This window comes from Haliotis rubra, unplaced genomic scaffold, assembly GCF_003918875.1.
Source record: "Haliotis rubra isolate DU_JTF1 unplaced genomic scaffold, ASM391887v1 Scf225, whole genome shotgun sequence".
In the NCBI taxonomy this organism is placed as follows: domain Eukaryota; kingdom Metazoa; phylum Mollusca; class Gastropoda; order Lepetellida; family Haliotidae; genus Haliotis; species Haliotis rubra.
The window spans coordinates 698,623-812,960 of NW_025766281.1; the positions used below are offsets into that span (position 1 = coordinate 698,623).

The following is a 114,338-nucleotide window of genomic DNA, read 5'->3' on the forward strand; positions in this document are numbered from 1 at the left end:
TATCCCATTGCCTCGCTACGTAAAAAGGCAAGTTGACTACTGGTGACATTTCCGTACGAAATATAAAATACCTAGATAATAGAGGATGGCTACTACCCCGGATAGTGATTGAGTATGGTTTTACGCCGCTTTCAGAAATGGGCTTCAGACTTTGTACCCATGTGGGAAATCGAAACCGGGCCTTCGGCGTGACGTGCTAACGCTTTGACCACTTCGCTAGCCCTCAGCCCCTTTCACGGATAGTGAATTACTCAACAGCATTTAAAAGATGACGGCAACTATAACCTCAGCTGTAACTGTAAGAGATGGCCTTTCGGTATAAGGTGTCGCATTGTGCCGTGCAGAGTTGCGTCCCTTTGGCTTACCAGTAACATATTATCGTGGGTTCGAATATCGGTGAGTATTTTTATGTTTGTAAGTTCCGCACACGACTGCTGGGCTTCGGTTTGTGGGAAACATCTAAAGACCAGCGCCGCCTGAGGTTATCCTCCTACATCAAGCTGCCATTCATTGACAGAGCTCTAATCCTACTCAAACTGGCGTTAAACACCTCACGGACTACTCACTGACAGATTGACAGTCAGGTCCTTAATCTCAGACACGTCAATCATATACTGGCTCCACTTGTCCATGATGATGGTTACCAGGTAGAAGTACACCAGCTTGGAGGTGTACCTGCTCTGTGTGTTGTCGAAACAGACCTGGTAATAGCCTGGAAAAAAGACATTTGAAAGGCGGTCTTATTTATTTCCAGGATAGAATTACTAGAATTAGAATTTCACCATGTCAACTTGGGCTCCGTCTCGCATATCGCTATATACCAAGCTTTTTCAAAACGAGCCGGGCGCCAGATTACTGTAATGAGTGACTTTGGTCAAACTGAGACATTGTGTTTGAGTGAATTTAGATGACGAGAATGCAAGACCACTGTTTACAATAGGTTCAAAATAAAGGCTAAACAAAGCGGAGGACCCATTTAAGTGCAAAGTACCGCCAGCCTTCGAGTGCGTGCGTATTACTTGTCGGCGATGTAAAGCGCCCCCAGTACCGTTTTCCTTGACATCTGCCTCCACCATGGCGTCTGGCTTTTCGTAGTGGGCGTCTATCACGGCATGGTTCTGGTCGATGAGGAAGAAGTTGATGTTCCTGTCGCCTCCTCTCAAGACCTGAATGAAACAGAGTTATTACAACCTTGTTATTAGATTTTCGGTGGAATTCCACATTGGAATTGGTCCCTAACAGCTTGACGTGAAGCTCGACTAAACACATCCATGTTTATTTGTTTATTTGTTTATGTTTTTGTGGGTGTGTGCTTTGGTTGACAGTCATCATTCACCGACGGCCCAGATGTTGCCGATAATATCAGTTACTGAAACGTTTCTGCAGTCAAGCTGTCACAGTCATTCTGTACTTTTTATAAACTTACAGATGTCTGGGAAACGGCCAGGCTTCCAATTAAAATATGGTTTTCCATACTATCAGAAAACTCTAAATTACAACACACAATTTCCTGTACTCTTCAGTACTGCATACACCCTTTACATTCTATGGGACAAGAACGCTGCAGGGAATCAGGTCCCGTTGTCTTATCTATTGGTGGAGCATGTGAATGAGCCGGTGCTGTCGTTGAGTCTTGACACAGAAACAGAACACAAATCTAACGGGATATAACAGACGCGTCAACGCTTCATATACCCAGAGACTATATACCGGTCATGAATGCACAACGCCATTTAGAAAGTGGTCAAATGTAACATATGTTATAGTTGCTGTCACACTTCATTCAGAAAAGTACAGATTATATTACTTATGATAGGTTGAGTTCCATCTGGGATTCGAACCCGCACTCTCAGAGTGTAATGCCAAATATAACATGTGTTACATATGTCGGTCTATGAAAACATAACCGTACTGTAGATAAGTATGGTAGATGCATTTATCATTTTTATGTGTTACATTTACGTTTACGTCACAGACAGCAATATTCCAGCTATATGACAGCGACCTATGAACAAATGAGTCTGGACTAGACGATCAGTGATGAATTTTATGAACACCTCTGCTTTCGGGGTAAGTACTATATTCCAACCCAGATTCTCTAGGCAGCCAGAGTGGTTGATAGTGTGCGGATCGACCCAGCTGACGGGAGACCAGGCTCAGATGTGGTCTTCCCTGTAAGTCCCTGTCCAAGTACTTACTATCCATTTTCAATCAATAAGAGTGATTTTTCAGAATTCCCTAACTAAAAGGAAGCCAAAGGAAGTTCTAACAATGACGCGCCATCCACAAAACCTGACAATAATATCATCATACACGAGAGTTCCCATTGGTAATGATTTTAAGATTTTAAGATCAAAGTCCAACCACTTAATCTAATGTGCAGTGGTCCTTGACGACAAGCTGGCATTACTCGGGACATATGTACACCGAAATTCCCACTGGAATATAAATGATAAAAACTCAACCACCCAATTGTTTGAAACCGTCCATTACCGCAATCTGGGATTCATTGAGACATACCTACACCAGAATTCCCATTGTATAATTTTGACAGCTGAGTGTAATAATACATGGTCAAACACCGTAGTGTCGAACACTGATGTGTCGAAGTTACGGTTGTTTCGAAGTGAAAGTTTGGTCCCTAATTATTCCATTTTAGTCATCATTTTGCGGTTGCGTCCAACCTCGGATAATTCGAAGTGTATTCGAGGGTACCTTCAACTTCGACACTACAGTGTTTGCATTTACCAACATTTCACGAATACCGCTAATGCAACGTACGTTAAACGACACATAGAGTTTACTCCCTTCCGCAGCGAACTGATAGAAACAGTCCTCCTTCCCCGCCGGTACTTCCACTTTGAACTCATGCTGAACTCCTGGAAGACCGTCAAAGTCGAATTCGTCATCCACATTTTCACCAAGTACTATCTCCGTACAAACCGGGAACAGTCTATTTGTTATGAGAAGTGTTGTCAATACGTGGTAGTAATACCGGGACGCCATTTTGTTTCACAGATAAGGGTCCTTCGGTGCCGACCATTCACGTTCAGAGAGACAGGTGCGTGTGTACAGCGAGATAAAGATATATTAAAGGATCATAGCGACCTTTGTTCTGAGTATGAGGACGCTGTTATATTTGAAGTCAATAGATAAGCTATACTACTGGAATAAGTTAATGAGTATTATTGGATGTTATGCTATGTTTTCATGCATAAAGATAATACGGTTTAATATCATTTGGGGTGTTTTCCTTAATCAACGTTTAACTGTTGACAGGATATCATTTGACACTAGGCAACGTAATACACCCTTGAAGACATTTGGCGTCAAAGGTCAGTTCACAAATTCAGTATCGTGTGTGTCCACCATTGGCGTTGACGCAGGTTTCACAGTGACGACGCATAGACGACACCTAGCGACTGAAGACAGCTTGGGGAACGTTGTTCCATGTCTGAACCAACACTTGTCCCAATTCAGGTAACGTCAATGGCTGATTCTGGGCTTTAAACGTCGTTCCATTTCATCCCAAGTGTGCTCGATGGTGGACAGGTCCGGAGAAACAGCTGGGGTCAGTGAACAAAACACCATCACAGATTCACAATCATGACTCCTGTATATAGATGCTGTATGCATCGGACAAGACCTGCCTGCAGGAGCAAAATTGAATGTATTGCAGGCCGTTAAGTTGGGGCCGGACGTTATGCTGGAAATGAGTTATACAGTCCTGGAACTGATTGCACGTAAGCCAGCAATGTTCCGAACAGTCAAACTGGCTGTCTGAAATCGGTTCCTTAGATGGGTCGGCCGAATGTGGTTGTCTTGCTGACGTGACGTCACACGTAGACGGCCGGTATGAGGCAAATATCTCGTATTCACATTATGTTAAAAAAACGTCTCCACAGAGATGAAATCGTGTTTCGATGGACACCAAAATGCCTCGCCACCTCATTTTGGGCCATTCCCACGGCGCGGAGACGCAGTTTAGGTTGAAAATAAGGTGTTTTACACAACATTCAGAGGCGAGAGAATAATCAACCATTCTTCAATTTTTAATCAGATTGTGAAGTTCAGGTGTCAAAAGTCATGCAAAAAGTGAGTAAGTTCACTGTGCACAAAGTGCACGTGCCACGCATGATACGTGACATCAACATCATGAAAGTGCTTTGCTACATGTTTATTTTGGGTTATTTTTATAACTTTTCATGTAACTTTTGTTTTTTGCAGTTTTACGTAATGCACAGATACTTCTTTCCGTTGTATATACATGTATCATGCAAGTTTGGTGTGTTGCTTAGCGACGCACTCAGCAATATTACAGCTCTAAGGCGGCTGTCTGTAAATAACCGAATCTGGACCATACAATACAGTGATCAACAGCATGAGCATCGATCTACGCAATTAGGATACAATGACATGTGTCCATCAAGTCAGTGACCCTTCCCACCCGATCCAGTTACTCGCCTCTTAGGACAAGCATGGGTTGCTGAAGACCAGTTCTAACAGGGATCTTCACGGCATTGGCCCCCACTGCCGGTCAGAAAAGCGATAAACAACGCCCCGGTTTACTATTCTATGGGGGCCTATAATTCACGGGTGTAAATCAGCTTAGTTCCAAGGGTCTGCTGGGGAACTGGCAGCTCCCAAACGTCCTGGCGAAGAATAAAAAGTGTCATGTATTCACATATCACTACAGACAGTAAATTTGGTGTAATACAGCAGCTCTCTGATAAATAATCAAATCTGGAACAGACAATCCAGTGGTTGACATCGTGAGCGTTGATCTCTACAATAGTGAGTGAGTGAGTGAGTATGGTTTTACGTTGCTTTCAGCAATATTCCAGCAATATCACGGCGGGGACACCAGAAATGGGCTTCACACATTGTACCCATGTGGGGAATCGAACCCGGTCTTCGGTGTGACGAGTGAACGCTTTAACCACTGGGTTACCCCACCGCCCCCGATCTCTACAATAGGAATTTGACATCCATCAACTAAATGAGTAAGTTAATTGTTTTATCGGTATTCTAGAAGTTGGCGAGTCAGAAACAGAAACTTTATCGATGACACCTTTTTATTTATTGCATAGAGCAACGTTTGGTAGCGTCTTGATATTTTCCTACTCCAGGTAAATATAGGTTTGTTGTTGTTTTCTTGTTTTTTTCTAGCTTTGACTTGTCCAGTAGACCTGTCTCACGATATCTGACTGACCATCAGTATGTATAGCAATTCTGGTCACATGATATTCATTGCATTTCTTTGTAAAAACGAAGCAAATTCAAATAAAACTCAAATAAACACAAACACAAATTCAGTGAAATCATTCTGGTTTATTTTCTGACAGTCTTCCTTTCACACTTCACAAAGCCTATACATATCTAGCTCACTGCTGTTTCAACCAAAACAAAGGATGCAACTCTGAATAACACATGCAAATTCTTTCTGTTTTCACCCACTTAACATAGGGATTTTACACTAACGGATGTTCAGTCATTATACTCCTAAGAACAGTTGAGAATTGTCCAGAATATGGATAGTTGAAACTTAGGGAACTATACACAATTTAGGATAATTTTGTTATTATTTATGTAAATTGTGTGGGATAACTTCAATAATCAAATTGAAATTGCAGCACCTGAAATCTTCCTCTCACACTTCACAAAACCTACCCATATCTACCACACTGCAGTTTCCTCCTTAATATAGAAATGCAACTTCAAATAATACACCCTCTCTTTGAAATTTCACTTCACACATGAATTTTACATTGAGGATGTTCAGCCAGTATAGTAAACATGTCTTTACTAAACCCGGAGGACTGTTGGAATTTATTCAGAACATGGATATTTTGAAACTCAGGAAACCACCCAAAATTTAGGATCAGTTTCTTATTATTTATGTAAATTGTGTAGACTACCTTCAGAAATCAAAGAAAATTGCAGTACTTCAATTCAGTAATGATAGAGGGGTGGTGAGGTGGCCCAGTAGTTAAAGTATTCACTCGCCCTGCTGAAGACTCAAGTTCAATTCCCCACATGGATATAAAGTGTGAAGCCCATTTCTAGTGTACCCCATTGTAATCTTTCCGGTGTAAAACTAAACTCACTCACTCACTAATGCCAGCAAAACAGTAGGGGAAATATATAGATAACCATGATAACTGTTACCATGTTACCATGTTTACAAGCATGTTCTTTGTTTTGTTCTTGTCTACAGTATGTAAGTGATGAGGTGAGGTGAGGTGAAATTGGGTTTTACGTCGTGCTTGAGAATATTTCGCTCATATGACGACGTGCATGCGTGTGTATGTGTATGTGCGGCAGCTTGTACTAGTCGAGACTTAAGCTGGTCTTATAGTGCTAGCCCACTGAGATACCATGCTGCAGTGGAGCATGAATACCCCACACAGACACATTATACTGACTCTGAGCCGACCAGTCCTTGTTGTACCCGTTAATGCCGAGCTCAAGGCAGGGACCAACAAGTACCATATTTTAACGTCTTTTGGTATGATGCAGTCGGCGATCGAACCCGCGACCTTCCGCTCTCTGGGCGATCGCTCTAACCACTACACCACGGAGGCGGTCTGTAAGTGATGAAGGGGCTTGATGCCACTTAAAGACATATTCCAGCCATATCATGGCAGGTGGACACCAGAAATGGGTTTCACATATCACACCCATGTTGGGAATGACACCCAGCCATTCAGCTTGCTGAGCGGACATCTTAACCACCATACCTCATCGTTCCCTTCAGCACAAGATACCCTGGAATAGCCTGAAATAAGACACTAAAGAGGACAATTGCCAAGTTTATCTCAACAGTCCTCAGAATCTGCAGCTAACATAAGTTTACTCTGTTGACATTTTCTGTGATTAATATTAAGTCCCATTTTTAGCAAAACTGAAGCACAGAGAACATTCAAATGAATAGCCCTCAGAGGTTACTAGTCAGGGACCACCACCATCAATGGATAATACTCATTTCTTCAGTCTCTAGCTGTTGGGCTAGCATGAATATCAAAAACTGCCAGCATCATCTATATTTGCCATGCCACTGAAAGTCATAAGGACTCATCCATGTTCTGCAACCCAGGAAGTTGTGCCGAGCGCAGTGCTGAAACGTAAAAGGGTTGATATTGTTCTTCTTCACAAATGCTTCTTGCTCAGCATCTTCTGCAAGAATCTCATGGCTCACAACACGTGCTCGAAAAGGCAGGATTTTGGCCAGAGGTTTCAAGATTTTCTCCACTTCCTTAAATTCACATTTTCCACCCATTTCTAGAATGATCCTGTTTGCTCGTAGTGGGTAGACATAGTGGTCGATGTTGCCCTTCCCTCCGCCCATTCGTGTACCAATCCCCTTCTTGGACACAGACTTCCACGGTTGGTCGATGCGCCAGATGGCGAACATCCTCGATTCATCCATCTTGCGACCGATCGTCAGACGTAGCGCATCGTAGTGGCCCCATCGTAACCGGCCCCCGGTCAGTGCCTGAGAAGAGATGAAAGTTCTAGTCAGTATCTGTAGTGTACAAAGCTTCTCATGCTGACTTTGTGATGTAACATATTAATACTTGTTTACTTAGGGACCGTTCATAATTTATGGCTAGGGGGGTGATGATGAATTTTATGGAGAAGCATGTACAATGTAAATGACCCCCCTAAACTTTATGTACAAAGTAAGTGACCCCCCTGCATGTCATGTACAAAATCAATGAATCCCCCTCCCCCTTTCCAAATTCTAAAGCATAATTTTTAAATATTTTTATGTACAAAATTGCTGACCCCTCTAGAAACATATGTACCGGTACAAAATTGATCACCTCCTACCTCCTCAGAACAAAATGGGTGACCCCCTTAAAATCATCATCACCCCCTCTAGCCATAAACTATGAACGGTCCCTTATTGAGCTATTCAATATCAAATCGTTCTTCGCCTCCATTACCCCTGCCAGCTTCAAGTTCAATGGAGTGAAGGAACAGGGAAGTTATCTCTACACATACTTCCTGAATTACATGTTTGCCATATGGAATACTTGCAGAGTTACCTCCCTTGCTTTCATTCACTCTCTACGCCAGAAGAGTTTTGTAAGAATATATGTTACGAGAATCTAACAATAACGATGGCAGATAAGATAAGTAATCATCACCAATCTAATGGTTAAATTAGGCGAATTTCTGCTTATTCTAATAGAACCTGGGCCGGCAGGGGCAGGAGGAACTATTTGATATGCCGCGAGTGGCACTTAAAATGTTGAATGAAATATATCTAAAATATAAAAGTAATCATTAAAAATGAGGTTGGAAATCTGATAGCACAACCCTGTGAGAAAATTGGTGTCGTCTTCCTTTGATGGTGGCAATATTTTATTTGGACATTAAAAATATTTTCGAAATGAAGCAAGGGAAGTACTTTGCCAGCCTTTGCTCTCTTTGCTCGCACATAAGAAGCCTGGTCATGTTTCTCTCTGTTGCGCAACCCTATTTGCGCTACAGTTTGCCTGTGATCCAACAAAGTTATGTTGATCTATCAGGGGCTCTGCGGACATTTTTTATTTAGTTGACCTTTGACAAGCAAATATTTTCTTTTACTAGCCAAAGCTTACTAGCCAGACCCATGTAATGTTATTTCACCAGAATATTTTGTGAATAAAGTACTACATTTCCAACCAATGTTTTGTTTTATTTCATCACTCTGTTCAGTGATTCAAAAACAAAACAAATATGCCAACTGGATGCCACTTTAACAAGTATGAACACAAATAGTAACTGTCTAATTTTAAAATTGAGTACATTATATCATAAATGTCATCATAATGATAAATGAAATGATTCATTTATATTACTTTTCCAGGGCTGGAGATTGAGAACCTCAAACAACAGAATGGCATCCTATTTCAGAAGAACTTTAACCCTGTCAAATGTCACTGAATTTCAAATTAAATGCAGATAGATTTAACAGTTATTCAGCTACTGACTAAAGCTTCCTGCTTTTCTCTAACTGGTACTGAGAGCTCAGATATTGTCTTTGGTTTCATAGTCACAACACTTTGGTTTCACAGTCACAATGTTTAACCAATCACATTAACCAATCAGTCTGTCCAGGGCCACTAGCAATTCTTCTCTTGCCATTTGGGGCGATGGGGTAGCCTAGTGGTTAAAGCATTCGCTCGTCATGTCGAAGGGTACAATGTGTGAAGCCCATTTCTGGTGTCCCCGCCGTGATATTGCTGGAAGATTGCTAAAAGCGGCGTAAAACCATACTCAGTCAGTCAGTCTCTTGCCATTTGACATCCATTTACTAACAGACTTCTCTGGGTCAAACTCAGCAAGTTCTGAACCTTCTGATGAAGTCTTTGCACAGACAATCAGCTCAAAACATAACTTTTAACTCTTTTCTGGGCTGAGAAAGCTTGTTCACATTCAGCAGAGGGAACTGGCAGGGCTAACATAATCCTCACAAGATGAAGCACATTGCTGAAATGATTTTAGACTATATACCTGAATGCCATATTGTCCGTACTGTAACTTGTTGTGGATCTTGTCAGGGCCTCGCATCAGATGAAGATCTTTGGGAGTTTTCGGTGCTCGCACACCCTGCTGTAACTGAGGGACTTTTTCATAGAACCTCAACCTCTTTCTCTCAGGAAACTCCACATCTAACAACAAGAACAAAAACATAGGAAGGCTTATAAAATACCACAGGAGCTTGTATTGTTGAAAATAATACATCCTTGGTCCTACATTCATTCACTGATATCCATATCAGTGAACAAATGTAGGACCCAGAACGTATTATTTTCAGCAATAGAAGCCCCTGTGTAAAATATCATGTCAGGTCAATTTAATGGAGGTAAATTTCACATATTTGGGGCAAAGTGTTTTTCAATTAACCCATGATTTATCAATACCAGTTATCACATAAGACAACTGAGAAATCAATCTTGAAATCTGAGACTAATTATTTACAAATTTTAGTGAGTGAGTGAGTTTAGTTTTACGCCAATTTTAGCAATATTCCAGCAATATCATGGCGGGGGACACCAGAAATGGACTTAAAACATTGTGCCCATACAAATTTTAGTATTTATTAAAATTTAATATTTCTAAACACAAAGATCTTATAACAGATTTCCAGGGCTGTTGCTGTCGTTATCATGTTTTTGTTGCTGGGTATAAAGTTTCAAAAAATCTAACAGCCATCCGAACATGAAGAAACCCTAAAAGACACAATGTCATTTGCGCTTAACGTGCATCTCCTACATGATCGATACGAGATTACTCATTCAGCAGTGCCTGCAGTTTGTTTTATATCTGTTGGTTGTTCAGTGAACAAAAATATTGTAGTCACACAGTAGAAATCTACAGGTTTATCTGACTCACTACACTGTTTGCCAATACGGTTACCATGGCGTCAGGTCCAAGTACATGCATTATCACAATACTCAGCTTGATCTTTAGTAATGTATCTTGGCCATATTTAGCAATACTACAGCTTTGCCACAATGTCAGATGGTCAGTTGACACAATCAACCAGGTCTCACACTGTAACCAAAAGATATTTATTGTAGTTAGCATTTGAAAAGCATAATTGGGAATCGTTTTGCCTCTGTGGGAAGATCACAATGTTTGAAACTTACGGTCATACGATGGTGGATCCTCGAGCTTCATGAGAGTGGCCACCTGTGTAACAGCACATGGTGGGCCTGGAAGTAGAATTACCAGCATTCCAATCATTAACATCAATGAGGAAACAGGTTCACTACAAAAAGTCATTCAGAGAGTGTGAACATTGTCTTTCTAGTTTTACACTTGTGTCAGAGACTGACTGACTGACTGAGTTTGGTTTTACGCCGCTTTCAGCAATTTCCAACAGCTACATGGGCTTCACACATTGTACCCATGTGGGGATTCGGGTGTAAAAAGTTAACATGTTTAACCATTAAATTAGTCTCAAGATATTCAGCTACAGTGTAAAAAGTTATGTCTAAATTAGAAAATTCAGTGAATGTTGTCATCAGCTTTAATGGACTCACTATGAACATGATAACATGAATCAACAATGTGAATCGAAATGACAGATTTTGTTTGCCCATTCTTACAAGAAGTATTTTGTTTGTTCTTTAACGCTGCACTCAGCAATATTCCTGCCATATGGTGTCGGTCTCTAAATAATCTGGACCAGACAATCCAATGATCAATATCATGAGCATCGATCAAGAAGTGTGGGTATTATGATTTACAAAAACACCCCCTTGAGTCATGTGTTCAGCTAACAAACCAGTAACATAATCGGGCGAATCTTGGATCCAAACCCATGCAGAGCAGATCCTATCAAGGCTAAGGGAAGTAACTGTCCCAGTGAAATAGAGCATCTGACATCGCAAGCAAAGGTCGTAGTTTCCTTCACAAATAAAATACTATTGCATTTGCATATTCAGTTCGTCATGTATTATTGTCACACCATGACATAAAACCTCACCTCTAAATGACTTTACCGAAGAAATACCAAAATCTGTCAGTTTTGACAGGCCATTTCGATTTCTAACTAAACTTCCAAACATGCTGCATTTGGAACCGGAACAGGTACTTGTGTTATAACAGGTCCGCACTGAATGGGTAACATCAAACAATTATTATATTAAATTATTATCTACCGTAACCTAATTTATCATATATTATAGCTCACCTAGATCACATAGTATGCATAGCATTAGTTTTATAATGATGAATATAAAACTGTTTTCTGCAATATCCAGGGGCGGGTAACTCTAATCGAGAACTCACGATATGGGCGAATCATGAAAACTTTCAAGCTTGTCCAACATCAACGGAAGGACAACGGTAAGACAGGTGTTTAATGCAAAGACATGTTTGATGTCTCAGTGGTGTAATAGATAAGGTTGGATTCTGCATTGGTTTTACATTTATTGCTTCAGTAAATTTCACGTTTTCCTTCAAAATGGTACGGTGACATAACCGAACTTCAGCCGTTTGCTCTGTTTACGGTCAGTTCTGACGTAACCCTCTCACTATCAGCAGCTGATCGCCTGTCAATGCAGGTGCCCACAGGTGATAGGGTCACAAAGTCATACTTACTCTTGTTGACACGTTGTCAGACAACACGTATAGCAACAAGAAATCAGTCATTGAAATTGAGTGTTATTTTATTATAGCGTTTGACACGTTTAAATTACCGAGATAACAAACAAATCGCATTAAAAAAATATCTTGCATGGATTGTCATTAATATTTGGACAGAAACATGTTGGCCAGGTTTTTTTTACTTGTTTACATATGCTGACAAAACTTCAAAACACCTCAGAAAATGTGTATGTGTTAGTGAACCAGTTAAAATTTCAGCATGTTTATACAAGTCATCCAGTAAATGTTGGTATTGCTGATCATAGTTGTGAATACGTCAGACATGTTGGGTAACAGAAAAGCCAATTAGTGAACAGGTGCTCCAAAGTTGTGAACGGTTCATGTTAATGAACACATTTCTTAGTGAACAAGTTGTCAGTAACATATATAACATATTCAGCTCCCAAAATTTGATGAAGTCATGAAAAGTACCTAATGCCCTCTGCATTTGCTCATAAAGCAATCACTTATTGATGGTCAATGCTCTTATATATTTGATTTGATTTGGTAACTTGTCACTGTAATAAATTAGCACTGTCTTAATGATAAAAACATATCAAGGTATGTATTGTGCTATTGTTTCACTGAATATAATGAATAATACATCAACTACTGGTTTGTTGTTGTATTCGTTAACCCCTATTATAGTCTGTTTGCATTGAAAACGTACCGATGAATGTCAATTTAAACAAAAAAGTAAATCGAATAAGATGAAATTAAGATTGCAAATCCTCGTAATTTTACCTTGCCAACTGACCATTTAAATCTCAGAATTTTATTCAACTTAGGATAAAAGTTGTTTAACAAACGATCATAGTTTCAAATCGCTATTATTGGTTTGTATTACAAGGGTGTATGCACATTAAATGAAACACCGAGAACAAGTAGAGTTGGTCTAAGTTAACGCTCATCACGAGCCGCACGTGCATTTGTTTCACTGTTCCAACTACTGCGCTTACCCCCTTGTAATACAAACCAATAATAGCGATTTGAATGTATGATCATTTGTTAAACAACTTGTGTCCTACAATGAATAAAATTCTGAGATTTAAATGTTCAGTTGGCAAGGCAAATTTATGAGTATTCGCAGTCTTAATTTCACTTGATTTACTTTTTTGGTTAAAGTGAAATTCATCTGTACGTTTTCACTGCAAACAGACTATAGAGTTGTTTATTATATTTGCCTCACTGTGGATTGGTTTTAGCAATCTAAAGTAAAGCCCAGTTATGATGGTCAGTGTTGTTTTGTGTCGTACATTGCAGCTGCTGACATCCAGATTAACCTGAAGGATTTCCCCAATGTCCACGCGGGAGATGTGTTGGAAGTCTACCACCCAGAAGTGGAATTTAGGTAAAGCATGAGCTTATTTCAACCTCAACACAGAATAACCCCAACCAGAACTCTTCACTCCCAGAACCAGCTCCTGTTAACAGCCCCCAACATGCATTTAGCTTCATTCCACAAGCGATCTGTCAAACATGCAGCTTTTTGTCTTTGGAATTCTCTACCTATCAACATTAACGATTGAATTATTTGAACTTTCTGATTCTCTCACAATGTCATGTTCATCGATCCAGCTGTTGACAATAGGTAATAATCATACTTATCAAGCTAGTTGCAGCATGTACACTGAGTCTCAGTTTTACACTACAAATACACCAGAGCCTATCTCTATCACCAGAATCAAATATTCATGAAACTTTTGTTAAGGATTGTTATTACTTGAAGTTTGGTGTTATTTATCAAAGCATAAAATGCAAAATTACTAGTATATTCCAAGCCAATATCAACACTTGTATATTTTTTAATTTGACACTAGTCATTGTTGTGATAAATTATCAAAATGGTAAGAACATGTCGAAGAATTTATTTTATTATGTTTCGCTAAATATGATGAATAAAAATCTACTGCTCACTTGTTATTGTATTTGTTACCCAATATTGGGATATGTATCATGTTCTCCTTGTATTGGATTCATTGTAGACTTAATCTTGACCATTGTTTCAGTGTGCCAAATTTACACTGGTCCTGTGGTCCCTGGCTAGTGAAAAATCACCAGGACCACTATAGTTTGGCATGAAAATCATGTGGACCCGTTTTTTTGTAAATATCTCTTCATCCAATGACCCAATCGATCTCAAACTGTGCAAGTGGATGTTTTGTCAGACAACCTAATCACATTGTAAATCACCGATTTTATGCATTTGTATTAAAGAATCTGTCTATGTAACTGTCAACAAAATAAACAGCAGAACGCAGAAGGCTTGCAGAGGGAGGGAGCCAATGACCTGTAACAGCGGTAGTGTTGGGTCATAAAGGTAAATGCATGTGCAGTTCATGATAGTTACCTGTGCACTGCACAGTGATAGACCGTTTGGATCATTCACATTGACTACTTCTAGCTGTCATCATGAAAGCTTATTCAGATGATGCTAAACGTTTAATTAGCAATGTGTTTAAAAAAAATTTAAAAGAGAGCAAACGTAGCAAACCGATTTATAAGGTGTCAGATTACATGAAACGTACAACTTTTGCTCTTGGCATGAAAAAGAACATCGTGCTAACAATTGTGAAAAATAAACCAACAACCAATAAACAAAACCTTGTACAAAAAGGTAGGCATCCAAAGTTAGATTCTTTTGACATCAGGGTCATCAGCAAAGCTGACCTACATTGACGAACGTTGACCTTTATGACCCAACACTGCCGCTGTTACAGGTCATTGGCTCCCTCCCTCTGCAAGCCTTTTGCGTTCTGCTGTTTATTTTGTTGACAGTTACATAGACAGATTCTTTAATACAAATGCATAAAATCGGTGATTTACAATGTGATTAGGTTGTCTGACAAAACATCCACTTGCACAGTTTGAGATCGATTGGGTCATTGGATGAAGAGATATTTACAAAAAAACGGGTCCACATGCATTTCATGCCAAACTATAAGTGATAAGTTATCAGTGGTCCTGGTGGCCAGTGAGTGTTGTATTGATAGTCAAGTAAATCTATGAATGTTATTTTGGACAAGTGAAGTACAGACCGGACCAGTAATTATTTTCCACTTACTGGTCCTGTTGTCACTGTCCTTTCCCTGTGTTTACTATGGCAGAAGTCTTTGGCTAACATTCAGATGATGGATATTCCATGTTCCTTGGGTCAAGCTGATGCCAAAGATGCAAAAGAAGACAGTTACAAAACTTTCATGGCTGACATTTTTGTAATAATATTATTTATCGTTTTAAGTTCATAATGATTATTAATAGAGACTGGGGCGACGGGGTAGCCTAGAGGTTAAATCGTTCGCTTGCTACACCGAAGACCCGGGTTCGATTCCCCACATAGGTGTGCAGTGTGCAAAATAGTTTTCATTTTGCTAGCCAGTTGGGCTAGCTATGTTAGAAAGTTACTAACCCAGTTAATAATTCACTAGCCAATAATTTGAATGTAGAAACTAAGCAAAGGATTACAAAAAGGTATAAAATACCATCAAATACAAATGACCCCATGGAAATTCACTAGCCAGCCAGGCCAGTGACTGTTAAGATTTACTGGCCCAACTGGATTTTTACTAGCCACAGGCTAACGGGCCAGGGACTATTTAGCACACTGGGTTACAATGTGTGAAGTCCATTTCTGGTGTCCTTCACTCTGATATTACTGGAATATTGCTAAGAGCAGCTTAAAACTAAACTCACTCACTATTGATACAGTCTAGTTATAGTCTAGTCAATAGTGTATATTTTTGCGACTGTTTGTTGCAGCCGTTTGCTGGTGCAGATTACCAAATTGCCAGAGGAAGCTGTACAGCTGAAAGGTATTTGTCAAATCTGGCTGTCATTGATGTCAACTGTCTGTAAATATTGTTTATTTGTAGTCTCATGGTGATTCTGATGCACAATAAATCCCAACTGTCCCATGTCCTTTGGGATCAGCATGTCTACACATCAGAATGTCTTATGGCACTCTTTTGATATCTCCTTGTAGGGAAATTCAGGCATAAGCTCAACATAGTTCTAGTGTCTCATGGTGATTCAGGGGCACAATATGTCCCCATTGTCCCATGTCTTATAGGATCAGCATGTCCTACACACCAGCTTGTCTTATATGAATCCTTATTTGATATGCCATGCTGAAAAAGCTTAATGGCAGTATGTTTATCTTTCTTGTGCAGAGGATTTCCAAGAGCACTTCAAACTTTTCTCAAGTAGTGATTCCTAAGGCTGTTACGATTCACTCGGGGGGCGGTGGGGTAGCCTAGTGGTTAAAGCGTTCGCTCGTTACCCCGAAGACCCGGGTTCGAATCCCCACATGGGTACATTGTGTGAAGCTCATTTCTGGTGTCCCCTGCAGTGATATTGCTGGAATATTGCTGAAAGCGGCGTAAAACCAAACTCACTCACTACAATTCACTCGACATATTCGGTGAATCGAACCGTAGCCCTTCATGAATTCAATTCTTTATTCGTGGTCACCAGAATGGTGAAAGCCAGGCATAAGCTGAACGAGCTCAAGTACATCATGCATATATCTGTTGGATAGAAGATGCTCAAGCTCTTATCTGCCCCAGGGAATTCTAAGGCTGAATCGACCCAAATATCATACCTAGCTCCCCCTTGTGGTTCTGGGGAAGAATAGGCCAAAGAGCATGCAATTTCACCTTGGTGGTTCTGGGGCTTGATAGGTTCAAGCACATCCTGCTTATCAATTGGTGCTTTTACGGCAGAATAAGCCAAAGCAAATAGAGCAAACTATTTGTTAATTTTAAGTTAATTAACATAATAATAATTTCCTGTAGCGGAGACTGTGAGCATTGAGACGACAATAGCAACAGCGTTCCAGCTGAGAGCATACCAGGATGTGTACGTCAACAAGATTGATCCCAAGGTAAGCATGCCATCTTTGTATTAGCAGGACAACGATTATAGTTGCCAGTGTAAGCAATGGTTTAATTAGCATGTATGCTATTCTTTGTGCAAATTCTATTTTGGTTGATGATCATGATTATGATTGTTAATCTCATTTTGCCCTGTACCGATGTTGTAGATGTTTTTGACATGGGTCCCATTCCATAGAAAGATTGTAGCGTTACGACAATCGTAAGTCTATGTTAAAGTATGGGAGTTACGATCACCTTAGCGCTACGATTGCTTTATGGAATGGATCCCTGGGCCTATAATTTTTAAGCTCTCTTAGCTCTAAGATAGTCGTAAGTGCCATATCGTAACATTAACGTACAGCTATCTTAGCTAAGAGAGCTTTGAAAATCAAAGACCTGGGCCTAGATTTTCGAAGCTCTCTTAACGCTAAGATAGTCGTAAGTGCCATACCTTAACATTAACTTAAGACTGTCTTAGCGCTAAGAGAGCTTCAAAAATCTAGGCCCAGGTCCTTGATTTTCGAAGCTCTCTTAGCGCTAAGATAGCTGTAAGTTAATGTTAAGATATGACACTTATCTTAGCGCTAAGAGAGCTTCGAAAATCAAGGACCTGGGTTATAACTGGTAGGTCTTTCTGTAAGTATTGTGTGTGTTGCAGCATGTTGCGCTGGACCTGGTGGAGCTCCTGTACAAGGAGCAGTACTACAGCCGCAGCGACATGTGGAGGATGAGGAAGAGTCTGGTGGGTACCTGGTAGGATGCTTGTAGAATAACATCAGTCCATCGTGGTGTGTCAAGCTTGTCGTTAGAGCAGGCTAAATGGGAATCTTTAGAGGAAAAGTTGGGTAACATATGTTCCCAGTTTCTCAAGTTTGTCATCAGAGCAGGCTGAATTGGGATCTGTTGAAGAAGAGTGTGGTGGGTACCTGGTAGAATTCTTGTAGGACGCCATATGTCCCTAGTGTGTCAAGAGCTGGAATCTAAAGAGGACTCTGGTGGGTACCCGGTAGGATGCTTGTTAAAAGAGCAGACTAAAATGGAGATCTGTTGGTCACAGTTGGTGAATAAATTTGGTGTTTGATGGAAAACAACGAATAGAAAGAAAATGTGTTTATCTTCGAAATGTTTCATTGTTTCAGATAAAGTTTTTTCCACTAGTTCATCTGCTTTACACAGATGTTGTAATGCTTTTTGTTTACATTACAGGTTAGGAAATGTGTTTACCTCAACAAGAAAATAGAATTCGCAGAGATGCGGTAAGACATCACTGACTTCTAGATGTATCGTGTATTCAGAAGACGTGTCACCTAAAGATCTCTTGATTAGGATTCACTGTGAAATTTGTACTCTCACTTGATTTTATTAACTCTATACGTGGCATCTTGGTTTATTTAATTTTTTGTTTCCAATAATTTTTTGGGAAAAAAAGATTTCACTCTTCCTTTCAGTGTGAAAAATTGCATGTTTGGAAATGTAAGTCACAGTTTCTAAATCAGAGGCTGCCAATTTCGATATGTCAGAGTGGTGCACAAAGTATGTGACTACCACTCGTCAGACTTAGATCTCTGTGGAAGGTGTGGTGGCTGAATGGGCTGGATTGCTGACTTTAGTGTGTAGAGTGCAATTTTACACTGGCAGACTGATCTCTGTGGAGGGCTTGGCTGAATGGGTTAGATTGCTGACTTTGTGTGTAACTCAGACAATTTTGTGCCGAACTCAGAGAGAGAGTGGGTTCAAATACCAGGTGGAGCTCAACCCAAAAAGTACCCAAATCAGTACTTTATTGAGAAAGTGTGATCCCAAATAAAACATTTGTTAGCAAAATAAGGCCATGTCAGCTAAATAAGGCCCTAACAGCAACATGGTAGCCACATCATGGCATTTATATAACATTTGACCGCTATCTAAATGGTATTGTTTATTCATTTAATTCTATTGATGATAATTTGATCCACTATTCCACTTGTGGCTGACTTTAGCTTGGTGTTTTCAGAGCCACAGTGAACGAGATGTGGTCCAAGGGAGACAAGGTGGCTTGTGGCGTCATCACCGAGGACACCAGGGTAGGTCCAGATATACTGCATAATGCTGTTGTTTATAACTTCTACTGGAGTACTGTCCTCTATATCTCCAATGCTCACATTTCGGTAAACCCACACTTACCCTGGATCCAGTCCTATGGTTCTCACAATCTCAGATCCATTGCCCTAGATTGCCATTACCAGTTAGGCTGGCTAGACTACTAGGTCTAGTGTACCATTCAGAATGTGAGTAACAAACCAGCCTCATTGTTGGGTGGGAAGTACCACAATGGCAGTCAGTGTACCATTCAGAATGTAAGCAAACCAGCCTCATTGTTGGGTGGGAAGTACCACAATGGCAGTCAGTACAATTGATTGTAATCAATTTAGGAGAAATTCAATAATCAAAACCCGACGGTCAAGTTAAAGTAAGCTCTGAGAAATCTTTTGCATGGAAAGGATGTCTTTCTCCTTAAATATTTGGGCTGGTTTCGGTTTCTTGGTAATGTAAGTTACCTCCCTTACCTTTCTTTTATGTGGACGTTCGATTGGTCGGTAAAATAGTAATGAGAATCAAGGGCAGGTAATTTGCAATCACAAGATCCACAGGAGTGGATCCAAATGTGAGGAATGTCAGTGGAGATAAAGTGGATTTTGTATTCCCACTGTGATGGCTTGAATTTTTCTCTCCATAAACACTGTATGTTTTCCTGTTACCACTTGGTGCTAGCTTCACGGGTGACTAATTGTAATACTGAAAGCTGCTGGAAGGGCCAGTTTGTGTGAATTGGTCTTCAGTAACCCATGCTTGTCATAAGAGGTGACTAACGGGATCGGGTGGTCAGGCTCACTGACTTGGTTGACACATGTCATCGGTTCCCAATTGCTTAGATCGATGCTCATGTTGTTGATCATTGGATTGTCTGGTCCAGACTCGATTATTTACAGACTGCCGCCATATAGCTGGAATATTGCTGAGTGCGGCGTAAAACTAAACTCGCTCACTCACTGACTCATAAGATGCTACTAATAGGATCGGGTGGTCAGGCTGGTTGACACATGTCATTGTATCCCAATTGCGTAGATCAATGCTCATGATATTGATCACTGGATTATACGGTCCAGACTCGATTATTAACAGACCACCCCACCCCCATCCCCCATGTTAAGTTCCTTAATCCTCACTTCTCCTGCCCATCCCAACTCCACCCCACCCCCATCCCCATCAGATCACCCTCATCACATCCCATCTCCCAAACAAACACCTCCATTCACCCACTAGATCTACCTGTTGACTGCTTTCCCCAAAGTATCTACTAACTCATGGAATTCTATTTTACGAATAAGGTACTTCCTTCATTTCTAGGCTGTTTCTTATTCCTTTCTGCTGGAATAGTCCTGTATATGAACATCCTCTGTGTGCAGATTGTTTACAGATCATCTACAGCCGTGGTCCAGATCTTCATACAGATGAGCGCAGAGATGTGGGACTTTGACATCAATGGCGATCTCTACTTTGAGAAGGCGGTCAACGGCTTCCTCACTGATCTCTTTGTCAAGTGGAAGGTAAATTCATGTCGTGTGTAATATCCATGATCAATCAGGTTTTATTCTGGTAAAGAACAGACTTTCATTATTGGTTTTAAGTATTGGATATTGAGTGTAGTGCACAAAGTTACGTCTATTTTCAATGTCCGCTTCTGAGTTGTTCTGCTGTTTTTGTTGGTAATACATGCAGAAATGTGTCAACATTCACCAGTGGCATGAAACAAGCTGATGGTTTCAAGTTTTCTATGTTGTATTTTTATTCAAAGTTACTTATATATTTCTTGATAATTAATATTTAGTTGATGAATATTGATTTTTAAGATCTGCTTTGATAGCAAGGCCGGGCAGATTCTCCATTTGTTTGCAAAGATCACTAAGTTTGGGATCCTAGATAACTCAGTAGTCACTCAGATGTGTTTCAGTCCTTGTTTGAAGTCTTGTGAAATTTATTTGATTGATTAATCTTGACACACACCGTGTACACCATTGTAGGGTAAGCTGTTTTTAGTTCATATTTGAGCATCTTTGAAATAATGCTCCATGTCCATGATGAGATATCATGGAAAGCCAAATATAATGAAGGCCTTTCCTATAATTTTCTTCCAGGAACAAAACTGTTGCCATGATGTCACTATTGTACTCTTCTCAAGGACGTTCTATCGAGCCCGATCTCTTGGTGAGTTAAATGGTTTCTTGGGAGTTATCCAGTCACTCGTTGAGTTACAGAGTTGCCGAGTCCCCTGGTCCTTTGGCAAATTACCTGGTCATTCGGTGAGTTAACTGATCCCATGGTGAGTTACCTGGTCCATAGATGAGACACCCAGTTCCATGGTGTTACCCAGTACCTTGGCAAGTTACCTGTCCTGTGGTGAGTTCCCTGGTCCCTTGGTGAGTTACCCAGTCCTTTGGTGACTTACCCAGTTGCTTGGTGGGTTCCCTGGTCCCTTGGTGAGTAGCAGGGTGCATTGGTGAGTTACATAGTCCCTTGGTGAGTTACAGGGTGCATTGGTGAGTCCTTTGGTAAGTTACCCAGTCCCTTGGTGAGTTACAGGGTGCATTGGTGAGTCCTTTGGTAAGTTGCTGGAATATTGCTAAAGTTTGGTGAGTCCTTTGGTAAGTTTCTTTACAGGGTGCATTGGTGAGTCCTTTGGTAAGTTACCTGGTCCCTTGGTGAGTTACCTGGTCCCTGCATTGGTCCCTTGGTAGTTACCTGGTGAGTTACCCGGTCCCTTGGTGAGTTACCTGGTCCCTTGGTGAGTTACCCGGTCCCTTGGTGAGTCTACTTGCCCCACACGTTATTTACACAGGTCAGACAAGGCAGACAAACTTACTGAACACCCCTACAATACCACATGTCCTTTGCTCTCTGAAAATTTAGAACAAATAATCTTTGTAATGATTAACCTACAAAAAGGGAGAGAGTATGAACTTCAGAAATAAAGGTATATCTACTGTATCAGTATGTTTATCGTATCTCACCCACATTGTCAGGATACATATCGTATCTGCCTGACTGGATCATTACACCTCTACTCTGTATATGCCCTACTGCCAGTGAACCGCCTCCGTGGTGTAGTGGTTAGAGCGTCCGCCCGGAGAGCGGAAGGTCGCGGGTTCGATCCCCGACCGCGTCATACCAAAAGTCGTTAAAATATGGTACTTGTTGGTCCCTGCCTGGCGCTCGGCATTAATGGGTACAACAAGGACTGGTCGACTCGGAGTCAGTATAATGTGTCTGAGTGGGGTATTCATGCTTCACTGCGGCATGGTATCTCAGTGGGCTAGCACTATAAAACCAGCTTCAGTCTGGGCTAGTACAAGCAGCCGCACATACACATACACATGCATGCACGTCGTCATATGAGCGAAATATTCTCAAGCACGTTAAACCCAATTTCACCTCACCTCACCTCTACTGCCAGTACATGTGTCTACACTGTCCGATTCAGATGATTTCCCTCCAGAGGTTCAAGAGTGTCTGCAAGTTGACTATCAAGGCCGGATCTATGAAGATTTCTACAGGTAATTGTTGTGAGTCTGACTGTGCTGGTTATGAAACTCAATTCCGACATAAAACACCTGCAACGAGAAGATGCATTTGCCAGTCATTGGTGTATTTTGCCAGTCAGAGTTATCTACCCTGTCTGGACAATGCCTGTTTTACTTTGAAACATTTTGAAATAATTTCAGCATTTGCCCCATCACTTCTAAGGTTTCATTTTTTGCCAGTGAGTGTTATCTCCCCTTTGTGGACACTACCAAAATTTATTAAAAACAGTTTTAGGATAATTTCATTGTTTGCTCATCTCTTCTAAATTGTCATATTATCACACTAAGAGTTATCTACCCAGTCTGGGCACTGCACACATCAATTCAAAAGATTTTGTTAATAATTTAATTATTTGTTCATCCCTTCTAAATTTTCATATTTTGCCAGTCAGAGTTATCTACCCTGTCTGGACACTGCCAATATTAGTTCAAAACATTTTATGGATTTTCATCATTCTCATGTTTTGACTGTCAGAGTTGTCTACCCTGATTTTTTTCATCTACATGGGAACAAAGACTTTACAGTGCTGCAAATCCCAAGATGACTCTGCCTTGTATTCCAGGGTTGTGATACAGAATGAACGCTATGAGGAGTGGACCAACACCCTGAAGCTGCTGCGGAAGTACTTCAACCAGTATCAGACGAGAGTGCTGCGATACCATAAACAAAGGGGTTTCCACATGCCCCCGGCGTGGAACTCAAAGGCAGCTCAGGGCAACTTTCTGGAAACTCTCAACGTGTCCCTAAACTGTGAGTGGTGCCGGTTTCATATGCTGTTATCTGGATAACTAGGCAGTGTGTGATAACTGGACTGTATGATAACTAGATAGTATACGATAACTCGACTGTGTTTGATAAGTAGACAGTATGTGATAACTGATCTGCATATGATAACTAGACAGTATGTGATAGCTGGACTGAATTTGATAATTAAACAGTGTGAGAAAACTAGATAGTATGTGATAACTAGCCATATGTAATAACTAGACAGTATGTGATAACTTGCCATATGTGATAACTGGACTGTATATGGTAACTAAACAGTGTGTGATAATTGGACTGTACTTATTTAAAGGTCACATGCAACCAAAAAATCAAACATAATTAAAACACAATTATCACTTCTTCGTGACATATAATATGCATTGCTGATTATGAAAAAACAAATAAACAAAATTATAAGCGTACAATCGCAAATCAAAAGTGCAGTATTTTGTACTTGGGTTTACCTCCCTCGAAACGAAGCAGCCGGGATACCGAACCCAGTCAGAGCGGGTGGGTGTGCACTCAAGTGTAACGACTGGTTCATTAGCAGATGCCGCCTTCACGGCTTATTGCGTGTGTATATATATATAGAAAGTTGGGTTTTGTAAATACATGCTCATTTTTGTGTATAACATTTTGCAATCAACAGACATCATAACATGTCATGTGTTCAAAGTATCACACCTGCCTGTCTGTGTAATTACATAATGTGACAGAGACCGAACTTCGGGCCATAAATCAATGCGTTTTGTTTATGGTGTATAGCCTGATTGGTGTTAAGTTCAAATTGCATGTAGTCAGTGATCGCAGTTGTGTATTGAATATTGTCATTAGCAGACAGGCAGGCAGACACACAGGTGTCAATAAAACAAGACATTGAGTTTTGTCTGTGACAGCGACATATCTATATCACAGTTAGAAATTGTGTCAACTCTAAATAATGACATTGCTTTTAAGTATCGAACTGAGAAAGTGACTTCGGTAAGAAGAGCGTGTGGTGAAATAGACAAATGAAATTATATAAACAGTTTATTTACTGTCATAACATACAAAAGCTCGCGTGCCTGTGAGATATCAACAAAACATTATGAAAATAGCTCATACCAAAGCCTTCACCGGTATTCACCAGACAGCCCGCTTCCAAGTTCGCGAACCTATTTCACTGCTTGCGCGTGCTATGAGCGCAGCCCAGCTGTTGAAACCGGTATTCCCCAGAAAAGTCTGGGAAAATTAGTGAAACGTTTGAACTCCGATTTAGCGTTTTTTTCATCGCGTTATTTTCAACTTTATAAGTTGAATTTGCATTTTGGCACGCTTTGTTTGGTAAGTCCATACCGAAAGGTATCAGAATCTGCAAAGTTGTGTTTTCGTTGCATGTGACCTTTAAGTAACAAAACAGTATGAGATAACTAGACAGTCTATAGTAAACTAGACAGTATGAGATAACTAGACAGTCTATAGTAAACAAGACAGTATGAGATAACTAGACAGTCTATAGTAAACTAGACAGTATGAGATAACTAGACAGTCTATAGTAAACTAGACAGTATGAGATAACTAGACAGTCTATAGTAAACTAGACAGTATGAGATAACTAGACAGTCTATAATAAACTAGACAGTATGAGATAACTAGACAGTCTATAGTAAACTAGACAGTATGAGATAACTAGACAGTCTATAGTAAACTAGACAGTATGTGATAACTGGACAGTCTATAGTAAACTAGACAGTATGAGATAACTGGACAGTCTATAATAAACTAGACAGTATGAGATGACTGGACAGTCTATAGTAAACTAGACAGTATGAGATGACTAGACAGTCTATAGTAAACTAGACAGTATGAGATGACTAGACAGTCTATAGTAAACTAGACAGTATGAGATAACTAGACAGTCTATAGTAAACTAGACAGTATGAGATAACTAGACAGTCTATAGTAAACTAGACAGTATGAGATAACTAGACAGTCTATAGTAAACTAGACAGTATGAGATAACTAGACAGTCTATAGTAAACTAGACAGTATGTGATAACTGGACAGTCTATAGTAAACTAGACAGTATGAGATAACTAGACAGTCTATAGTAAACTAGACAGTATGAGATAACTGGACAGTCTATAATAAACTAGACAGTATGAGATAACTGGACAGTCTATAATAAACTAGACAGTATGAGATAACTAGACAGTCTATAATAAACTAGACAGTATGAGATAACTAGACAGTCTATAATAAACTAGACAGTATGAGATAGCTAGACAGTCTATAATAAACTAGACAGTATGAGATAACTAATCAATATGTAGTTACTAGAAGGTATTAGACAAGCCCTGCATGATCTCCTTCTCGTCCAGTGTTTGAGAGCTACTACCTGGACCGGAACTTTGATCGGACGGGGAAAGTGTCCGTGGTGATCACGCCAGGTCCAGGTGTGTTCCAAGTGGACCGAGAGCTGACCAACATCACCAAACAAAGGACTATAGACTGTGGTATGTATTGTCAGCATCAGAACACAGGTAAACTCTGAGCTAACTGTACAGTGAATGACATTGGGCTTCTTGACCCAATCAGATGTCAGGGTTATTTTTTAATGATTTGCTCCTATTCGCAAATTTTGATCTCAGCAAAAGGAATATACAAATAACAACATGTTAGTACAGTGTTTGATTGTTGATGTCATAACATTCCCAAACGACAGGATGTATTGGATGGTTCAATTTATTTGCATCCCAATCTCCTCAGTGTTGTTTTTGAGTTTTGAGATATGATTGTCTGATGTATCTCAGTCATACCGAGAATTTATATTCAGCTAAAGGTTTGAACTTTCTCCAAACACAAACTTCTGAGGAACGAATTTATTGACGCTAGAGGTTCAAGTCCCCACATAGTTTTAACTGTGTACAGCACATGTGCAATGAAGCAGGCAATATTTGTTGCTGAAATTAGTTGTTGTGTGACCAGGTGTAGGAGGACCTCTTGAAAGCTTAAATACTGTCCCACACATAGCACCCTCAGGGGTGATGGAGTAGCCTAGTGGTTAAAGCATTTGTTGTCATCGTGACGAGCATCTGGGTTCGATTTCCCACATGGGTACAATGTGCGAAGCCCATTTCTGATTGCTGGAATATTGCTTAAACAGCATAAACCCATATTCTTTTAGTTAGTCTTTCCTCAGTCATGTGGCTTTGTCCTAAATATGACTGTTTAGCCAGCAATGAGTGGGTACCCGGTAGGATGAGATAGTAATTTTACTGGAGACCTTCCAATTCCACATGAGTAGTTTAAGTTGTATTCTCCCTAGGAAGCTGACTAAGACTTTTCAGACAGTGATTATAATGGTGTATGGCTTTTGGCTTACAATAGCATTCAGAATATAGCACAGAATGATAAAAATTATAAAATTGTTGATGGTGTTGTCTCTGTGTTTCAGGTGTTGGGAGTGACTTGGTCTGTATGGGGGAGCAACCACTGCATGCGGCGCCACTCTTTAAGGTCAGGGAATTGCAAGTGTTCTGAAGCAGTGACCCAAATATGTCTCTGTCCCCAAATATTTAAGTTCCTTATGATCGTTATAGTGGATGCTCTGTTCGGTAATGATAGTGGATGCTCTGTTACGTAACCACGGCAACTGAAAGTATAGTGTTATTTGTGAGCTGAAAACAACAGCCATGATGTTTGTACTACGAGCCGTAACCAAGGAAACCAGGTTCTGATTTAACAATACTTCACAGCAGCAGCCAGGACATAAGGGAACCTGTCAACCTGCAGACCAAAATTGATGGACCAGATATTTCTTAATCTGATTTGGTTGTTGAGGCCAGACTCGATGTTTTGATTGTATCCTGATGGCATGTAATCTTATGCATTGTTGTTATATTCAACAGACTGTCATATACACACTGCCATCGGATTCCTCTGAACAACTGCTTCCCACTTCACTGTTGTTTGAGACCGCCTCCGTGGTGTAGTGGTTAGAGCGTCTGCCCTGGAGAGCGGAAGGTCGCGGGTTTTATCCCCGACCGCGTCACACCAAACGACGTTAAAATATGCTACTTGTTGGTCCCCTGCCTGGCGCTCGGCATTAATGGGTACAACAAGGACTGGTCGGCTTGGAGTCAGTATAATGTGTCTTAGTGGGGTATTCATGCTTCACTGCGGCATGGTATCTCAGTGGGCTAGCACTATAAAACCAGCTTCAGTCTGGGCTAGTACAAGCAGCCGCCAGTCATACACATACACATGCATGCACGTCGTCATATGAGCAAAATATTCTCAAGCACGACGTTAAACCCAATTTCACCTCACCTCACTGTTGTTTGTTGTCTATTCAGTTCCACAACAAGAATGCCAAGAACTGCCTGGAGGTTGGTGACGACTACAACATCCCACATTGGATGAACCACAGGTAACGTTAAAGTGGACCAACAGACCTTTACACATGTATCCTTAGAGCATACACATGAAGACCCAGGAGAGCCACCCAGGCTTGTAGTGAGAGACAACTAACAGGATCAGGTGGTCAGACTCGCTGACTTGATTGACACATGTCGTCGTATCCCAATTGTGATGATCGATGCTCATGCTGTTGATCACTGGACTGTCTGGTCCTGACTCAATTATTTACAGACTGCCGCCATATAGCTGGAATATTGCTGAGTGTGGCATGAAACTTAAACTCACTCACTCACTCTCTCACTCACGATAAACAACAGGTAATGTTAAAATGGAGTACCAACCAAACCGTTACACATTTATCTTTAGATCATACCAGGCTGGAATTGCTCTGTAATTTATGCCTTGTGAGCATGCTGCAAGCGTGGGAATCAGCGTGTGTTAATATGCACTATTATTATTATCCCCCGCCGTCCGTTTAGCGTGAAGCGGGGGATATAGTATTAGGCTCTGTCCGTATGTACGAATTGGAATATCTTAAGAACCATTGACAGGATTCTTTTCATATTTGGTACCTAGGTTCATCACAGTAAAAGGAAGGTGCCAGTCAGGTTTGGTGACCTTGACTTTCATTTCAAGGTCACAGGGGACTTTAACGTTTTACCTGCACGTTAAGCTATCTCAAGAACCATTCACTGGATTTTCTTCATATTCAGTAGCAAGCTTTATCTAGGGAAGGCGCAGGGCCCAGTCGATTTTGGTGACCTTCACATAATTTTGAAGGTCATGACGACACTTGAATATTTCAGCATGTTAACCCACATGTTAAGCTATCTCAATAACTGTTTCCTGGATTTTCTTCATATTTAACCCCAAGCTTTATCTAAGGAAGGCGCAGGGCCCAGTTGATTTTGGTGACCTTCACATAATTTTCAAGGTCATGGCGACACTTTGAATATTTCAGCATGTAAACCTGCATGTTAAGTTATCTCAAGAACCGTTCACTGGATTTTGTTCATATTTAATACCAAGCTTTATCTAGGGAAGGCGCAGGGCCCAGTCAATTTTGGTTACCTTCACATAATTTTCAAGGTCATGGCGACACTTTAAAAATTTCAGCATGTAAACCTGCATGTTAAGCTACTTCAAGAACCGTTCTCTGGATTTTCTTCATATTTAACACCAAGCCTTATCTAGGGAAGGCGCAGGGCCCATTCAATTTTGGTGACCTTCACTTAATTTTCAAGGTCACAGAGACACTTTGAAGATTTCAGCATATTAACCTACATGTTATGCTTGTCAGCTCGATACCTCAAGAGCCATTCCCTGGAGTTTCTTCTTATTTGACACCAAGCTTCATCCAGGGAAGGCGCAGGACCCAGTCGATTTTGGTGACCTTCACTTAATTTTCAAGGTCACAGAGACACTTTGAAGATTTCAGCATGTTAACCTGAATTGTCAGCAAGATATTTAAAGAACGGTTCACTGGATTTTCACTATGACACTATGACATTCATGTCAAGGTCAAAGTCAGTGTTGAAAATATGTGTGTGTTTGAACAACAAAACAGCAAGATATCAAGAGAGGTTGACTGGTCATGTTTTTGTTGATATTTAACTTCATCTTAAACTTTCATTACTTTATAAGTTTGATTTGATAATTTGCGTTGGGGGATTATGTCACCTTAGTGACAATGCTTGTTATTATTATTATTATTACTGCCTTACACTACTATGGCCATGTGTTTCAGTTTTTACACTTCAAAGAACCAGATACAGTCTCATTTCAACTCTTCCTTTGTGCCACGGATCAAACCCCCACCGGAAGTGGTAAGTGAACTCCTCAAACTGTCATGCCATCCAAGGCAGTAGTTATTGTCATGAAAAAAAATATACTGAAAATCTGCATTTGTAAGAGACTTATCTGAGGCATAATCTACTTCATACAAATTGTACCCGTCAAGGTCCGGGTTGGAATTGATCTTCAGTAACCCATGCTTGTCATATGAGGCGACTAACGGGATCGGGTTGTCAGGCTCATTGGTTGCCACATGTCATCGGTTCCCAATTGCGCAGATTGATGCCAACGCTGTTGATCACTGGATTATTTACTGGTACATACCGCCGCCATATAGCTGGAATATTGCTGAGTGCAGCATAAAACTAAACTCACTCACTCACTCACTCATACAAATTGTGAAGATATCTAGCCAAGGCCATCGAAATACAATGTTTATCCCTGAGGATACTTTCCATCCTAAAACACACTTGTGTGACATCATCTGTGTATGTGTGTATTAATCCCCACTGTCATAAAGAAGTCCCAGGTGATCAATTGTTTATTTATTTTTTCAGCTTGAATTCCTGGCCAAGGAACCGGAAAACAATGAAATATGTAAGCATCACACTTAAATCAATTCTTGCTGTCATTCGTCTGATTATGTGCATGTGAGATTAAACTGGTATGAGTTTCTAGGACCGCCTCCGTGGTGTAGTGGTTAGAGCATTCGCCTGGAGAGCCGAAGGTCGCGGGTTCGATCCCCGACCGAGTCATACCAAAAGACGTTAAAATATGGTACTTGTTGGTCCCTGCCTGGCGCTCGGCATTAATGGGTACAACAAGGACTGGTCGGCTCAGAGTCAGTATAATGTGTCTGAATGGGGTATTCATGCTTCGCTGCGGCATGGTATCTCAGTGGGCTAGCACTATAAACCCAGCTTCAGTCTGGGCTAGTACAAGCAGCCGCATATACACATACACACGCATGCACGTCGTCATATGAGCGAAATATTCCCCAGCTCGACGTTAAACCTGAGCCTGAGCCTGATCCCATTAGTCACCTTGCCACAGACCAATTCTAACCCTGATCTTCACCTGTTTACAACTGGAAGACAACCTGGGTCCATTAGAGTTAGCCTAAGTCCAACAGAGTATATTGTCTCTTTGATAATATTCACAAGCAGAGAGAAGATTACCCAAGCCCAGTTTCCAGGTTTAACCATTTTCTGCTTCCAGCGCTGGCCAACACATCCTATGACTCTGACGATGACAAGTTCCCCTTTGTTGATTATGATGAATATGATGCTCAGGTGTTCAAACTTCCATCCAGGACAGCGCCCAGAGCTGTGTAAGTATGTGAAGGGAAGGGTCTCATTTAGGGGTTAACACTCAGGTGTTCAAACTTCCGTCCAGGACAGGCAGAGCTGTGTAAGTATGTGAAGGGAAAGATCTCATTTAGGGGTTAACACTCAGGTGTTCAAACTTCCATCCAGGACAGCGCCCAGAGCTGTGTAAGTATGTGAAGGGAAGGGTCTCATTTAGGGGTTAACACTCAGGTGTTCAAGCTTCCATCAAGGACACAGAGCCTTGTAAGTTGTCTCATTTAGACGTTGACACACAGTGTTGTCCTCAAATTGCACCAAGGTTGTTAGCTTGATGATGTTGTTAGTATCTACACCAAACGTTGCATTCATTGCAATAAAAAGTTGACTATCCAGAGAAGTTGGGTTTCCTTTTATTTACAGACAGCCATCATGTGGCTGGAATATTTCTGAGTGTTTCTTTAAATAACACACCCAAAACTTGTTCCTTTCAGCTCTGGTCGCAGTGCCAGTTTCTACGGAACCCAGACTAGAAGACGCAACTACAAATGTAACACCGATGCCCCCCAGGGCATGCCTGAACCCCGGATCAGGCATATCTCAGACGATTTCATGGAACATTGTGCAGACAAGGTGCTGAAGAAGTCATCTTCCTCTGCCGTGGGGATTCCGTCGAAGTCCTTCATTGGAGAAGATCTTTCTCAATCAGCTGGATGTTATCCCATCTTTGGTGAGATGGCTGCCTTTGTCACTGTCTGTTTATCATTTAGTCATTCCACAAATGACACCCATTCCCTTGTTTTCAGTAATTAGTGACTATTTCATCTCATGTCTTCACTTATCGATGACTCTACCGAGTGTGGCATTAAACAACAAACAAACACCTAAATAAACAGAGTGGAAAATCCTGTATTGATTGTATTCATCTTCTTGTCCTCAGAGGGGCGGGGGTAGCCTGGTGGTTAAAGCGTTCGCTCGTCACGCCGAAGACCCGAGTTCGATTCCCCACATGGGTACAATGTGTGAAGCCCATTTTTCTGGTGTCCCCCGCCGTGATATTGCTGGAATATTGCTAAAAGCGGCATAAAACCCAACTCACTCACTCACTCTTGTCCTCAGAAAAGACCCTGAGTCGCGAGTCTGTCAACTCCTCTGAGAGTGAGGAGTTCCTCTTCACTCGTCCCGTGGTTGGAAGTGCAGGGTCCCCAGTTGGCTTCTCACATCGCCTGCAGAACTATCGTCCCCAGAGGGCCCTCATCAACCCCTTCGCACCATCACGGATGCGCTTCAAGATGACATCAAACCGGAGACGCTGGATCCATGCTTTTCCTACAGGTGCAGCACTTGATAATCTGTCATCATGTTCGTTTTGACAAAATATCTTGCTTCATTATAAACTACAGTCAAATCCCGATGAGTCGAATGCCGGTGTCTTGAATATTGTGCATAACTCGAAGTACCTGTCGGTCCCGACCATTCCCTGTTATAGTTGTCATCATTTGATTTCCAGTTACACGAATTCGTCTCATAAATACACACGATGACTCGAGAAGGAAATTTGGTCCCATGAGATTCAAACAACAGCAATCTTGTATACATAAGCCGAAGTCAGTCAATGAGAAGTTGATTGGTGTAGCAAACTGATCCAATTAACAAACCAGCGCGGCTCACACCTTTCTGCCACTGACGGTGAGTTCAAAATGCAGATTAGTGATTTTACGGAAATCACTGTCTGTGCTAATCAGACTGGAACTGATAAGGTGCCCCCATTATTGATAGGGAAATCATTAGATAAACAAATGCTTAGGCGGAGGAATTAGGACTGGATCATCTTTTTTTCACTCCTCATAGACATACTTATGTCTCAAATACATCGATAAGTCGAATGTATTACTTGGTCCCCACCGATTCGACTCATCGAGATTTGACTGTACTTACATAATTCATGAGATGATAGGGCTACGAATGGCCAGGTCATTGAAGATTCTGCAGTTTGCTGTAAAGAGTTGCATCCCTTGGGCATGCCAGGAACCTATGATAGTGTTTCTTTGTATTCTTTGTTAGCACCATTCCTTTGTTCTTTGGGTGTTGGTAGCCTGATGGTTAAAGCGTTCGCTCGTCACGCCAAAGACCCGGGTTCGATTCCCCACATGGGTACAATGTGTGAAGCTCATTTCTGGTGTCCCCCGTCGTGATATTGCTGGAATATTGCTAAAAGCGGCGTAAAACCCAACTCACTCACTCACTCTTTGGGTGTTGTGCTATAGTGTATCTTTATTTGATAATGATAACAGACATTTTTGGGGATGCCCATTTTTTTGTTAATGGAAAGGAAAGAAAATAATATCTACATGCTATATTATCATATGTTTAATTGGGAAAATATTACTGGAAATATTCTACCTCCTCATATAGATCCCCAGGGTGCAGCTGTCCAGTCACATCACTACCTGGGGTCGGGACAGTCAGATGACACAGACGACCTCCCTGCACAGCAGCCAACCAGAGAGGTCATACAGGTCAGTAGGTCATCAAAGGTCAGCAGGTCAAGGTCAGTTAGGATCCTTCCATCTTGCATTTGTATAGTTTGACCTGACTGTTGTGAGGACAGAATATAAGACCATAATTCATGAGATCAAAGGCCAAGGTCACCTACTGAGTGAACATTCTAAAGAATTTGTCTTTACCATTTCTCAAAATATCTTGTGTCCATTATCTAAGTTAGTATGCTAATTTCATTGTATCAATAGATTTCTAAGGCTCTTGAAAGCCCCATGAAACTTGTCCTTCCACATCTATACTTTTGGCCAAAGGTCAAGGTCACATGACTCTTTCTAGGGTGCCCAGATGGCAGTTGAGTCTCGCAAACGAAGATCTGTGTCTCGGCAGGAGAGTCTGGACGATATTGGAGAAGATCATAGGTAGGGATGTGTTAGCATTTCATTCAATGGATTTGACGAGTGATCCAAATTATGTACAGAGTTTAGTCCCTTAAACTTGACAGTATCTGAAGATATGGGGTCCGGAACCTACAAATGACTTTAATATTCTTGACTGAGAGGTTGGACAACAGACAAAAAACCGTAACCAATTTGGGTTTTCTTGAAGCTTCCAGTCAACATGCTGTTACCTTAGAATGTCTCTTTTGTCAAGCGTGCTTCTTCTTTGTTTAGTCATATGGAACAGCCTTGACCTTCAACATCAGCTAGTCACATACATACTTAATTAGCTCTATTTTAAAACTAACCTGCATGGAACTTCTGCCCATAGTGTGGAAAGTCTGTGGTTTAATACTTAGCCACACCATCACACAAGAAATGGACAATTGTCCCAGTTTCTCTGACTTACGCCTTTATTTCTAACACTGTCACCTCACAGCCTGGACGGTCTAGCAGACTGCCCCTATAGTCTCACTCGTGTTTTTATTTCTAACACTGTGTTCTATTGTGTGACCTCAGCCTGGACAGTCTAGCAGACACTGCCCCTATAGTCTCACTCATGTCTTTATTTCTAACACTGTGTTCTATTGTGTCACCTTCACAGCCTGGACGGTCTAGCAGACACTGCCCCTATAGTCTCACTCATGTCTTTATTTCTAACACTGTGTTCTATTGTGTGACCTCACAGCCTGGACGGTCCAGCAGTCACTGCCCCTATAGTCTCACTCATGTCTTTATTTCTAACACTGTGTCCTGTTGTGACACCTCACAGCCTGGACGGTCCAGCAGACACTGCCCCTATAGTCTCACTCATGTCTTTATTTCTAACACTGTGTTCTATTGTGTCACCTCACAGCCTGGACGGTCCTAGGTCCAGCAGACTGCCCCTATAGTCTCACTCATATAGTCTTTATTTCTAACACTGTGTTCTATTGTGTCACCTCACAGCCTGGACGGTCCAGCAGACACTGCCCCTATAGTCCCTATAGTCTCACTCATGTCTTTATTTCTAACACTGTGTCACCTCACAGCCTGGACGGTCTAGCAGTCACTGCCCCTATAGTCTCACTCATGTCTTTATTTCTAACACTGTGTCTACCTCAGCATGGACCTCCTAGCAGACACTGCCCCTATAGTCTCACAGTGCCACCTCACAGCCTGGGCCAGTCTAGCAGACACTGCCCCTATAGTCTCACTCATGTCTTTATTTCTAACACTGTGTCATTGTGTGTGACCTCACAGCCTGGGCCGGTCCCAGCAGACACTGCCCCTATAGTCTCACTCATGTCTTTCTATTTCTAACACTGTGTTCTATTGTGTGACCTCACAGCCTGGACGGGTCCTAGCAGACACTGCCCCCTATAGTCTCACTCATATCTTTATTTCTAACACTGTGTTCTATTGTGTGACCTCACAGCCTGGACGGTCTAGCAGACACTGCCCCTATAGTCTCACTCATGTCTTTATTTCTAACACTGTGTTCTATTGTGTGACCTCAGCCTGGGCGGTCCAGCAGTCACTGCCCCTATAGTCTCACTCATGTCTTTATTTCTAACACTGTGTCACCTCACAGCCTGGACGGTCCTAGCAGTCACTGCCCCTATAGTCTCACTCATGTCTTTATTTCTAACACTGTGTCACCTCACAGCCTGGACGGTCCAGCAGTCACTGCCCCTATAGTCTCACTCATGTCTTTATTTCTAACACTGTGTTCTATTGTGTGACCTCAGCCTGGACAGGTCTAGCAGACACTGCCCCTATAGTCTCACTCATGTCTTTATTTCTAACACTGTGTTCTATTGTGTCACCTCACAGCCTGGACGGTCCAGCAGTCACTGCCCCTATAGTCTCACTCATGTCTTTATTTCTAACACTGTGTTCTATTGTGTCACCTCACAGCCTGGACGGTCTAGCAGACACTGCCCCTATAGTCTCACTCATGTCTTTATTTCTAACACTGTGTTCTATTGTGTGACCTCAGCCTGGACGGTCTAGCAGACACTGCCCCTATAGTCTCACTCATGTCTTTATTTCTAACACTGTGTTCTATTGTCACCTCACAGCCTGGACGGTCCAGCAGACACTGCCCCTATAGTCTCACTCATGTCTTTATTTCTAACACTGTGTTCTATTGTGTGACCTCAGCCTGGACGGTCTAGCAGACACTGCCCCAATAGTCTCACTCATGTCTTTATTTCTAACACTGTGTTCTATTGTGTCACCTCACAGCCTGGACGGTCTAGCAGAGCTGACCAACGTGTCTCCCAGTCACTCCAGCCTCACAATGTCTGCTCTCCATCACGTCCTCTCATCCACTTCAGGGGAGTATGGTAAGTCAGTGGCACAGTCCCAGCCAGGGTCAACAGGTTGTAGGTTTGAATCCCAGATTGGCCACAGTTGTGCTGCTTGGTCTTTCGGCACAGGATTGGCCACAGTTATGCTGCTTGGTCTTTCGGCACAGGATTGGCCACAGTTTTGCTGCTTGGTCTTTCGGCACCATACCCATGCTTTTTGTTTCACTAACATGGTAAACTTCAGCAACTGGCGCAACATTCGGCTCCGCAGCAAACTGACTTGCAATGATGCTATCAACATACGTTTCAGTGTTAAACACAAGTCACTCAATCTCTCATTGCTGCTATTTTCATTGATGTGTGGACTGCCTCCGTGGTCCAATGGATAGAACCTGAGAGTGGAAGGTCTGTGTAAACCCTGGATCACTTCATACCAAAAGAAGTTAGAAAAATCACGCTTGTTCCCTTGCCTGGCCTTATGGTGATAAACATAGGCTCCTTGTTGGCTGTCACTTCACCAGAATGTCTTAAGACAAGCGCGGATGTCTGTAACCCATGGGGGTGACTAGCGGGATAGGCTTGCTGACTTGGGTGACATTTTAAACTGAGGCAGACTTGTATCCTCCACCGTATAGGCTGGCACTACACCTAAACTCACTTTCCAGACAAGCATGAGCAGACACACATGTCTTATGTAAGTGAAATATTCTTGATAAGTGAAATATTTTCTTGAAAATTTGATCGTAAAGTCCATTTTCCCACTGTTGTTTAGCAGACAAACACTCATCCCCCAGCACCGTGAAAATCCAGGTTAGAACTGGTCTTCAGCAACCCATGCTTGTCATAAGAGGCTAACTAGCGGCGGGATCCAAGGCTTACTGACTTGGTTGAAACATGTCATTGTATCACAATTGTCTGGATCACTGGATTGTCTGGTCCAAACTCAATTATTTACAGACCATCGCCATACAGCTGGAATATTGCTGAGTGTGGTGTTACAAAAACAAACAAACTGATTCCCTAAAGACACTCATGTTATATATGTGCATTTGTTAATCAAGGCTGAGTTATCGTATGGATTACAACTTCTTCATATTTAACATTTTAATACAAGTCCCAGTGATCTTGTTTGATAAAGGTAAGTATCTACTCAGAATCGCTGAATTGAGAGAGTAAAGAAATTGAAATCCATGTCAACTCAGACTTCTTTGAACTCCAAAACGCCACTTAAGATGTATGTGTTTGTGGGTCAAGGTCGTTGTGGGTCAAGAGGTCAGATGACATCACAAGATGGGTTCTGGCTATGGGGTCCGACTGGAGAGCAACCATGGAGTCCAGACATGACAACAGGTAGATACTACTAACCACACAACAACTTATATCACATCCTAGCTCAGATGCAGCTAGGCGATATATTTGAGTTTCAGGAAGTGTTTTGTCTTTCATGTACTGTATTCATGTACTATATTCATGTACTGTTCGGGGGATGTTCTGTTTTCTTGTTTTGTTTTGAACCTGCATGTATTTGCATGTGTGTTTAAGTTGGTTGTTTTATACCAGGAACTAAAATGCTATATTTAATCAACCAGCTAATCGACTAATTAACCAGTTGATGTAGTATTATGTGCAACTGTGTTTACCATTTAGTTCATAAGATTCAATTAAATGCATGTTCCCTACTTGTGTATAACTAAGTAATAAGTTATGTAAAATCAGTTATAAATATCACTCTAGGTTTATTTGTGTTCCCATTTAATACACGATAGGTAGTTTTCCTCAAATAATATTTATGATTTTCATCAGTGAAAATTGTGTATTGCCTGTTCTTAGCATGAAGGAATCTTTGTTTGAAAACCTTTGAAACTTTGGAACCTTTTGTATTCTCTTCGTTTCAATTTATTTTTTTGTGGTATACATTCTTGATCCTATTCTTAATATTATGTTACTGATTTCAAGTTTTTATCCAATGGAAATCACAGATACTCTCGGTCCACAGCAGCCATTGCTTGTGGTATGAGGTGACTGCGTGGATTGGGTGGTCAGGCTCGGTTGCCATCATATCATTGGAATTTTGATGTGTGGGCATTAACGAAAGAAAACATTTTTGTCCATGTATAGTGTCTTGATTGTCTGCATGCATGATAGTTGCATGTTTTGTTCCCTGGTCCATTACTACCTTTTTTCTCCATGTGTCTATGTTCAAAGGTATGGAGAGTTTTACTGATTTGTAAGATGATGATTTTGACGAATTCTGTTTTAATTTTAAGTTGATTATGTATAATGGTTAAATATGTATAAGGACTGAATGTAGATTTGTTTTCAGAATATCCAGTATTTTATATAGATCATTCTGATAAAGTAACAATTTCTGTATCATAATACCTTAGATTTTTGGTTTTAAGTCTGTCTACTTTTCAGTCCCCAATATGTCATTTGTAAATGTTTATTTGTTTTTAAAATGACTGATATGATAAAATCCTTTTCTAGTTTGAAACAAAATATCTAGCAAAATATAAGTATTGTGGTAATAGCATCTTTTCCAGCTCATGTCAGTATGGTATAATCCATGTTCAGAGTCATTCCTGACCTTGACCTGTGACTGATTCAGTGACCTTGAACTGTGTAACCTTTGTACATGTGACTTGCTTTCAGGGTGGGACTGGCGACCTTTGACACAGGTGGAGCGAGAGCGAGCTGACTCTCAGCTCATCAAGCCCATTCTAACTTCTGACCCCAGCAGTCAGACTTTCTGTGCAGGAATAAGTACGACCTTCACCCTCACTGTTGCCTCCGCCATCTTGGTCATCTAGTGTAGTACACATGGGCTTGCTTTTCGATTGTGTGTGGAGAGTGTTGGCTGTAAAGGTCGACCTTGTCATGGCATATGTATGCAGCATCTTTAGATGAATGACGTTCATGGAGAAGGAGGTTTGAGTTGTCTCCCTTCTCTGTGCAGGAATTTGAATCTTGATTTTAGATGAACTTATCATATTGTATCAAAGTAATGCATTCAGGTAAAGTAGAACTGATGAAATGTTATCGTTTAAAAGAAATTATATGATTTCTTCTTTTAATTTTAATAAGTTCAAACTAATCAAATTATTATGTATAAATTCAGTAATTTCAAATTTGGAACTATTAACTGTGATGGAAAATTTGAAATTATGAAAGTAAATTGGAATATATTATTTAAGTTTCTTTCACCAAAAGCTGCTGTTTATTGGATGAATATCTGCCATGCAAGGAACGAACCTTTACAGCTCTTTGTAAAATATTTCCTCTTGATTATCTTTCCCACAAATTTCATTTTTCAATTCGTTACTGTTTTTGATTTTTAGCATTTTGTGATGGTTTCTTCATTAATTTAATCTAAAGGATCATAATGTACTCACATCTGAAGGTGTATTTAAAAATATTTAATTGAGAAGATGAAGTTATAACATTATTTTCAAATTGGTAGCATACAAAAATGTCTTCATCATTATTATCAAGTTTTAACTGTCACTCCAGTTTTGTTTGTGAGGATTCTGGGATACCCAAGAGGAAATGTTTCGTGTAATATTTTGGGTGTTTTGTACTTGCTTTTTACTCTCAATTGAGTTAATTTTGTAATAATGTTGTATCATGCTTGCTTTGGAGGTTGTGTCACCTTGATTTTTCTCAACAGATATTTTATTTCTGAGTGTTGTATCTGGAATTTTGTGTATCTAATATCAGGAACATTTTGCTGTGGAAATGTTTGAATTGGCGGAATGTTTGTCAGATTTACATCTGAGAGCCTTGAGCAGCAGGTTATTGTGACTTCATATAACAATATTTCATGATTTTGAAGTTTATTTCGGCATGACTGTTTTGGGTTTGTGTTGAGAGAAGTTGGGGTATATATTAACTGTACTTATAAAAGAAGTTAGGGATCTTGAATATTTTGGGCGATATTTAAATGAAATTGTGTCAGTCGTTACAAAAATATATGCCTAAAAATAGTCATGATGCTTAATTTGCTTTGTTCAGTATATATATGTCATGTAACATCAAGGACACTCCGGACTAACTGCATCTGCATGTTTGAATTAATACATTATAGTTGTCACACGGAATGAAGTCTAATCAGCTTTGTACACAGCTTTCACACAAACATGTGTATCCCCTACTAATTTGGTGTCGATAATAATCTGAATGGGTTTTTTATTTAGTTTTGTGGAATGGATTGCTTCAGTTTTGTATGAATTTAGAATTTAGATCAATGCTCCAAATTTCTTGAAAAATACAATCGACCTTTCATTTTTGTGCTACGTGTCCCTGAGAAACGAAGCACTCGATTGTAAACCATAAGGGGATGCAATAACTGTATGCTATATAGACAGAATATGCTTGTGTTTGGAGGCAGTTAAATAGAGATAAGAAATCGGTCATCAGTTCCATATATCTGCCTTAAGAGGAAGTTAAATCTGTTAAGGAGGGCCCAGTTGTGTTTGTCACTCACCTTACTTCCTAGTGTACCTAGTTTCCTATGAATGGTTCAGAATAGGTCATCAGTTTCCATAAGTTATAGGTTGATCAAAACTGCTTTGATCCTGTGGAGATCCAGATTAAAGTTGGTCTTCAGCCCTCTACACTTGTCGAAAGAGTGGACTAACGGGATATGGTGGTCATACACCATTGATTTGATTGATGCACGTCATCATGTCCTAGAATGATGTTCATGATGTCACTCACAGGATTGGGTGGTCCAAACTCCATTATTCGGAGACCGCCCTCATATTAGTGGAAGATTGGGGAACGGTTAAACAACAAACAAACTAAAACTCCTTTGGCTGACAATGGAGAGCACTGACCCACTCATCTAAGATATGCAACATTGCAGCTATGTGGCGGATAATGGGTTTGAACCCTGGTTCACATTTACTGTTTCTGGTATGTCACCTCAGCACCAGTGCGGCGGGGTGGGGTAGGCGAGTGGTTAAAGCGTTCCCTCGTCACGCCAAAGACCCTGGTTCGATTCCCCACATGGGTACAATGTGTGAAGCCCATTTCTGGTGTCCCCCACCGTGATATTGCTGGAATATTGCTAAAAGCTGCGTAAAACTAAAACTCACTCACTCACTCAGTACCAGTGCTTGTGGGTGTCACCAGAGAGCATCAAATAGGTCATTCCACCTACATCAGCAGATATGTAGTGATGTAACAGAAATTTTCCTCAAACTCACTTTTCCACTAACAAAGTAATGTTTAAATCAATCATGAAAGTGAGTGAGTTTAGTTTTACGCTGCACTCAGCAATATTATAGCTATATGACGGCGGTCTGTAAGTAATTGAGCTTGGACCACAAATCTTGAAAGTAGTAAAGGGAATAGGGGCACAGCGTCACTGCATTACTGGGTTAGATCCATATCCAGAAAATGCCTACCATAAGTCCCCCTTCCCCCCCTTTAGAGGCGTAGCTGCCATTATAAGAAAAAAACCAGGCTTGCACATGTTGTTTGCTAAAAAGGTTGGACAAGCCCTCAATACTAATCTATCTATCTAAATATTAACGGTTGCAACCTATCGGGCTTACACGAAAAAATAGCTACGCGCCTTTCACACACACACACACACACACACAAATTTAGGTAAGGTAAACATGTTCATGCTATCATCCCTCGGTTAGTTTGGTCCAAGCATTTATTTCAGGCTGCCAAGATAGAACTAACATTGCCATTGCCAACTCAGGCATAACCCCACAGTGGGTGGTATCCTTTCTGCCATAGCTTGTCCGAGCTTGTCTGGATGTAGATGTGTGAGCTTGCATCGTCTCATAATCACTACAGCTACTAATATCTCTCTGCTTTCCTTTCTTTCAGACCGCTACATTGTCACCTTCACTTGACCAGTCCTTGACTGGTATAGTTCATGTACTCACCATGATTACTGCTGTACTTGTATTGTATGGCTAGTCATATGATATTGACTGTTTGCTGTTTTACAATTACTAGGAGTACAACTTTAATATGGTCTTGTATTGTATGGCTAGTCATGTAATAAAAACCATTGACTGTTCTACGATTACTTGGAGTACAACTTTAATATGGTCTTGTATTGCATGGCTAGTCCTGTAATAAAAACCATTGACTGTTCTACGATTACTTGGAGTACAACTTTAATATGGTCTTGTATTGTATGGCTAGTCATGTAATAAAAACCATTGACTGTTCTACGATTACTTGGAGTACAACTTTAATATGGTCTTGTATTGTATGGCTAGTCATGTAATAAAAACCATTGACTGTTCTAATGCATTACTTAGAGTACAACTTTAATATGATCTAGTATTGTATGGCTAGTCATATGATATTGACTGTTTGCTGTTCTACAATTACTAGGAGTACAAGTTTAATATGGTCTTGTATTGTATGGCTAGTCATGTAATAAAAATTATTGACTGTTCTAATGATTACTAGGAGTACAAGTTTAATATGGTCTTGTATTGTATGGCTAGTCATGTAATAAAACTATTGACTGTTCTACGATTACTAGGAGTACAACTTTAATGTGGTCTTCTATTGTATGGCTAGTCCTGTAATAAAACCATTGACTGTTCTACGATAACTAGAAGTACAACTTTAATGTGGTCTTCTATTGTATGGCTAGTCCTGTAATAAAAACTATTGACTGTTCTAATGCATTACTAGGAATACAACTTTAATTTGGTCTTCTATTGTATAGCTAGTCCTGTAATAAAAAACTATTGACTGTTCTACGATTACTAGGGACTACAACTTTAATGTGGTCTTCTATTGTATGGCTTGTCCTGTAATAAAACCATTGACTGTTCTACTGATTACTTAGAGTACAACTTTAATATGATCTAGTATTGTATGGCTAGTCATATGATATTGACTGTTTGCTGTTTTACAATTACTAGGAGTACAAGTTTAATATGGTCTTGTATTGTATGGCTAGTCATGTAATAAAAACCATTGACTGTTCTCTGTTTTACGATTACTTGGAGTACAACTTTAATATGGTCTTGTATTGTATGGCTAGTCATGTAATAAAAACCATTGACTGTTCCACGATTACTTGGAGTACAACTTTAATATGGTCTTGTATTGTATGGCTAGTCATGTAATAAAAACCATTGACTGTTTTACATTTAATAGGATTACAAGTTTGATATGATCTTTTATGATATACCTATGGATAATATGGACCATTTTGCACATGCAATACTGGCTGTTGGCATATGTCCATATTGACCACCCGGGCCGAAAATGCATATCAGCCATATCAGCCCTAGGCCGTATTGGCCGGCTACTAAACTGGTACGGAATGAATACACGCAAACTCTTGAGACTTCAATAGACAGAATATAGTTTATTTTAGAGTTACGTCCCTTGATGTGGTATACGATAAAGAGGTTATGATATGACAGTTTCCCATTCGCCAGTCGGTAGTCTCAGGCTGATATGACTGGTGAAAGGAAAATTGTCATGTAGTAACCTCTTATTATTGTATGGCTAGTCATGTAATGTTGACTGTTTACTGTTCTACAAAGATAAGTAGCATCAGGTTGAACTGTTCTTGTCTTGTTATTGTATGACTGCTATCACACTCCGGCTATATATAGTGCACAGTTGAAAGATAACAACGTACTCTTGCTGATGCTGCAAATTTGACAGTTGACTGTTGTGTTATCAGTTTTGAAAGATTGACTGTTGTGTTATTGTCAGTTTTGCAAGATTGACATTTGACTTTTGTGTTATTGTCAGTTTTGCAAGCTTGACAGTTGACTGTTGTGTTATATATTGCCAATTTTTGCACGATTGGCAATTAACGGTTATCTTACTGTCAGTTTTGCAATAATTACAGATTTGTTGTACCTTGGCTAATAGTGAAAGATTGAAATAATTTGTAACTGTTTTACTAATTTATTTATATTGCACTCTTGCAAGTTATGAATATACAATTCCAGTGATGCAGATTTATTACATTATTGGTACATAAACATGTTGGCTAATTTCAAACTTAACTTAGAAATACCAACTTGACTACTACACTGTCTCTGCATGGGGTCATAGTCTTGATGTGATTGAAATATATAACATAGAATTGGTTGTCAAGGAAACAGTCACCATAGCAACACATGTTAAGTGAGAACATCACTTGTTGCAATGGTATTCTTTAGATACAATTAACATAGGAATAGTAACTGATGTAGCATTAGATATAGCAGGTTTCCATGGAAACAGTCACTTTCACCATTTCGTTAGTGTTGCAAGTTTATCGGGAAGATTGATTGTTTCCATGGAAATCATTTGTTGGTGATACAGTAATAGGAAGTGGTAACTCCATTGGAAACTTTTGACTTTTTCATATTTTTTTGCATGGAATGGTCTTTTGTTACCATAGCAACATTAATCACAGTAGTCACCTTTAGCCAAGGTTTAGCTTTATTAAATATTGTTGGTGTTGTCGTATATAGTTGTGATTCATGCATGGATTAGTCAGCCATTAGAATCATATTCTGCATGAAAACTGCACCATACCATAGTGATATGGCATGACTTGCTGTTGTCATGGTTACCAATACCATAGCAACAAGACTATGTTACAGTCTTATTGTTTTAAATCTGCAAAAGTCAATGTGTTCTAGGCAACAGGAAAGGTATGTTTATTGCAAGCATACATGGTCGTTTACTTCAAGATAATGTAGGACTGGGCCCCGCTCCATGAAGAGATTATAAACCAACAACTGATTAAGGTTAAACTGGGAGAGTTGTGGTCACAGGCACTAACCCTATGTTAAAGTATAGGTATTATGATCCTCTGTCAAAAGTCTACGTTGATGTGTAGGAGTTCCGATCATCTTAGCACCACAACTCTCTTTAGTCTATGTTAAGGTATAGGAGTTCGATCATCTTAGCACCACAACTCTCTTTAAGTTCTAACTCTCTTTCTCTTTAGTATATGTTAAGGGATAGGAGTTATGAATATCTTAGCACCACAACTCTCTTTAGTCTATGTCAAAGCATTTGAGTTACAATCATCTTAACATTATGACTGTGTTTAGTTATTGTTAATTTATAGAAAGTTACGATCATCTTAGCACTAGGGTCATGAGTCAGTGTTTAAAGTATAGGAGTTACGATCATCTTAGTACTACAGCTGTCATTAGTCAGTGTTAAAGTATAGGAGTTACGATCATCTTAGTACTACAGCTGTCATTAGTCAGTGTTAAAGTATAGAAGTTACGATCATCTTAGTACTACAACTGTCATTAGTCAATGTTAAAGTATAGGAGTTACAATCATCTTAGTACTACAACTGTCATTAGTCAATGTTAAAGTATAGGAGTTACGATCATCTTAGTACTACAGCTGTTTTATGTTGTTTATGAAGTATGAGATTTCCAATCATGTTAATTTAGACATTGCTATGTAGATCCAGGATTTAAGCTAGATCATAGCTTCAAAGAGACTTACAGTGGTGAATGTATTTTCAGGTGTTGACTGGAAGTCGCTGACAATCCCGGCTTCACTGCCAACGACAACTGACTTCTTCCCGACCAGCTTAGCCTTCATTACGACTCACGCGGTGTCTGACTATAACCTGCTGCCTGATGACGCCAATGCTGAAATAGCTAGAGAGTAGGACTTGATGAAAATCCAGTGCTCAGAATTAAGCGTGAATACCTTGGGATCCTTGTCATGACCCTTTGTTAAGTTGAACATTTTCGGCTCCTTAAATTCAAATATACTACTGAAAAAGATTAGGATCACTGGATCCTTTAAAATTGCTGTAATAATAATAATGATAATAAGGCCACTTATATGGCTCTGAACTCCACACCGCACTGGTATACTCTAAGTGCATGTAACATGATAGACATTATTACCCCAGATAACCCAAGCTGCCTGTGAGGCTCTAGAAGGTTAATAGTCATATGACTTATTCCACCGGGTACCCATTTTCTGCTGGGTGAACAAATTACTACTAATATGTCATTACAGGTGAACTGTAGCAATATAAAGAATTTGTGTAATTCTTAAATGTTTTAGTAGTACAGTGAGACCCCACCATACCCGACCCCAAATATCCGAAAACCTCGCCTTCGGTCAATTTTCACAAAAACAATCTCTTACGTTATATGCGTTTTCCGCTCCCGACGGTAAATTTTACAAACCAACCGGGTAAATCAACACAAAATTGACTCACTTATACACGCATCGAAGCTTTGATCTTCCGCTTGACCGTGTGAAGTGAAGCCGAGTGTCCCACGGTCTTGACATGAGACAAAGGTCTGCTAATCCGGATTAATGACCGATTAGCAGGGTATTGGTGATGATTAGTAGGCCTATCTGGCACAGAGTGAATTGTAATTGGCAAATCAAAACAACCATGCTGTTTTGGAAGTGGTTTTAAACCAGAAGTGTATGCTCGCTACCGTTTCAACACCTAAGCCTGGATGACAGAAATCCAGATATCCAGATATTCAGTTATCCGGACGATTCGCGCAAAAACGAATGTGTCTGGATATCTGGGGTCTCACAACCCTTAAGGACCCAAGAACACCCTTAATTTTGAACACTGTATCTTGTTTTAGATTTCAGAATAAATCAAATATTATCATCATTTTTTGCTGACTTTCAAATAATTGTCTTATAGTGAAACTGCTATTTTGAACATCAATCAGTGAATGAATGTCATATGAAGTATGTCGCTATGTGGCAGGCAATTCTGCGTTTCGTATTTTGCATCTCATTTTGTCTTCTGTGCATGAGCATGTTGAATATTAATTCTATTGTTCGATGTATCAGAAGGAACCCCCCATCTGAGGACGAGGCGTTCTTCCGCAGCAAGCCACTCAGCACCGTTCATGTGTTCCGAGAACTGGTCTTCCAGCGACTCGCACAGGTATCCACACTTCTTTGAACGTATAACCCAGATGTATGTAATCTGATTGACTTATGCATAATGCCACATCAACTTTTTTCTCAACTTGCTGAGGCTGTAGGGTAGTGTAGTGGTTAAGCGTTTGCTTGTCATGCCAATAGCCTGGGTTTCGATTCTCCACATGGGTTCAATGTGTGACTTATGCATAATGCCACATCAACGTTTTTCTCAACTTGCTGGGGCGGTGGGGTAGCGTAGTGGTTAAGCATTTGCTTGTCACGCCGAAAGCCTGGGTTTCGATTCTCCACATGGGTTCAATGTGTGAAGCCCATTTCTGAATTTCCCTGCTGTGATATTGCTGGAATATTGCTAAAAGTGGCGTAAAACCAAACTCACTCACTCACTCTCAACTTGCTGATGTTGGAGTAGGCAGGGCTTTGTTTCAGATAACTCACTGAGTTTTGGTTTTACGCCGCTTTTAGCAATATTCCATCAACATCACGGCGGGGGACACCAGATAAGGGCTTCACACATTGTACCCATGTGGGGATTCGAACCCGGTTCCTCGGCGTGATGAGCCAACGCTTTAACCACTAGCTACCCCACCGCCCCTGTTTTAGATGATGTTGTCACAACTATACTGTAGTGCAAGTCTGACTGGTTCAGATGAACAAGAACATGACATTCTTTTCCAAACTTGCATGGTGGTGGGGTTCAAGATTACCATACAATATAAATATTGAGGGTCACTTGTTTCTCTCCAGGGCTTCCAGTTGATCAAGTTCTCTAGATCCAGCTCCCCGAGAGAGAATACCACACTTGGATCAAGTCCACAATACCATCATGCAACAGTTCTCACTCGGGCCCGGGCTCGCGTCGAACAATCGGTAAATACCCTTGTATCCTGTCCTCAGTTGATGCTATGGCTAGTGGCCATCACGGTAGCCTAGTGGTTAAAGCATTCACTCGTCATGCAGAAGACCTAGGTTTGATTCCCCACATGGGTATAATGTGTGAAGCCCATTTCTGGTGTCCCCTGCCATGATATTGCTGGAATATTGCTAAGAGCGGAGTAAAACGATACTCACTCACTCGCTCGTTATTGCGAGACATGTATATAATCAAGTGTGGACAACCAGTGATAGATATTAGAAGCAAATATCCAAGCCGACAGACTACAGTGACGCACAGTCAACCAAGTCTGTTGACAGTCTATGAGGACCTGATACATGTCACTTATACTATCAGTCTTTACCTTGGGAGCGGTGGAGTAGCCTAATGTTTCAAGCATTCGCTTGTCATGCCGAAGTCCCACATGGGTACAATGCATGAAGCCCTCGCCATGATATTGGAATATTGCTATGAGCGGTGTAAAACCTTACTCAGTCACTTGTACAGACTCAATTATTTACTGTCTGTTGCCATACAAGTATGATATTGCTGAGTTAAATGGAGACTAAAGTGTTCACCAACACTCACTCACTCACTCACTCACTCACTCACTCACTCACTCACTCACTCACTCACTCACTCACTCACTCACTCACTCACTCACTCACTCACTCACTCACTCACTCACTCACTCACTCACTCACTCACTCACTCACCATCACTCACTCACTCACTCACTCACTCACTGTTTCTGTTTCCAGGAAGAATATTACCTAAGTATCGGCCGCATCTTCCACAAACTGAACCTGACTGGGCCAACCATCACAGTGACCAGATACAGACCTAGGTAAGGGGGAATTGTTGTTACAGAGTTGCTTCCCTTAGCTTTGCCAGGACCCAGAGGCTCAAAATCACCATATTAATGATCCATGGAGTGCCAAACTGGTAAAGCCAGCCTCAGCCTTGACCTTGTAACTGAAATACCATCCAAACCAACTCGCTTTGTCACTAGCTTCATATTACTACTTAACGTTGCTGAACAAGACATTGGTGAGGCGAGGTGAAATTGGGTTTAACATCGTACTTGATAATGCATGCATGTGTATGTGTGGCTGCTTGTACTAGCCCAGACTTAAGCTGGTTTTATAGTGCTAGCTCACTGAAATACCATGCCGCAGTGAAGCATGAATACCCCACTCAGACACATTATACTGACTCTGAGCCGACCAGTCCTTGTTGTACCCATTAACGCCGAGCGCCAGGCAGGGACCATCAAGTACCTAAACGTCTTTTGGTATGACGTGGACAGGGATCGAACCGCGAAATTCCACTCTCTGGGTGGACGCTCTAACCAATACACCACGGAGGCAGTCTCAAGACATTGGAAGTGTTGTCATACAAATAGTATCTGATATTGCAGAGGTACTGCCTCATGGTTAAGTTCATTTCAAGTGAGATACACAAAAGCAGTTGATTCAGTAAGACCAGCCTATTTCCTTATGACAGTACATTAACCCATCTGTGTATCTCGCACATGCAGCCTGTTCTTCAGGACAATGACCCGACCCTTCTGTTTCAGAAGGGGCGGTGGGCTAGCCAAGTAGATAAAGCATCCGCTCATCACCCCGAAGACCTGTGTTCGATTCTCCACATGGATACAATGTGTGAAGCCCATAGCTGGGGTTCCCCACCATGATATTGTTGGAATATTGCTAAAAGTGACATAAAACTAAACTCACTGACTCATGGTATTTCAGACACAACCAGCCCCAGCTGCACTTCAAGTACCAGTACCGGTTCCAGGCCCCGGACTCCTACAGCTACGACGTGTCATGGACTGAGTTCAGCAACGAGAAGCTTGAGAACTATGTGTGGAACCACCTCGACCACTACATCTGTACCCGCGGGGAGGGCGACTTCGGACTTGTGGAGGTCAGGGGCTTGGAATCATGGGGGTCTGGGAGACTGGATTTGTGGGGGCAAGGGGCATAAATTGTTTAGAGGTCAGCATCATAAATCTCCTTATCCTCAAGGGAAACGAAGTTACTTATGGGTACAGCATCATAGCAATCGTGGAGGTGAAGGGCATAGTACTCGGGAAGTCTTGGGTATAGGATTCATGGGGGTCATTTGCTTATATCTTGCTTAGATCTCATGGAGGTCAGGGACATAGATCTCATGGACATCCGGGACATAGATCTCCTGGAGGTCAGGGACATAGATCTCATGGACATCCAGGACATAGATCTCCTGGAGGTAAGGGACATAGATCTCATGGACATCCGGGACATAGATCTCATGGAGGTCAGGGACATAGATCTCATGGACATCCGGGACATAGATCTCCTGGAGGTCATGGGCTTAGAGCTCGTGGACTTGGACCTCATGGAGGTCAGGGGCATGGAGGTCAGGGACATGAATCTCGTGGAGGTCAGGGACATAGATCTTGTGGAGGTAAGGGACATAGATCTCGTGGAAGTCAGGGACATAGATCTCGTTCAGGTCAGGGACATAGATCTCATGGAGGTCAGGGACATAGATCTCATGGAGGTAGATCTCATGGAGGTCAGGGACATAGATCTCATGGAGGTAAGGGACATAGATCTCGTGGAAGTCAGGGACATAGATCTCGTTCAGGTCAGGGAGATAGATCTCATGGAGGTCAGGGACATAGATCTCATGGAGATCAGGAGCTGAGATCTCTTGGATGTCGGGAATAGGTCTTGATAGGTCAATCAACAAAACCTGCGTCTACTGATCCCAACTTGTCTTCAACACCAGTTTTCTCTTTAAATGTGATCAGACAAAACTAACCTGCATTGCAAAATTTCCACAATTATTTTTGTGTTACATTTGTGTTTGAATGAGACCCTTGTCTTTTGTCTACAGTCACTCAAGTACTGGCGAAGTCGCTTTTTCCTGTTGCCTAGCAACAACTCTGCAACGAAGAAAATCATAGAGGGACATCATAGGTGAGTTGACTTCTATTCAGGATGAGGGAGCTGATGCAAGATGCTTCTGTATAAGACATATCATGACCTTGTACCTTTTAAGAGGCACGTGTTTCTGTGTAGACAGGCGAAGTTATCTATGTTTGTCATGGGGACTGTGTCTGACGAATTAGACTACTGACAGTATTTCAATGCTTTGGGCCTGCTCCACACTGAAACACTAGTTTTGTATAATGTCTCTTAAGGACACATGCCTCACTTCACCACCCATCACTGAATGGGTACCCGGTAGATTGAGACTGGAAACATGACAGTGATTATTATTAATATTTCCTAGTACATTTAATAATGTTTGTTGTCACAAAGCTCCAGAAAATACAACATAAATAACTGTAACACAATAAACATTGAGTTTCTGTGACAGGGGGGCAGCTTGTGAAAAAATAGAAATCGCCTGAAACAGCAATATATATATATATATATATATATAGTCACAGTATTTTTACAAATGTCTACCTGCTGGACCCAAGGGAGGTGAAAGACATATCTAGTACCCAAGAAAAACTGTCAAATACTGTGAGTTCTGAGTTGATACTCAAAGCCTGAAATAATTATCTGGAGGCTTGTTGTTAGATGTGACATCTATGAGAAGAGGTCCCACCAGGAGGTGAAGACTCTCATCTCGGCTTCGTCCGTTACCTGGAGACTATCAACAAGCTCAAGCGAACCCATCAAGCTCGCAGGTCAAAGGTCAGTCAATGCAACCTTCACTTAACTAGCTGTGTTTATCCAAAACTCACTTTCACAGAAGATATCATTTTGTTATCGCTACCATTGTATGCGTTTAGAAAACTTTGTCTACAGCAACACATCGGATGAGAATACATGTTTCATACGTGAGTTCAATAAAAAGACATATACTTTTGTTCCGTTTCTTTATTATTTAACGTTTTTGTGTTGTATAATTCTTGATAGTTGTTGAACTTCCGTCAAAAAGTTATAAGTGAGTGAGTGAGTTTGATTTTAAGCCGCTTTAGCAATATTCCAGCAATATCATGGCAGGGGACACCAGAAATGGGCTTCACTCATTTTACCCATATCAAAAAAATATGAACAGATACATAGCCTCAATACTTTGAGGATTATTTTTTATGGCTGTGTGCCCTTTGCTGGTAATTAGAACGTTATTGATTAGTTACAAGCAACATCCAAAAAATGAACAAATATATACAGATTATTATCCAAGTGTGGTCATATCATAAATGCCATATATTATTAATCTTACTTATGCGTTCATATTTATTCTAAATATTTGATATTTGCAAGTCAGAAACACACTCATTGGTATCTGCTGTTGGTATCATTTGACAGAAACACATATTGACTCCAAATCATGCCTAATTATTTACTGCCAAAACTTGTACTAAAAATAGAATGGGAATTCCCCTCATGGGGTATTCCCTAAACCTAAGCCAATCAGATGTCTCTGTTCCTTGGAACTCCTGACTATTGTAGTTGACATAAGTTGATGTTTTCTGTCGGTGTATCATTATAAAGCAATTACAGACTTTATATGAGATCAATACTAGTGATATTGAACCACCAAATTCAACCTGAACCTCAGACTGTATGGAAGAATGTGTAAACTGATCACATTGACAGCTCCAGCCGGACGGAACTGCCGGCAGTGGCGAGACCAGCCCTGGCAAACAGGAGACAGACAGGTGAGTGGTGTATCAATGATGGCTTAATGTTGACGAGCTAAAGTAACAAACAGTTGAGAAACCCTATAGCACCATTAGTTCTTTAATACAGTCATGTTAAGTACAAGCTTGGGAACTAAATACTCAGAGATGTACATATGTTTTGTCATGTGGTTATTCTATCTTTCTTTAGTTAACACCATTTGAGCTGGATAGTAAGATCATCTTCAGAGGACAATTGCCTGGTCAGAGATAATGTACACCACTAATGTGAAAGACCATGACACGTGCTTCGGATTAGTTGATAAAGTCACAGACTGAACGATTAAATTCTGACAGATTCTTGCATTGTGGCCATTATTACTCTCCCGTGGAAGATACTGCAGTGTAATATTTGTACGTCAATATTACACTAGTGTAATACCGCTAGACATATGACGTCATAATGGTTTATAGTTATGACGTCACAATGCTAATACCCCTGTCACAATGGTATTAGACCTTGCTTGACTCGCGGAAGGCTGAGTCAGCACACTGTCAGCAGTTTCTATCAATTTATGTTGGAGAGTAATAAACAGAATAATATCCTGGCTTCCATGAAATACCATTTTTATCAAACTCGTGAAAGATTTAGCATCAAACTCGTGTTTGCTCGTTTGATACCAAATCATTAACTCGTTTAATAAAAATGGTATTACAGGGAAGGTCGTTTAGTGTCCTCTATTTATTGGCTTCATTTGAATTACATTCTATTTCAAATGTTGGGTATAACATATGATTATGTCTGTGGTTAAACCACACTGCCATGACTGTGAATGTATTTTGGGTTTTGCAGTCAAAAGGGCAGCTCCAAGGACGAAGGTCTGTCTCGAAGCACCCCTGCAGCCAAGTTGATAGAGGCCTTCACAGATGCACAGTAAGTGGCTGAAGACTTGAAGTTCATTTGAAATGCCTGGGTTGTTATATTTCTTTCAAAACCCTTTCTTCCTTTAAATCCTTCTTCCTTTAGAAATACTAGGTCCACCATTATCATCCATAACTGGGTTTCAAGGAAATATCGCTTCATTGAGATGAAGTGATCTCTCATCGGAGATATATCTCAACAACAAAATTGTATCTTGAGTGCTTTGGTGACCATCTTGTTGTCATCAGTTGCCATGACAATCAAATGACATCAATCTGCTACTGAAGTCAGTAATCAGTTTGAAGAATGACTTTTGGATGATAAATAGAATCACACTCTTTATATATATAAAATATATGAACACAAGTAAAACATGAGAGTTTGTAAATTATATCGAGGAGTATATATATATTCTACACCAAAATAAATTTGAGATTCTGTATAATTCATTCATTTATTCCCTTTATTTCAGAAGTTCCTTCCATTAGCCTTACAAAGATCATGGGTTTGAATCCACTGATCTTATGTTTTGTTTTAATTCCACATTTTACATACATACAGACATACAGACAGACAGACAGACAGACATACATACATACATACATACATACATACATACATACAGACATACTAACATACATACATACATACATACGCACATACATACAGACATACATACATACATACAGACATACAGACAGACAGACAGACACACAGACAGACAGACAGACAGACAGACAGACAAACATTTGTATAGCGCCGATATCCAGCTCAGCTCAGCTGCTCAAAGGCTCTTTGTTTTTCCCTCGTTCACTGGATGTCAATCTCAACGGCACATCGTATTGTCAATCTCAACTCCCTGGGGATCATACAACAACATACATTTTACAAGGGTAAAGGGAAATCTGTCCCATTGTCTTTATTGGGAGTGGCTGTATCTTCCCGTGTAGAGTTTCTTCCCTTAGTCACGCAAAAATAAACTGTTAATGAGTTTGAACCTAAGGTTTTACGAGAATAGAGGGCCAGGTGACCTAGTGGTTTGTGGGTGCAGTAACGTGCTGTGTAGAGTGTTCCCTTAGCCAGAGCTGTGCAAAGAACAGCCTGGCCTTGGTTTAAAAGATCCATTAGCCAAAATATGTCCACCATTATGAACACAGTGGTAAATAATCTCCAACTAATCACCTATCTTCTGTGCCTTTGTTCTAGGACTGGTTTCGCCTTCCTGCCCAAGCAGCCCGGTCTGACCATCAACACATTCATCTCAGCGGGAGGCTGTGTTGTGGTGTCAGATGTACATTGCTGGGATAGAGTCAACCAAGGATGCTGTGGACAAACTGCAGGTATGTCAACTGGGTCTCACTGGTTTAAACACAAATATAGTCTGTTTGGTTCAAAAGCGGACCGATGAATTGCAATCTAACTCGAAAACTAATAAACATAACATACTCAATGAAACGCTGATCATAATCAAAACATCATACCCACTTTGTGAGGTTTTTGTAGAATTTTTGTCCTAAAAATAAAAAAGTTGTTTAACAAACTTTCATTAAAATATTGACACAGTTCACTATTTGTTACGAGGGAGGAGTGCAGAGAAAGGGACAGCCAGGTGTTCGAGAACGGATGGAGACGGCACAGCACAGGTTTATGAATAAATAACTTTGTCTGTGAACGTGCTTCTTGAACACCTGGCTGTCCCTTTCTCTGCACTCCTCCCTCGTAACAAATAGTGAACTGTGTCAATATTTTAATGATAGTTTGTTAAACAACTTTTTTATTTTTAGGACAAAAATTCTGCAAAAAACCTCACAGAGTGGGTATGATGTTTTGATTATGATCAACGTTTCATTGAGTATGTTATGTTTATTAGTTTTCGAGTTAGATTGCAATTCATCGGTCCGCTTTTGAGACAAACGGACTATAGAGGGCGACCTCCTTGGTCTAGCGGATAGTCTGCGGGGAGAGAGAGTCTGTTGTTTAGTGGAGTTGTCAAGTCTGTCTGGAGAGGACCTCTGTGTCATAATGGACTCCTGCTTGGAGAACAAAAGGTCAATAGTGCACTCCCTGCCTGCATCATACATTATAAGTCGCTCACTGGTCTCAAGGTGCCCATGGGCTGATGTACCCTCGATGTTTGTTTATGAGAAACATCGAGGGTGCATCAACCCATGGGCCCCGAAGGACCAGTGAAAAACATGTTTATCGTACCGAACACCTCAATGGTAATTTTGAACTGTTTGAAGCACGGGTATTGGATCATAGTTTGGAGTACCAGACGACAAGAAAAACAAATTTAGAGTTATCTCCCTTCCATCAATTTGCATTCGCAAAACATCAGTAATATCCGTACATCATACATGATTCAATGTTATTTGAGATAAAGAATTACTACCACGAAGTACCAAATGAGTTCGGCATTACCAGCGGGGTACATGGAAAATGTTACTCGCTTGTAATCCGGGTATATTGAAAATAATATAAGAGTGTTCGGCCAGTCAGAAAACAACATTCATGTATGAGGCATGATAATACCTCTGATTATCCTGAATGTCACTCAGCATCATTGTGTGGAGTTATTTTGGTTGTATCCCTTTCAGGAGCTGGTGGATGACAAACTGATCCTACACGATCCGGCAACCCGAAACACAAGTTCATCTTCGGTTTCTACCTCTATTTCATCCCACCTTCTAAAGGCAAACCTGGTGAGTCACACACTGGGGATAACGGATGGGGAGGGGAGTAGTGAACCATACACAAGTTACTCAGCAGTTACCACCAACAGTTTTCCATGTATCACTCATATTGATTGATAACTTAGTTGTTCTGTTGCTCTCCCTCCCTTCATCCCTCTGTCACTCACTCATTCCGTTAAACTCACTCACTTAACCCCTCACTCACTCTGTTTCAGACATCCTGAACCTCCCGAACGCCTCCTGCCCCTACAACATGTGTTTCCAGAATGAGTTCTGTGAGGTGACGGTGCTTCACGATGATGAGGATGCTCCTAAACGGGACAAGTTCTACCTCCCCAGCGGAGACAGCCCCGAGCGAGACATCAAGGCCCATGTTGACTGGCGGGTCGAGACTGACCTCAACAAACAGGGCTGGGGTCAACAGCTAGGTGAGTTCACCTCGGACATCTTACAATCAAGAGTTGTCGTTCCTGTCACTACGGAAACCATGTCGGAGAGCGACAGATATCAACTGTGAATAGGGAGCATGAGCTTGCTACTTTTTAATGTAATTCACTTGCATCCAGAGAACCCTCTTCATCAGTTGCAAGGAGTAATGTAGGATTCTAAAATATGTTTCATCAGCAAAAACTGGGGAAAATAATAATTATTTGGTTTTATGTTGAGATTTTGAAGTTTATATTCCCCCAAATTGTGAGGTATTCTAATACTTTATTCAATGCAATGTTGTAAGACGAAGTGCTGAAGTCGTCCCTTTTGTTTCTATTGTCTATGTCTATCAGATACATCCACCAACCCATAACAGTAGTTAGTATTATCAGTGTGTTAGCGTGTTTACTGGGATATTTTTTGTACCAGTGTGGGAAGGTTTACTAACATTTGTTACAGGTTTGGGATATGGACAGGTCTAGATAGGTCTAAATATCAGCTTTATGGACAGGTCTAGACAAGCCCCTGTATTCTTGAAATTGTTTGTTAAAAAGTTAGGTTTATGGACTCCAGTGGGTGTTTTGTAAGAGTGATAACTAGTTTTCAGGAAAACTGAGGAGAATCTTTGTAAGACGTGTTTGATAACAAGTTGTACAGCATGCAGTTGCGGTGCAATTAACAGCCATGTTTGTTGAAGTTTTGGTATCCATAACATTGTTATTTGTGAAGCTAGTCTCAAGGGGAGTCAATTCTGTCCCTCAATCCAACAATCTTTAATCCATTAATGAGTTTTTGCTGTGAAATATAATCTGCACCAGATGTAGGTAGCCATGTTTGTGTTTTATTCAGTCAGTCCATACTGAAGAGGAATCATGTCGAGTTTTTGTGTCATGCTGTCTGAATTACAGTTTGTTGATTCATCAGACATTTGTTCAGACTGGCTATGTTCATGATCTGAACTAATTCAATCAAACAAGTATCCTTGAAGATCCAGGTTAGATTGGGTCTTCAGTAACAAACGGGGTCACATGGTCAGACTCGCTGACTTTTCATCATATCCCAACTTCATAGAACGATGCTCATTCTGTTGATCACTGGATTTTCTGGTCCAGACTCGATTTATTTAAAGATCGCCTCGATATGGCTCATTTTGTCTATATTCTGAGTTTCTGTTTCTCAATTTTAAAGCTATTTACAGATTGTGTTTTGATATTGCACCCAATGCAGTAATGACATTTCTGATTCAAAGCCTCTTCCTCTTTGTTGGTCATGGGGAATGCAGTTCTCATCGGTTTTTATCAGTTTTTAAAAGAATTGAAAATTTGGGTCATTGTCATCACAGGTACAACAGATATATACAGAAATGTACCCTAAACAAATTCAAAATAGAGAAATGCAACTGCTACCCTAAAGTCGGACGAGTCCATATTCCGCAACCCAAAACCAAAACCGTATGTAGTTGTTCCTGTTAAGTGCTGTGCATGGCAAAAAATATTTGTTACTTTGTATGCTCGAATCTTATATAACACAATCGTATGCATCTAATACAATAGTATGACAGTTTAGATCAAGAAAATGGTGCAGTTTTGACTCATTCTAGGGTACTTTTCTGTATCCAGATCTAGGCTAGGGTACGTTTCTGTTTACAGAAACATAACTGGGGTACACACATCTGTAGTACCTGTGCGAAGACCTCTTCAACAATATTGAACTGACGTTTGCTGCAGACTTGTTGTTGAATACCGGGTTTGGGGCAGAATCAGATAAATCTCTGACAATACTCTGCCAGAACTATCAGCTTAAATATCAATAAAATATATATTTGTACATATATCTAATACAAATAAATATGTTTGTCTGAACTTATCTGAATTAGACAAATATTAATCCTTTGTTGTCTGATCAGATGTAAGGTTCAGACAGAAACAACTCTTGTATTGTTTGACCTAACACTAGTTGTGTGGTGAAGTGTGTGCTCATTTAACTGTTGTTTGCAGGCAAGTTGAACATTTGTGCACAAAAAGGTAAGCATTATCTCATTTGGAGGGTAAGCTAACTCACAACTTTACTTACTTGGTGTCTAAACACGCTTACCTGCCTACTGTCTAGTCACAGGATCTGTTTTTTATTGCACAATGTTATTGTTGGCTTTTTTGTCCACTGTTACGTTCATCGTCAAAGGGAACTTCCATACTTTGCGTCGAGTCGCTGAAGTTACCCAACAATTTGTATGATTACTACTCGAAAAAAGTAAGAATTACCCGATTCTTTCCTGTTGCTTTAGTTACTGATGAACTCTAATGATATGAAAGAATCAAATGTTATGTTTGAAAACAGCCATTCTAGTTGTATCAGAGAGTTTGTTAGCATCATTTTATCACATTGTTTTATGGCGCTCACCGTTCTGACTTTCCAAGAACATTGAAAATGGCAGAAAAATATTGGGGGGAAAGACATTAACTCTCCAATACCAACTCAAATAATCTTCCAGAAAATCTGCCAAGTAATATTTAACAAGTATGCTAAGTAATTAACAAAGGCACAATCATTTTTCTCTTGACCTCACATTTGTCAGCATCTTAAGCCATGTTTGAAGGGAGGTAACTCTCATTCTGCACCTTGAACTGAGACAACTCTTCTAATTAACAACACAGGCAGTAGGAAAAACAAAGACTTGTGGGTTGGAATTGTTTTTAAAGATCTTTCTTATTTTCATATTGTGGAAGCTTTTTCTTCAGTAAATTCAAAATGAATCAACACTGGCAAGATGGCCTCCTACACAGAAAATCTGTAAAAGAATTACTCATAGATTGATCAAGATTAAGTAGAAAGACAATGAATAGGCTTCAAACAATAAGTCGGTTTATCATCCAATATTAGCTTCCAAAGGAGATATCGAATCAATGAAATTGTATCACAATGCTTTGCTGTCCTTTGGAACCAAATCGATTACATGACATCACAATCAAATTACATCAGTTATCTCTCGGCCTCTTAGCTGTTCATTTTACACTCAAGACAATGTTTTATGTTGTTTACAAAGTGTAAAATGTTGGAAGGATAGTTTGAAGAATGGCCTTGGTTGATAACTAGAATCTGACTGTGGTGTGGCTTGATATTGAGCATATCAAAACTCACCAAGGTGAGGTTCCCTCTATATAGCAGCCTAGATATGAAAGTGAAAATGTTTTGGTTTTGTGGGAAGATTTTTTAACAGGTGAATGATTACTAGCCAAACCTGGCAGTATTAGGTGGAGGTACTACTTGTTGAAGGTTGCTATAGTAGACTTTTATATAGCATAGAAGATTTCATGAGCAAGGTATGGGTTAATTAAGCTTTGAAATGTACTTAGTACCCTTTCACACCTAGAAACATTGAGTATAACCCAACAAACATCATCATATCAATGCAGTTTTCAAAAAATGGAAGAGTCTATTTGTTGTGAAGGGTGTATGGGCTCCCACTTGCATTTAAGAATGTGTAGATATTTAGTCTATGTTTTAGCGTAGCAATGGCCTAGATTGTTGTGTGAGACTGTTGTGTGCAGTCTGATTGGCATTACAAGTTGGTAAGTAACAGTAAAAGCAAGATATTTTATGAATGACAACTTGTTTTTTATAACTTTATTCAATACTGTTATCCTGTATGATTTGACGTTTGTGTACAGATCCTAATACCGTTGTCAAGAAAGTGTGAGTGAGTGAATATGGGTAGCCTAATGGTGAAAGTGTTCACTCCTCACACCGAAGCCCCGGGTTCGATTCCCCACATGGGTACAATGTGTGAAGCTCATTCCTGGTGTCACCACTGTGATATTGTTGGAATATTGCTAAAAGCAGCGTAAAACTAAACTCGCTCCCTCTTGCCTGACAACAGTGTAAGGATTTATACCGAAATGTTGCATCACAGTAGAAGAAAGAAGCTGTCATCCTAAAATATCTTGCCTTATTGTATATTTTGGCAGGTCATGAGCCATTGAGGTCAAGCTTAGCAATAGATGGATAGTGGCCAAATAGCAATGCGTGTTACATGTATTTCTGTGACCATTATGTTGTCAATATCATTTGTGTATTTTGATTATTAATTTATTGATTTTGTATTGATAATGTGCATTAGTGTATATTGAAGTACATCATCAATGAAATTACATGTGTTCAATAGCCTTTCAAATTTTGTAAAAATTTGATAACAATAAGTACTATGATAATCTGTGGTGTTGTAAATGTAACCAACACAGATGGGGATTGGGAAGGTTGGGACAGACAGGTGGATTGACTGAATGTCGATAAGTTGGTTAAATGAGTGAGTGAGTGAGTATGGTTTTACTCCACTTTTAGCAATATTCCAGCAAACTCACGTTGGGGGACACCAGAAATGGGCTTCACACATTGTACCCATGTAGGAAATCAAACCCGGGTCTTCAGTGTGACAAGCAGACTCTTTAACCATTAGGCTACCCCACCGCTACTGGTTAAATGAGAATAGTTTGGTTGGGAGTGGGGATAGATGGTTAAATGGAAACAATGGTAAAGATGGGAGGTGGATTGGTTAGATGTAGAAAGGATGGTTAGGAAGAGGAGTGAATTAGTTAAGTGGAAAAAGATTGGTTGAGATAAGGGATTGGTTGAATGGTGTGAGAAGATGGGAATGAGTAAGTTGAGAGGTGGGGTGTGTCTTTGAAAAGGGGATTGGTTGGTTTGGGTGTGGAGATGGTTCCCTGAAATGGGATTAATTCGTTGGGTGGAGATAGGGATTGGTTGGTTGGGCTGTGGAGATGGGGATAGGTTGGTTAGGATGTGGGTGAATCCTTGAAATGGGGATTTGTTGGTTTGGGTGTGGAGATGGTTCCCTGAAATGGGGATTGGTTGTTTGGAATGCAGAGATGGGTCTTTGAAATGGCAATGGTTGGTTGGGGTGTGGAGATGGGTCTTTGAAATGGGGATAGGTTGGTTGGGGTGTGGGAGATAGGAGCCTGAAATCGGGATTAGTTGGTTGGAGTGCAGAGATGAGTCACAGAGATGGGAATAGGTTGGTTGGGGTGTGGAGATGTGTGGATGTGGGAGATGGTGAATAGTTTACAGAGGTGTCAGGGCTAAATATTTCAAATGTACAGCTTAACTTGAGTCTGAAAATACTTTCACTTCAGTAAAGTAGTTTCATATGAGCATGTACATTTCTAAATCAAATTGAAACTGACAAAATTAGACACCTAAATGTTTTTTAGCATTTCTCATGCACTGAAGATGTTGTCAGCTTTTTTTCACACATTTTTAAGTAACCTGTAAATAAATGCCAATTTCTTCAATGCCTAGAACATAGATTTTATAAGCTTTCGCCTTCTGTGCTTAGGTATCTGCCAATGTATTACTCCTTTTTTATAAGACTTTCTAGATCTTTTTATTTTCCTGTCCAGTTTGACTGTATCGTGTTGACAGTGTTTTGGGGTTTTCTCTCTTATGCTTGCAACTCTAAGCAAAAATGTTTGTTATTTAATGTTGGTTGTCTTTTTCACGAGTAACATCATCACACAGTCCTGGTTTACAGTCCTAGCACCAGTCAACTGACACCTGATTCAGTAGTGTAGCTACGTCAGTGGCGTCGTATTTTATCGCATGCTACAACAGCCTGTTACGTGTCACAGCACATTAACTTTGTTCCATGGACTGGCAGGATTATGTTTGTGACATTATGACAAGACTCCCTTCTTCCTATAGAAAGAAATTCATTGATATTCATGTAGAAATCCCCCCTTATCTACAATATTCATGAACAAAACATCCCTTTGGCTACAATATTCATGAACAAAGCATCCCTTTGGCTACAATATTCATGAACAAAACATCCCTTTGGCTACAATATTCATGAACAAAACATCCCTTTGGCTACAATATTCATGAACAAAACCTTCCTTCTGCTTGAATATTCATGAACAAAACCTTCCTTCGGCTACGATATTCATGCGATGATGATTTTGAACCAGTTCTCAGAGTTGAAACAGAAACTGTAAATATTTGTCTTTTCAAGTAGGACTAGCTACAAGCACTGAGGTCTGGTGAAATAAGGTTGACACTAGTACTCTGATCTGGTCTTAGAAAATGAGAATTTCAAATGATTTGTTACAGAATCAAAAAGGCATGAAACATCCAGAATGTCTTGTAACTTTTTATAAAACCAAAACCTTATATCACATCTTATTGTCTTAACCCAACTTAAACATGCTAATTTTGGTCAATATTCCGAGACTGGAGGGTAGTTTGAAATAGAGTTAAACATGGTTATAGCAAACAATACGGAACAATTGGAATTGGTCTTTCATGTCTGTAGGCTTCTTTGCTACTCTCCAAGTCATCATATTTGATTTCAGTGTAGATATTGAATGGAACAGTATCCAAGTTCTTGCCTGGTGGTTTGAAGCGGGTTGGGATGTGCCAATCCTTTAAGGTCCTGCAGAGTTATGTCCCTTAATGTGAACATTACTTTGAAACCTGATTTTCTCCAATTTCTTGATGTCAGCACCATACCTGTGCTAATGGGTTTCATCAAAGCTGTAAAGGTCTAATTCCTGTATTACTTTCGGATTTCTTTTGACATTAAACATACATTCCATGATCATGATTAGAGGTGAGGTGAGGTGAAATTGGGTTTAACGTCGTGCTTGAGAATATTTCGCTCATATGACGACGTGCATGTGTGTGTATGTGTATGTGCGGCTGCTTGTACTAGCCCAGACTGAAGCTGGGTTTATAGTGCTTGCCCACTGAGATACCATGCTGCAGTGAAGCATGAATACCCCACTCAGACACATTATACTGACTCTGAGCCGACCAGTCCTTGTTGTACCCATTAATGCCGAGCCCTAGACAGGGACCAACAAGTACCATATTTTAACGTCTTTTGATATGACGCGGTCGGGGATCGAACCCGCGACCTTCCGCTCTCCGGGCAGACGCTCTAACCACTACACCACGGAGGCGGTCGATCATGATAAGAACACTGTTCAAGGCATAACCCCAACTCACTCATCGCTCACTCAATGATTTGGTGAGAATAGAGATTGTATTATAATGATAACCAGATAGTGGAACTTTAAAATTTATTGATCACAGAAATCTGAAAAATGGATTATTTATTAATTAAAAAAATATTTAAGACATGCTAAAAATATTTCTGAAAAAAATCCTCACCCAATTTTGTCTTCCTGTTTTCCATACCATATTTAGAAGGAATAATTTTTTTTATTAGAATTGTAATTCCACCCACCCCAAGAATAACAAAACATTTGGCCTAACAGCGACCATATATCGGTACATCATTCATTTTGTTATGACGCTGTATCCATGTTTGTTATAACCATGGTTTGCTTCATTTGTATCATTACATCCATACCCATAGAATATCCATAGAATTGATCTTCAGTAACCCATGCTTGTCGTAAGAGGCAACTGACCCGTGAAGGTCCGGGTTAGAATATTGATCTTTAGTAACCCATGCTTGTCGTAAGAGACGACTAACAGGATCGGGTGGTCAGGCTCGCTACATGTCATCGGTTCCTAATTGCGCAGATCGATGCTCATGGTATTGATCCCTGGATTGTCTGGTCCAGACTTGATTATTTACAGACCGCCACCATGTAGCTGGAATATTGCTGAGTGCGGCGTAAAACTAAACTCACTCACTCACTCACTTAAGAGGCAACTAACAGGATTGGGTGGTCAGGAACGCTGACTTGGTTGACACATGTCATCGTATCCCAATTGTTTTGTGTTGATCACTGGATTGTGTACATTCATGGAACATACAACAGACAGCTACAGCCTGTTTGGATGCCATTCTTCACATTGTCAGTCACTTGGTTGTCTTGTCCAGGTTAATTTAGGTCATCATGTTTATTTATCTGGGATTGGCAGGCAAATTTTTCATCAAATCTTTATTTTCTTCTTTGGTATTTTTTTATGTTAATTTTTTTAAATGGTAAGATATTTTAACTTTATGTAATATAAATAAATTCAGTCTACAAATATGATACTGAGCGTTATAGCATTCTCTTCATATAGAACCCGGGTCTTCAGCTTGACGAGCAAACACTTTAACCAATAGACTATCCCACCACCCCAACATGTTTGGAATGTTATTATTCCAATTAGAGATTTGTATGACATTTACTGCAGACTTATGGCTGCATATCGGTGTCCTAGCAAGCCCAGATAAAACAATGATTGCTGACTGGATTTCAATATTAAAACCAATCCATAATCATGTTTGAGTTTTTTCTTCCAGCCAAATGAGGAAATAGAACTGCTTTAAATTTTCAGTGTTTTATGTTTCATCAAATTCTAATGGCATGGTATATTGCTCATGATATCAATCGCTGGTTTGGTGAGTGAGTGAATAATGCAAGGTTGGATGAGATGGTGTTCTCTGTTAACCTACACAAGCAGCGTGGATTGTATCCTTCCCATGGAGTTGAAAATAAAAATACTTTAGGGTGTGGAGTACATACTATAATTGATATCGTCACCACAATCATCATTGTTATTATTATCATTACAGCGACACGCAATCACAAGTACGTCAACGTGGACATGGACATCAACAGCAAGAGCGAGCGGACGGAGTGGGCAACGGCCAGGTACCACGCATACTACAGTCCTCACTGTGCCTTCGAACTGCAGATACAGTGGATGGTGGCTACAGGCGGGCTCCTGGGGGATCTGGTGAGTTTAGGAACTGTAGGACTCACAAATATTGGGGTTTGAACCCGAGATCTTGTAGCTTTGTGTTAGCAACACAAGTAATATCAGGCTGCAACTAGTGTTGGGAATTGGTTTAAATCTCATAATTGACGATTGGTTCATCACAACCGATCAATCATCGAAAATAATTGGTTAACGTCATTTATCAGATGTTTCTGACTGTGTTTGTTAATGCACAAAACAATCTAGAAAAAAACATGTAGTTGTTTTGGGTTTTCTTGCAAATTGTACAAAATGCATTTGCAAATTTCACATCTTTAAAGGATGACTAGTATGTTAGGAACATAAATTTCTTGGAGTCTTTAAGATAAATTCAATCATGACTTGGAACAAGCTTGCTGTGCTTATGAAATGTTACAGACAAATCCAATCTTGTGAAAAATATTGTTGATGCAAACAAGTGTTACAGAATTGTTTGTGTTCAATTATGAGAAAACATGATCGATTGCTTGGGGTGGTGTGTGATGATGGGGGTGGGGGTGTCCACCCATTTTGTTCTGGCGAGCTAGGGGGTCATCAATTTTGTGCACACGACGGGGGAGGAGGGAGGGGTGTCATCAATTTTGTACATAAAAATATGCTTAGAAATTATGGGTAGGGGAAGGGGGTCATTGATTTTGTACATGACATGCAGGGGGGTCACTTATTCTGTACATAAATTTTAGGGGGGATCATTCACATTGTACAAGCTTCTCCATAAAAATCATCATCAACCCCCCCCTAGCCATAAATTATGAACGGTCCCTAAATCTAAAGATGAGGTGTTTCTGAGAAGACAAAAAACACAATCAGGGTAAAGCTGAGATTTGAACCCACATTCACAGAATTCTGTCCTCTCCAAGGGACATAACTCTGCACAGCAAGTTGCTGTAACGTGAATGAGAAGTCCACGAAAGCCTTACTGACAACACAGTTGCCATTATTTATCATTCCAGGTGTACAGCTGGGCTCGTAAGGCGACATCTTGTGGCTTCCATCTCCTGCCAGTTCCAGTTGATCCCTTCGCTCTCCCCTACACACAAAACTCAGACCCGCTACGAGGACCTATCTTTGTACCACTCAATGTTAACTGTCTTCAGGATAAAGGTATATTCTCAGGTCAGTTGCTTGCAATGTGATGTGCTCAGACAGTGTATATCTATCAACAGTCTTCAGGATAATGGTATATTCTCAGGTCAGTTGCTTGCAATGTGATGTGCTCAGACAGTGTATATCTATCAACTGTCTTCGGATAATGGTATATTCTCAGGTCAGTTGCTTGCAATGTGATGTCCTCAGATGGTATGTATCTTTCAACTATCTTCGGGATAACGATATATTCTTAGGTCAGTTGCTTGCAATGTAATGTGCTCAAACAGTGTATATTTATCAACTGTCTTCAGGATAACAGTACATTCACAGGTCAGTTGCTTGTAATTTGATATGCTCAGACAGTGTGTATGTTTCAACTGTCTTCAGGATAACGGTATATTCTCAGGTCAGTTGCTTGCAATTTGATGTGCTCAGACAGTGTATATCTATCAACTGTCTTCAGGATAAAGGTATATTCTCAGGTCAGTTGCTTGCAATGTAATGTGCTCAAACAGTGTATATCTATCAACTGTCTTCAGGATAATGGTACATTCTGAAGGTCAGTTGCTTGCTTTGATATGCTCAGACAGTGTGTATGTTTCTTCAGGATAAAGGTATATTCTCACAGTTGCCTTTCTATTAACTGCACCACTCATCATCATCATTCTTTAACTTATGGACTCATTTGTTTCACAGAGTATGACGAGCAGAGACTAAATCTCTTTAACTCCTTTCTATTAACTGCACCATCATCATCATCATTGTTTCATGGACTTGCTGTTTACAGAGTATGACATACAGAGACGGCGAAGACCATCCAGTTTCAACTTGCCATCATACAGAGGTCAGTGATACTGCTCGTTGTTGCTCGATTCCCTTTAAGTTTGTTTGAATATACAGTGAAGCCTCATTAATCCGGACGGTAGCGTTTCTCAGTAAATTCGTCCGGATTGCGAATAGTCCGGACTACTGAATCAAGACCCAAGACTATTACAAAAACGACACGAATCTGGATAAAACAAATAAGCATTTAATGTAAAGCTTAATTCATCACATCAATAATTTTACCGAGTGACATCCGCATGTTGATCCGACATGTCTGATCACGTCCTTCCTCAGCACAGGTGAGGTAATGTCTAACAAGCGATCTATTGTAGTATGCCTTGAATGTCCGAATTATTCCTGCATCCATCAGTTGTATATGAGACGTGGTATTTGGTCACATTTTGCAAAGTTAGCAAAGCACACTTGTGACTTGCAGCATTGTCGTAAAGCAAAATCTCTTTAAGTCCACGTGACCGCATCTGTCTGTCAAAGTACATTAACCAATCACAAAACAGCTCACTTGTCATCCACGCCTTTGTATTGTGGTGTCAATCAAAGTGTAAATGTACAGCATCTTCAGTCCGGAGCTTTTAATGTCTAATTAAAACAACAACCCAGTTGGCCAGTTAATTAAGTAAACATCGCCGGGAGGTGTTGTTACGGTTCGTGAACACGACTTACAGCGTCCGGACTGTGAAGCAATTTACTGTTTATTTTACTGATTGGTGACAGCTACTTACCGTCCGGTTCCGGAAACCGAATTTCCGGATTATCGAGGCAAATTATATAGGCATAGATTGGTAACAAGCTGAAATCTTCCGGGAGACGAGACATCCGGATTATCGGAGTCCGGACTAACGGGGCTTCACTGTATCAACTGAGGATTTGAAGAACATATTGTATTCAACTATTAGTTGCTGTCTGGCATAAAAAGAGCCAGTATCTACTTCCGCACATCTTCACCCTAAATGTCGTATCACTGAGTAAAGGAAGGTGTGGGGTGTTGTTTGTTTGTTGTTTAACACCGCACTCAGCAATAATCCAGCTATATGATGGCAGTCAGTAAATAATTGAGGACTGGTGGCTTTTGCTATTTAGGGGTGGTTAGAAATGTTACGGAAAATATTTACATTCTATGTCATGTACACACTAACCTGATTAAAGTCCCAAGCTCCAATTCTATGGTATTGTTTTGACCGCTCAATACCTACTTTAGTACACAGAAAGGTTACCGAGAAATTCTCTCATGAAGTTGGACTTAAAGTTAAAGTCAAATTATGTTCTCTCAAACTGGGCAGGGGAGATCAGGAGATTTGCTAATCAAGTTTTGTCTGATGTTACCTTCCTGTTTTCGGTGTACGAGCTTTATGGAATGTACAAACAAACATCTGATACACTTCATCGCAGGCGATAGTGATAATGCCATTTATTTCACAGTTTTAATGGATTTTTAATTGATTTAAAAAAGCAAAATGAAACATATTGAATTTATTGCCAACAATACATTGCTGTATAGACTGGAGTAACCTACTCCTTTCTTTCTGTTTTTGATGATAGTTGTATCTATTGTAGGTTCGGATTTCTTCGAGCTGTCGTTGAGATGCCGGAGTCCAAAACAGATCTCCACCGAGTTCGAACCCCGGATGAATACCGCTATCAATTTGTTCACTGCACTGGGGGCATGTTTATCCTGATCCCAGACATCAAGACTTCCTCCCCCATCACAGTCGAGGCTCCGTACTCCTCCAGTTTCGGCAAGAAGTCCTCGTCAGATCTCCACAAGGACTACATTGCTCGCCAGACAAGCAGTGTCCTCTCTGAGGAGCCTCAGTCTGAGAACGGCTTTCTGTGGTCATGGAACTTCATGTTGTCCAAAAGATGGCGCTCGGGCAACACCGGCGATGAACACTTCCAGGACAAGATGCTGGCAGACTTCCGCTTGTTTTGCTCCAATGCTGACAACAGGTTGACAAAATTCTGGACTGATTATGTGGAGGAGTGAATGTTGATAAATTCTTGACTTTGTACAAGAAAATGTTGACAATTTCTGGACTCCATGTGGATATGAGATTGTCGACAACAGGTTGTGAGGGTCTTGACAGACTATGTGGGGGAAAAAAGAATGTAAATGGATTTATATAAGATCAAGAGCACTGTGACAATTTCTTGCCTTACCAGCCAATTATAACTACATGGTCTAGGATTGGTGTTCAAATATGTCCATATTTATGTAATACTCGTCATGCTTTGCTCAACTTGAAGGAGGAGCACCACAAAAGGACAACCATCCCTCTGTTTGTAGCTTTACAAGTCCTTAGCAGGTGTGTGAATTTCTAAACTTTTGAAATCGGGAACTTGTTCCAGCACAAACATTTTATTAGCCACAGATGAAGTCAATTTCTCAAGATAATTGACCCAACATAGTGTTTTATTGTTAGTTAAGTATTATACTGTCAACATTGACATTGATGAATCAGTTTTTATATCACTGTCTTCATGAGCGTTCAGTCTGGTGTGACTTTACTTCTTACAGTATGTGGTGCAGTTACATGATACTCTGAGTGAGTGAGTGAGTGAGTTTAGTTTTACGCCGCACTCAGCAATATTCCAGCTATATGGCGGCAGTCTGTAAATAATCGAGTCTGGACCAGACAATCCAGTGATCAACAGCATGAGCATCGATCTGCGCAATTGGGAACACGATGACATGTGTCAACCAAGTCAGCGAGCCTGACCACCCGATCCTGTTAGTCGCCTTTTACGACAAGCATAGTCGCCTTTTATGACAAGAATGGGTTGCTGAAGACCTATTTTACCCCGGGTCTTCATGGGTACTAACAACCAGAGTGTGTGTCCTAAAGCTAGATCAACCAATCAGAGTGTGTGTGCTAAAGCTAGATCAACCAATCAGAGTGTGTGTCCTAAAGCTGGATCAACCAATCAGTGTGTGTGTTTGTGTGTGTGCTAAAGCTTGATCGTAACCAGAATAAGGATTCAGTTGGATTGGTCCTCTTCACAGTGTGTCACTTTCAGGAACTATAGTGGTATTGTTATGAATATTTTTAGAAATCCTCAAGATCCAGGTTAGAATTGGTCTTCAGCAACCCATGCTTGTTGTACGAGGCGACTGGCGGGATCGGGGGCTCAGGCTCACTGACTTGGTTGAGACATGTCATCGTATCCCATTGTATCAATGTTCATGATCTTTATCACTGGCTTGTCTTGTCCAGATCATTAACAGACCACTGCCATACAGCTAGAATATTGCTGAGTGCGGTGGTAAACAAAACATATCTCAATCTAGTCTGAATATTTCATCACTACTGTTTCAAAGATGAAGATGAAGGAAAACCAAGTTTTATGGATAGTCAATTTCTTTATTGCAGTGTTAGTACCTGCACCTAAACGTCCTATTCATTGCAATAAAAAGAAGTTGACTATCCATAGAACTTGGTTTTCCTTGTTTAAAAGTTATCTCCATTTATAGATCTGAAGGCAACTTATTTCGTTTGTCTGGTCTCGCGTAACACAGTATCCAATAGAGGTGTGACGATAGGAAATATCACGATATCATACGTATCGCGATATCTTGGAACAATACGATTCGATTCGATGCATATCACGATATGCTATCTTTAGTTATTTTCTTTTAAAAAGTATACTTTGATAGCAAGTAACAGTGTAAATGTTTACATAACCGTCAATTTCTAGTGAACATTAACATTATTTAGGTCAACGATACATATCACGATACGAACAAAAGTATCGATATATTTATTGTCAGATAAAGTATCACGATTATCGATCTACAATATATCGTCACAGCTCTAGTATTCAAGTTGGGCATTATTTCCACACTGTGTGTCAGAAACCTTTAAACAACTCCATATGTGCCAAATGAAATTAGTGATAATCAGCAACTACTCCTTAGGGAGCAGTATGTACAGTGTTGAGGGAAATAGGATATACTTACAGTTGACACTTTGTTGATGTACATACAGTGTTGCAAGGGAGAGTGAATATTGTTTAACGCCACACCAGCAATGTAGCAGCTATTTGTGGCGACACTATTACAATACAACATGCTTGTGTACAGTTTTGTAAATCACAGTGATGTATAAGTGCAAAACACAAACAATAAATAATACACAAATGATGAAATATTTTGGGTTATTTATATAATGAAAACAAGAGGATGGTTACATGCTTGTCCAGAAACTCGTGAAAAATCTTGAATCTAGTTATAATAATGAACGTGCTCCATGCTCTACACCCAGTCAGTGAATCAGTGTGCACCCAATTTCATTCTCAGCTTCCTGGGGAGTACACAGCCAAGTGCCTGTTAGAAAGGTTACTGCACGCTACATTCTCCTTCTACCAGGTACCCATTAACTACTGGGTGAACAGAGGAAACTTCCAACACAAAAGTCACTTGCCCAAGGAGACCCCACAAATGCTTCAGTGTGGTGCAGAACCAAAACCCATGAAACTTGCATGAGTCAAGCTGCCGAACACTGCCACCCATCACACTTCTTGCCATGACCAACATCCTTTACCTGATTTGTGATGTTACCTTAAGTCTTTGACTTGTCAGCTAGGAGTCACACTCCAGAACTGAATGTACACATCTTACTTACAAATTGGCAAAACAGAAAAATAATTTCATTGCCTTTTAAATTAACATAAAAACAATGATAAATTCCAGTAAGGCTTTTAAAGAAAGTCACATTTTCTGGAGTTAGGAACCTTTCAGCTGCTGTTGAGCTCTCCAGTCAACAATCGCCCTTGTGAAGGTTTTGTATGTCACTTTTAACATGGAACAACCGATCAGGTGTTATCCTCTGATCACTCAACGTAGTCGAAATCATCCGGCAACCCAAACTGTTTGTCAATCATTGAGTCTTCAAAAGAAAACTTGCGTTTGATCCAGGATTTTGTGGAGAAGATGTTGTCTGCAACAACAGCAACAGTAGAATGAAAGTGGCTGTTCAAACATTTTATCCGATAAACAAACTATTACCCAGGCCCTGTAGCTCACCTTAACATTTATAATGTCAACAAGGGTGTAACATATGCTATATTTCAGATTACACTTTCCTAGTAAAGTACAAATTCTAGTACTTTTTTATATTTTTATATATTTTTGGGTCAGTATTAATATTGAAATATTTTGGTACTAATTCTGAAAAAGGTCAAAGTGCAAGAGTCGGACAAAGGTCTAAAAACACAAAATATTTTTATAACAGGACATATGTGTTTTGTCCCATAAGTAATATAACCTTAATATGCCAAACTTTCATCACATCAGATATAGTTGAGTAGTGTCCACAAAGTGTTACAAATCATAATGACATCTCATCAAGGCCCATATATAGCAGGAAATGGTACATGTCTCTTCAGCAACACTACAATACATTTACAACATTCCATTCCATTTTGAACCGAAAGGGCTACATAAAACAGACTTAATAATTAGGGTTTTACCATGATACATACCAGGAAGAGCGATGAACTCCTCTATGAACATTCCTCCGCTGTGATATTGCTGGAATATTGCTAAAGGCAGCGTAAAACTCACCCACTCGATCAACATTCAGTTAATACATAAATGACATTTTCTCAATAAGGTGACCGCCTCCATGATGTAGTGGTTAGAGTGTCCGCCCGGAGAGCGGAAGGTCGCGGGTTCGATCCCCGACCGCGTCATACCAAAAGACGTTAAAATATGGTACTTGTTGGTCCCTGCCTGGCTTCGCATTAATGGGTACAACAAGGACTGGTTGGCTCGGAGTCAGTATAATGTGTCTGAGTGGTGTATTCATGCTTCACTGCGGCATGGTATCTCAGTGGGCTAGCACTATAAAACCAGCTTAAGTCTGGGCTAGTACAAGCAGCCGCACATACACATACACACGCATGCACGTCGTCATATGAGCGAAATATTCTCAAGCACGACGTAAAACCCAATTTCACCTCACCTCACCTCATCTCAATAAGCTCTCTGTACACCACCAATCAAACTGGTTTAGAAATTCAGTGATGTTACAGTGGTTACACACACCTGTCCATCGATTTGCAGCATCCTTTGCAACCACTGTGTCGACCTTGACCTGCTTGAGAACTTCTGGGTCACACTCCTTGTACTGTTCAAGCTCTGTCATGACAGCCTGACGCTTCCCTCGGACGTCGGTCAGCCTTGACAGCGCTTCCTCTCTCTCGCTCTGTAGAGGACACGACACAGCAGATCACACAGTAATCTGAACATCAAGTACCTTCGGTCAGTATTTACTTGTCCCTCAACACAGTGTGCCATATGTCATCAAATAAATGTCAGCTGATTATCTGTTTGCTTCTTTAACACTCTAAACCTCCCACAGTACTCACAGTTTCCTCCTTGCCAACCTTGGCCTTGACAACTTGACCTTCAAGTGACCTCTGCTTGCCCTCAAGTTCATCCAAGCGACCTGTCAGGTCACTGATTTTTCTCTTTCGCTAAAAAATGTAATTTTCTTAATAAAATTGATATTTTATACTTATCCTGACTCATGCTTATTGCTTGTCTCCCGAATGCTAGTGGAACACTTGAATCCCCTTTTGAAGCTCCCTTCAAAAAAGCGGACGTAAAATCACTCACCAGGAGTCATCTCCCTTCCCCAGGTTTTGGCGGGAAACCAGCGCCACCTGTCGCCATGCTCCTCACTCTCTCCTGATTCGCCCGAGTGGGCGGTTGTGAGCGCACCTGGTCCCCCCAAACTCATCAGAAAAAGATGGAAATAAGGATCAGCAGCAGCAGTGCCATCAGAAGTTCCCATGGAGCTTCAAAAGGGGATTTAAGTGTTCCACTAGCATTTGGAAGGAAAGGGAGACAAGCAATAAGCATGAGTCAGGATAAGGAAAAATTTGAGTGAAAATATGTTCATTACTTCAAAACGGCAGACAAAGAGTGGTTACTGGAATATTGCTGAAAACAACCAAAGACCATACTCACTCACTCACTGTAATATTGCTGAAAACAATGCAAAACCATACTCACTCACTACAATAAGTGAAATGTTGCACATCTCTGTATAATTGCCAGACCCGTGAAGATACGGGTTTTAATTGATCTTCAGTAACCCATGCTTGTCGTAAGAGGCGACTAACGGGATCGGGTGGTCAGGCTCACTGACTGGGTTGACACATGTCATCGTATCCCAATTGTGTAGATTGATGTTCATGCTGTTGATTCCTGGATTGTCTGGTACAGACTCAATTATTTACAGACCGCCGCCATATAGCTAGAATATTGCTGAGTGCGGTGTAAAACTAAACTCACTCACTCACTGTATAATTGCAGCAGTAGAGATCATGTATATATGATGTCTGCATTCATTTGTCAACAAAATATCTGTAGAAACATGTATGCAAGCGGCATATTCATTGGATAACTGAGCACAGTGTTATTATACAGCCGTGTCATCAAATTTTTTCATTTTTTATCATATTTGTATGCACAAGCAGCTGAAAATAACTGGGTTACGGTGTTTAACTTGAACTCACGAGTACAAAGTTTATCTGGAATGACAAAGTTTTCATTCAGTCATAAATGTTCCAGCAACACCTAAAAATACTGATATTATCAATATTTGGCATTCACCGGGTCATAATTAATAATAATGGCCAATTTACCCATAAATTAATTCACTTCCTTTAAAACAGAAACGTTCATGTGACTGAAAAATCCTTACATTTTGACTGGCTTTACTAGGGAAGGCCCAGAAGTAGACAGAGGTCCCGATCTTGTCTGTGTCCACCATTCCGTCGTCCACCAGGCTGGTCAAGATGTCCTTGACTGACATGGACGTGATGCCTTTCTCTTTCTGACACATCCTCTCCATCTCCTTCAGCTGGAAGAAGTCTTTCTGAAAACATCCAGTAAATATCGATTACAGGGGATCATGACAAGCTGATATGCATTATGCAATCTCTTTCTGGAATTGCAGGATGATATTGTCAGAATTGTGGGTGTTTGATGAGCAAACATTTTTAAACCTTCGCCTAACAAATCATCAGTTACAAATCAAATTTACAGGCACAAGAACAACTACATGTACAATTTTAATACTCTTTCTGCTTATCTAATGATTGAAAGTTATAGAAATAAAAGGTGGCTGCATCGTTTTGCTTGATTGTAAACTAATTCTACTCGATTTTTCATGATTACTCTCTTGTTTTGTGATCACATTGCAGTATCTCTTATTGTACCTTACTTTCTTTTCAATATTCTTGCATTTTATCATGAAAACAGTTAAGGTATGAGGCATTATAATCTCACAAATGTATTTATGGAAACTGACATAAACTATAACATGATTCTTTTCACAATATTTTCTATTGACATGAAATTATTGTATGTTTCACTGACCTTTTCATAAAAGAAGTCCATCATCCGTGACCTCTTCTCATCCACACTTAGACCTTTCTTCCTTGACTGAAAGTGACGTAAGAAGAAGATTAAAATAATGAAATTTAAACACACATTCATTGCTTTCAAAAATTAAAAAATCTTATAGCTATGACCTTGAGGAAATAGTTCTTTCAAAGTAGAAACACCATACTATGTTAGACGCATCAATGCAGTAACCACACAGTCTACATGTACGTTTTCATGGCATACTGACATTGACATGGGATACTTACTGGGTCATCATTCTTCTTGAAAAGGAAATAATGGGTAAATTGTAGGGGTGAAACGGTATACCGCGGTATTAGTAGAACCGTGGTATTTTGCCTTCAGTTCGGTATGCCGTAATGCAATCTAACAATATGGTTTTCGTATCGTCATTTTATTAACGTTTTTAAACATTTTCTAAAATGTCTAGAACTCAAATCGTTTTGTCAAAATCTATGCATTTCTTTGCCAGATATCAATTTTCTTTATCATATCTCATATACCAAACCGAACCAAAGACCTTGTACCGCAGTACGAATTGTACCATAGTAAGAGCATACCATTTCACCCTTAGTAAACTGTTAATGTCTTTTTCAGCACCATCTTCAAACAACATCATCTCAGGAACAAACACACAGAGAATCTTTAAGTTTTTTTCTTTGAACGGCAAGATAGTTGACAAGTAGATGAAATATGACAAATATTTGGGCATTTGCATACCATGATGTGTTTTGTTACCTGCTGTTCAAGTCTAGTGTATCAAAGATAACAGACATTATCACCATTTGTATGGTCATTTGACCAGCCTGAATGTCAGTGCAGTAAGTGCAATGGGTATTGCCTGTTGTACAGATAATAAAAGGAAAAATACAATAATACTGCACATGCAAATGCAACATGTGTGGCTAGATTGCTGCATACGAATTACGATACATACTGAACATAAATAAAGTCTCAGCTAGGTCTCCTTTTCAACGTATTTTATCGAGGTGATTTGTTCCATTATTAAGACAAAATGTATGTTTCTGAGACTAGATGTTAGTCTAAGTGGTAGGGAGCCTTTGGTCAGCAATGAGCCTGACACTAAACTAGTGACAGCTCGTCAGAAGCGAGCAGTTGCACAATATGGATCCGTTATCAGTAGCTTGACATTATCTTGAAAAGCTCGCTGACCGAGATTGCCTACAATTAAGCAAGTAGTCAAACATATGAGGACATGTATATGTATCTATCTACATCTGCACTCACCATAGTTTCCAATTACTGCGTTTGTGTTGACGTAAATATTATGTTGAAATTCCCGCAGTTTCAGGAACAGTATCCAAGGGAGGTAACTCTCAATATTTTCCATTACTGACCCGTAAAATAATTGCAATGTCGTCGTTTCACAGAACCATTGAGTCTTTGCATATGGAGTCCCGCCTAGAACCTAGATATTTCCGCTTTAACCCAGTCCAAATGAACTTCGGTCTGTCTCAAACACGGAATAGGTGTAATATTTATAAAGTGTGTGTTAGTGTTTGTGGGTGCGACTGTGCGTGCGTACATTACGCAAATATTTATGTGAAAACTATGTCTATTCCGTACAACCGGAGACCATATTATATGGTCTCGGGTACAAGTAGGTTACGCTTGATTTTTTGTAAATACTCCATACATTTGATCTTACATGCGTACACACAAATATAGATAAAATAACTGAGGTATATTGAAAGGTTCTATTTGAGCACATGAACTTGGCAACTTGCAGTCTTTCTTATCGTTTCCCATATTATAGATCAAATATAAGTTTCAAACACGTAAACCAATATTTAAACTTTATTATAATTTTACAATTAATGGAAAATGGCAAAATACCCAACTGAGTTTGAGTGAGGTGAGTACAATTTATTTGGTTACTCAAAGGAAAATTAGGATACCCAATTGAGATGAACACAAGCGAGTACATAACTCAATGACCCAAAAAGTTATCTGTAGCTCTGCAATAATCAGAATCATCCAGGCATTCAACATCATCATTAACTTAGCGTAGTCACACTGTACAAAATACTAAAAAAATAGTATTTCATCTGTCATTTGAACAGAACACATATTTGTCGGCCATTTAGAATGCGTTATAAAGGTTTTCGATTTCTGTTTACGTTTTTTTAAATAAACACTAGATACCGAATTAAATGTGTGATTAAACCCTCAAACTCATCAAATATAATACAAATGTGAGTTTAGGTTTTCGCCGCTTTTAGCAATATTACAGCAATATCACGGCGGGGGACACCATGGCTTCACACATTGGGCTTCACACATTGTACCCTTGTGGGGAATCGAACCCGAGCGAACGCTTGAACCACTCGGCTACCCCACCGCCCCTTTCAGGCAAATGGACAGACAAGGAGTGCTTGAGGGAATGAACCCAGAACTGTCCATGTATAACTCTTTACGGACTTACTATTTCTGGGAATTTTCAGAGACCCCTGAAATACAATTTCTAACTTTGTCCTTATGGTCATGGAAACACTTGTAATGATTCGAAGAGCTATGTTCCCCCGGGATTATTATAAGTTTTCAAACATACTCAACATATGCAAATACTGTGGATCGATATAAATGCAGTCACAATGTTAAAACGTTTGTAATGATAACAAAGTCCTCTGGTTATCCAAAGATTAAGATTTTTGGTGAGAGATTTTAAAATCAGTTCTGTGACTTTAAGATTTTCTGTTTTGGTGAGAATCATGAAAAAATAGAGTGAGTGAGTTTAATTTTACGCCGCACTCAGCAATATTCCAGCTATATGACGGCTGTCTGTAAATAATCGAGTCTGGTCCAGACAATACAGTGATCAACAGAATGAGCATCGTTCTGCGCAATTGGGATACGATGACATGTGTCAACCAAGTCAGCGAGCCTGACCACCCGATCCTATTAGTCGCCTCTGACGACAAGCATGGGTTACTGAAGACGGGTGAAAAAAATAGACATTTGGATGTCAATGGCGTCTTTAATCCGTTTATGTGTACACTTGCAGCTATTACAGCAACTCGATTTCCAAAGGGTCATTGTCACTGTAAAATATTACCCCTTCCATGCAACAACAAAAAGTGAATCTTCAGTAGTGATTGGGTGGGTGAGTGAGTGAGTTTAGTTTTACACTGTTTTTCGCAATGTTCTTGCAATACCACAGCGGGGAGTACCAGAAATGGCCTTCACACATTGTACTCAAGTGATTCAGTACCATCGTATTAATAAAAATTAGTTCTTTACTATATACATAATTTTGATAATATTTATATCGAAGCGCCAACCAAACATTGACGCGACTGGGCCCACAGGCGTTTCACAGGAGGAAAACCGGTCATGTAGATTCAGCAACTTCTCGCGAGATTCGTGACGTTGTCTTGACGACGCATCACTCTCGATCTAAACGATCGCCGCCATTGCTGTTTCTGAACTTGCTACACTCAGTATTTATCACTTGTTACCACGTATTGGGATCATGGCTACCTACGCAAATATGAATCAGTACGATAAAGGTACCGAGGTCATATTAGATCGGTCATTTCGTCATAGCTCTCGCATTTCTTTGTTTTAATTTTGCATTTTGGCTAGATCCAGCCAAGGGTGAAAAAGATGCCAAAAAATGAAAAATATTTTTCACTTCAGGAACATTTTAACACGTCTTTTCCATTTCTTCAGCTGTAGCTATTGTCATTTTTTAAGAATGCAAATATTGTAGACTTTCACGCATCAGTTTGGTGTTCTATTTTTGCAATTTATCACAGAATCAATCACAGGCCATGGAAAGGAGTAGATTTTCGAGACAGACGCACAAAATATTTGAACAAAATATTACAGACTAAAAGTACAAAATATCCTACACCCAGGCTTCATCTATCTAGGCCTTTCACCAACAAGTAGTATTCTTGGTAGACTTGTCAGCATTCTTATGTCTACTATTAACTCCAAACCCCATTAAATGTTTCAAATTCAGTGTAATCAATCTCTTAAAAAACATTCTTGGAGCTGTCATCTGTGTCCGACAAAAATAACTGTAACAGAAAACTGTACCCATGCCTTTCCATAATACACTGCATTTTTCGAACAAAACGGTTCTTGGCAGCCGTTGAAGTCTACTTTATGTGAATGTGATATGCATCAAGAAAGGATATTTCCAGAAATAAAGACATATTAATCTTCATCTTTAAGAACATGAGGACTAACATGACAGATAGTGAGGCGAACCGGATAGTAATCGAATGGTATTTGTTTTCTTATGTACGAGAACAATTATTTTATGTTCCATGTCACCATAATGTTTACATAGGAAAACTGCCCTTAGAACTTTGTTTGATATTATTGGGAGACCTCACCTAATTTGTTGCCAGAGAATCATTATTTTACATTTAAAAAATGACCTGATTGTTTATGATAGATCTGTGACTGAGAATGAATCTGAAACAACACGCTGTGTGAGGCTGCTAAACATTACAAACAATGCACCATGGTCGTTTAAAATTTTCCGAAATATCTGGCTTTTAGGAAATAATTTACCCTACTAATGTAAGTAGAAAGTAGAACATAACGGTTAATGAACTGGCGTGCTGGACTTTTCCCTTGGACCCGTGAAGGTCCCGGTTAGGGAGATCGGTGATTTTGTGACAGAAAAGTGATGTAGGGAACACTGTAAGGATAATGTGGATCGCACTAAGGAACGAGGGAGACATGAGCATGTAGTGACGGCACTCGGGTGAGTTAGCCTTCGAATCATTACTTTACAAAATTTATGTTGCGTGTGAAAGAGGCTTGAGTGCAAATTCCAGACCAATTTCCATTAGCCCAAAATGTCTACATTAACCCATTTCATAATGTACTTTCGACGTTTTTGGTTTCCCGTTTTTGTGTGAAATAAAAGTATTAAAATGCAAAAAGGAAAAACAACAAATGGTACTCACGTATTACACCGGTCATGTACCTGCTATATTGGATTAGGTCCCTAACCCTAACCCTAACCCTAACCCTAACCCTAAACCCTAAACCCTCAGCCCTAACCCTAACCCTAACCCTTGAAATAATCCTAATAAATAGAATGCATTGACCGAACCACCGGACATGTACCTACTATATATTGCATTAGGTCCCCAACCCCAACCCTAACCCTAAACCCTAACCCTAACCCTAACCCTAGTCCTAGTCCTAGCCCTAGCCCTAGCCCTAGCCCTAACCCCAATCCCTTGAATTAATCCTAATAAATAGAATGCATTGACCGAACCGGCGCAAACACGACTGACGTGTCTAGTGTAATGCATTATTACCGCTTCGAAAAATAAAATACTAATAAAACACTTTTCTATGTAATGGTGCAAATTACTGAATGACAAATATATATATGTAAATTAAAAAAATACAAAAATACAAAATACACAAAACATAACACCTCAGCAGCCCGTAATACAAATAAATATGAGCGTATTAGTGAAAAAAGAAAAATATTTCAAACTGGTGCTTGCAAAATATTGCGCATCCGCCGGTATACAACTACTGGAAACTCTCAACATCGTTGGGCTTATGCAATGACATAGCTCGTAGAGATGAAACACCAGTGAGCGGAGCTTATACGCACTCGCTGAGCCAGACAACCGTGTTGCCATGCAGGCGTCATAAGGCATTGTTTCGAGAACGTGCTTTCGAACAAAATCACATTACATTACGTAAAAGGGTATTATGACGTATTTTTAAAGTTTGTGGTGCTGTATTCTAAAGGTAGGCCCCGGTTAGAATATTGATCTTCAGTAAACCATGCTTGTCGTAAGAGGAGACTAACGGGATCGGTCGGTCAGGCTCGTTTACACATGTCATCGATTCCCAATTGCGCAGATCGATGCTCATGGTGTTGATCACTGGATTGTCTGATCCAGACTTGATTATTTATAGACCGCCGCCATATAGCTGGAATATTGCCGAGTGCGGCGTAAAACTAAACTCACTCACTTTTCCCTTGACCACACCTAATCATAAGCACACATACAGTCTCAAATGTAACGTCTTTCTTCTTTAATCTCAAACAGACCTCATCATCAGGTTCCCCCTCAACTTTGACATCTGGGCCCCTCCCCGCCAAGTAGGTTAAATCGGGAATAAAATCAAGAGAATCTTATGTATTCATGTATAATGCATATTTTATATTGTTTATCGTGCCAAAATATCTACGAGTTTAACAAAATGAAGACTTGATAAATTCATATATTTTCAATTTGCTTGTCACAAGCACTAAGTTGAATCTAGATGGGTCCCTGAACTCAGATATTTAACATCTATTTCTATTTGCAACTTATTCTCCACCTCCCTGCCAGCGTCCCACGTGCAGATATTTCACCATCCTTGAGCCCCTGTCTGAACTGCCTGCCCCCCACACCCCTACCCCCGTCTCCAGCCCCACCCTCCCTGATGACTCCCACTTGGAGGAGATCGACCTCCACGAGGAAGACCCACAGCCCCAGCCCACTGTGAGATCTCGTGTGGCCAGGTTCCTCAGGAGTATGTTCCGTGTTGGCAAGATGGACGCTTGAATCAGTGGCATCTTGTGACATTGTGTGATCTTGTGCTATTTACATTTTAGACATTTTTGGACAATACTTTTGGCTCTTTATTTATTTTGTGTGTGCACTAATTAAATCTTTCGAATTTTGCCTTTCCTTGATCTTTTGGTTTCAAGGCATGATGAGCTGCCAGTCGTCTTTCGGATAACTTTCATCTTATGTTCCAAACCGGTCGGCAAGTTTTCTTTTTTGGCAAAATCATTTCTTCCGAGGGTTTATATTTCAAATTCGCCAATGTGGTCCAGTGGATAGAGCCCCAGCCCGGGGAGCGGAATGATTTTCGATCCCCGGGCGCGTCCTACCAAAGGACGTTAACAGATGGGAATAGTAGTAACCCTGCTCGGCATTACGGAAAAAGATCGAAGACTGATCGATGCGTAGTCAATACATACACTGTGTCTCAGAAGGATATCACTGTTTGATTAGGATATGGTATCTCGGTTGGTACCCATGAAGATCCGGCCACGGGTTAGAACTGATCTTCAGTAACTCATGCTTGTCGTAAGAGGCGACTAACGGAATTGGGTGGCAGTGTATGAAATACGCCAAAAACCCAGCCAGACATCAGGACTTCAAAATGATACCAGCCCCAAATGGATTTAACCAGACCTCACACCAAGATATGGTGAATTTACTCAGATGTACGGAACAGCTAGAATTTTTACTAGACCATCGGGCTGGCTAGCTGTAAATTTAGACCGTCCGTCAGAAATCTAGCCCGTCTCGGGCGGTAGGACGGACCTTATTTCATACACTGCGAGTGGTCAGGCTTGCTGACGTGGTTGACACATGTCATCATATCCCAATTGCGTAGATCGATGCTCACGCTGTTGATCACTGGATTGTCTGATCCAGACTCAATTATTAACAGACCGCCGCCATACCGCTGGAATATTGTCGAGTGCGGCGTAAAACTAAACTCACTCACTCGGTTGGCACCACATGTAAATCCGCCACGAGTCCAGGCATGTACAAATATCTTGACCATGACATTGAACCACATTTCACAGCACCGAACCTGTGGTTATCCGTTTGGAATTGCACCCAGCGGAATGTGCTGGTCGCCTCTCCCATTGTGGATTGGGTGGTCAGGGTAGCTAACATATTGCTGATGTTACAACGTACCCCTTAGACGTTGATAGATGCTAACACTATCACTGCCTTGACTGGAATACTGGGATATTGTTGAGGGCATCGATACACGTATATTGAATTCGATGACATGTATAAACCAAGCCTGACCACCCGAACGCCTTAGCCTGAACTCGTATTCTCACAATTAAAGATAATGACATTCAGCAACAATGGCGATTCTGTCCCTGTGTTGATATAATTGACGTATGATCGATTCGTATTTTAACAGAGTGAATAGTTTTTACGCAGCTGTGACCTGTATTTCAGTTAAATTACAGAGGGTCAGCTAGATGTGGGAGGGAATCCCGAAGTAACACCCGTTTTACACGCTCGTTGATTCGGCGCCGACAAAATGAAAAACAGAATCAGATGAAAGTAACATATGTGTATCATATTGGATAATCGTGTGAAACAACCTGTTGTTTCTCCATCTCCTCAAATCAGGTTGAACTCTGTGCACAGAAAATCGTCGTCAAATATTGACCGGGACGGCCACCCGTTCTGAAGGCAATTCCCAGACCAGACTCTCCTCATTTTTATTCAAACTGCATTTTTAGTTTGGAATTTTTCATCTTTTCTGCATACACCGCATCAAACCTCTCGTTCTGGGCCACGGTAAACCAGTTCTTCCAGTCTCCCACTTCCCCTGTAACATTGACACATCGTTTTAATGATTTACTCAGGAACGTTTCTTCCAGTCTCCCACTTCCCCTGTAACATAGACACATCGTTTTACTGATTTACTCAGGAACGTTTCTTCCAGTCTCCCACTTCCCCTGTAACATAGACACATCGTTTTACTGATTTACTCAGGAACGTTTCTTCCAGTCTCCCACTTCCCCTGTAACATAGATACATGGTTTTACTGATTTACTCAGGAACGTTTCTTCCAGTCTCCCACTTCCCCTGTAACATAGACACATCGTTTTACTCATTTACTCAGGAACGTTTCTTCCAGTCTCCCACTTCCCCTGTAACATAGACACATCGTTTTACTCATTTACTCAGGAACGTTTCTTCCAGTCTCCCACTTCCCCTGTAACATACAAACATCGTTTTAATGATTTACTCAGGAACGTTTCTTCCAGTCTCCCACTTCCCCTGTAACATAGACACATCGTTTTATTGATTTACTCAGGAACGTTTCTTCCAGTCTCCCACTTCCCCTGTAACATAGACACATCGTTTTATTGATTTACTCTGGAACGTTTCTTCCATGTGTGCTCTTTGACTTTTTTGTGCACTCACCGAATTCGATAACGAAATTACTAAAGTGTACATCACTACCCTTCTGTACAAACTGCACAGTTCGAGGTGATCAGAGGGCGGCGGCTTAGCTTAGTGATCAAAGCTTTCGCTCGTCACGCCGAAGACCCGGGTTCTATTCCCAACATGGGTACAATGTGTGAAGCCCATTTCTGATGTCCCCCGCCGTGATATTACTGGGATATTGCTAAAAGCGTCGATAAAGCTAAACTCATTCGAGGTAATGCGTACTATTCTGACAAATTGTTGAGCATGCCCTTTAAAAACTTATCAATAATTTCTAAAACCTTTCCGTATTCAAATACAAAAACCGATTTTAAGCCATTATTTCAAAGAAGACAGATGACTGTCCTACCTTTCCTGTAAAAGCCCGCAGTGCCAGGTTTCCATACGTTCCGCAGATAGTTTTCCTTCAAGTTTTCCTTTGCATGTTTAAGTTTCTTAAAACTGCATGCTTCCACCACTTCCTGGCAGAACTCGGAATCACGTTGTACTCCAAGGAACTCCGACAGACGTTGTACATTTGACAAGGGATCCTGAAATACGAGAAATGTTTCTGGGACTAGAGGGCGATGGGGTAGCCTAGTGTTTAAAGCGTTCGCTCGTCACGCTGAAGACCCGGGTTCGATTGCCCACATGGGTAAAATGTGTGAAACCATTTCTGGTGTCCCCGCCGTGCTATTGCTGGAATATCGGCGTAAAACCAAACTCACTCATTCACCCATTCTGAGACTAAACCCACGGGACAGGTGTAAACTTGAGTTTATTAGTCCTCAGAGCTTGTAGCTAGTCCTGCTTGAAAGAAGGACATTTTCAGTTATTTTGTTTATTCAGTTTATGCTGTTTTAGTTCTGGCAAAATCAAATAGTCTACAAAAAAGAGCTGGTTAAAATCCTTACCCCTCAGATGTTACAAGGTGTTAAGGAATTGAGATTTCTACGCGTTCCCCATCCTCGATAATCTCCAGGGTATACGTTACGATCACTCTCAGCCATACCCTGGATGCATCCACGGCTTGGCCCGATAATTATATTACCTCCCTTTGCTGGCTCCACATTCTCACAGTAGCCAATCAGCTAAGCCGCCGTTACATCCGAGTTTCCCAGTGTCAACAAAGATAGCGGTTGCAGTCGCGAAGGTTTGTACGCAGTGCCATTCATATATTTGAGAAAATAATACAGACAAATTGACAGATCTGAAACTTCAAAAAAAATATATAAAAGAACTCCTTCTACCTCTTTCAGAGTACCTCTGCATCAATTGTGTTGCCAAGTTTAAACAGATAATTTAAGAAGCGAAAGTGAGTTGTGATTGGTTTGCTCAACTTCCCAGCGTAGACACTTGATTGGATAAAAAGCCAGCCAAGGGAGGTAATAAAATCATAGGGCCAAGCCGTGGATGCATCCAGTGGAGTATAGTGGAGAGTGATCGTAAGGTATACCCTGGAGATTATCGAGGATGCGCGTGCTCTTAAAAACAAGTTCGTAAACATCAGCTAGCGGTTTGTTGTTTAACACAGCCCAGCAATATTCAAGCTATAAATAAATCGAGTCTGGACCAGACAATCCAGTGATCAGCAGCATGAAATTCTAGGCAACGTGGATACAGTGACATGTCAACCAAGTCAGCGAGCCTGATCATCCGATGCCCCGTTAGTCGCCTCCTACAAGCATGAATTGCTGAAGACCAATTCTAACCCGGATCTTCACAGGCTGATGGGAACTCCCATACTTTAACACAGACTTAGCATAGTCATAGCACTAAGATTGCATTGTGCATGTGGGCCCAGATTGAATTATTTGCAAACCCCCGTGACACAGATGGAATACTGTTGAATGCGGAGTCAAAATACAAATTACACAGCAAAAAGGTCTAATTTTATCTCCAGTTTTACAATATTTAAAACCGCGAAGATCCGGATTAGAATTAGCTTTTAGGAACCCATGCTTGCTTTAAGGCGACTAATAGACTGTGGCAAGTCAAAACATTGGTCTCGTTTCCTGTTGACTGGGTTCCGTCCTATTGCGCAACTTAGAACAATAACCAGTCGAGAATTTTGAGACCAATTCATTTAACTGGATACATAAATATTAATCAGTATTATTTCATACATCTAAGAACTTGTATATTGCAACACTAGGCTCCTTCTAAGCCTTGCAAACACGTCGTGCAGCGTGCTCTGTCGTACAACGAGCTCTGACAAACGGAAACCTGGAAATCGTGGAAATCTCAAAACGAGGCTCTGCCGCTAGAAAGTTTGGCGGTCTGGTACGGAATTGATATTATATCAATAACGTGCGTTACAGAACTACACTGAATAAGCGCAAAAAAACACATAACAGGTGTAACCAGTGAGCCAGATGCATTGTGAATCATTTTACGACCTCATCAAACAGGGGCAGTCTGTGACGTCTTATTATAGTTAAGGTCATACTGCCTACACCTCACCATAAAATATAGAAATACGATGTGATTAAAGTTTACTATTTAAATTCATTTGTAAATACCAATTTCTTATGAAACAAGGAATTGGAATTCAGTGTAACCATAGTTGTTTGTGATGTCTATTTTCACTTTCACACGAGAAAATTCGGGTCGGCTGTAAAGTAGGTCATTGTCTGAATAGGTTAATGAGACTCATGTTTCGGTTTGATCGGGTGCCCAGACTCGCTGACTTGGTTGACACATGTCATCGTATCCCAATTGCGTAGATCGATGCTCATGTTGTTGATCACCGGATTGTCTGGTCCAGACTCGATTATTTACAGGCCGCCGCCTAATAGCTGGATTACTGCCGAGCGTGACTTACAATAACACACCATCCAACCAACCTACAGTATTTACATTTCATACAGGGTAAGCTTGGTGTGAAGTAACAGTTAAAGATTTATTTGAAATCTGAAACACATAACTTATATTACCTTTTTCATGTCTTCATAGTGCACAGTAAGTACGGGTAATTCCGTGAGAGCAGCAACTGTCTTCTCCCAGTTTAAGACACTGTCGAACCAAGACCCACCAAAGACTGGGTGATCATGAAACAAAACCGTAACACAAAGTAAGTGGCACAACACGTTCAGGTGAGGTGAGGTGAAATTGGGTTTAACGTCGTGCTTGAGAATATTTCGCTCATATGAGGACGTGCATTCGTGTGTATGTGTATGTGCCGCTGCTTGTACTAGCCCAGACTGAAGCTGGTTTTATAGTGCTAGCCCACTGAGAGACCATGCCGCAGTGAAGCATGAATACCCCACTCAGACACATTATACTGACTCCGAGCCGACCAGACCTTGTTGTACCCATTAATGCCGAGCGCCAGGCAGGGACCAACAAGTGCCATATTTTAACGTCTTTTGGTTTGACGCGGTCGGGGATCGAACCCGCGACCTTCCGCTCTCCGGGCGGACGCTCTAACCACTACACCACGGAGGCGGTCTCACAACACGTTCAGGGTGCCGTTGTACAGAGCAACCTTAGCGCTACCCGAACCCATTAGTCGCCTTTTACGACAAGCATGGGTTGCTGAAGATCAATCCTAACCCGGATCTTCACGGGTATCCAAGACGAGCACACTCATTAGGCCATCCGAATTTTTAAAATGTTTCATGTTTCTCGTGTTTCGCATGCCCCACATCTGTGCGGGCGGGAAAATATTTTTCTAAAAAAAATAAATAGTCCCTGTGTTACATTTTTTTAATTTTGAAAATGTACGTTACGTGGCGCGCAATAGTCTATATATTGATTGTGAGGCCCTTAACATTTTTTAAATAAATGTAGATAATGAAAGATGCAACCTGACCTGTTTTTGATGAACGAGTAAGAGTGTTGGGTTACTTTTATCACAGTATGGTATACATTTTCAGGGAAAATTTAAAAAGATTTTTTTTTATTATTTCACTTTGAAGTGAAACTTCAGGTAGGGCAGGAGATTGGAAACAGTAAAAATACGGACAGCCTTTTCATAAATCCACAGTCTTCACTGTTGGACTTCACATCCCACTGTAGGGTAGCATCCTAACTCACCTTTACCCTGGAGATAGGCGTCCAGGAAATCGTCCCATATCCCGTTATACAAATATTTCTCCCCGGCATTCATTCCGGTCACGTGGTTATAGAGGGACACCGCCACGTCCTTAGGGTTCCTCAGCAGGTAAATGACCTTGGTTCTCTTGGTCACGATCTCCGACGGCAGGAATCTGGAATTGACCATTGGTCAATGAGTTATCTAGGCCCAATGAGAGGCAATTATTGGACCAACAGTCGGGTAAAGATTCCCCAATATTCTATTTACGTCCATATAGCAATGGCTAAAGTGGCATGACCAATAAAGATGATTTCGTTTTGTTTGTTTATTGTTTAACGCCGCACTCCGCATGAGATAAATATGCATCAATCAGAGTACTACCTGAACCCCATGTGTGTGTTGAGTAGTCTCGGTGACGTCAGAGCCTCAAGCACCGCCACTTCCTTGACTTCCAGGAATTGGCTCTCTTTGATATTCCGGATGTAGTTTGTACTTCCGGCCATCAGCATCCCAGCCACCTCCCACACCCAGTGTGTACCTGACAGATACAAACATGTCAACATCCCAGCAACCTCCCACACCCAGTGTGTACCTGACAGATACAAACATGTCAACATCCCAGCAACCTCACACACCCAGTGTCTACCTGACAGATACAAACACGTCAACATCCCAGCCACCTCCCACACCCAGTGTGTACGTGACAGATACAAACATGTCAACATCCCAGTCACCTCCCACATCCAGTGTGTACCTGACAGATACAAACATGTCAACATCCCAGCCACCTCCCACACCCAGTGTGTACCTGACAGATACAAACATGTCAACATCCCAGCAACCTCCCACACCCAGTGTGTACCTGACAGATACAAACATGTCAACATCCCAGCAACCTCACACACCCAGTGTCTACCTGACAGATACAAACACGTCAACATCCCAGCCACCTCCCACACCCAGTGTGTACGTGACAGATACAAACATGTCAACATCCCAGTCACCTCCCACATCCAGTGTGTACCTGACAGATACAAACATGTCAACATCCCAGCCACCTCACACACCCAGTGTGTACCTGACAGATACAAACATGTCAACATCCCAGCCACCTCCCACATCCAGTGTGTACCTGACAGATACAAACATGTCAACATCCCAGCCACCTCCCACATCCAGTGTGTACCTGACAGATACAAACATGTCAACATCCCAGCCACCTCCCACACCCAGTGTGTACCTGACAGATACAAACATGTCAACATCCCAGCCACCTCCCACACCCAGTGTGTACCTGACAGATACAAACATGTCAACATCCCAGCCACCTCCCACATCCAGTGTGTACCTGACAGATACAAACATGTCAACATTACACGGTGGAACTTGAGGATGTGAATCAACACTGTATGACGCCATTTTAAAAACTACAATATTATATTTCATTAAGAGCTGATCTTAGACGTTTGACATTTTTATTCTATTGAGAGACAGTTTATCTCACCCTACGGCATCGGATCCTGCCATGTTTTATGCTTGGTAAATATGTACAGATATTGCTATTGCTGCACTTTAGTCAACTGTGCCCATGATGGAATTGGAGTGAGTGAGAAGGTCAGTTTAGTTTGACGCCGCTTTTAGCAATATTCCAGCAATATCACCATGTAGTACCCATATAGGGAATCGAACCTGGGTCTTCGGCGTTACGAGCTAATGCTTTAACCACTAGGCTACCCCAGTGGATGAATGTATGTAAATACACGTATTTTAAAACTTATCCTACCTCACGTAGCATACTCTCTCTCATGATTTGACAGCTGAGTGGAAACGAACTGCAAACAGAGTTTTTGGCCTCACTTGTACCATTCGCCCAACATTCCTCAAACACCCCCCACCCCCCACCCCCCTTCTACTCCCATTCATGGACAACTTCAGCCTCTGTGAAGCATGCAGAACGCCTCCTGAACGGTCATGTGACTCCTTTGTCTGGTCGTTCTCCTTCTTGTCGCACAGCAGTGCAGCGTGCTGTAAACGAAGGGAGCAATTTTGATTTATGGGTCAAAAAGACTTTACATCTCGGAAAAGAAAGTTTTGTTTTCAAAGCAAGATCTTTTCTTCCACGGACCCCCACTCGTCATGTGTAGACTGTATTGGACTATGCAGTTGGGATAAAAGATGTCATCTATGCAAGGGCGTGACTGACGATGTATTTGCAGCCTCCTGTAAAGTTAGGACTCGCTATCTCGCGGACAGAGACTCTTGGAAGAGGTCAGAAGAGCATGAACTTCAACGGCAAAAAAGAGTCCTGTTACAGTCCTATTAAAGTGGCCAAGCCAAGGTTACTCCTACTACCGAACGTGAAGATTGTTTGGAAGCATCGTCAGATTCCAACCTGAATGAGAACTTTCGTCTCTTATTCCCCACTTCGGAAGCCATCACGCCTAAACCTACAGTTGCCTCTAGGGTAGAGGTAGTGGAACACTCAACTCCGGCTGTCTCCGACGGAATGGAAACTACAACCTCAGATCTTCAGATCGATTTGTCTTCCGACCTGCAATCCTCAAACAGACCTGTTTGAGACCAGATTCAACAACCAGCTTCCAGATTCGTGTCTCCCATTCCAGACGCTATGTCTTGGGACCTAGATGCTCTAGCAATCTCCTAAGAGGGCCTCAACGCTTATGCGGTTCCTCTGCCAGATCTACTTCCCAGAGTACTACAGAAGCTTCAGTCCACCAAGCAGATGACTGCTTAAGGTTGGTTCGTCGACATATGCAATCTGGCCAGTCGAGATGACCTACTGGTCACCCACACTAAGAGCTACTGCAGGCGTCTCCACAGAGACACATTTGGCTCATCTTCAGAAATGCCTGATGGCTAAAGGATACTCCAGGTGAGTGGCTGGGGCTATCACCTTGGGGCTCATCGCATTTCCACCCGGACTACTGAAGATTGAAGAATATCCTGTCTCCTACTACTCAGGCCGTTGCAGAGTATTTGCAAATTCTGCGTACGTCTAGGAAACTGAAGGCATCAACACCAGCCACGTATTTAGCTGCTATTAATACAGTGACCACGGGAGTTAAGATATCTACTGTTCCTGAACTCCAGTCTGTCTGGGACCTCTCCGTTGTCCTTCAACATCTCGTTTCCACTGATACTGAACCACTTCATGAGAGGGACTTTGAGCGCATTGCATTTAGACCATCTTCCTGATAGCTTTGGCTACTGCTTCTCGAATCTCGGAGCACCATGCGCTGGGCGTTAAGCAGGTTAAGTTCGAGCGGAAGAAACATGAGAAGGTTTTCCTCAGTTTCCGCATGGACTATATTGCAAAGAACCAGTTGCCCGTGCTACCGGACCATCTCTTCACGATTCTACCATTGTCCACCATTCTTGGGCCTGACGACACCAAAGATCTCTCACCCTACCCTGTTAGAGCGTTGAAGATTTACATTGCTGCCTAGCAAGACTTCAGAGATTGCGCAAGCAAGTAATGTCTTCACACTGTTTTCTATAGCCTCAGCCCAGCAAGCTCAGTCCTTTGCCGGACTCAGCGGCGTCTAATGCTCATGAGACTCTGGCTTTAGCATCGTCCATGGCTCTTCACAGTAACTGCTCACTGGCTTCCATCAAGGAGGGATGCTTGGGGAAATCTGACACGGTCTTCGCTTCCCACTACCTACGTGGCCTCTCTCTGACCGACGTCAAAGGTCTACACCAGTTTGGTCCACTAGTACTGGCTCAGCAGCTGTCTGTGGCCCAACAACGCAGATAAAGGGACATTATTGGCATGTGGGTTCCGTGTTACCTTGTATATACGGCATAAGCATGTATGATGTCCATTTCATCTTCGTTCTTTTTATTTGGGCATAGATCTTCCTCACTTAGTTACATCCTAGGGTGTTGTAGTACGGTCACCGGGCATGGCTTCATCATAGACTCGAGGCATGGTCTTGTGCTACGATGCAGAGGTGATCGACACTCATGCTTACTGTCCTCTACTCTAACGCGCAATCACGTCAGTGAAGTGTGACCTGCCGAATTCAAGTGGACGCAGTTACTGGACACATCCTTGACTAAGCTTGTGTAGCGGAGGGAGGGTCGATGTGAACGTTAAGACAGTTGAGCATTCCGGGGCATCTTCCCTTTCACCTTTATGTGTGACTGCGGGCATGGTTCCGAAGCAGGTGCGGGCCAGATTAAGGTCGAAATTTACTGGGGCTTTCTGTATATCGGGGATGAGTCGTGCAACGCTGCTTAGCTTCGTCCTTTCCTCTTCGGACGAAGGTTGCGGCGGAAAACAACATTACTCGGGAGCACCCAACTCTCTGGGGGTTTTGTACCTAGTACGCCAAGGGGTTCCGTTGATTAACCCACCACAAGCATAGGAGTTATGGAGTCAATCAAGGGATAGTACTGGTAACAGGCCTCCCTTGTGCATCGACATCACACGGTTGTCATCTGTCTACCTGACACTTTGTTGTGTACCTTCTACAGACACTCTGAAGCCCATTTCTGGTGTCCCCCGCCGTGATGTTGCTGGAATATTGCTAAAGGCGGCGTAAAAGCAAACTCAGTCAGTCAGTCAGTCAGTCTACAGACACAGGGTAATCTGCAACCCGCCGTCCGACTGTGGGATAAGTATACTACGTGAAATAGGATAACTTTAAAAATGTTAAAATTGTATATTTATATATACTACCCATCAAAAGTTTAGACTCACTAGTGTAAATGTAGCCACTTACTTCAGTTAATTGTTCTAAACTAGATTTTGCAAAATATTTCATTCAGTATAAAGGTACTGTTTACACATGAACGAATGTATTGTAAAACAAATTCGTAACGTTGAAAAGATTATTGTCATGAGTTCAGTAAATGATGAAAATCAGTGAAAATTGGTGAATTATTAACAAAACTTAACACCACAACGCAGCTGTTCACATGCACGATATTTGCACATGCTTTTTCAGCAATTTGATGCATGATCCTCGTACAATTCATCTGCATAAAGTTTGCAGTTGGTTCCCCCATGTTAGTGGAGAAATCTATCTTTGATATAACCATATACTTACACATTACATAGTGAGTGCTTTAAGTGAGTCTAAACTATTGATGGGTAGTACACTTATCCCATCTCACACGATGCATGCACGCCCAGACATCCCCACAACACAGATTCAGTGGTAGGGAACTTGGTCACAGTGAGAGTGGAGTCTTTGTGATTTTTGCTATGGACCTGCTATTGACAGGTGTTGTGTACTTGTCAATGACTAGTTCCATGATTTGCAAAATGGTTGATTGGTGCCATGAAAACCATTTTATGGTTACTCATGTATCAAGTGCATAAAGTTAGATTTTGTGACTGTTTGTCTAAAGAGGGGATACTATATTATTATTTATCAATATTTAAATGGATGCAATTCCAAATTATGAATCTACGTTTAAGTAAAGTTGTGACGTTTTGTGATCCTTAGCAAAATGTGAGTAGTATATTTAACAATCACACGTCTATAAGATGTATAATATTTTTGAATGACGTATTTGCAGGTCACACTTCTCACTTATTGGGAGATATGAGTGAGTGAGTGAGTTTAGTTTTCCTCAGGATCAGGAATATCCCGTCTCAGTTTAAAAGGAATTAATTGTTCCATCAAAATTACATACATTCAGAGACTAAGCATTAGTCTAGATTTCTACGTGCATGACCGATTCTGTATTCCAGCAATATCACGGTGGGGAACACCAGAAATAGGTTTCACACATTGTACCCATGTGGGGAATCGAACCCGGGGCGTGACGAGCGAACGCTTTAACCTCTAGACTACAAACCTGACTTGCCGTAGCCAACTACGACGACGTCATCGTCCCTGATGTGCATTTTCTTAATGTTCTCCAAGTGGGTGGCATATTCCACATCCAAAGTAAATGGCGGAAAATAATGGCCGTCGATACTGTGGGCGTATACAGAGTTACCGCCCTTGTCTGTCAGCAACTTCAGGGTTGACATTTTGACCACTGCAAAGAAATATTTTTTTAAACATCTCAATGTATTTCAAACCAAACACATTTAAAACCAAAGCTGGATTAAGTTGTACTTTTCTAACAGTGTATGGAAAACGATGTGAGTTTTAGAATCAACTGTCTGACGAAAGTATGTAACGACTTGAAAATAGTAGAAGAACCAAGATATACAAACGTGATAAAATCTTTACTTGACTGACTGAGTGAGTATGTTTCTACGCCGCTTTTAGCAATATTCCAGCAATATCACGGCGGGGGACACCAGAAATGGACTTCACGCATTTTACCCATGTGGGGAATCGAACCCGTGTCTTCGGCGTAAGGGGCTAATGCTCACAGTCACTCGGCTACCCGAACGCCCCTTTCTAGACTGAAAACTGACCGGAACCCCGGGGGGTGGGGGGAGGTGGGGTAGGGGAGTAGGGAGAGAAGAGAGAGAAACAATACCCACCCCACCCCCCTCAAACCCTTGGATTCTTCCACAGTTCGACCCGTGAAGATCCTGGGTAGAAGGTCTTCCAAAGGCGACTCTGCTTGTCGTAAGAGGCGACTAACGGGATCGGGTGGTCAGGCTCGCTGACAGTCACAGTCACAGTCGGTTCCCAGTTGCGCAGATCGATGAAAATGCTGTTGATCACTAGATTGTCTGGGCCAGACTCGATTATTTACAGACCGCCACCATAAAGCTGGAATATTGCTGAGTGCGGCGTAAAACTAAATTCACTCCATCTCGCTCACTCAAACCCTTGGATAAGCCCATGTATATATTAACACGGAAAAACTAGACAAAGTTCTACCAATACTTTATAACGATATGCGCTATTGAAAACTGGAAATTTTACAGACTAACCGACTACGTTCCTCAATCTTAAAACCTACCAAGGGTCACATTGATAACGAGCATCGGACTTAATACGGGACCAGTATCTCTAAAGCTAACAGAACCAAGGTGCATTACGTCATCTGCCTTTACGGCTGTTTGTATTCCACGTTGGCCAAATCACGTGCGTGCCACATATACCTTCGTAGCATACTCGCGACTGGCCATCGATGCTTCGGTCCAACTAACTGACATAATCTCACGTTCACAATAACAACGTTATCGTAAGTTTTATCTGTAAACGCGATTATTTGCGATAGCTAGAATAGATATATATTACGGATGACAGTCACAAATCAGGGGGTGGCTGTCTAGTAAATTCACTCAGGTAAGAAACTTTACTGCCTTCTACTTTGACATACTATTGTTATTCTATGTTAACTTTAATCTATTGTAAATACCTTAACTATAAGTTACAACCCTGGCAGTACCTTCAGGTTTATGTGGAACGAGGCATCCCTTAGTATGTGTCTCATATCTTCTGTATTACAGTTAGGATTGTTTATTTAATACTGATTGACACTACACTGTTTTGTGACTATTATAGAAAGTATAGAGTGTGTCGGATATTTTAACTATTGTATTACGTTGTGAATACTATGCTGTTTGTGACCGTTACATAATGTCGATTGTATGAACCCCCACTGGGGTGATGTGTAGTGTACTGAACTATTGTTGCGTACATTGGAATACAAACAGCCGTAAAGACAGATGACGTAATGCACCTTGGTTCTGTTAGCTTTAGAGATACTGGTCCCGTATTAAGTCCGATGCTCGTTATCAATGTGACCCTTGGCAGGTTTTAAGATTGAGGAACGTAGTCGGTTAGTCTGTAATATTTCCAGTTTTCAATAACGCATATCGTTATAAAGTATTGGTAAAACTTTGTCTAGTTTTTCCGTGTTAATAGTATACACTAATTAATGCTCTAGTATACCTTGAAGCAACAAACACCAGATGTATGAGATTCTTGAGAGGCATGTAGAAGTTGGTGAATATATAAGACAAGTATGTGGATGACAACTTCTTGCCTACTGTATAACACAACGTGTCTTCTTGCCCCTTCTTCGGGTGATAAAAGACATATGTAGAAAGCAAACTATATATACCAGATTTACAGAAAGCCAGATATGAACATGTATGTACAATCAATCGCAGAGGACCGATCAAAAGCAGTTATAAACACGATGATAATTGGGATAAGATAACTGACACAAATAATATAATGAAGATTAAAGGGCAAGTGTACACGAATAAATCACATTTATTCTTATGTGAATCAAAGTGAACTGTTTTAATTAGTTAATACCAATGTTTGAAAATATACACTCATTTTTCTTACAACGTAAGTATAACCCTCAAAATAAGTGCTGAAATGTTATGCCAATATGAGGTATTTTTTGCCGAGCTAAACAGGCCAGAGTTACCGCCCTTTGATTATGACGTAATTGGTGCCACTTGAATTTAAACTGGTCTCCTGTCTAGTCCCAAATCAAAAGATAATAATACTGATATTAATCACGTGAAAAAAAGTTCGTGAAAATACGAAGAAGCATAAGAACAGAAAATGTAAGCAGCAGGACGGATTGGTCGTGTGTATTTTCATTCATAACCTCGCCTCAATGAAAATACCAAATATGTATAACAATGTTGACGTCCGTATGACATCACTATCGGGAAGCGACTTTTTCGAAATGGCGTGTTCACTGACACGAGTTTTCGAAGGACATTTTCGTTGTTTCAAGCAACGTATATGCATAAATGTGACATGTAAGCAGTCCGAAACTTCTGACAGTCTGCTGGTTGTTATTTTCTTTTTGTTTTCATTGTGACCAAGGGAAATAGTCAGAAATTAAGAGAAGTACCGTCATCGTTGTGCGTGAGTTTGCGTCAGTTATGGCGTCATGCTTTCAAAAACTATAATATGTTGTGATGAATCTAGAAAATCATTGGCATACACCTGTTTTATTTAACTATCGCTTGCTACGATACCTTTCCCATGCATGTTCTAAAACTAATGAGCAATTGTATGCAACAAGTAGGCGAACGGATACACAGTGTAAAATCTGAGATTGGCTTTGTATACATTTCAAACAAGTATTCTTTCACAGCACGGCAACTCATATCTTCGATATATTTCGTTAGATTTCACTGAAACACTTCGTATTGGTGACAAAGTCCATTTGTCAGTTTATTTTGAACTGTATGAGGAATTCAGGGATTCATGTAAGGAAGATGGTGTTGAATTTTATGGACGAAACATAACCGACATACATGTGACGTGATTTTATAAACACTATGTAATATGGCTGAAACTTCACTTTGACGTTTGCGTATTTTCCAAAACATTCTCAGCGATTCTCGGTTCATTGATAATGTTTCAGAACGAGCATTGGTGATTCGATCATACAACAACAAAACTACTGCTGATCACAATGATACATCTTTTTCTTTTAAATTCAATTCTCCCAGTAAAATTTGACATTTTACCATAAATTACGCAAAACGCAGTGAATGGTGATTTAGTAATGTGTCAAAACTGGCGAGATTTACGATGCATGTAATTTTCAGTAAATTTTATCTACAATCAGCGGATGCTATCATAGAAAAACGAATTTCAAAAAGTGTTCAAAACTGCAAATTGCATTTATCTGCGTGATGTAGAGTACTATCGATATAAAAGTGAATTAGGTGGAAGAGGAGTGACATATCGTACGATTTATGTAAGAACTTTAGTAACAAACGTAGAATGCCGGCACATTCACCGATGGCAAGCAAGATGTAGTGCATATACGTTTTATAGGTTTCATGAAAAAAGGTACTGTTAGAAAGACGACCGACTCAGGTTGAATATGTTATACAATTTGGTTACTTGGTAACACTTTTAGTACAATGTATACGTTTTTTCAAACTGCAACGTCATTACAGTGTAGAACTGACCACATAGCCAGGTGACGGCCAAGCAACAGGTGGATTAAAACAGTAGCCTGCGCATCGAGACACAAGAACCACACCTATACCTGCACCACGTGAAATGGGTCTAATAAGGTCTGACGACGTCATTCGTTTATCGTTTGGGCACCAATGACGTCATTTCCAAGGGACATAAGCCATGGTGTGTTTATTGTGGACATAGAACTCTCGGTAAATGTTGAAAATATGAATTGATATAACGCAAATAATAAATTAGTTACTTCTGATTTATGTACGGGTTTGGATATAAAACGACTTGATAAACACTTTTTATGAAGAAAACGTGCAAGACAAAAAGGTTAATTTTCGTGTACACTTGCCCTTTACAAACAGCCGTAAAGACAGATGACGTAATGCACCTTGGTTCTGTTAGCTTTAGAGATCCTTTAGAGATACTGATCCTGTATTAAGTCCGATGCTCGTTATCAATGTGACCCTTTGGCAGGTTTTAAGATTCAGGAACGTAGTCGGTTAGTCTGTAATATTATATCCAATTTTCAATAACGCATATCGTTATAAAGTATTGGTAAAACTTTGTCTAGTTTTTCCGTGTTAATAGTATACACTGGTTAATGCTCTAGTATACCTTGAAGCAACAAACACCAGATGTATGAGATTCTTGAGAGGCATGTAGAAGTTGGTGAATATATAAGACAAGTATGTGGATGACAACTTCTTGCCTACTGTATAACACAACGTGTCTTCTTGCCCCTTCTTCCGGTGATAAAAGACATATGTAGAAAGCAAACTATATATACCAGATTTACAGAAAGCCAGATATGTACATGTATGTACAATCAATCGCAGAGGACCGATCAAAAGCAGTTATAAACACGATGATAATTGGGATAAGATAACTGACACAAATAATATAATGAAGATAAAGAGATGTGGATGCAGCAGAGTGATATACGGCTAGTTAAGTGACAATAAGACTTAAGACAATCAATCAGTGAGAACAGATAAAAAAGAAGTTATAAAAAACAATAATAATGGGATAAGTTAAAGCCAGTTGCATGTTCGAACTGTGTCCCTAAATCACAACCGCCCATTCGGGTCACAATGTGAGTATCGAACCGTTGTCATATTTCTACTGCAATTCGACCTTATCGACTTAGGATATGCTACTACAAAATATAAATACCTTATTACGGAACAGACATTGTGGATGAAGTATTGTTACAGGATATAAAAAGTCATTGATATGCATTTCTGTACCTGATGTCGAGGGCGTTCCTGATACACCGACCTAACCGTTTGTTCGTTTAGAGGCTGTGCGTGTGTCGACCTACTTACGTGGTTACACACAGTCGTCAGGCGGATACAATGATAAGAGACCCATCAACACAAATATTTCTTGTTTTGTTCTACTCAGCCCTATTTAATCGAGGTCAAGGAACAAATTATTGAGCACGGACGTGACAATCCAGTAATTGATATTCTGTGTCTTCAGCCACCCATACCTGTCGAAAAGCCCGAGTCACATCATGGTAGGTCTTAGTACGACCTCTCCCGTCCAAAAGTATTGTTAAAACCCGAGTGTTGGGGAATCAGCTCGCTTGGCAAGAGGTCTGACTATACCAACCCACACACAACACAACACCTGAGTAAAATAAACAAGGAGTTTATTACACAGCTGTCACAGGATGATTCCACATAATCAATCAATAATGGTATGGTTTATAATAAATTATTAGAACATGTTAACACTGTAATCATCTATCAAAGTACATAAACATCACACTTGGATTGGTTACACATACTACATTAATCATGATACACATTCAAAAGTATACAACGTAATGTGATTGTTCAATACTCTACACACCAACCCAGTGGGCGTTCATACCGCACAAAACAGCATATTGCTCATAACGCAATGCAATAGTTAGGATACACACTCTATACAATACAGACATCACCCCAGTGGGCGTTCATACAATGTGCATTCTACAACAGTCAATAAACAACATCGTGTTTGCACGTAATGCAATAGTTAGGATACCCGACACACTCTATACAATCTAGACATCACCCCAGTGGGTGTTCATACAATGTGCATTCTACAACAGTCAATAAACAACATCGTGTTTGCACGTAATGCAATAGTTAGGATACCCGACACACTCTATACAATCTACAATAGCCACAAAACAACGTAGAGTTAATCATTATCAAATAAACAATCCTAAACAGTAATACAGATTAATTGTGAGATATATTAAACGACGCCACGTTCCACATAGACCTAACGGTTGCGCCAAGGGTAACAAATAGTAACGAGATAGATTAAAGTTCCAATAGATTAAAGTTAAGATAGAATAGCAATGGTAAAGATTTATCGAACTTGAAGAAAGTAAAGCTACACACTTGAGTGAATTTACTAGACAGCCACCCCCTGATTTGTGACTGTCATCCGTAATATATATCTATTCTAGCTATCGCAAATAATCGCGTTTACAGATAAAACTTACGATAACGTTGTTATTGTGAACGTGAGATTATGTCAGTTAGTTGGACCGAAGCATCGATGGCCAGTCGCGAGTATGCTACGAAGGTATATGTGGCACGCACGTGATTTGGCCAACGTGGAATACAAACAGCCGTAAAGACAGGTAAACGTAATGCACCTTGGTTCTGTTAGCTTTAGAGATATTGGTCCCGGATTAAGTCCGATGCTCGTTATCAATGTGACCCTTGGCAGGTTTTAAGATTGAGGAACGTAGTCGGTTAGTCTGTAAAATTTCCAGTTTTCAATAGCGCATATCGTTATAAAATATTGGTAGAACTTTGTCTAGTTTTTCCGTGTTAATAATATCATTGTAAAACGGGCTCGAACGAGTAACGTTTGTAAATATTACGATGCAGTATCTCGTGTTTACCGTCCCCAAACAGTTGGTATTACGTCCAGACTGGGTAAAGTTGCCGTTCACCCTGTGTGGACAACGTTTTCAAGCAGTTCAATCCCGTCCTTAGTCAGTTTATATCTGAACTAGACCTATCTCGTTCTTAATACGCGTGAACATCCTCTTTCTAACTCGTTCATAACTCGACCAACTCGTTTTCATTCACACTGTACCTAACGGGATGCTGGTAACGTTACCAGCATTCCAACATGGCGGCTGATAAGATCGCTTGGCGATTATTCCCCTCGAATTAGCAGTCTTCCACGTGTATACAATCAACATTATTTAGCACACTGATAAACTTTGATGGTGGGAATACATTGAATGCACTGAATTTTCTTATTAATGCCTATGTGTTGAAGAATAAGCATGTGTAATATCGCACGAGGATGTCGGTAACTCAAAGTCTGGATGTCGGCAACGTGCAATGAATGATGCTGGTAACGCATACTGTCCTGCTTTTAGTCGGTAAACAGAAACTGTCGAGAAAGCTTTTTCTCTGTCCCTCCTCAATTCGGACATTTGACATGTTGATTTCGTTGCAATGTTAGACGTTTATAGTACATTTTACATCGTGCATTTATTGGTAGGGCTGAATATATAAAGCTAAATAGTCTGCCAACTTAACATTAGGGACTGCATATTTTGGCAATATCTTTGTTGTTGTATTCCTTTCAGTGTAAAAGTGCTTACATGTAGGGGGTGCGGTGATGATTTTATGGGGGTCACCCATTTCGATCTGGGTGGCAGGGGGTGGGGGATGTCATCAATTTTGTACATAGAAGTATTAAAATATTATGCTTAAAATCAGGGGGGTAATTGATTTTGTACAAGACATGGAGGGGGTGTCATTCACATTGTACATGCTTCTCCATGAAAATCATCATTCTTCCCCTGTAGCCATAAAGTATGAACGGTCCCTTAGGTCCGTCTGGGAACGTGATCGACGTGATTGAAAGTGTGTACAATCACATTGCAATTGATGCCCGACTGCACTACGCCCGCACACGTCTGTGGAGCAGACACGTCAACAGTAAGATTTATGTACGGCAATTCTGTTCGTAGTAATCTCGTTTTAAGTACGTTGTCACTCCGTCCCATTTTAGAACGGGTAGAACGTTGGACATGTTCAACGTTCTGAAGCACCCTTCCGTACCTAATATAGTTCTGTCCATTAAGTTCTTAAACAGACTGTAATCAGGTGACACTACGTCCAGTCCGTTCGCACACAGTTCCTGCCCGAGCCTAACATTTTTCAAGAACGTACTGAGAACGAGTTAGGGGCGACTAACGGGATCGGATGGTCAGGCTCGTTGATTACAGTCCGTTTGAGTCAGAAACGGACCGATGAATTGCAAATTTTATCATTGTGCAAAATTGCCACATAAATATAAATAGTACACATGTTTATCATTTACTAATACCCAACAGCTTTCTTCTATTTGAAAATGTTCCGGACTGTACCAGGTTGACACATATTATTGAGGCTCATGTCAATCACTCGAAACAGGTTTTTTTTCGAATGACAAACGAGAATTGAAAAATTCCCACTAACGATCTCGTGCATGGTAAAAACAGGATTGGTAAAATTAGAAAGGATTTTTTGCATATTTTCGTTGAGGTATAACTATAAAGTTATATTTTGTTTCTTTACTAGAACCTTCAACTTATTCACACACAAGGCAACATGCGAGATCAATTTTGTTTGTTGTTTAACGCACCACATATCCTACACACCTGTCTAGATTCTAATCAGATACACAACTGAACAACCACCGTTACTCTTTTGAAACTTCTTTTTATGTTTGATAATATTGCAAATATAGAAATATGTTATTTGTTCGTTATTGAAAGCAACACAAAGACATTTCCCTGCTGTTTGGCTGGAGTCTGTTTCTCAGAGAGTCTGGACCAGTTGGTTTGTTTTGTTAACGCCGCACTCAGCAATATTCCAGCTATATGACGGCGGTCTGTAAATAATCGAGTCTGGACCAGACAATCCAGTGATCAACATCATGAGCATCAATCTACGCAATTGGGATACGATGACATGTGTTAACCAAATCAGCGACCCAACCCCGTTAGTCGCCTTTTGTGACAAGCATATGTTGCTAAAGACCAATTCTAACTAATTCATGGATTAAAAGCGAGATTTAATGCAAAATGCATTATATGAAGCTGTGACTTTTGAGTACCAAATTACCACTACGAAAAGGAGACGATATCTCTCAAAACGACCTCTCCCGAATGGCAAGGGGAGATAATGTAGTGCTACGGTCGAGTAGCCTCCCTTACCCTATAACGCCAAACCAGCCGGGGTCCACGTGGGTAAGATGGCCCATCTTGAAACGGCATTACATAACATTGAGACCACAAGGACACAGAGCAATTGGAAGGCTTTGCGTTTTATTTAAGATTACAGAATAATAATAATGTCACTTATAAAGCGCAAATGTCCACACACTTATGAATGCTCAATGCGCTGAAAAGAATTGAGTAAAAGAGTCAGACATAGGCACTTTGAAACAGGTGAGTTTTAACTTTTGACTTGAAGGTTGAGAGAGATTCACATAGTTTGATTTCTAAAGGTAAAGAGTTCCAAAGAGTTGGTGCAACATAGGAGAAAGCCCTTTTCCCATACGAAACTAGGTGGAATTTGGGAACTTGTAGTAGGTGCTGATTCTGGGACCGGAGTGATCTTGATGGAATGTATTCTGTGATGAGTTCGGTGAGATATTCTGGAGCTTGATTGTGGAGACAGCTGAAAGTGATGCAGAGAAGTTTGAAGTTGATTCTCTGTTGAATAGGCAACCAATGTAAGGATTTGAGAACAGGAGAGATGTGATCAGATTTAGTCTTCAGAGAAATAATTCTTGCAGCTGTATTCTGTACTTTCTGTAGTCTTGAGATATTGTGTTTGCTGAGGCCGATCAACAGTCCATTGCAGTAGTCTAGTCTGGATAGCACTAGACATCTGACTAGGATGTGGGCACATTCCGCTGTGATGTAATTCCTGATGTTTCCTATGGCTTTAAGATGAAAATAACATGATTTGCATATTCTGTTGACTTGCTCCTGCAGTGAAAGGTCTGCGTCAATCCGAACTCCTAGGTCTTTCACAAGTCTCGATGTAGACACTTGTGCTGAACCAATTGTGACTTCATTTCTGAGATGAGTTAGGTGATGCTTTCTGCCAACAAGTAGAACCTCTGTTTTTTCATCATTGAGCTTTAGTGTTTGGCCGTTCATCCATGATTTTATTCCGGCAGTGCAGAGTTCTAGTTGTTGGACGGCTGGTGATTGTAACGCAGGTGTGAAAGGCTTCAAGAGTTGGGTATCATCTGCATACGAATAGTTCGAGATTTTGAAGCTGTCGATGACGGATTGAAGCTGGTTTGTATAGATGAGAAAGAGGACTGGACCTAGGACGGAGCCCTGAGGTACACCACACGAGAGAAAGGTCTTGCTGGAGAGTTTATCTGCAACTGAAACAAGTTGACTCCTGTCTGTCAGATAGGACTGAAACCATGTCAAGGCTACACCATGAATTCCGGCGTGATGCTCCAGAATGTGCAGCAGTATCTCATGATCCACAGTATCAAATGCTGCACTTAAATCTAGTAGGACCAAATATGCAGCATTGCCTGAGTCAACTGCCCATCTGAGGTCATTCACGACTCTTAGTAGCAGAGTTTCGGTTGAGTGATGTGGTCTATATGCAAGTTATATGTCGTGGTTTGATGATAGCAGTCTTCATGTTATGCGGAAACACACCCTCCGATAGACTCTTGTTGATGATGTCTGTGATGACGGGCAGCATAGAGGTCATGTGATCAACAATCATTTTGCTTGGGATTGGGTCACTCAAACAGGTTGTTACATTTGATGATCTGATGAGAAGTCTAACTTCGTGCTGCGAGAATGGTTCAAACTTGAACAGGATTGTTCCAGTATACCAATTAAGCCGATGTCTATCACTGGCTTGTCTGGTCCAGGCTTATATACAAACCGCCGTGTTACGATATAAATTGTTATAAAACGTAAATTGTAATAGAAATTAATGTAAATTTTAATACGCAAATTGTAATTATTTTAGTTGCGGTAAAATGTAATTAATATTTACGTAAATTGTAATAACAGTTTTAATCAGTAGTAAATACTTGTGTGTTCGTTTTTCGTTGCATTTCATACATCATATAAGCTTGCGAGCGCGATAACTCAAGAAAGAAATGATGGATTTTGTACCGAGGTGTATTGCAGATGCACCGACACCAGTTAATTTAGCTACCTTGAGTGAGTGAGTTACTTTAGCTATACGCCGCACTCAGCAATATTCCAGCTATATGGCGGTGGTCAGTAAATAATCGAGTCTGGACCAGACAACCCAGTGATCAACAGCATGAGCATCGATCTGCGCAATTGGGAACCGATGACATGTGTCAACCAAGTCAGCGAGCCTGAGCACCCGATCCCGTTAGTTTCATCTTACGACAAGCATGGGTTACTGAAGGTTCATTCTAACCCGGACCTACGGGGGTTCCTTGAGATAATTTGAAAAACCACAGCTAAAATCTTAGGTATTGCTAATATAGAGATTGTTAGCGTGATAACTCAAGTAAGAATTGACAGATTTTGCTTAAAAGTAGAACCAAGGTGCATTTGGAGGATGTACGGACACCAGCTGAATTGGGGGACCTTCAGATTGATAAATACTTATGGAAAATAAAATAACCGTAGTATCAATGTGCATTTTCATTATAGATTTCTGAAAAAATGTGATGGTTGTTTCCATGGAAACTTTTATAAGACATTATTTGACGACAGTTCTCATGGTTTATTGAAGATAAATATGAGTGCCCTTGTCATATCATGTTTAAGACACAAACTGCCGTTAACATAGTATGATATGGGCATGAATATAATTTTCTAATAATCTACTTTCCAACAAAGGCAGGCTCCAATCCATCGCTGTATTTAGAAGGCGGCTTCTTAGTAGCAACGTGACGTCATAACATTGTTCATGATGTCATGTCACCATGACAAAGTGATATTTTACCCGGTACATTTCGTATGAAAACAAATGACCCCAGATATGTTTGCCCTCGTAGGTTATAAGCATTGTTATTATCTTTTTTTAGGCTAATGTCACCCGTTGATTTTTTTCTTGTATTTTGCGCGGTGAAATTATTTTATATTATTATAGGATATTTATATTGCGCACATATGCAGGCAACTAGTGCATGCTCAAGGCGCTGGTATTTTTCCCTCGATCATTGGATGTCAATCTCAACGCGACATCGTATTATCAATCTTAACTCCCTGGGGAGTATACAACTCTTGCCGCCACTAGGCGCACCGAGTTATTGTGGCTTTCCCATCCTTACGATGTTCCCATTCACAGCTGGGTGGACTGGGACACATAGTCACATCGTCCAAGTTCACTGCACGTTGCTGTACCCGCAACTAGGTGTTTGCACGTATTCATGTGGCCACCATCTGGTCATATACCAACGGATTCGTGGGTTCTTAAGGGTTGTGACAACACTGAAAGAGTCTGCACGCAAAGTTGACTCCAAGGTTTTTACACCCGGTCACAGGTGGGCTCGATCCCGACACCTCAACCTCGCTGGATCACTAGCCTGGCGTCTTAGCCAGCTCGCCCACCGCGAATATAATGGTTTCCTTAGTATACCATAACAATTAAGGTGTCGACTTAAATTGTATACCACGGAAGCGAGGATGTACTTTGTGTTTGAACAGGTTCTTTACTACGAGTGTTGACAATCTTGTTACATCAGCGTACTATTTATATTTGTATTATTCAAATCTGACCAGATCGGATCAATGTTGATATTATTTAGTTTTTGCCTATATTACTGATGTATATTTTTCATTTCATAAAGACTACAAAGCACGTAAAGTCAGCAGAACTTGGAGGGATGTTCTTAATTAGCTGTGAGCTTTAGGGATGGAACGCTATACCGCGGTATTAGTAAAACCGCGGTATTTTGCCTTCGGTTTGGTATACCGTAATGCAATCCAAAAAATCGGTATTTTCGGTTTTGGTACCGTAAAATGACAGTTTTGTTAAATCAAATAACAAAGATTATAGTTATTTGTTTCCAAGTTATTAAACAATGTAAGCTTTGGCTCACAGTGGCTTGTAATGCTGACAATGATACGCCTAGGTCCAACACTCGCTCACCCATGTATTATTTGCAGCAATACAAGCCCCTGTGGTTTGACTTTTTGTTATCAATTTTCTGTATTATGATCATATCTCATATACCGTACCGAAACAGACTGAACCGAACGCCTTGTACAGCAATACGAACCGTACCGTGGTAAGAGCGTACCGTCTCACCTCTTGCGCCACTAAGTTAATATAGTGGTGTTTCTACAATGATGGCGTTTTAAATAAAATAATGCCTAACTGGTTGCAGTGAAGGAAGAAGCATTATTTATGTTTAGTGAGAAGGTATTGTTTTCATGTTTAACAATTTTAAGAATCAAAGCTAAAACAGTAAATGATTGTGTTATTATTTACTGCTTAGCTGCTACACTTGCAGTCTGTCAGTCTACACACATGTAAAATACTTTTAAGCAATGACGTTGTTTTGAAATATGTTTTAATGTCTCATATACTTTGTATTTCGTTTTTTCTTCGTCTTCGGAAAAAAAACACATGAAAGTAACTTTAAATAAGGTCATAACTTCGCTTGTGATTGGTTACTAGACTGTAGATTGGATCACCACGTGTGAATTCACTAACCTGTTTATGCTAACACGTGCATTAACTCCGATAAGAGATTGTACTGTATGGTATGTTCCCCGGGGAGTTGTGCTAGAAATATGGTGTTGTCGAAAGGCATGCAGATGATCGCCTATGAGCATCTGCAATATACATGTCGATGATATCATATCACACCAAACTTCGTACTGTAAACTGTGTGGAAATTAAGTTGAACAATATATCATTTAAGCTTATATAATATGTATAAGATAATAAGATATATGTAAGTCTGATGATGTCACAATGGTTACATAAGTTCAGCCTAATATTGAAACTAATATGTTGCACTACCAACCTCAAATTAATGCGAATAACGACTCAACGGTTATGAATTGGCAAGAGATACCACTGTGATCACTGGATTGTCCGGTCCAGACTCGATTATTTACAGACAGCCGCCATATAGCTGGATTATTGCTGAGTGCGGCGTAAAACTAAACTCACTCACTCACTCAAGCATAGCCCCAAGCAAGCACAGCTTGGAACCATGTTGTTATTGTTCTAATTCCACTGTTATTGATCTCTTTCACCGATTTTCGTGGCTGGTCAACAATGAGTGAGTGAGTTTAGTTTTACGTCTTATCACGATAACAGAGGTTAGATTCAGTTCAGGTTACATTCTTAGCAATCAAGTTGATAAGAATTTAATTTTGAGATTTAGAGTTTAGTTGTCGTTTGATAGTTTTAGGTTTATGACATTAGTGTTTCAAGTTTTTAACTTTAGTGCTTTGGAGTAAGTGAGTGAATTTAGTTTTACGCCGCTTTTAGCAATATTCCAGAAATATCACGACGGGGGACACCAGAAATGGGCTTCAAACATTGTACCCCGTTGAAGTGGGAAAATATGACAGGAGTAACCTCTGTGGGAAGAGAATGGGGCGTGTCAGCTTTGACTGTAGAAATGTGCGTTCTCGTCATGGAGATTGTACGTGCGCCGCTTCCAACCTATTTAGGAATGCAACTTTCATTGAATTCATCTAAAATTCCATCAGGAATGGGGTGTAATTGTATAGTGTTAGCATGAAAGAGTAATCATAAATGTATGAATGACAACGCACTGGTGTGTATCATTATTATATGGGTATTTATATAGCACTATAGTCCATCCCGCATGCATGCTCAAAGCGCTGGTAAATTTTCCTTGGATGTCAACCACAGCCATATTACCATTCTCAACTCCCCGGGGAGCATCTTGCTGCCACTAGGCGCACCAAGTTAATGTGGTTTTCTCATCCTAACGAGGTATACATGACAAAAAACAAGATATACTGATTTCATTTTGTATTAGCTCCGTCTCAAACGAGTAGAACTACGGGATAGGAGCGCTCCCATGAGTCTACTTTACATCCGTTGTGAATTGTCTTATTGCCCCTCCTCATCCTCCTATCCAGATACTTCGCTCTCAGATGTTATCTCTTCATCTTCAGTAGAGCCTTCCATCCAAGACTTATATTTGTACAGATTGGAAAACACGTCATGATACAGATTATTTGTGTCTCCTACTTGTTTCAGTATTCCTTGTGACTTTGGACCCCACTGCAGATAAGTAATAAATCGGGCATACGTCTCTTTAAACGTGCTCCAGATGAATTTCTTCAGTTTGGCTTGAATCATGTCTTCGTTTAAACCTCTTTTCATGTACAGCTGTCGTTTCTCATCCAAAAAGTCTTTATTCAGCTCACGTGTAAGTGAATACATTTGTCTTATACCTTGTTCTTCGAGATCAGCCATCTTTTTTTTCCTGTTGTTTTGTGTGACATCACTTAACAATTCATCACCATCATCATTTTCCATTTCAGGACATTGTTTATCGTGTAAATGTCTTTGTAAGTTATGGTTATTGCTAAACACTTAATAGTCACAGTCCACCAGAGGACGTGGTCTCTTCACAGGAGAGAAGATGTTGTCTTCCTCCCACTTCCTTTTAACTTGGGGTATTCCAGGTGGACCCACTGAAGACTATTCGGGACACCAGTTACTTCTGTGTTTTTGCAAATCCTGCACGTCTTGAAACATGAGTCCACAGTCATCACAAGATGGCATTGTTGGGAGATTTTCTTCACACGTCTGCTCACGCTGAAAGTCTAACTCGGACTGAATGGTCCTAGCTTGGATGTCTCCTTTTAAACTGAATGCATTGGGACAAAGTCGTAAATGGGAGGTGTTCGAGGTTTTGGATCAACCAACACGTAGCCATATGGTTTCTTGATAGCCCTTTGAAATGGCTCCATGAAATGGTCTGTGTTACCTGGATACATTTGCCTCGCCAAAGTAATGATGGGTTGTTGATCGATAAGATTGTTGAACAGAAGCAGATAATGACAGTTTCTTCGTTGTGTGGGATCCTTACTGAAGTACAAATTCTGGTTCAAGGCTATCACTGAGAGATTACAATGATGACTTCCTTCCGTAAACAGATCTGTAATGCGAGGATGTTTGCTCGCTGTCGACATTAAGTCGTCGAGGATAACCACATTCACCACATGGGGGTCCAGAAACGCATCCTTTTCCAGGTCAGAAGGAATGCCTTGATGAAATTCCACATAGGGAAAAAACATGGGTTTGAATGGTGTTATACAAGGGCTGCCATCGTTTGTAGAGCCAAATAATACGTTCAGGATAAGGTTTAATGTTCATCCTTTCTAAAATCTGTTTCACTAAGTAGGTTTTCCCACAGGAGGTGGGCCCTGAGACAATCATGGTGTAAGGGTGTATTAGTCTAAATTCTTCCAAAGACTGAGTAGTACTTTCTGATGAATGTGGTTGTACTGGTTGCTGCTGCTGCTTTTGCTTTTGTTGCTGCTGCTGCTGCTTTTGCTTTTGTTGCTGCTGCTGCTGCTTGATTTCTTCTCCTGATTGTTTTGTTCCAATATGACGGGACAAGTCATGAGCCCAAACATATTGTTTGGAGCATACGGGACAGGGATGCATAATGATGTTCACATGTCGACAGTCCTACTACAAATGACACATTTAGCCTTTTGTCTCTATTAAAAATCTGTTTTCATTTGCTTTGTTGACACTACTTCCATTGTGTCTTCCCTATGGACGACACTTTCCCTATCTCTCTTCAACTTGTTTGGTGGGAGACGTGAGCAAACGTGTCTGTAGAAGGGGTAGGTCCATCTTGACCCCTTGCTTCTCATAATAGATCACATAATCATCAACGTTAGTAAAGGGATTAGGATATCCTTTAGCCTGCACATAGGTCCATTTTGTAGGGTCGTCGAGATAGGGTCTCCAGTATCTCCTGTTCATTTTCTTGTTCAGAATGAATACTGACTCTCACGCAGAGGTTTCAGATGAAGTGTCACTATCACTGGTCCACAGCTAAATGAAGCTAAATGACCGTTTCCGTCCTTTATATAGATATCCACAGTCTGGACATTTTTCAGTTTGATGGGCACATAGACATCTCTTAAGGAGGAGATCAGGTTAACTATAAGTGACACATAATGAAGACACATATATATACACTAGCATATCATTTAACCTTGAGATCAAAGTAAAATGATTAAGAATATCATTCAGTGAATGTCCTCTGGCTTTCATCATCACATAAAACAAAGCATACAGTCCACAAGTTTTACTGTTTTTACTTTGAAGTATCCGTGTATTGTGTTGGAAAGAAGCACCATTCCTTTGTAGAAATGTGTGGAATGTCCTTTGATAATACTCAGGCTTTCTTCCCAAAGTGTCAATCTTGCATCCAAATAGCTATCCAGTGTTGTCCAGGTTGATGAGAGGCTTGGTTATTCAAAATGTATCCTTCGGGATATGTGGATATAGTTCGTGGTAACTGACCCGCAGCAAGCACTTTGATTTTCATCACTTTAGTAACACTGTCTTTGTTCAAGAGGCACTGTAGTCGTGTATTCATGGTGTTGCTAATGTTACGCGCTTCGTCCACTTAAAAATCAACTGATCCTCGCTGTAAATGAGACAGCTGATACCTTCCGGAAGCACTGACTTAAAATGTAACTCCAAATGAAGATTACCTTGTTTTAAGGTATTCAAACAGTCCCCTTCTATGCGTTTGGGTTCCAGCATACATTGATAAATAGCATGTCCCTTATTGAAATCTTTTCTTCTACTGGGAAAGTCCCTTTAACATTAATAACATTATATTTCCCACGGTCAGCTCAGTACAACGTCATTGATCCCTGTGAAATGAGGTCGGCCAGGTGTTCGATGACGTCATTTGGGACTATACCCCCCTGTTTACGACAGGCAAGTTTTCTTTTGGCATAACCATTTCTTCAGAGGGTTTATATTCCAAGTTCGCCTTCGTGGTCAAATGAATATAGCGCCAGTCCGGGTACAGAATGCTTGTTATTATCCATACGGGCTAGGATACACATGCGATTATTTTTGTGATTATCGCGCATGTGCTTTTCAGTGATTCTCAACGTTGATTGGTCAGGTAAGCTGAGAAGAAATATGATTGGTTGACGGAACTACTTTTCATGATCCAAGTTCATTGACAACTTTTACCGTTTCATTAATTAATAGAACGTGATTTTAAAAAGGTTAAAGAATATGAATACTCATTTTATAAGACATTATTATATTTCAATAAAATTGCGTTATAAATAGTAGTATTTTTTAAAATAAACTTTAAAAAAAACAATCGTTTGCATTATTTGTAAACAAACATGGCCGCCATTAGGCTAATCCCGATCAAGGACAATGACCTAGTTAAAGTTGACGGTGATCCAAGAGGAAGAGTGATAAGAATTTTACAGCCCTTGAATTCCTACAACCTGTTTGTTGTTAAAAACTGAATTCGGGGAAATAGAAGCATCAAGATACCGACTAAAGGTATTACCTGAAAGTGTGACAAGTGAGTCTGCCACGGCTTTCCGGGCATAAAAATGTTCAATCAATAAACAGTTTCTCAGGTCCAATTTAAGGTGGTGGATTCCACTTCAACATCTCTAATGACTCCTCTCTCAGTTGACGATATGCTCCAAAGAGGCGTATTCTTCCCAATGACTCGGATTCCGACTAGAGCTATCTTTCTTGGAACTGCTGTACCCTACTGGGACCAATGACGTGACTGTAACACGCCTTCCAGAGAACAAAATGTTGTTTAATCTTCAAACTTGTTGAGTTTCTTGAAAACTTTTTATAGATGTATTCGTGGGATGGTTGTCTTTTAGATTTCCCGACTTCTAACCGTTGACTTTCCCCAAAACTGACAGGTTTTTGCCAAAGTGTGTTTCAACACTACACCGTCACCCTGTCACTAGACACACGTCAGTCGTGAATGAACAATGTTCGGGCGCACTGACTTGATCAAATAACGTTGTAGCTGTTATTAAGTTCAATGATATTGATATCCCAGTTGCGTAGATCGATGCTCATACTGTTGATCACTGGATTGTTTGGTCCAGACTCGATTATTGACAGGCGGCGCTAAACTCACTCACTCAGTTGGCACCAGTGTTCGAAATAGCCACTGGCCCGCTTGAATTTTCAAGGGGTCATTTTGAAAATACATGTATATCACTCTCTCCCGACTTATGAGTTATAATACACATTTAAATCAATCATGCAAGATTATGGCCTGATAAAAATGTTCATCATATTAGCAGCTTAATGATGAAACCCGTGTCTACATTCAAATGTGAATAATTTGTTGGGCTAGTGACTTTCAGGCATAGCTAGCCCGTCTGGCTTGCAAAATTTGGAAACTATTTCGGACACTGGTTGGCACTGTACAACCGCTACTTGTCAAGTGAGTCAGTGAGTTTAGTTTAACGCCGCACTCAGCAATATTCCAGCTATATGGTGGCGGTGTGTAAATAATCTAGTCTGGACAGACAATCCAGGGATCAACAGCATGAACATCGATCTGCGCAATTGGGATACGATGACATGTGTCAACCAAGTCAGCGAGCCTTACTACCCGATCCCGGCAACAAATATCTTGACGACGACATTGAACCACATTTCGCAGCACCGAACCTGTGGTTATCCGTTTGGAATTGCACCAAGCGGCATGTGCTGGTCGCCTTTCCCATTGTGGATTGGGTGGTCAGGGTAGCTAACATATTGATGATGTTACAGTACAACCA

General features: G+C 40.5%; 5 protein-coding genes across 6 annotated transcripts in view; 1 reads left to right on the plus strand and 4 right to left on the minus strand.

The window, feature by feature from the left end:
* The window catches only part of LOC124277653 (transmembrane emp24 domain-containing protein 6-like), a 4,754-nt gene extending 1,708 nt beyond the window's left edge, over nucleotides 1–3,046 (minus strand). The window contains exons 1-3 of the mRNA XM_046713380.1: nucleotides 2,782–3,046; nucleotides 1,049–1,166; nucleotides 567–712 (exon numbers count right to left, since the gene is read on the minus strand). Coding sequence (XP_046569336.1) covers nucleotides 567–712; nucleotides 1,049–1,166; nucleotides 2,782–3,006 — 489 coding nt within the window. The 5' untranslated portion in view covers nucleotides 3,007–3,046. The remainder of the gene's footprint in view (nucleotides 1–566; nucleotides 713–1,048; nucleotides 1,167–2,781) is intronic.
* Nucleotides 3,047–6,503: 3,457 nt separating this feature from the next.
* LOC124277652 (39S ribosomal protein L16, mitochondrial-like) lies at nucleotides 6,504–11,620 on the minus strand. The gene is made up of 4 exons (XM_046713379.1): nucleotides 11,486–11,620; nucleotides 10,644–10,709; nucleotides 9,505–9,662; nucleotides 6,504–7,495 (listed from the first exon to the last, which is right to left on the minus strand). Exons 1-4 carry the CDS (start codon nucleotides 11,565–11,567, stop codon nucleotides 7,037–7,039), a joined length of 765 nt encoding a protein of 254 aa, XP_046569335.1. The 5' UTR covers nucleotides 11,568–11,620; the 3' UTR covers nucleotides 6,504–7,036.
* A 135-nt stretch (nucleotides 11,621–11,755) lies between these two features.
* LOC124277675 (GATOR complex protein Iml1-like) lies at nucleotides 11,756–69,507 on the plus strand. The gene is given in 46 exon segments (XM_046713408.1): nucleotides 11,756–11,847; nucleotides 13,411–13,498; nucleotides 15,907–15,959; nucleotides 16,941–17,029; nucleotides 17,680–17,763; nucleotides 18,228–18,277; nucleotides 19,015–19,084; nucleotides 20,468–20,608; nucleotides 21,197–21,266; nucleotides 22,540–22,612; nucleotides 23,203–23,390; nucleotides 25,766–25,900; nucleotides 26,842–26,903; nucleotides 27,743–27,816; nucleotides 29,554–29,632; nucleotides 30,158–30,197; nucleotides 30,819–30,930; nucleotides 31,399–31,634; nucleotides 32,024–32,239; nucleotides 33,320–33,423; nucleotides 33,743–33,825; nucleotides 36,073–36,173; nucleotides 37,392–37,487; nucleotides 38,790–38,900; nucleotides 45,623–45,767; nucleotides 46,938–47,034; nucleotides 47,778–47,900; nucleotides 48,666–48,751; nucleotides 49,662–49,836; nucleotides 50,794–50,876; nucleotides 51,489–51,500; nucleotides 51,503–51,605; nucleotides 52,518–52,579; nucleotides 53,394–53,474; nucleotides 54,669–54,729; nucleotides 54,731–54,802; nucleotides 56,060–56,087; nucleotides 56,090–56,164; nucleotides 56,371–56,583; nucleotides 58,582–58,608; nucleotides 65,136–65,299; nucleotides 66,274–66,452; nucleotides 66,740–66,891; nucleotides 67,106–67,119; nucleotides 67,207–67,253; nucleotides 68,807–69,507. Coding segments are annotated over 46 exon segments (4,827 nt in total). The 5' UTR covers nucleotides 11,756–11,804; the 3' UTR covers nucleotides 69,237–69,507.
* Nucleotides 69,508–71,387: 1,880 nt separating this feature from the next.
* Nucleotides 71,388–77,001, minus strand: LOC124277655 (meiotic nuclear division protein 1 homolog). The gene is made up of 6 exons (XM_046713382.1): nucleotides 76,914–77,001; nucleotides 75,639–75,704; nucleotides 74,962–75,135; nucleotides 73,619–73,726; nucleotides 73,296–73,455; nucleotides 71,388–72,186 (listed from the first exon to the last, which is right to left on the minus strand). Exons 1-6 carry the CDS (start codon nucleotides 76,914–76,916, stop codon nucleotides 72,080–72,082), a joined length of 618 nt encoding a protein of 205 aa, XP_046569338.1. The 5' UTR covers nucleotides 76,917–77,001; the 3' UTR covers nucleotides 71,388–72,079.
* A 6,763-nt stretch (nucleotides 77,002–83,764) lies between these two features.
* LOC124277657 (sulfotransferase 1B1-like) lies at nucleotides 83,765–99,830 on the minus strand. Of its 2 annotated transcripts, none has more exons than XM_046713383.1 (7): nucleotides 99,778–99,830; nucleotides 94,515–94,700; nucleotides 89,064–89,220; nucleotides 88,682–88,854; nucleotides 87,580–87,683; nucleotides 85,014–85,194; nucleotides 83,765–84,038 (listed from the first exon to the last, which is right to left on the minus strand). In XM_046713383.1, the coding sequence occupies exons 2-7, from the start codon at nucleotides 94,690–94,692 to the stop codon at nucleotides 83,929–83,931; spliced, it is 903 nt and encodes a 300-aa protein (XP_046569339.1). In that variant the 5' UTR covers nucleotides 94,693–94,700; nucleotides 99,778–99,830; the 3' UTR covers nucleotides 83,765–83,928. The 2 variants fall into 2 exon arrangements, with proteins under 2 accessions (XP_046569339.1, XP_046569340.1); XM_046713384.1 differs by lacking the exon at nucleotides 83,765–84,038 and adding an exon at nucleotides 84,072–84,558.
* Nucleotides 99,831–114,338: the final 14,508 nt, after the last annotated feature.

What these genes read in the sequence shown, in the direction of transcription:
- LOC124277652 (XM_046713379.1), bottom strand. Translation starts at nt 11,567, where the DNA reads ATGTTTGGAAGTTTAGTTAGAAATCGAAATGGCCTGTCAAAACTGACA. An exon ending in TTCGGTAAAGTCATTTAGAG is followed by an intron (nt 10,710 to 11,485) that starts GTGAGGTTTTAT and finishes TTCTACTTCCAG; the next exon opens with GCCCACCATGTGCTGTTACA. An exon ending in ACGGACAATATGGCATTCAG is followed by an intron (nt 7,496 to 9,504) that starts GTATATAGTCTA and finishes ATCTCTTCTCAG; the next exon opens with GCACTGACCGGGGGCCGGTT.
- LOC124277655 (XM_046713382.1), bottom strand. An exon ending in CTAGTAAAGCCAGTCAAAAT is followed by an intron (nt 73,727 to 74,961) that starts GTAAGGATTTTT and finishes TACATTTTTTAG; the next exon opens with CGAAAGAGAAAAATCAGTGA. An exon ending in TGCTGCAAATCGATGGACAG is followed by an intron (nt 72,187 to 73,295) that starts GTGTGTGTAACC and finishes CTGTTGTTGCAG; the next exon opens with ACAACATCTTCTCCACAAAA.
- LOC124277657 (XM_046713383.1), bottom strand. Translation starts at nt 94,692, where the DNA reads ATGTCAACCCTGAAGTTGCTGACAGACAAGGGCGGTAACTCTGTATAC. An exon ending in AACACACACATGGGGTTCAG is followed by an intron (nt 88,855 to 89,063) that starts GTAGTACTCTGA and finishes GGTCAATTCCAG; the next exon opens with ATTCCTGCCGTCGGAGATCG. An exon ending in CGCCTATCTCCAGGGTAAAG is followed by an intron (nt 87,684 to 88,681) that starts GTGAGTTAGGAT and finishes ATGATCACCCAG; the next exon opens with TCTTTGGTGGGTCTTGGTTC.